The sequence below is a fragment of the Nannobrachium achirus genome, assembly GCF_963921795.1.
Source record: "Nannobrachium achirus genome assembly, chromosome: 7".
Classification (NCBI taxonomy): Eukaryota; Metazoa; Chordata; class Actinopteri; order Myctophiformes; family Myctophidae; genus Nannobrachium; species Nannobrachium achirus.
This window is the reverse complement of record NC_137816.1, coordinates 15,944,218-16,088,396: the sequence shown is the minus strand read 5'-3', so window position 1 is coordinate 16,088,396 and position 144,179 is coordinate 15,944,218. Positions and strand designations below refer to the sequence as shown.

Sequence of the window (144,179 nt, the reverse complement as noted above, 5' to 3'; positions counted from 1 at the left end):
CGAATGCTTTAAACCGGGCTGTTGTTCTAAAAAATATATAACCGTTTTGAAAGTGTCGGTAAATCATAAAAGTCGTCTCTTGTTCTCTCTCAGCCTGCAAAGTGCAAACCTTGTGCCAGAAGGGAGAGCTGACTCCCCGCAGTGCCTGAGCTGTGCTCCGTGTCTCCGCTGCCTCTCCCTGCGCTGCCGCCCGGCGCATTGACTCCGGGAGCAGAGGCTCCTTAGCCATAAATAAGCTCCAAATATAGAAGAGGGGGAAAATATGATGAGCCTGCCTGACATTTGTCTTTAAAATAAAGCTAGCTGCACGTCAAGTTTGAGCTTAATTTCTGGAAATAGGCGGAAGTCGCCTCGGATCATGCATGGGAGGCTAATTGAAAAGATCAGTTGGAGCACTTGTGGCAGGCATGTCACTTTATGACACCGCTCTGCTTTTGAAAATCGCATCGTCACGACAAATAGTAGCATGATAAAACGACCCTTTCTGTCTGCATTTGGATATCACTCAGACAAAATTGGACGCTACTCGTTTACCCTTCGAGGGAGACTTCGTTTTAAGGTGGCCAGGGGCTACGCGCGGTCACAGAAACGAGGGCGCGCCCGGATTCTTAACATATTAAACCTGACATGCCGTTTTTTCCCCCTCTCGTTTGTATTTGACAACAATGCTCACAGCCACTACAGTCCTGTTGTGTGCAATCGGTAGGCTGTCTGTGCTTGGGAATATGTTTTAGACGTATGCTTTACAGGGGGTTAGGCCTACTTAACTCTGTATAAATAAACAGTTAGGCCTGTGCTTGGAAACCGTATAGTTGTTTGGAGCGAAACATAAATCTGTTAAACAGAATTATGCATCTCTTTGGCCACTATGTGTAATAATCCTCCAGCGTGGACCTGATTAATAGCAAATCCATTATCATCCCTTTCGGTCTTTGGTAATTCCAGGATTAAGTGGAATTAATAGACTTCTTACGCTGAAAATTGGCCTGGCCCGCATTAAGCAGTCATGCTTTGTGGGTTTTCCATGGCTGCTCCGTCACCTCTGATTTATAACTATCATATAAATCCACTGGATCGATAAAGCCGTCAGATAAGGACATCGCATAAATATCAAACTCTCCGAAGGTTAAGTCTTAATCATGGGCGCAATTCCCCAAAGTGCCCAAGAGTCGATCTCGCCCGCTGGCGCTGATTATGCGCCTTGTATTCTATTGCGAGTCGACTAATAGGAAAACATATGGTGTCAATTTGGACGCTCCCCACCATATACACCCAGGAGTTATTAGCACAAAAGCCGCCGAGGCCGTCTCGACCTTTAGACAACCCAAAGGGCCGGGCCCAATGATATCTCCTCGACAATTCAGCATTGCAGACATCACACGCCAAGCCAGGAGAGCAACCCATTAACATCAATCCGCGGCGAGGCAGGAGCAGAGGCTGTTGTTCGCAGCTTTGATAAGGCCCTCATCATCATCTCAATAAAAGACAACTGGGCAAGCAAACATTCTCTGTGATTGCGTAATCAAAGGCAAGCATAATAGTGCTATGGCCTGCTGAAAGGATGGGCACAATTAATTCCGCCTGCTGTCCAAAATGTTGTTGCTTATAGGATTTGTCCGATGTATAAAATCTCCATATCGTTGTCGGTTGAAAACCTTGTATGTCCAAAACCGTTTGTTTAGCATTTATCATTTAAAAAAAATATTCAAACTATAGTGAAAACAGCCGATCTACAAGCACACAACGCCTCACCGCGAGGCGTTGTGTGCTTGTAGATCTGCTGTTTTCACTACTTTTGTGCGACTGCCTTGTATGATGAAGCAGTGTTTTACTTTGTGAAAAAAAATTACAAATTTGAAACTTGGAGATACGAGGTTTCTACCCGACAAGACGATATATAGACTTATATACACAAAAACAGTCATTCTTGTCATATGGTTTCAAACAGTTTATAAATACACTACAGGTTACAGCACAGACACGTCATCAAGGTGAGGAGAATTAGAGGAGGAAATCATTCCACACACCTTCATCACAGATGTCATACACCTCTTGTCCAGCAGCAAGAGAGAAAATGTTTCATGTTTAACTTTTTTGCTTACGCCAACAAGACATTATAAAACTTTAGGGGCTACACTTTAATTAAACATGTGAGGCCTATATGAAAAAGCAACCGCTTCAACGATATGTTTTTTTCCTCCCTTAAGGCACCCACGACAATGTGGTTCTTATTCAGTCGTATAGTATGTAAGGGCTACTGTTTACTATGAGCATTTTCCTTTTAGTTCCTGCAATGTCTGCCCACGAAAGAATATGGGCTAATCTACATAAGACATTATTGCTATTCCTCATGTTTCATGCAAGGCCCTTCTTCTCTATGCAGCTAATCTTGTATGCAGCCTGGCAGTCAGCTCTAACGCTAATGCATACGGCTGTGCAATTATTTAATACCAACTCAAGCAGAAACAAAAATCTCCCTTTCAACCCAGCCCCCCTCTATTCTCTCTCTCTCTCTCTCTCTCTCTCTCTCTCTCTCTCTCTCTCTCTCTCTCTCTCTCTCTCTCTCTCTCTCTCTCAAACAAGACACATGATTAACTTGTTCAATAATAACTATAGCCTACATATCATTACCAAGAATAAATTAACAGCAATGAAACGGCCATCAAACAACTGAGGAAATGTGATATCATCGCCTTCTCAGAGTGATGTAAATAGCCTATACACAAAGTTTTTTTTTCCAGGAGGAAAACAAATCTATCAATAGCCTCTATATTATTGTGCTACATAATGTCAGTGGGTGTTGGTTTCATAAATGCACTTATTAGAATTTGCGGTTATCAAACATTTACAAGAAAAAACGTGTAAAACAACTTACTGTTCTGCATCATTGAGGCAACGCCAGACTCCCACGCGGCTTGGTTGTGGTATTCTATAGCATCACAAGGAAATAACAAAGTGGTTAGCATCAAATAATAAACATAATAGCTATATAATAACGTTGTTGTTGCTGTTGTTGTTTTTGTTTTGTTCTGTTTTGTTATTATTATTTGCAACATTGACAAATACTTCTCATCTCCTTTAATTTAATTTCCAATATATTTTTTCGGATAGTTTGATGCTTATATTGCTTTTTTTTTTAAATCAATTTCACACAAGAGTTAAATCCTATAGTGTGTATGCATTTTAATATATTAAACTTGCCTGGAAACAGAGTTGACTGTCCACTTAAAACAATTTTGTCAATCATCTGCCGTTTTCACTACTTAATGTCTCCCTAGGACAAAGCAAAACAATATATTAGTACAGCCACAGCTATACTGACGTCTGCGCCCTACATTTAGAATGGTATTAAATGTTGCTGCCAAATTAATAAATCAAAATTGACACGGGAGACCTATTTTTATCTTCTTTTTTTTTTTTTTTTTTTTTTATCTTGGTTGGTTGGGCTGCTTCCGGAAACAAAAACAAAACCTAAGGCCTTTAATTGCTTTATCGCCATTTTCCCCTCTCCCTACGAGCTCATAAAAAGCATTCAACAGATTTTTTGTATCCTATAGTCTAAAGTACCCTAGCGGTTCCCAAACTTTTTAGCTCGAGACCCAAAAGAGAAATTAGACGTTTGCCCGGACCCAAACTAGTGAAAACAGCAGATCTACAATCTCAGCTTCACGCCGTGTTGTGAGCTTGTAGATTGGCTATTTTCACCACTTCTTAAACATATATTTTCTAATTTATGGAATTTCTTAGATTTTTTTCTTTTATTTATTCACGACATTCCTTTTTTTGAAAATGTTTTGAATAAAACAAAATAAAAAAAGGGGCCTATAAAAATGTGTCCGCGACCCACACATGGGTCCCGACCCAGTGTTTGGGAACCAGTGGTCTAAAGTGTACAGTGACACACGCTGTCTACCTCGCCTCACTGCTCTGCAAAAGTCCAAAGCGGGAGGGGGTAGAAGCTGGTGTACAAAAGCCTGCTGGACTCCAACAATACACCCCTTTCTGCCTCCCTACCCCAAACCCGGGGCGAATACTCGGCCTCCGCGACTAGCAACACAGCTTCCCACTAAACGAACCAACAAGTTCAGAATACAAAGAGCCGAAGGCATGCACCCACCCACCCCCTCCGGGAACATACACACACCTCAGTGTCACCACAGACGGCCGTGACCTCGGTGCACAGTGCGTGTGAATGTGGGTTTTTTGTGTGCAGTGTTTTGCCAGAAATGAAAAAGTAATGTCTCGTTATAAATATTTGGTAGTTATATTGTGTTGCTGGTGCGGGTTGTTAGGCGGTTTTAAAGACACAACAGCTCAGTAGGGCGCTCAATTGGAAAAGACAAACGCAATAAAGAAAGCTATTGAATGGGGACAGGCTAAAAAGGGGGCCAGGGGAAGGAACCGTCTGAAGTTTCATTTTCTCCCTCTACCAAAGTAGTGCTGTGTTGTGTGCCGGGTAGCGGTGCTGTGCTATGGGAGTCTGCGTGCAGACAGAGCCATTTTGCTATCATGCACATTGCATTTGGAGGCCTTTATAAAAGCGGTATACGGCGTTCAGTCATTAATCAAAATCAGATTCCTTCACACACTGTGACTGGCCACACCACCAATGGTAATTGCCCACGTTAGGTTATTTTGCATAAACTAGTCCTATATCACAACCAATGAGTATTTCTCTTTCATTAATTTACCAATGTATTTGTTTATTTATTAGCTATAAACACAACAGAATTCCACACCAACTGCCTGTCATCCGTTATGTTAGTACGTCTTGTTTGAGAAAGTGGAGTCGGAGGTTCACAGCTTATAGCCTGCTATAGGGCCCTGGAGTTAATCATTTATTTAAAGTCAAAAGCTCAAACGTTGCTGTTGTTAGATCTAATCTGCATTTCTTTTCCTTTAGTAATCCGACAAAACAATGCCTTGATTCAACATTCTGATCCCATATAGGTTCATAACATTCAGAATAGTTTTTCTTATACGACATAGTGAATTGCTTTATGCATTTTGGACTTTTTATTATTTTATAGACATCGATTAAGCATTTAAAATTTACAAAAAAACATCATTTCCATAATAGTTTGTATTATAACATTTTAATTGAATATGTTTTACATAATTCTCTTAACTGGGCTTACACTTCTAAAAGTTGCACAAAATAGCCTATTATATTTCTGACAAAATAATCGACTTGAAATGCAGAAATAAACTATATGGATATGTGTGTAATAACAATGGTATGAATAGAGTGAAATGTTGCCTTTCTCGCTATCTTTAAATTCTTCATTTTATCAGCCTGCATTATCGCTAAAAGTGCAAATTGTTGTTTCATTCGCTTATATAATGGCCGAGTGAAATACCCTAAGATTAAAAGCAGGGAACACAGAAGTTGCGTTTTCTTTGACACATATAACGGTATAGAGCTAGAAGGGCCTCCCCGAGTGGCTCTTGGAGGGTTTTTTGAGAAGGCGCTTGGGTGACTCCATGCCTGCATGAATCAAACTGACACCTTTCCTCAACGGGTCAGTGCGCCCCATTCTCCACGATGATCACTGTCCTGGCCTAACGTGACTTTTTACTCTTTGCTGTCATAAATAAGCGGTACGCTATCCGTAGGCCTATAAACACAACAACAAAATCGAGCACACGAAATAGACAGGGAAGTTAAGGGGCTGTTCGCACTTTGACGTCCCAGAATATAGCCTGCAAACTCCAACAATTATACATAAGCTATACACACAACCTCTACAACTGTGCTTGAACCGACCCGATAGTCAATGTCTCACTGTAAATAATAATAATAATAATAATTGCTGCCGAATTTACGAAATATTAAGTAGGCCTATAGCGTAAATAGGATTTTTTTTTAAATATAAATGTGTTACTATATCCTACATTTTGAACGTTGTTTTTAGCAGTCGCTATCCTATAACAAAAACGTTAGTTAAAGGATCTCACCTTTTTGGGGCATCTTGCGTCGCTGTCAAAGTCCTTGGCAAATATAGCCTATAGTTTTCCACCCCACGGAAAGACCAAGAAAACGTGTGTCGGTCTCTTGCAAAACTTTCGTAGAGGAAAAATAGTTTCCAGTGGCGTTCAGCGGAGAGACGGATCAGGGATATCCCTGCGAAGGAGACAGAGATTGACAGTCAACTCAGATGTCAGGAGCACGGAGTTAGCGAGAATGTGCGCTCGCGTGTGAGTGAGCGAGCGAGCGAATGAGAGAGGGAGAAAGAGAGAGAGAGAGGGAGGGAGGGAGGGAGAGAGAGAGTGGTAGGAGGAGGGTGGGGGTAAGAGCATGAACACACCTATGCTGATGGGTGATGGAACAAGTGTATTAATGTATGTGTTCCTGGTCTGTTCTGTGCCTTGCCTCGCCTCGCCTCCCTCCACCGCTCTTCACTGGCCCATTAGCGCGACCCGACCTCTGTCATCATCCCCCATAGAAACACACAGCCAGAGAGAGAGAGAGAGAGAGAGAGAGAGAGAGAGAGAGAGAGAGAGAGAGAGAGAGAGAGTCTTCCCAGCCCACTAATCAGCCCACGCATGCAAATACCCTTCGCTCAGTTGCTGAATATTGTCCTATGCAAAGCAACTGCCTCGGAAATGCCCATTGGATGGAAAAGCTCTTTTCTTCCAGGCTGAATTGGGTCCGCGCTGGGAATCTGAGGCATGCTCCAACCTCAGGGGAGACCACGAAGCTATAGGACAAGAACATGCACTAGAAACCGTCCTAAATTAGCCTATAGCCTATATTGTAGGCTGTATTATTATTATTATTATAGCTTTTTTTTAATCAAGGTGTTGGTGGATAATCTTGTAAATGATTTTTTTTATTTTTTATTTTTTTAAATTTGTATAGTGCTGCTTCTTACTTTATTGTGATTTTTTTTCTTTTTTTTTCTTCTTTTTTTTACTAGGAGAAAAAATAGATTACAACTTTCATTCTGAGCCTGTTTGACTGGCTCCTTCTTGGCTATAGACTATCTATTACCGCATTTACCCGAGTGTATCAAGTGCACTTGAAATTAGCATGGCTCAGACTCACTATAACAGCAATCCAAACTTTGACCACGTGCCTCTGTTGACTCTTTTGGGCATCACCTTCACTGAATAGGCTCACCCCTCCTGTCAACAAACAGCAAACACCGGCGTGCGTAAATAGCGCCGCGTTTATACAAGCTCCGGTGCATTTTATGGACACACATTTGCGACGCGGGCAACGTCACTCCTGTCCCATGACCTGACAGCAAATAGCACGTGTAAATAGTGCTAAAGTAAAGCAAATGACTGTGTAGCCATGACCACACGCTCCCAAACTTGAGCTGGTTGAATGGCTGGCCATTAACGCACACCTCAACGCACCCGAAAGCAACCCCTCTGTGTCCGTGTGTGGACCATACACACGGAGCATGGGCTAGCACCAGTCTCAGTGCTGCGAATCCCCGCCGCTTATTCCAAAGAAATAGCACCGGTGCAAAGGGATACTAGATGTATGGCTGTGGAGCCAAACCAAAGCAGAAAAGATGCGCGTGAAAAGGCCAAAGAAAGGGAGATACATGGGGAGGGGGAAGGGAGAAGAAGGGTCTTATTATTTATTTATTTTCGGGAGGGGGGCATGAAATGAAGTCATGGAGGCCTACACTTGACTTCCTTTGACATGTGAAAAAGTAGGAGAAAGTCAGGGCTCATCAATAAAGCACTTCGGAGGTGAAAGAGGGCTCCCTAACAACCATCGCATTCCTGACTATGGGTTCAATGAGTAGACAAACGACGCTGCCAGAGAGAGGGGGGACTGCGAGGCCTGAATGGGGCCCTCAGTGGGCGCGCCAGATAATGAGCCGAGAGGACCAGCTCAAACTGTCACCCAGGGTCCCGTGGTGAGGAACAACACTCTGGCCAATACTTTCCATCAAACAACCCGTAAACTAAACGAGCACATTAATCTGTTTCTCCTTCTGCGTTGGTTCTTCTACTCGTTTAGACTGGTGGCTTTCACTAGACCCCACATAATAATCGCTGCAGTTTATAAACTACACTGTTGTAGGCTATATATGCGACCCAGATGATCATTTAAAACATAATTAGTTTTGGTGCTCTAATTACCTCTCTAACGTGGAACATGTTAGCAACCCAACGATGTTTATAGACTATAGGACACATCCAAATGTCAGATTTTCAGCTTTTGTTTGCATGGAAAGCTACAGTTAGCAGTTTTTTATTTTAGCTACTTAGTTACAAATTCAGTTATTCACTGAGGTTCAAAACATACACGTAGTCTGCTGTATAGAGCAAGTTCTTACCAAGTAATATGTTAAAGAAAAACATGATTAGTAAACTCACCACGCATATAAAGTTCTAAATACACGCCCCCTCCCTCCCATGCATCAACTACACTAGCCAGCACTTTGTAGTGCAAATGTATGTGCCATTAGCCTTCTACAATGTGCAGCTGACAAAAATTCTCACCACACTGACCTGCTCCACTGAAAGACAGATTCCCCGATGAGTCAAGTAGTTTTTATACTTCCCATCAGATTATTGATTTCTTTAGTTAAGCTGCAAATCCGCTCGGACGAGAGCTAATTCCTCGTCTCCATTCTCAAGAGTATTTTCCCTTCAGTTTCTCTTGCATGCCACGTAGACCTGCTACATTCAGCCATCCTCTGTGTCAAGAATTAAGACACTTGATGAAAAACACTGACAGTTTATTTCTTTGCTTATAAATTAAAGCCCATGTACAGATAAGTGTCTGCAAACGGATAGGCTGGTGCAGAAAAGCAATTAGCCCAATTCGGATTAGCAGCAACTAATGTCCTAGGCTCTGAAAAGAAACCGTAATCTTGTCGCTATTTTCCCCTGAGGCAATGTGGTCTTACCCCTCTAAAAACTTTTAAACCAGAAAGAAAGGAAGAAAAAAATCATAAGGGGAGGGAGTTGTGGGGAGGGCGCGATGACGTCATTTTTAGACTGAGAAAGGGAGGTCTATTAGAAAACATAAACAAAGAGTTGGGGTCCATGGATCTATCATGAAAAGTCGACCCTGTCAACCAATGAGAGGAAATGGAACGAACTTCATAAAGCCAAAGTGTTCATTTTCCTATACAACTAACCAAATGGAAAGTTACCATTTAGTTATAAGTTATATCCCTTAAATTAGGAATTACAAATGGATAAAACATAATAGGCTATCTCATGTAGTTCAGGAGGATGCGAGCCTTCCATCGTCTTAACTTGTCACTATAGCTAAGTGGGAATTGTCAAGACACTATCATATTATGTTGAATAAATGCTGCATATGGCTTATGATTTCCTGGACATCACTTCACCTGCAGTTGATGTTGCGGATTCAAATGATGATGACCTATATAAAGGTTTCAATAGGCCTTGATAGATAGATAGATAGATGGATAGATAGATGATGGATAGATGGATAGATAGATAGATAGATAGATAGATAGATAGATAGATAGATAGATAGATAGATGGATAGATAGATAGATAGATAGATAGATGGATGGATTATAGATTTGTTTCAGGTGCACAGGTCGGTGATTGTGTTCATAGATTAATATGAAGTTGTATAATCATCCGAATAGTATGCTCTGATTAAGGTAACCCTAGTTTCTATTATTATGTTACCCATAATAATAATTTATTACACTTATATAAATATTATCAATATTATTAATGATTTAGTGTTGAATGTTATTCATATTTTGTGTTGCTGTTTGTCACAAATGCCTATATGATAAGTATAGGCTTATGTATTCTGTCATTCATGCTGTATAAGACGTTTGAGTACTGATGAGGGCCTTATGTCATTACCATCTATTATATCTATTGAAAGCATAACAACAAAAACATGCATCTTTGCATATAATATCTCACGCTTATGCTACAAGCAGAGACTAATGTTTCCTATGTGCACGTTATTACTGTATTATTCGATTTCCAACACAAATCCTTATGCTGTGAGGTCATGCAAGTGGCCATCATTAAGTGGTCTACGTCTAAAATACACACTTGCAGATTCATAAAAATACAGTTAAATACAATTTATGTGTAGTCTACATTACACGAAAATACTGTATTGTCACGTTGTGTTGGCTGACAGCATGACTTTTTGAAATGAGTAAAAATGTGAGCCACGTGCTGATGAAAGCAGCCTAAGTAACGGCATGTTCTTGTTAGCTGTTTGTTTAGATTGGTCGTTCATATTTGCCAGGGCATCGTCCTTGATTGATGAAAACATGAACATTGAGGATTGCTTTACCAGGCAATGCCAATGTGTAGCCTACATCCTGCCTATACGAAGCGTCTCCAAAGGTTGGGTTAATAGTTCCAGAGGAGAAACACTGAACCATACACCTGCATCTTGACCTTGCGCAACAAAATAAGTCCAACTACTCCCGTATAATCCTGAGGGTTTGATTCTGAAACATGCAGGTCCTATTTTAATACTTTTTTTACGGTTAAACTCGATATTTAATCTATTTTACAACCCACATTTGGGTTGTAAAATAATCTCGAGTTGTTTAACTGGTAAAAAAAAAAGAGCTTTATCGCCATAATGTGACAAATAGCTTTTAAGTGTTTTTGGTCTTTCAATGGGAACCACAGAGAGTTAGGCTGTTATTGATTATAACTTTTATCTGCACTGTTATCATGTTATAACAGGCTATGATATATATATAGGCCTACTGCTTTCGTGGTAAAATTATAGCATAAGTCGCAACCTTATTCCACCTGTCAACGTGGCTATTTACAAAATCCATATATTTATGTTTTTAAGGTATAATACGCCAATTTAAGCAGTTGTAGTCTGAAATAGTTTTACATTAGAATTGAATAGATCCTGCGTGTTCAATTTACTGTCCACACGTTTAGATCAGTGCGCCTAAAGCTCATAATAGCCACTCTTTAAGGAGCATCATGCGAGTAATAGGCAACCTCAGTGAGGATCGCTAATTACACGCTATGTGAGTCTTTGATAGATGACAGCATAAAGAAGTCACTTTCTTACCACCATGTTCGACATGGATATTTAGACACCTCTCTTAGCTATACGATAGCGTGGATCCACCTAATTGATACCTCATTTGAACCTATAATATTGCTAAAACATTTGGCCTGCCCATTTCCTCACATTAAACTAATGCATTTAGTGCCACAGCGCGCCATTAGTTAGTAGTAGGCTAGTTATATATCATTAGGCTTAGGCAAATTCGGAGCTATCTCCCCGTCAAATAAAATGAAGACATTCGTGAGATATTCGTGAAGGCAATGCATTTATAGGCCTGTTTTAAACATACAAAAAAAAAAGATAGAAACTCACCAGATTCAGAGCATGCACATCACCTGACCGCTATCCTCTGTGTAAATATTCAGTTTGTTCCTTCACCCGCGTGTAGATATAGGTATATCAAAACGTCAGAAAACTTATAGGTCCCGCTTATACCATCCGTTGAGGAGTTGAAATGTCAATGAGAGTGGAAAAAGCTGCATCGCTGACCAACTTTCCCTGAGCATCAGCCTCAGGTTGGCAGTGATTGGCCAGGCTGGAGCGACGGCTCCACGTCACCTTCGGCAGGACAGAGCGGTGCATGGCGGGGTCCATGTGCTGCAGCCTGCACACCGGCCCATAGGCTGCTGTCCAACATCTTCATCACATGCAATTACAACTTATTTGTATCTATGGTATTGGCGTCTTGAAATTTGACGTGCAATAATAATAGCCTAGTAATAATAATAGCCTATTAAACAATACATTAATAATATAATAATAATTGGTCCTATTATTAGCCTATATTATGGGCGTATTATTCATTTATTAAAAGTTGTGTTTGTATAGGAGTACTAAATAATAGCCTAAATAAATATTTCGTTTGTTAAAAAAAATAATATTATAAAATAATATATATATATATATATATATATATATATATATATATATATATATATATATATATATATATATATATATATATATATATATATATATAATTGTTGCTAACAGAGGACGTAACAATGGAATCTGAAGGCTGTAGATGTTTTCGTATAGATTCACAAGCAACTCCGTCTGTCTTTCAATGTTATATGAGATACATAAAGTGGTTCCTGTCCTGTGTAAATAAGCCGTAAAGCTTAATAGGATCTCCTTTTAGTTAGTTGACCTTGTACTAGTGAAAGTCATGAAACTGTACTTTCCTATGCAAACTTCTAATACATTCTTCAATCAATCAATCAAACCACAACACATTGGGCCTTTAACTTATCAATAGGCCAATATCAATTTACTACGGTGAATGCATTTTTAATTGAGCAGTAAAATATAATGTATCTGATATGATGTTAATAATTATAATATACGCCGATTATGCATTTAGTAAAGGCCAAATTAAGGGGCGTGGCTTGGCTTTTAAAACAGTTGCCAGAGGTTAATGACAGCATATTCCCAATAATATACCAATGATATGCCAATGAAATCACCTGAAAGAAGCTCAGAAGTCTCCTGAGGTCAACCTGAGAGGCAGGAAAATGGGGCATCAGACACAAGCTGTCAGTGTCATATGACCTTAATGCAAACAGCAGCAAAAGGAAAGCGCATATTGTATTAATGTATTGTACTGTATATATTCGTTTGTGCGCAGTCAGTGTGCAACAGGTGTATAAACAGTAGGAACCATCAATGAAAAGTATCGCTCTCACGAAAAACAATAGGATAGATTGGTGACCTTATTTAACCCTCTGAATATCCAATTCCGTTTGAAACATTTTAGATTGGATTATATGCCAAAATGTGTTATTTGTAGTCTAAAACAAAAATAATCTGTAGGCAAGAAGTCATACCTTACACTATAAATAATGCAGTTTTTATTTTTTGTAGCCCTATAAAGTTGTCATCTGTAACTCATAATGGGCCTTCGGTTTCCCTTTTACCAAGGCAGGCTAAAAGCCTCAAATCCCATTTCACAACCTTTTGATGTTTGTGTCAATTTGAACAAGACAGTGAGTAAATGGACAACCGCGCCACCGCTGGTCTCCCAGGAAGAGAGCGGGACGGCGCAGGTACGGGGCAGTCAGAACTGGCTGTGTTTGGGCCATTATTTGGAGTAACAACCATTAAGGGGCCTTGATACTGTGCAACGCAGCAGGGTTCTCGACATCCGCGCTGGAAACGGCACGGCTCGGGTCCCCGCTTATCAGGCTGTCAATAAAACGAGATGGGATACAGCGGCTAGACCAGGTGCTCCCTTTCCCCTTCCCACACAGACACGCTCTTCAGAACCCGATCAGGCGGAAAGGCAAATCTGTCCAGCCGGTTTTCCCTCTACCGTCACCACGCATCCAACAACACCACCTCTCCCTCTCCCTCTCCCTCCCTCTCCCTCTCTCTCTCTCTCTCATATATATATATATATATATATATATATATATATATATATATATATATATATATATATATATATATACATACATACATACATACATACATACATATATATATATATATATATATATATATATATATATATATATATATATATATATATACATATACATATACATATATATATATATATATATATATATATATATATATATATATATATAGGGTAGAGTGGGGGAATAGGCCCCCCTGGGGTAATAAGCCCCCCAGCTGTATTTGACTACAGAACTACAAGGTGGCAAAAATTTTGATTTCAGCACATTCCTGGCATCCTTAGCTCTTCATGGATACAACATTTCATTGTCTCACCTTAATCCAGGTCATAACTTTCTCAATCAAACACATTTAAGATAAACTGATCTAATTCTTTGTCACTGTGAAAATGTTCCAAACTCGGTGTAAATAAGTTGAACCTCTTCACTTATTTTTTGTATATCATTAGGAAGGCCTTATGATAAATTATCAACTTAAAAAAATAAAAAAATAAAAAAGGTTTAAGATTTAAGATGACACTCTTTGCAATGACAGCGTTGGGGTAATAGGCCCCCCCCTCTTGTGGGGTAAGAAGCCCCCGGAGGCTTTTTGCCCCATGGAGAGAATAACTGCTTATTTTTGGCAGAATCGTTCAGTTAATGATACAAACGTGAAAATTGGCATTAGCAGTTTCCATGGGTCACTTTGAAATGGACACTTTCAAGATGACAGACATTTTTCAAGATGGCTGACACCTAATTGGAGCAGTTATGTGATATAAAGGGTTATTTTACCCAGGGGGCAAACCAGCCTTTTTTTGGGAAACCTGCATTTGCCCCGACATAAAAAGTTGTCCACCAGAAATATTATCTATGACCCAGTAGGATCACAACCTATATGGACAACCCGGTCAATTTGTACAACAAAGTCCAATATGGCCGCCTCAATATTAGCCCCTATTAGTTTTAATGGGGGGTGAATAGGGCAAAATTTTAAACTGAGGGATATTTCCACGAAACTTCACAGGTTGATCAATGGTATACATATGAACATTGTTTGTATTGCAAGTTTCCATGAAATCCAATATGGCCGCCACAATATGGCCGCCATAATGTAAGGACCCAGAAAATAGGTTTTGCCTCTAACTTCTGAACCAGATGAGCTAGAAACGCAAACTTGGTGTCTATTTCATGGTGTCTGACCATGGGAGACTCAATGGAATAGCTAATTTTATTATTGGGTGTGTCTGGACCTTTATTGTGCATATTTGCAAGATGGTGGATTCCCAAATTGAGATTATCTCAATGAAATGAATGCAACTGACTTTTTGGGTCTTTCACACATAGACATGCACATGCTTTCCAACAACTTCAGCTTCAGGGAAATTATAATGAACACATGATTAAAACAGGCTGCATTATAATGCAAATAATTGCTAGTCACTATCACTGTCATGTGTACCTATCCTGCTGCATCTTGTCTCCAGTCCTTGGCAACGACACCCCAAGTAGCATGCAATTAATTCCCTTCTTCGCACATGAACAGTTTTTCTGGCAGCCTTTGATACAGCTACATGATCTTGCCTTGTCCATTGATATAGGCCAGGCTGGCTCTGTAGATGGACAGGGGACTGCCTTCCCATGGCGGCAGCATGATATAGGCATCTATATCATGCTGCCACCCACCTCCTAGACCTTCCAGAGCTGTGGGTGAGAACAGAGCAGGATGCATATCTTCCTATCCATCACATGGTCTCAGCCCTTGGACTCGCACAGTGTCGTGCCCTGCCCTTTATTCACAGCCTGAGTGGCACAGATACCACCAGCTATCCCTTTTTCACTGGAAAGAAGGCATGGTTCAAGACCAGCATGGGTCTAGATCTCCCTGCACTTCAGGAGTTTGGTGAAAATTCCTCTTATTCCCTCTCAGAGGATGTCAAGAATCAGGCTAGAGACCTCACAATAGCTGTATATGCATCAAAAGCTGACCATTCGGAGGACTTTGACCTGGCAAAGCTGAGAGTGTACAAGTTCCTAAATAACCGATCAACCCTGTTGAAGCTGCTGCCACCTACAGAAAATGCCTTTGGCCTGCACCTGAAAAGAGCTGCTCTTGCAGCCATAATAGATAAAACTGCACACATCGCGAAGCCAGACATCCCTTGCTTCACTGAATATGGATGGTCTCTCAGGCCGGCTTACACTGCCACTGAAATCTAGCCTGAATCAGATCTGAGTCACTTCAAAAGTGGAATCGGATTTTTTTTTTAAATAGTCTAAATCCAAACATGTCACATTCAGGTCACATGAAATCCGATTTTGAAAAACCACATCCAGAGGTAGTTTCAAATCCGATCCATATCGGATCTGAGGACATCTGACACAGTCTGAAAGCAGCAACCACATCCACCCCATTGAGTTATATGCAGGTCACATACAAGCCACTTCAAACTGGCCAAGCGTCACCGAGGGCGGCTGTAAATTACATCATTACAGAGCGCGAGTATTTACTATTTGATTACAGCGCACTGAGCACATGAGAAAAACAAAAGAGACACGTGAAACACGTGAGCTAAACAGTGAAAACGAGAGAGAAGAGCGAAACACAAGAGTAAAGAAAAGAAGAGAGAAAAACAATATTAACGTGTGTTTACTATGGTCTATTATGTCGCATTTCCTGAACGTAATCAGAACGTAATCAACCAGCGTCGCCGTAGTGACGTAACGCCATGACGCCTACGTCGTTACCACGGTAACCAAAGCATGCATGTCGCAGCAGAGCAGCTTTGGGCTAACGCTGTCTGAATGCACAGATCAGATCTGTGTCACTTGCAAATGCTGTGTGAAAACTCTGGCCAAAAGATCAGATTTGAAACCAAATCGGATTTGGGCTGGATTGGACTGCAGTGTAAAGCCGGCCTCAGTGATGGAAAGGCAGTCCCCTGTACATCTACAGAGCCAGCCTGGCCTATATCAATGGACAAGGCAATATCATGTAGCTGTATCAAAGGCTGCCAGAAAAACTGTTCATGTGCCATCCATCCATCCATCCATCTTCAACCGCTTATCCGGAATCGGGTCGCGGGGGTAACAGTTCCAACTGAGACTTCCAGATTTCCTTATCCTGCGCAACTTCCTCCACTCCCTCTGGGAGTATACCGAGGCGTTCCCTGGCCAGTCTGGATATATAATCCTTCCATCTGGTCTTAGGTCTGCCACGGGGTCTCCTCCCAGTGGGACGTGCATCGAGGACCTTCCTAGGAAGGCGCTCGGGGGGCATCCGTACTAGATGCCCGAACCACCTAAGCTGACTCCTCTCCAAGTGAAGGAGCAGCGGTTCTACTCCAAGTCTCTCTCGGGTGATTGAACTTCATGTGCGAAGAAGGGAATTGCATGCTACTTGGGGTGTCGTTCCAAGGACTGGAGACAAGATGCAGCAGGATAGGTACAGATGACAGTGATAGTGACTAGCAATTATTTGCATTATAATGCAGCCTGTTTTAATCATGTGTTCATTATAATTTCCCTGAAGCTGAAGTTGTTGGAAAGCATGTGCATGTCTATGTGTGAAAGACCCAAAAAGGCAGTTGCATTCATTTCATTGAGATAATCTCAATTTGGGAATCCACCATCTTGCAAATATGCACAATAAAGGTCCAGACACACCCAATAATAAAATTAGCTATTCCATTGAGTCTCCCATGGTCAGACACCATGAAATAGACACCAAGTTTGCGTTTCTAGCTCATCTGGTTCAGAAGTTAGAGGCAAAACCTATTTTCTGGGTCCTTACATTATGGCGGCCATATTTTGGCGGCCATATTGGATTTCATGGAAACTTGCAATACAAAAAATGTTCATATGTATACCATTGATCAACCTGTGAAGTTTCATGGAAATATCCCTCAGTTTAAAATGTTGCCCTATTCACCCCCCATTAAAACTAATAGGGGCTAATATTGAGGCGGCCATATTGGACTTTGTTGTACAAATTGACCGGGTTGTCCATATAGGTTGTGATCCTACTGGGTCATAGATAATATTTCTGGTGGACAACTTTTTATGTCGGGGCAAATGCAGCACACCTTCCTTTGCCCCCTGGGTATTTTGGTGATACAAGCCTGAAAATTGGCATGAGTAGTCTCTGTGGGTCACTTGGCAATTAGCCTCGGAAACCCAGACTTACTTGGCAATTAGCCACCCACAGTTACTTGAAATTTCAATATGGCAGCCATTTTTCAAGATGGCCACCACCTTAGTGGAGCACCAAATAAACCATTATATCACTTAACTGCTCCACAAGGTGTCTGCCATCTTGACATTTCAAGTAGCTGTGGGTGGCTAATTGTCAAGTGACCCACAGAGACTGCTCATGCCAATTTTCATACTTATATCACCAAATAAACTATTATATCACATAACTGCTCCACTAAGGTGTCAGCCATCTTGAAAAATGGCCACCATCTTGAAAATTCAAATTCCTCTGACAATTATCTTGTCAAGTGACCCATGGAAAATGCTCATGACAATTTTCATGATTGTAGCACTTATTCTGCTCCAGGACATAGAAGGGGGCCTATTACCCCATAGAGGGGGGCCTATTACCCCAGTAGTGGGGCAATAGGCCCTTTTTACATGTTTTTCTTTTTGTACTATAAAATCAAATGTATCTAATTTTTCAACATGGTGCCCATATAGGTGTATTGGGTAAAGCATTGTTAACATGTACATACTGAATTAATATCAAAATGTATTTTAATTGGTCATAAAATAGACATTATCCTTAAGGGGGGCCTTTTACCCCACCTTACTCTATATATATATACATACATATAAAATGTGCACTCTCTCTCTCTCTCTCTCTCTCTCTCTCTCTCTGTGGTGTGTGTGTGTGTGTGTGTGTGTGTGTGTGTGTGTGTGTGTGTGTGTGTGTGTGTGTGTGTGTGTGTGTGTGTGTGTGTGTGTGTGTGTGTGTGTGTTCTTGAAACAATCTTGTGTTAAATGTACAAGGCTAAAATTGATACATTATAGTAGGCACGCATAAGCAGGCTATAGGCCTATACATGCTACGCGACATTTGCTTGGTGTACATAGGGAACTTATTACAGAGCATGTTCCAAAACTGGACCCTATAAGCTTTCAAGGGGAATGTCAATCCCTTGCTCACTCAGACTGATCAAATTTAAAACAAATTCTGTAATGATCGACCTCCCCTCTCTAGCCATGCAGAACGTTATGCTGCTATAGCCTCTGCGTCATGATGAGCTGGTTGTTTACTGCTGCTGTAGCTCACTGGGACCCGACCACGGACCACGTTTTACTGGAAAGCAGAACGGCCACGCGGGGAGTGGATGATGGGGTGGTCAAACCGCCATTGGTTTGATCCATTTGGATTAATAGCAATAGGAGCAAGGAGGTAAGTGAGTCCGAATCTCAACAAGCTAACAGGCTATTGTTTCATGTAGGCTAGATATCACTATATAGGCCTACACCTGACCTTTGCCACATAAGATTGACCTGCAATGGAATATGCAACATAAGAAATGGATTCTATGTCACAGTTGGCAAGGCATGTTTATTCTCAGCGAAAACAGTTCGCCTATAATTATTTGAAGGCCTTGTTTAGGATTTGGCAAAGGGTGTGGGACGTGGCTGAAATGATTGGGCCAATACCATTGGCTGTATATGTCAAATGGGCATAATATGAGCTCAATATATACCTTTCGATTGATCAGGTATCTTCACTTCAGTTTGAGATGGACAGTGTCCAAAGAGTATAGCTATAGCCTGGCATAATTAACCCCACCCATTATCTCTCTCTCTCGCTCCCTCTCTCAGTCTCTCTCCCCCTGTGTGAAATGTTTTAATAAGCCCTACACGCTCTGTGTGCAGTTTGATGTGTTTTCTCCCCATGCTCCCCGGCCCTGGATCGAGACATTAGCCGAATTCCCCCGGGGTGATTGGATGCAATTTGTCCGGAGTAGACAGGCACGTCCTGGATGTTAGGAATTCACTTTGGCTCAACGTGACAAGGCTGACTTCGATCTACAATTGCATCTGAGAGTGCAGCAAGCGTAAAGATCCCATGCCATTAAGTGTCCTTCTTTTTTTGTTGTTGCAAGATAACAAGATCTTCAATTTGTTCAAAAATATTCATAACAATTCAATTTGTCACACCTCTAATAGATGTCTAATGATCTGATTGCGCATGGAGAGAAGCATCCTAACGAGGGGATAATACTCCAGATCTGTGACCCTTAAAATTAGATTAAAGATTGACAGTGGGTCGGATTTAATAAATAAATAAATACGCAAGATTGACACCTGCCAAGCGGACTTTCCTGTGATTGATTCAGATGCCCCGTGCTGGCAACAATAATGCTGCTGTTTGCGCAGGGCTGAGTAGGCGCATTTATCACTCACTTGCCAGGAGTGGCTGTAGTCAGTGTCCGTGTCGCGCTGTGAGCTGACAGGGGAAAATGGGAGCTAACGAGGTTGTCAGATGTACTGACAAGACAAATGAGAGCTCGTCACTCCCTGCGCTTTAATAACGTTTAATGGAAACGTATTGCACCGTTCAAAATAAAGTGTTAATACCGTGGACGCAGTTAATTACGCACGGCGAGGTAAATTACGCATCAGTTAAAGGGTGTTGGCCTGGATTCAGCACCACCGAAAGCAACTGACTATAGAGACCACCTCGACCTTGAACTTTCCCAGTCTTGTTTTTCCAACCAAAACTAACAAATGCGATTATATTAAACGGACTTAACTGTTTAGGCTTGCTTTTCCCGTGGCACATTCCCAGAACACATGCGGAGAAACTTCCCCTTTCGTACAAAATGTGTAAGAAGAAAACACTATATGAGTGCTTGAATTTATACTGTAAAAAGAAGACATTATTTGTTAAAAAACATTCTATACAGACAGAAGGGCCGAAGGGGTCAATTCTAGAAGTGGGTTAAATCAATATAATCCACATAGCTGATAGTGATAGATGTTATGTTTTCAAATGAGAGATGGTTCCCCATATAGCATTAATTCTGTTTCACAATCAAACTATTAAATACCGAGTGCTCATATTCTTCTGTTTTATTTATGTATGTGCATGCGTTGTGAATTATAGGCTGTTGTGCTTGCAGATACTTTCTAGAGTCAAGCAGCTGCCTTGAGTCAGCAAATCAGCAGTGATACAGTAATAGGAGAATCTGTAGATGTGTCACTCTGTGGCTCATTTCACATGCATCAGAAATCATCCGTGCACCTTACAATTCTCAGTGTTAATTTAACTCTGAGAATGTACAAATAGAACCAAATGGACCTTTAATGGACCAACTTCATTTGTATACCTGCAAGGCTAGGTTATATTTTCAATCTAAACCATAGTTTTGCGCATTTTCACGTAGCCTATAAAGGACTATAAACAGAACAAAATGTTGAAAATGCTCAATGACCAGTATGGGCTATTGGATTCTTGAAACCCTTGAACAGATCCGAGGATGTGCATTCTTCTGTGTAATTGGTGTTATGTGATGCTGCCTGCTTATGTGATGTTTGTTAAAGTAGCAGGTGGGTTGCTTCGTATTTATAAATATCATGCATGTTCCATATCTGATCATTGTTTCCTCCCTGTGGCCCATTTACAAAAAAGGACACCAACTTTGTGTTTGTCCTCAGAACTTTTTTGATTATCACACATTAAAGAAAACCTGTGCTAAATTGTACTAAAAGTGTTTCTAATCATATGGATAGGGAACCTCTTGTGGTGCAGGTCAGCACCTTTGTCAAATCAAATGACGCTAAACAGGTCCCTAAAGTAAGCTTAAGAGAACATACAGTATAGGCCCCTTTTCCACCTTTTCCATTGGTTCTATATTCTTGGAACCGCGGTGCTTTCGTGGATCTGGCCACGAACCGCTTGCGTTTATACCAGTTTTAAGAACCAGTTCGTGGGGCAGGACTCCCCAGGTCTTTTAATCATATAATGACGATTTTTCACTTGCTTTTTACATTGTTTATATGCATCAGTGGAAAAACTCTGAACTGGTTCAAAATGAGGCAGGAAAACACTTTGCCAACTCCGGTGGAAAAGGGGCCATAAAGAACCATATGGGGCCCTAAAGGTTTCTTTGCATGGCTGAGGTGTACGTAGTATCCATGTGGTCACCCACATTTTGACAGAAACGACTAAAGCGTTTTGAAAGGGTAATTCTTTTCAGTGAATTGAGGATGGATATGGACGCCAGAGGATTTGTTTGTCAAACTTTTCATGTCAAGGAAGGACCCAGATTAATCCCCATCTGATTACAAATATCTGGTGCCAGGGACCTCCATACAGAGGCGTCAATTGGGTATAGCAAGCTATGGCAGCTGCCATAACTTGGCTACAGGGGGAAATAATAAAATGTACTTTTCATCGCGCGCGTGCAAGACACCAGTCATGTTGCCATACCTTAGCTTTTTCTGAACTGACGCCACTGCCTCCATAAATAATTGATGTCGTTAAAATTATTATTATCTATTCTAATGTTGGTTGTGTTGGGGTGAAATAGTCTATATGTTTAATTTTATATTTATAATTGTATATACATATACATGTATAGCCTATATAGGCCTATAGTATTTTTACCCATGGTATTCTCACACTCCTGTTCATGTCTATCCTGGTGTGGAGGGGGCGGGATGTTCGGGTAAAAATAGCCATCATTTCACTAATGACATCACCTGCCCTGGCAGCACTGCTCTGTGTGTCTGCAGGGTGAGCAGGGAGGACCAAAGCACCTGCTCCACTACAGCAACATACAGGCTACAGGAAGGTAATTACAGCCTGCAGAGTCCACACTAAACTGTGATCTTTGTGGTTCTGAAACAGTTATAAACTTGCTCCTTTCTGGCCATTAATGTGGAGATATGTGAAGGCTTAGCTATCAAACCACTTATATATGATAGAAAGATATGAACTGGGCTACCTTTTAAAGAATGCAAAAAATAACTTATCGAAATATAACGTTTTTTCTTCTTTTTTTTTGTATGTGTCGCATCTTTTCGTTTCGGCAAAAGACACCGTCGTACCATGGGGTTTAAATGAGGCTCAAGCATGACGTAGTCCATTAAGATGTTCTACATAACAGCCTATAGCTGCGGGCACAGTGGAGACGGGACATGCAACACCGAATGTGACAAACTCAACACAGATCCCAGTGATATGTATAAATGGATGCAGCAGCAACGCTGTATAAGTGAATTCACACAGATAACCCGGGCTGTGTAAAAACAACACACTAAATCAGGCAATAACGACGGCAAACCGTCTGGAAAATGGACGCATAGTGCAGCAAGAATTCACTTTTTCCCTCCCTCCCGCCCTCCCTGTCTGTCTGTCTGGATGACAAATTCTATCCTGGAGTAAATATTTTTGAGGATAATTGAACTGATTGTTATTATTTGCAAGTTCGTCTTGAATATAAAGGGGACGGTGTTGTTGTGCGCCGTGCATGTGCGCACTAATGACTTTCAGACCATTGGCAATATAATATATATTCCATATTCATATGTGACGAATCTAAAATGTACTAATGCAGGTTCCTACAATTCTCCACAACAAAGCACCATTTATTTGGTTATATTCCACAAATCACACGTTCTTTGAGACATAAATATGAGTCGGATGGAGAACCAGGCCTGTCGAAGGTCATGGAGGACCTCCATTGTGTTTTACATGGCTCATCCACCTGCCAAAACCTGCAGGGAAAGGGAAATATGAAACAGACAGTGCTGTTTCTCATAATAAACTCAACAGACAAGAAAATAACCCACTTTATTTGGTCAGATAATTAGCATTATTATACAAGCAGCAGCTTGTGAGTTATATTGACATTGAATTGTCTGAAGAAGAGACGAATCTAAAACAAGCGGATAATGGAAAAGTTGCTAAATCATTGGATTCATTGGAGACCTATTTCAGATCATGTAATTCCTAATCCCTCAGTTATTAACCTATGCTATGTGTCAGTGTCACCCCTAGTCCACATTTCTGCCACCCAACAGTATCACATTTATTAAAATGCAAAATGTCAGTCATATGCTCTGTATGTATGTAAAACATGAAACGTTTCTAAATCTAATCACAAACGACTCGTTATCAGACATGTAATTAACAGACCCCTTCCGCGTGCTGTGCTGCTTTGATATGAGCGGGTAGCATGGTACAGACAGCAGCGGTGGAGGATAAAGTCTCTATTATTGCTTGAATCCCATCTGGTAAGAGTCTTGCCCAAACCCCCTCCCCTCCCCCTCAATCGAGGTTTTAATTAAAGACGGTTGAGGGCCATTGAGAACATGAAGGCCAGTAATTAAGACTAACATTGGACCCTAACAGATGCAACCCTCCTGCGTTGCTGAAAAAGGCACCTCAAATGAGGCCGCCAGTAAATCAAGACGCATATTAAAGCTACATGAGAGTTTGCGTAGCCGTAGCCTAATGTCTGCAGTAGGACCATGGGTTAATCTGCCGCCCTGAGAATAGAGACACATTCCCATTCAGCGAGGGAGTCGAGAATTCGGTTTCGTGTCATGCTTGTTTTCATATTTCTTTGACATCTATTGATTTGAGGACATCTGTACGATTTTGTCGCAAGAAAGAGCCCCGGTCAACCTGGATTAGCGTGATGCGTGCGCACTCGTCCGACATCTAAAGAGTCAGACAGGCAGTGAGACTTGACGAGGGACACAATACAATATCATTATTATAGCCTAGTGTACACGCGCTCGCTCGCGCACGCGCGCTAGTTACACTTACATTTAAATGAATGTTAACACGTTCGAATCATTATAGTCGATGGCCCATCTTGCTATAGCAAGGATTTTTGAGAACGTAAAAAGCCTATTTAGAAAGGCATAATTTATAGCCTTCTTTGAGATTATGATTGAAGCGTTTTAAAAGGGTAATGTTTGATGTATACTATTGCCATAGGCTACACACTGCCGTGAAGGAACTGATGTTTCATGTAAAATAAAAGAAAAAAAGAAAAAAAAAGTAGCCTATTCAAACAAATATTGAGTCTGTCACTGATTTGTGCGGCTTGTGACCAATCAATTTAACTTTGGCATAATAGTCAAGCACATGGCAAGAACTCAAAATAGCTTATTAACTAATAATTGCAATACATTCAAATTGTAATGTATAGGCCTTCATAAAAAAGTATGAACTATTTTGTGTCCAAAAACACATGTAGTTGCGTTTTGAAAGTTTACTGTGGGGTTTGTTTGGGCCCCATGCACTTCAGATGCGCAGACAGATGGGCAGGTATTTGCCAAAATCTCCCGCAAAGTTCCATGCCCGCCTGTACCCACAGGAGAGGGCGTACAATGCTGTGGAACTTATGGGTTTTCAACCTATCAGTGGTGTAACGTAACTAGCTACATTTACTTGAGTAATGTACTTAAGTAGGCCTATACAATTTTGAGTTCTTTGTAGCTACAGCTACTTGAGCATTTCCAATTTCCAGTAGACTACGCCACAAAACGTTAGTCTGCTAGTTACTTTGCAGATAAATTATAATAAAACATATAGGATAAACCACGTTAGCCTTATTTTATAGGCCTATATTTGAAAATAACCAATCTACAAGCTCACAACTCTTGCATCATGCCTTGTGAACTTGTAGATCAGCTATTTTCAAACAATTTGTGCGTTTATTTTTTGGTATAGGCTACTTTAATTAGGCCTAGCCTATACATTTTGATGCCAACACTTTCATACTTTTACTGAAGTAGGCCTAATTCCGGACTTTTACTAGTAACAGAGTAGGCTATGTCTATATTATAGGATATTGATACTTTTCTTATGTGAAATATGTGAGTATAGGCTACTTTTTCCACCACTGCAACCTATAGGCTCGCTTCTTGAACTTTATATTCACATAAAAACATGTAGTTATCAAACAGGGTGATGATTTGTCGTCTTGGTGCGTTTGGAGTTAGGATCCTGTTCCGCTGTTCTGCTATAGGCCTAATTGAGATGAAGGGGAGTTTGGGGACTCCCCACATGGGGACGCACCGTCACGCACGCACGCACGCACTCAGTCATGACACCAAGAGCGGGCCTACACCCTTGTTCACGCGTGAGGTGCATTCTTTCAATTGATAAGCAATAAAGGGTTATATACCGTTTACGTATTACGCATTACTTTATGAACCAGAGCGTAAACACCCCAAAATGTAAGCGATGTTCTCAAGCTTTTTCATGACTGATTGATTGATGACTTTATTAGAAGTTTGCATAGGAAAAGGTACAGTTTCATGACGATACAGTTCACTGGTACAAGGTCTGGTCTACTAAAAGGAGATCCATGAAAAGCTAAGCTTATTTCCACTGGAAACCATTGAAGTATCTCATATAACATTGAATGACAGACGAATAGAACACAGTATGCAGTAGATATGTAAATAAAAACAAAAAAGAAAACAGTAAGTCTAAACAAACAGTATATACAAAGAAGGGGCAGGGGAGGGTAGGGTTGGGCTAGGTTAGTTTTTTACCAGTTGCGGACGGCTGCTGCCTGTAAGTGATTTTTCAGGGCAATTTTAAAGGATGCTAGTGATCCACACTCCTTTATGACCTTCGGTAAGGCTTTCCACATTTTGGTGGTATAGCTGACAAGAATCCCTTTAACTTTAATTAGCCCGCGGACCCACATTTGAAAAGATACGCCATGCAGGGACCCCCATAAGAGAATATATTTACAGCTATAGCCTAATGATTCTCAACAATTTTAATTTCAAGGACCCCCAGTTTGACATGCATTTTAAGGCTACGTACCCCCATTTAATGGCATTTCTATCTCTGGGACCACAATTTATATTATAAAATCAATGTTAATTTAACTCTGAGCGTGTAGCCTACAAATGGAACCAAGTGGACTCTAACGGGTCCATTTGTACACTCTCTGAGTTATAGACCCATAAGAGTCCATTTGTTTCCTTTCCTAACAATCTATCATTTAGTTGGGGACCCCCTGTAACTCCCTCAAGGACCCCTGGGGATCCCCGGACCCCACTTTGAGAACCAATGATGTAGACCAACAAAGCTTAGAGCCACTGTTTGGTTGTAAAGGCATAGGCATCTAAAAGTGGACTGGATTATGATTACAAATTTCCCACAGCCGCTGTTTGGAACTATACACTGTAAAATCCGGAGTGATCATTGAACTCTGAAATCATGGTCCAAATGAACCCTGTGGATCTTTTACCGTGGATCCTGTCATCACCACTTGTAGATCTTTTGTGCCCCCTAGCGTCAGTTTAGAGATAAGCTTTTGAAAACCATAGTACCAGTATCTTAGCCCCTTTTCGACTGCAGCTTTAGCACCACACCACGTCCACACCACACCGCACCGCACCACATAAAAATATCTACATTTTCCATTACACAAAAGTACCCCTATCGGTAAGAAACAAATTGACCCTTTTAACTGTGATTATAATACAATATAAATATGTATTACAACTATCCTAAATTATAATACACTATAATGGATTATAACTGTGATTATAATACACTGTAAAGTATTAATGTATTACTATGATAATTATAATACACTATAATAGATTATAATAGTGGTTATAACACAATATAATCTATTATCATAACTATATCCTGGTGGTCTAAATGAAAAGTCAGTGAGTGATCAAGTCATTCTGAAGTGTTTGGCCCTGTTTGGCCTAGCTCAGACCTACTCTAGATTGGATACTTTTCAGTACCACGTTTAGTACCACTTTCACACCACTCTACCCAGGTCCTTGTAGTGGAAAACCTGGCACAAGTGGGCGGTGTGGTGTGGAGTGGTGTGGTGTTGGGCCTGTGGAAAAGGGGCTTAATTTATTAGGATATGAAGTAGCCTACTGTATGCTCATGTGCCAATTCCATATATTAAGATATGGCTTCTTACTGACTTGTATAGTAGCCTATATCAATGTGCTTTGTTAGATTGTCCCATGTTGTTAAATACCGTTCGCTACACAACCAGTAGCCTACAAAAGGCCATGTACATTTCTAGTTGTAGGCCGAATGCAGAACTAATTATATTGTATTTAGTCTTATGTAAACCAACAGTCTCTGTTCTACGTATTGGTGAAAAAGACACCCAAAAGATTGATTTAGGATAAGCCCACATAGGCCTACTGAAAAATAATATTAATAAATAAATAGAAAAATAATCTATTAGACTATCCCTCAACTCTTCCTGATCACAAATATATTCTTTGGTAATATTGGAAAATAGAGGTCTCATATGCTATCTCATTTAGACTAGACCATGCGAATATCATGTTTACAGTTTACAGAAGGCTAGATAGAGTCATCTTGATTAGCCCTAGACCATAATTGTTTTTGAAGCGGTGAAAACCGCTTCCATGAAGTGGCTTTGTCCGTCTCGTGCGTCCCGATGTGAGGACTGGTCAAGCTTCACATGACAATTTGGCCCTCCAGATAAAACCATTCATCCACTCAGAATTAATAAAAATATATTATATATACATGTTGGACCCTTCGCTACAGTCAGCATGGAGAGGAACATACTTCCATTATTCATGGACAGCTTGACCACCTCACCTGATGACTTGGTTTGGGTTAGGGATCAGAAGTGCCTATAAACATCATATTTGTGTGGTTTTTTTGAAGCTGTGAAAGATGCTTCCAAGGAGTGGCTTTGTGTGTCCCGTACATGTCCCGTGCATGCAGAATTGAGGATTGGTCAAGCTTCACATGACAATTTGGCCCTCCAGACAAAATCATTCATTCATTCATTCAGAATTCATAAAAATATAGAACTAAAGCACATAGAAAGTATAGATCTAGAACACAGAATGTATAGATCTAGAACACAGATTTCATAGCTCTAGAACACATAGAATAAAATTTCACCGCTTCACTTCGAACCGAGGTTTGATTTTTAAAGAAGAAAAAAAGGGCACCATCTTGAGTCACTCTGAGTTTATAAGGAAGTTTATAAAGAAAATTAAAATAAATATGTCCAGGCTATTCTATAATGTTAACTGTAATATTAGGCCTATCGGCTGATTAAAAGCGGGGTGTTATTCTTCTAAGCCTGCAGCCTGGATATCATCAGTGACATCCTATTACCTATTACCTAAACCTATTAGGGCCCAGTGATAAATCCTATTTGGAGCCAAGGCAGACATTTCCGTGAGTAGGAATAGTTCATTACCCAGACCATTCTAGCAGGTCGCTGATATTGATACACGCCTGGGCCCTGCGAAACACTGGGGCCTGCTTCAGGTGGAGAAATATAATATATAAATATATGTATTGTCATAAAGTGCCTCTAATTGATTTTCCATCTGGTTACATGGAGAGGAATGTGAAACATATTGCATATTGGAACTGTTATTTTCCTCACTGAGAATGCAAAGATTGACAAAGAGGCATCCATCATTGCCTTTGTGTCTAGTAAAGCAGGCCATTTCCTTGACAAACATGATTGACCATAAAATCAAATCATGAATACATGAAAATAAAAGATGTAGATACATGGGGTTGGGTTGGGGGTTAGGGGTTAGACAATTGAAGCATCAACAATAGCACACATGCATAAATTGCGTTTAGAGCAGTATTTCTGTCTTGCAGTGGTGCCTTTGGAAAATGTTTCTCAATTTCTCTCCACAACTCTCTCTTTCTCTCTGACCACATGGAGGGAATCTGGCATTTGTTTGACAATTTTCTGCCTTTGAGAGCAAGCTTTAAGTGCAGTTTCTTTTAATCTACACCTAAGATAGCGACGGACCAGGGCAATTTAACAGGCAATTTAACTGAGCGTGTGTTACTGAAGCTGTCTGAGAGTTACTCCCTGCCAGAATGGCATGGCATGATGGATGCAGGCAGTCTGGGCATGGTGAAAACACACACACACACACGCACTCACGCACACACGCACGCACGCACGCACGCGCACGCACACGCACACACACCACACAAGCACCCAATCCTATTCAATACACAGATCCACGCCGCAGACTATACCCTGCCATATTTTCCCCAATACGAACGCATATGGAGCCGCCGGTGGCCAACCCCCTTCCATTAAGTCAACATCTTGTGCTGGCGGTCGGAACAGTGTGGGGCTGGAGTCGGGTCGTCCAAAACCGTCAGTAAGAGGAGGCAGAGGCGTTTGTCATCCTCCTCTCTGGGCACCATCCTCCTGGAAGGGAGAGAGGGGGGACAGAGGGTGGCTGAGCTGCGGAGCATCTGGCTCCGGCTGCTCCAGCTGCAGGGATAGAAGGGGACAGGAGCTGCACTGCAGCCCAGGGGAGAGGCTCGTTCTGCAGCCAAAACCACCACTACACCACCTCTATGTGCTGCGTGGAAGTGGGCTGTCAGTTCACAGCTTTACATGGAGATGTTGTGTAAGATTTCGTGCCGCGGAGAGGTAGAACGCACAGAGATGGCATCCAGAGAGAAAATTAACTCTTTTAGAAATGAAATTGAGTGTATGCATTAAGTACGAATATTTCGTTGACTATTTCCCTTTTGACTCTTTTTGTCGGCCTGTCTGTCTGTCTGACCCCCTTCTCTCTTATCTCTTTCAGCCAATGGGGTTCATTCAAGGTAGGCTACTGCTATGCACTTTAATGCACACACGCACGAATGCACACACGTGCACTCGTGTACACACACACACCACACCACACCACACCACACCACACCACACCACACCACAGTGACCACACACACACACACACACACACACACACACACACACACACACACACACACACACACACACACACACACACACACACACACACACACACCATGTGATCACCATCACCAAAATTGGAGATCAATTGCAGCCAAGTATGTCCTCCTGATGAATTTGATCATTTCTGGGTCTTCTGATGGATAGAGGCCATCGAATATCGATGGAGGTGCGAGGTGCAATCTTCGTGGTAGATCTCTCCTTTCTTTGTTACCTTTTTGCTTCCATGGCATAGTTGTGGTCGTTCATATAGCTCATCCTTATTAAGCCATCTCTTCCAAGGTACTGAGATTGAAGTGACATTCCGCAGGTGGGAGCATGAGGTTATCCTTGTACTGCTTTTGTTTCTCCCCATGGTGCGTTTTTCCTCCATACGTTTGCCACAGAAGGCCTGTTTTGGGAGACAGGATTTTGGACTACAGATTATATAGCCTGACCATCACTGCTGGTGTTGAGAGATAGTTGTGGAGATACAGTAGTATACTTGGATACTTGGTAGGTTGGTTTCCTCCAGGTCCAGAATGAATCTTTGTTCATCTATATTCCCAATTTCCCACTTCCCAGATTATCTTCTGTAGGCTTTGCTGGGAAATATTGTTCCAGAGCTTTGATGTGCCTGCTGCTGCTTGATAGATAGTTTGATGTCCAGATCTTCAAAAACTCTATGCTTCCTCCTAGAGAAAACTCCACTGGCGCATTTTATTCTGTCTCTTATCAGTGTCTGCCCTGGCGCCAAGATATGGGAATTGATACACATTTTTAAGAATATTGCCATTAGAGTTGCTCCGATAGCCATAGCAGTATCGGAGATTCCTCCTACACAACCTAAAATGCTGGTATCAGTATCTATACCATCATCAGACCTTGAGGACGTGGCTTGGATTGCTCTTTGTCTATACAGTCCCCTTCAAATTTACCACCATGAGTGTCAGTACAGTTACAGACGGCATCGCTCTTAGGGTTTCTGGGTGAATGCAAGCCTCTCCACCACAGCACGTTGGTGATCCCTGGAAAACGCACGCACGCACTAACAGGAACACAGTGCAGAGGGAACAGTTGGGATCTGTGGACAAGCCCAGGGACGTGCTGGCCATTGGGAAAAGCGGGACAACTCCCGAACGGCCGGTTCATTCCCGGCTGGTCCAGGCCGGCCATTAGGAAAAAAATAAAAATAAAATGTCGGCCTTCGTTCCATTTTGGGGGCTGGGCGGCCAACAAAGTAAATCGTCACTGTCGGGCAGAAAACCTCGTATCTCCAAGTTTCAAATGTATACAGGCGTTGTGCGCTTGTAGATCGGCTGTTTTCACTAGTTTAAATCAATCATTTTTAAAATGATAAATACAAAACAAACGGTTTTGGACATACACGACGAAATATAACTCATGTACAGTAATTGGCCCACTGGCTTGTCACTTGTCATGATCTGAAATGGCAAATCTTTGAGTAGCAGCAGCGCTATAGAGAGATATCTCTCTCTATAGCGCGCAATGAGGGCCTCTCCAACTCTTTTTCCCGGGCTGAATCAGGGGCCCAGCATGTCCCTGGACAAGCCCCTTTCCAACATGTCCTTGTGTTTCTGATGTCATCCTCATGGCAAGGACAGAGTCAGCTCCCACAGAATTAGACACCCTGAAGCAGTGGCAAATAGGCTGGACAGTGGACACAGTGTGTGTATACAACATATGCATGCATTGGTGTGTGGTCTGCACAAACATTCCACTGTGCATGGAAGGTGTAAAGGATGCACTGTAACGCCAGCTGTCAAAGACGCTGCTGCGGAAAATGTCACCCAAATGATGACCCACAAATCAGAGGCCACGTGAAGTCACGCGCAGTCACAGCCTAGAGACAACATTTAACATCCTGCCTCAATCCACGAACGTTGATTAGCCAGTCAGTGGTGGATATTTAGCACCAGACCCAGTCGCCTTTGAGGAGCACTTTGTGACAGATGTATTGACGATTCATGGCCCGGGGATGGCATTTAGCATTATTACTTAATGGCTCAACTACGTTGGAGGGTTTATTCTTAGGCCAAGTAGTCATAGGCTGATTGAGGAGAAGATTAAATAAAATGTTTTGAGGGGGGAACAAGAGTGAAAATCCTCAGAGGGGGAACATATCGTCGTTGTCGGGTGAAAACCTTGTATGTCCAAAACCGTTTGTTTTGCATTTATAATTTTAAAAATGATTTAAACTAGTGATCTAAAAGCGTTGTGTGCTTGTAAATCTGCTGTTTTCACTACTTTTGTGCGACGGCCTGCAACGATGAAGCAGGGCTTTACTTTGCGAAAGAACGTACACATTTGAAACTTGGAGATACGAGGTTTCCACCCGATAACGACGAAATTATCCTACCCTAGTGTTAAAGCTTGACCTTTGCTGAGGAAAGATCTAGGGGTCTAAGAGGGAGCCCCTTCATCAATCTGAGACGTCCTCAGGGATTAATTAATCCCATTCTCCCATTATGTCTCTGTAATTTTGTCTCTGACTGGGAGAGGCAAATGCTCTTCTAATCTCTGACAGCCAGGTGTAAGTGCATTTCCTGTCAAGAATCTATTCCTCTTTTCAGTTTGTTTGTTTTCAAAGTCTCCTGTGGCATTGTTTCTCAGGATGCTCTATAGTCTATAACATGTATACATTCATACAAGATGGACTGTGTGAATATGGTTCATACTGTACCTGTTCCACAGCAACACTACATACTGTAAGAGTCTGTAAATACATGCAACATTTATATAATCCAACATTTTCACATACAGCATATCGTCACTGTCGGGCAGAAACCTTGTATCTCCAAGTTTCAAATTTGTAAGTTTTTTCGCAAAGTAAAGCCCTGCTTCATCAGGCAAGGCCGTCCCCCAAAAGTAGTGAAAACAGCAGATCTACAAGCACACAACGCCTCGCGGTGCGAGGCGTTGTGTTCTTGTAGATCGGCTGTTTTCACTAGTTTAGTTAATTTTTTTAAATGATATAAAAAACAAATGGTATGGGACATACAAGGTTTTCACCCGACAACGACGATAAGCATTAGAGTTCTCAACGGGCCTGATGGCCCGGCCCTAACTGGGCCCTAACTGGGGCAGGCCTGAATAATTTCATACATTTTAGGCCCTACCTGGTCCGAAAATGTCGGGTCGGGTTTGGGAAGAATTTGAGAACTCCATCACAGAGTAAAGGTAATAAAATAATAAAAAAAATATACACATTTTCTTTTTTCATTGAGCCTGAGGCCCGGCCAGCTCTAATATGCATACTTTTTCACTCTAGGCTATTACACAATACAGTCCTTTACAGCATCTTGAAGACACTGCAGTGGTTAGCCAAGGAAACCAATTAAATTAGCAGCACAGATCACAAGCATCTGTTTGATGTCACTGACGATGTGTCAGGGTGCTGCCATATGCAACTGTGTTGATCAGCGCTGGGTGTGCAGCGTCTCCATAATGTGATGAATGTCACACTCCCAAAACACAGAACACAAAATTAACGCTCTTTCTTAAAACTAGACCATTAATGTCAATCATTTTCTAGAGCTGAGAAAGGCTGGAGCGGGCCAGCGCGTACAACAGAGCCCACCACAGTCTGCACAGTCTCACCATGGCACTCCCCAGACAGGCCACCGCTAATAACCACAGCTAATCTTCTTTTCATGGTCTTCATTACGAGCTGTCAGAACATAAATTGAGAGTAAATTGCCATGTTTATTAACACAGTACTAAAACAGCAACCTTAACTGTTCTGCCCCTTCATGCAAATGTTAATGGTTAACAATGACCAGGAAAATAAATTAAAAATTGGTGTAAAATGATCCTGCACCACGCGCACACACAACCACACAGCCCGCACACGCACGCACGCACAGTCACACACACACACGCTTCCAACATAGTACATACAAACACATGCACAGATCTTCACCACCACAATTCCACCGTAATATGCCTCCTCAAACATTATGTCCTCTGTTGATGTCCCCCATTGAGAACCTATTCAGACAGACACTTGCTTGCCACATATTTGCAGCTTTGTGTAACGATGGGTTGGGCTATGCTCCACGGAGCACCACATTGACAGGGTTCTGAGTCCGAGACTTTGCTGCGGCCTTTGCCATATAACACAGTAATTACTAGATCAAATCTGCTCAAATTGAGGCAACGCTGTTCTGTGATCCCTCCTATACTAATCAGCACGTTGAGGTATGGCTGTGTGACTATAAATTGCTGACTTAATTAAAACCAGGACCTCTCTGTCATCTAATTACAGGGAGAAAAGGTTATTGCTTCAATGCAATTTTCCAAATATGATTCCTTCACAGTTATTAAAGGCCCAGGCGTCCTTTATTGTTTCAGATTTTTCAATATGGAAATGGCCCCGGTGACAGACGTAATGACTCGGGGAAAACGCTTCATCTCGATAGCGGCCTGGCACGGCCATTTGTCTAAGATAAGTGGAGCGGACAGGAACGAGGAAATGTCATGGGAGGCATCCCATGATTGCCTCCACTTTACAGTTGTCATTAAACAGAGCAAAGGTTTCTTTTCTCCTGCGCGGCAGCAATGAGAAGTGTATTAATCTATCTAGAATGGTATGGGCGGTGAGTTATTATAACTATGAAAATGCACAAGGGAGGGGAGGGGAAATGTGGAGGCTATCACAATGCGAGGGACTCCAGATTTTCTGTTGTTCAGTCGAACCCGGATGGAGCCTAAACATCAGTGAGACCAGTTATAGAAAAGAGGACAGCATACATATTGGTATCTATCTGTCAGTGACATGTAGTGAGGCAGTCAAGATAGAGCTGGGTTTCTTGACTAAAAGGTGAATATTCTGACCTTAGAATCCCTATTCTCGGGAGAACTGTTGGTGAAAATAACTGATCTAAAAGTTCACAAGGCATTGGAACGTGTTGTGTTGCGAGCTGGTAGATCGGCTATATCTTTGGTGATTTGTTGTAGAGGGAAAAAAGAAACAGACTATAGAGCCCGAGGGACTCCATGGTCCCTTTTTACTGTATGTTCAAAGTACACATAAAGTAGGGGTTAAGCAGTTAAACGTGTTTGGCATTGGGAAGACTGCAATTTCCGAAGAGCATAGTTTATTTTTGTTAGCATGGTCTGCAACTGCAGAATGCCATGCATTTTGACAGAATAATCATATTGACAGAGCTACTGAGTTTCACAATGTAAGCCTGTTATTTAATTTGCAGGTTAAATTGGTTATTGGTAGACCAAAGTGGTTAAGCTTTGTAAGATACATTATGGCCGAATAAACTAAATGTAAAAGGTGATTAAACATAATACTGTCATTGCAGTCACAAAGGGGCTATGAGACAAAAGTGTCATTAGTATTTGAAATGCAGTGCACCCTGATGGATGAGGTTACATTTTCAAAACAAGGAAAAATGCATAAAACCCCACAGAAAATGAATCACAATGGAATTCAGTCATGGCCAATAGGAATGAATGTGAAAAACGTGGTGCCTGGCCTATGTGGGAAGCGGAAGCTGCATCATGTTTTTGATTGCACAACTATACGGTTCAGTTGTCGTAGGTCGAAATGTGAATCAGTCTGGTATAGCGATTTGATTTGAAGCAGAGGTTCTTCGATGGCCTACTGGAGGAGTTCCGGAGATTAGCTGTTCACAGACGGACTGACTCGCACACATGGACGGCACATGGACGGCACACAAAGCGACGGACAGGAGCAAAAACATAGTCTCCGTCCGGCCTGGCAGAGACAATAAAATGATGCAACAAATAAAGAAATAGAATCACTTGTCTCTTGTGCAGGTGAGATATCATTTAGCAGAAGTCAATTTGGGAACCCATTGTCAAAAAAAGGGGGAAAAACAGCACCTAATCTGTTTTTCTTTAAGCAGAAGAAACCAATGTATACGTTGACAGTGCCTTATGGTTATTATGGGTGACTGGGTGCCATGGCATTGGTCCAACATCTCATTGTTCTGACGTCCCATTAGTCCGACACTGGTGAATGCTAACCTGGTGAATGCTAACCTGCCGACACAGGTGAATGTTAACCTGGTGAATGTTAACCTGGTTAATGCTACTACCGTATGCTTAAACTTAAGCCTAATCCTAACCTCAGTAAAACTATGCCTAAACCTAACCCTAACCAATGTAGGACTAATGAGATGTCAGACTTATGGGCAGTCTGCAGCAGCTCCGGCGCACACCTGCAGTCCTATACACCGAAGAATTCCATGTGGTGGCCTGTAGTCATAGAATGACATAAAGAGAGACTGGTTCCTAGTCCATAGAAGTCCCAGACCGTAAGAGAAATATGAATTTATTAATTGAGCCGCATTACAGGACTTTTTTTTTTATTTATCTCTCCTGTGAATACCAACACTTTCCAGTGTTAGTCAACTTCAGTGCAGGAGTTCAGCTATTTATCATTAATTAAGCACTGAAACTGTCATCTCTTCAACCTGCTTAACATGGTAACCAGTAAGACGCCTAATGGCGAAAAGCGACTTTGACCATCTGTCTTGACCATATATGGATTCTGTTAGTGTGGTTCTCCAGGGTATCATCTGGGTTACAATCCCTTTTATACCCATACATGGAGATCCCTAACTCCCTGCTCTGAGTATCTGACATCACTAATCCCTTTTATGCCCATATATGGAGATCCCTAACAGAATCCCTTTTATGCCCATATATGAAGATCCCTGCTCTGAGTATCTGACATCACTGTGATGTCACCTGTTTATGCCTAATGCCTATATATGGAGATCCCTGCTCTGAGTGTCTGACATCACTGCGATGTCACCTGTGATGTCACAGTGACACATCACCAAAGTATCAGGCGTTACACGTATACATACATACATACGGACAAGTTGTGCCGGTTCTGACAGTAAACTGTGACCTATGGTCACAATAAAATGTTCGTTTAAAGCTTTAATGTACGACATTATAACCAGAAATAAATAATTGTGTTCTTCCTCCAAAAACTAATGTCCTTTAAAACCCTATTTCTCAATGTCAGGTCCTGGGACCAAAAGGGGTCCAAGTGGACCATTACGGGTCTATAACCAGTGGTGGAAAAACTACTCAAATGTTTTACTTAAGTAAAAGTATCAATACTGCAATGTAGAAATACTCTGTTACGTAAAAGTCTGAAATTCTAAATTTACTTGAGTAACAAGTACAAAAGTATTGGCATCAAAATGTACTTATGTAGAAAGTACCAAAGTAGAAAGTACTAATTATGCAGAATTTCCCATTTCACAAGTTTTCTAATGTATGAAAGGTAAAGAAAATCTTTTGAGAATAGCAGATCTACAAGCTCACAATGCATCACATTGCGACGCATTGTGAGCTTGTACAGTAGATTGGCTATTTTCAAAAAAAGTCTACAAAGTAAGTAGTAACTAAAGTTTTCAAATAATTATAGTGTAATAAAAGTATAATATTTGCCTCTGAGAGATAGTGGAGTAGAAGTAAAAGTACTGACATTTGGAAATACTCCACTAAAGTACCTCAAAATTACCTCAGAAATTGAAGGGGATATTTCACTTAAAAAAAAAAACTTTGGTCATTTTATCATTTAATCAGGCTGTTGGGAACACCCAGGACAGTTTTTGAATTGCTTGATTCAGTATTTTCCCCCTTCCTATTCAAACCCATTGTAACTTCAAACTCCAATTTAACCATGATAGATTCAATGAAAACACCCATACTTTTCTGGTGACTCCTGACACCCTCAGAATACATGAGCAGGCCGTGTTTTTATACATTTTTCTTTCTTTCTTTTTTTTTCATTAATTTTTAATATATATTTTTTTAATAATAATTACAAAATGCAAAAACTGTCCTGGCTGTTCCCAAAAGCCTGATTAGATGATAAAATTACATTTTTTAAAGTGAAAGATCCCTTTAAGTACAGTACTTAAGTAACTGTAGTTAGTTACTTTCCACCACTGTCTATAGTATATATATAATATAAATGGACCTGATGCAAAACAAACTGGGGGCCCTTGAAATGGAAAAGGTTGAGAATCACTGCTTTAACACACATATCTGGGATATATCAGGACAGATAAACAACAGGACGTGGCAGGAAGAGGCTACAATAGGACTGTACAATCCTGGACACTAATGCTCTGTGTCTCTCAGCATAGGGTTTTCATAATCACATTAACCAAATGCCTTCTGCAGTGTGTGTAATCACATGGTTAACTGAACATCCCTGTAGCTGCGGCCCCCCTCCCCTTCCCTCTGCTCTGTGAAATATTCATGATGAAAGCCCCATCCACAATCCACTTATTCTCTAATGCCTAGAGTTGTTCATCCATGCTATTATTGTATGGGATTAATCCTAACTTCCGCGATTACCTTTCCCAAATATATACGTCTACACTTGGCAAAGTGGGACTATACTGACTCAAAAGGAACATCTTTTTTAACCCATTTAGGCCAGAACACATTATGACGCAATATTTTATGCTTTAACTATTGAAAAATAGCAGATATACAAGCTCACAGCGCGGCACCGAGTGCCGCGCTGCGAGCTTGTAGATCTGCTATTTTTGAAAAACCGTGAAAATTTGATTTTTGACCCGATTACATAAGTGTCTTTTGAATCCTTCTAAGATTTTTTGAAAAAACGATGTTTGTATGTCAACAATCTGGCCAGCCATCGTCAAAGAAAAGAAGAAAAGGTCCTACTACTATGTCAGTGGTTCTCAAACCTTTTCATGTGAAGGACCCCCAAAATGATATTTATTTGGCCACGGACCCCCATCTCAAAATATTTAGTCCCAGGGACCACCCAGAAGCAAAATTTGAGTTACAAACGTTCGCTTTGAAAATACATATATTCAAAGATTTGCACACATTTTCACGACTTTTTCAAAAATAGCAGATCTACAAGCTCGCAGCGCGGCACTCGGTGCCGCGCTGTGAGCTTGTATATCTGCTATTTTTCACTGGTTAAAGCATTCAATAATTTTAGGCCTAAAGCCTACTTTACTTCTGCTAAAGAAGAAAAAAAATACCTACGATAATTATATTGACTGATAAAATATTTGAGCTTGTGATTTTGAAATCCAAGCTGGTGTGATGCGTCTCAAAACCCAAATTCAACAAGCCTGCAATTTTAACATATATCAAACTTTACCGTCAAATACAAATTGTACATTAATACTAAAGAGATGTGTGTCCCACTGGGAAAACATATTTATATTTCCTCATCTCCGCGCAACACACTGATTCAAATTGACTGGGCAAGGCTAATTTAAATACATTAACTATTCATTAATTGAATAAAAAGGCCAGTTAGCCCCAGGGTCATTTTATAATCATAAACTGGGGTGTACAGTTTATGCAAAACAGCAAAGTGCCATGTGCTGGCTTATTATGCTAATGACAAAATGCATGTTTTTCCTGGCCATGCAGGGTGATTAGGCTTGACAGTGTCAGCAAGTTGTTTCCAGGGTACATAGCCTACTCTCCAATGTTACTGCATGTTGAGATGAAGTATCTGGATAATGGACTCTTATAGTTGAGATATTAGTGCTCTTCTCTCACACTGCCTCTGTCTCACACAGACTATCTTACTCTGTTGCAGTTTATGTTCTCTGTCTTTGGCCTAATCATGTTGCGGCCTTGTCTTGGTCTCGGACAAGGGTCTGACATTTCAAAATGTTTGAAACAATTCTTCTATTTAAGCCCATCGGAGCACAGGTCCTCTGCCAGGTCGCCTGAGGTCGGGTTCCTTATTGTGGGCCAGCAATGTTTGGAATTTGCCAATCAGGATGGAATATGAAAAACTGTGACTATTAAGATATTGTGTACTGATTTGCGTGATTTTTAAGATTTGTTTTTTGGCTTTTATGGTGTTATTGGATAGGACGGTAGACTGACAGGAAATGGAGGGAGAGACGGGGAGTGACATGTGGCAAAGGTCGTCCGGATCGGGAATCGAACCGGCGACGCCGTCAGGCAGGCATCAATGCCTATGTGGTATGCGCCTGGACCAGTAGGCCAGCGGGCGCCCCTGGACACATTTTAATATAAAAATGTATATATAAAAATAAAAATAAAGATCTGCCTCCTGGTGGCGCTATAATAGAGCAATTTTAAAAAGGGAAGCATTTGTTCCTTAACTAGTGTAAATGAAAACGGGCCACTCCTGCAAACTTTAGATTTAAATGTGGACAAAATCTGAAGTAAAATCCCAAAATGTGTTTTACATAATTCGGCCTCCTGGTGGCTCTATAAAAGGCAGATGTGAACTAGGAAAAGTGCTCCTCGGACAGAAGCCAATCCCACAAGCTTGCAATACCTTGCATGCGTTTTTATGGTATTTCAGTAGAATGTTCACCCAAGAATAGAGATGATACAGGCTTCAAGTCGTTAATTTCTTTTTTATATTATTCGTTTTGTGCTCCTGTAACTTGGTTCTTGGTCTTAAAAGGGGTGTAAGTAATATGTATTTGTTAAAGACGGGTGCCATGATTCTTCCCCCCCCCAAAAAAGCATGATGATCAGTTATTGTGATTATAAAAAAGTGTACAGAAAGTGTTAAATGTATGATTTTATTTGGCCACACCCACCAATTCATTAAGTATGCCTGGTTGTCAGGTGGGTGGTGACCCAGCTGAAGTTAGACTCTATAGACGCATACAAAAGAGAAAAAGTACAAAACTATGGCACCACCTCTTTAAAAAGAAGTTAAAGCTCGACACAGCTAGTAATCATTGCTGTAGTGTTTGTTGAGTACAGGATTATATCTGTATCTCCAGCTCTTTAGTAAACACTAAACAGAAAAAAGAAATTGAACTTTGAACTTTAAATAGATCATGTATTATCTTAAATGTAATAGTAATCCAGTCCCAATTTAGAACGTTTCTAAAGTTTTGGCCTTTATCTCTGGACCCGCAGGTCATCAAAATAGATTTTTGATGATAATCGGATGTTGCATTCATGATTTGAGGGATTTTGCTCCAAACATTTGTTTTACAAAAGTCAACCTGAAGGCGGTTCTATAACAGGCCAATGTGAAAAGGGTGGCATTTGTTCCTCGACCAAGTGGTAATGTGTGTGCAAAGTTTCACAGAAATCACATGCTGCGTTCATGATTTGAGGCATTTCGTTCAAAACAGACCAACCCTGCAAACTTTGAAAGCCAATGTTAGCCAATTAGGATAGAATATGAAATATGGAACAGGCAGTGATGTTACTAGGTTTTCAATGTAATGGGTCCCGGGACCCACAGGTGGTCATTCAAATGGGTCCCAGAAAAGTTTTATGAGTCCTCAATATAAAGTTTACGCGCGCAAAATGGCGTCAAACGTCGGTGGAATCAAAACATTGACGTTTCTATCGCCTGTTTAAGACTTTTATTTGCGTGATTTTTGGATAAAAGCTGAAGGACTAATATAAACATTTCTTTTTTACATAAGTCGGCCTACTGGTGGCGCAATAAAAGGCAGATGTGAAAAATGCAGGGCTAAGGTTTTTCCTTGCCTCTAGGGAGTGCGCATCCAAGTTTTACACTGATCAGTGGAGTTATAGTTAAAACACGAATCGGCCTGTTATAGCGCTGAGGCTGATTTGAACTAATTTAAGTGGCATTTCTTCCTCAGCCTAGTGGGAATGTGCATGCTGCGTTCATGATTTGATGCGTTTCGTTCAAAATGGACCAATCCCAAAAAACTTTGGAAGCCAATCTTGGATGGAATATGGAAAATCGTACAGATCCATGTTGATGACATTACTGTAGTAGAGATATTGTATGACGATTTGCGTGATTTTAGAACAAAATCCGTAGGAGTACTGTCAAAAAATCTGTTTTGCAAAGCTCGGCCTCATGGTAGCGCTAGAAAAGGCCAATGTGAAAAATGTGAGAAAGGGCCAATGGCGCCGGAGATTAGCTGGTAACAGACGGACGGACGCACGTACGTACGGACGGACACACACACACACACACACACACACACACACACACACACACACACACACAGACGGACGGACGGACAACGGTGCCGGAGATTAGCTGGTAAGACAGGACAGGGTGCAAAACATAGACTCCCTATGCCTTTGGCCTGGCGGAGACAATGAATGCCAAAAAAATCATCAGATTAACCCCAAATTGTAATCACATATTAATATGAATGTGCTTCTGCACAACACAGATGCAAAAGCAATTTCATATAGACCTACTAGTAAGAGGCCTCAGGGCGAGGTCGCGCGGCTCGCGCCATGTCTTGGCCTGTCTGGCCAGTGATGTATATCATCACTGTGATGTCACCTGTGATGTCACAGTGATGCGTCAGGGGAACCACAGTGTCAGGCGTTACCCGTTAGCGTCTGGCGTATGCCCAAGGCTGTCCCTGTTCCGGTCTGGTTCCGGTCTCCCCCAAGCCCCCTGTGATTGGCTGAACCGGACGTAGGGAGCGCTCAGTTGTAGTCACTTGGACCGCGCGAGGTGCACCAAAACCCAATTATCATTGCGTTTATCGTGCGCTTGCCCAGGCCTTACGGCCTGGGCATAAATATAACGATTGCATTCACCACGGCTTCGTAACTCGCGCGGCGCTCCGCCGGCCTTCGCGCCGCTTGCAATGTCGTGGACAATAACTTAATGTCGTGGACAATAACTGTGACATCTAACCATAAAACGAGCGCTCCCTTCATAGACACGCTTGGTAATCTGCTGGACGCTACCCGCTAAGGGGCACTTTTTTTTCTTCAATTTTGTCAATAACTCACTTCCTGTTTCAGATTCTTTTGGGCACCCCTTCTAGGATGGATGACCCAAAGGACATGTGTGCCAAATGTTAAGCTTTTTGGAGATTCTTTGGTGTCTTTTGAGTCAACTGTCAATAGTTTTGGTGACCATTTTGAATGTTGTCTGATGGAAATGTAAAATCATATTCCATATTGATGAACAGTTTTTCCCAACCATAATAACGTACTCCACACAAGAAAAGAGTCCACACCAGTGCAATTGGGTTTTGAGTTAGTTGTATTGAAATTATAGTCCGAGTTTAGATTGTACTGTACAAGTACAGTAGAGAACAACTTCACCCATAGTTTTTTCTGTATAAAGCATAATGATTCACAGATATATGGAGGTTACAGAATACATTAGTCACATTTTGATTGGACAATTAAGCCCAACAGTGTGCGTCAGATGTTTTCGTGTTGTTCGTCCCAGTAGCAAGGCCAGATATCCTGGCCTGGCAATATCATTTTGTTATCCTGGATCCTGGACATTGTGACCTGATTGGCATCTCTCAGCGTCATTGTCCTGACTCCGGTTTGACACCTCACTATAAATGTCCCCAACCTGCAGGGACAATTAAGACCACTCATTACCTAAAGGTAACCTCGGAGGTGTACGAATTATGACCGCCAAACGGCTGATTTTCGGATGCTGTCTAAATACATTTTGAATGCTTTTGTCTTTAACCTAAATTATGGTAAAGAGTCAAGTTCGTCTTGTTTTGACTAAAATCGGCCCCAAATTGTAATAACCACCCGGGAGCGTGATGCTGATGTGTTTTTATCTTGCTTGACATGGATAATTTCCAATCAATCTTGGACACATTGAACCTTTGTAAAATACATATATATAATAATTAATAATTAAGTTCAATTATGATATTCTGACTTAAATACCTTTGGAAAATATACAGTTCTTTTGACTCTCCTCTTAAAAAAAAAATCTATCGAAATGTTTTTGACTTTTGACAATTATTATGTTCTGTTTCAAATACCTTTAAAAAGTTTAACCCATGTTTTCTTCCCTTGTTGTTTTATTATCCTTTGACCCTTTAACACTTCAAATGCTATCTCACGGGGGAATTGATAGTAAAATATGTTATTGTGTTTAATATGGTATAGATATCATTTTCAGTGTTAAACGTCAATGTCATGATGTTTTGAACAAATAACTAACGCAGGACAATGACGCTGAGAGATGCCAATCAGGTCACAATGTCCAGGATCCAGGATAACAAAATGATATTGCCAGGCCAGGATATCTGGCCTTGCTACTGGGACGAACAACACGAAAACATCTGACGCACACTGTTGGGCTTAATTGTCCAATCAAAATGTGACTAATGTATTCTGTAAACTCCATATATCTGTGAATCATTATGCTTTATACAGAAAAAACTATGGGTGAAGTTGTTCTCTACTGTACTTGTACAGTACAATCTAAACTCGGACTATAATTTCAATACAACTAACTCAAAACCCAATTGCACTGGTGTGGACTCTTTTCTTGTGTGGAGTACGTTATTATGGTTGGGAAAAACTGTTCATCAATATGGAATATGATTTTACATTTCCATCATTGTCCATAATTAACTTCCTGGAAATATCTGTATTAGGATTGACGGAAGTGTCTGAAGGCGAAGTGCATTGATTTCAACTCTTGAATGAGCATAATTTCATTCAGATTTATTTTATGATGGATGGTACAAATTTTAGGGCGGTGGACTGGTGAGTGAGTCTCATTTACCTTCCCTCGAACTTTGCAGTTTAGTCCTCTCCAAAGCAGACTGCAGTCCAAAGACTCACTGTGAGCTTGTAGATCAGCTATTTTCAGAAATGTCAAAATGTATTATTTGGGGGGGGGGGGGGGGGGGAATCTAAGTGGTAAATACAGAAATATCAATAAAATGTTCCTCGTAATTTGTACTTTTCAATACTTACTTGGGTATTTACTTGAGTATACTTTATTCACAGTGCTAGAGCACGGTGAATGTGCACAGTGAACTGTAGTCTCTGGAGAATAACTATTTTCATTTTTGCAGGCATCTGGCTGCTCCAGCCTGCAGCAGTGCAGACTGCAGAGTGCATCCTGCAGCTTTCAAGTTGCAACTCTGTCCAGACCAGTGTCCAGCGCGTTTGCGTGTCATCTTGCAACGTGGCGCCGGAGATCCTCTCGTGTTACCGACAGCCGGTGGACCAATGGTAAAGGCACTCTAAACAGAAGAGGCGGGGATTTGTCTGAAAACGCCAATGTGATTGGCTCTGCGTGAAGCAACGTGAAAGGGGTTTGGTTGCGTTACTATTTTCAGAGAACCAGACAAGATTGCCGAAACCCCGCTGTAGTGTAGTTGTTCTTAGGAGTTGTTGTAGGCTAAATGCAACTAAATGCTCGCAGGCAGTGTCTTGCTGTTGGATGCTCTGCCGGTGTTACGCTCCTTTGGTAAAGGCAGAGACATTGTAGTTTGTGGAGGGGCCTACGGTCGAACTACCTGCATCTTTGCAGTAAACAGATTCCCTGTGCCATCGCAGGACAGCTCAGAAACAGCTGACTTGACCTCAGGAAAACCCAACCTTTGCCACACTTGATGATATGGATGTGTGTAGGTACGTGTGCGCTCTGCTGCTGTGTGCCCTCGCCGTGGAGGTGCACGGCAAGCCGACGTTGAGAAAGGAAAGGGTGCACCATATCCCCGATCCAGAAGTGAGCAGGCAGCAACCCCACGAAGACAATAGGAGCTACCAGTACGACCATGAGGCCTTTCTGGGCAAGGATGAGGCTAAGACATTTGATCAGCTCACCCCCGAGGAGAGCCAGGACAGGCTAGGGTAAGGCTTCCATTATTTCTATATCCAGTGAACCATAAAGCTCTCATCTTGATCAGGATAAAGTTATCAATTTGGACCAGACTCACCAGAGCATCTTCTGCATGCAAGGCTACTGTGACAGTATGGGATGGAAATGGTATAGAGTAGACATTCAAAGTCGTTCAAAGCCAATTATGGCTATATTGGGCCGAGGACACTAGTTCAAGTTGCAGGAAAAACTGTTGCGTGTAGTCATTTGGATTCGGGGCATTAACCTTTCAGAAGTGGTGCTTGAGAGACAGTGCGTGTCAGAAAATCTCAATGAAATAATGAAGCATTATTATGCCAAGGGTTAATTGCCTAGTTAAGCTCTTAATTATAGATAGCCCATTAAATAAACATTTTTTGAATGGTGGCAAAGTTGCAGTCGAGAAAGCTGCTGAAAAGCTGCTATGTTGCTATGCTATCACATAATGACCCACCCACTCACTGTACATGAAAACTTTAAAGTAGCCTCAACTACTATGTTTGCTATACTTGGCATCATGTAACACACGAGTTGGCTCAATGGGCGTAGTCTGTGTTGTTGGCGCTTTCCCACAGAATTCCCTTTCCAGTCATGATCCAGAGGGAGGATCTACCATAATGCAACATCACAACGTGGCAACTGAGATCTAAGCATACACTTGTTTTCTCTGCCAGGATATCATGTTTTCTTTTCACCCGTGTGTAGTGTATGTGTGTCCTTTTGTAGAATGGGACCTTCCTATAAGTGTGGTGTTTTCAGACAACTACTGTAACAGTAACCTCGCCTCACCAGGCTTTCCTGAGAGACTGTAACAGCCAAACTTGGCTGTCACTTGAGAGAGTTGAGTGCCCACTTTAATGCCCACTTAACAATTACAGGTGCTGGGGGTCTGAAGAGAATGCTTAGGCCATGACCACACACACACACACACACACACACACACACACACACACACACACACACACACACACACACACACACACACACACACACACACACACACACACACACACACACACACAAACAAACAAACATAATATAGGCTATAATGCACAAACTCTTTGCCGAAAATAGCTGATCTACAAGCTCACAACGCGTTGTGAGCTTGTAGATCTGATATTTTTGGCTAAAGTTCTCAGAATATGGATGCTAGGGTTCAAGTGGTTAGTATAAAAAAGGAGAAAAAAAGGTTTCTATCACTCAAAGATTTGGAGGACCCCCTGTAGTAACTCTGAGGGCCCCCTAGGGGTCTCGGACCCCCTGTTGAAGACCCCTGCTATAATGTATTTCAATCATAATTTAACGTTGCTGCATGTGTATTCTCTTTACCTCACACAGTAAGATAGTGGACCGGATAGACGGTGATGCCGATGGTCACATCACCACCAGTGAACTGAAGGCTTGGATAAAAAGGGTCCAGAAGCGTTATGTATATGAGAATGTAGCCAAGGTGTGGACCGATTATGACTTGAACAAAGACAACCAGATCTCGTGGGAGGAGTACAAGCAAGCCACATATGGCTACTACCTTGGTAAGACCATGCAGTTTTCTATACACATTTCACAACACATTTTCAGTTCAAACTACAATTAACACTGGATCCCAGAACACTAATAGTGACTTTTGTTGTGGGATCCTGGTATACACATTTTTACTTAAGTAAAAGTATCGGTACTGCAATGTAGAATAGTCTGTTTCAAGTAAAAGTCTGGAATTTTAAAATGTAAGTCTGGAATTTAAAATCGAAAGTACCAAAAGTAGAAACTACTCTTTATGCAGAATGTCCCATTTTACAAGTTTTCAAATATATAAATTGTATAAAAATCTTTTCAAAATGGCAGATTTATAAGCTCACAATGCGTCACAACAACGCATTGTGAGCTTGTAGATCGTCTATTTTTAAATAGCCGAAATGTACAGTATATAGGGTTGAAGTGCTTAACGTATGTTTTGTAATAATAATAATAAAAATCTGCAAAGTAACTATAATTTTCAAATCATTGTAGTAGAGTAAAAGTATAATATTTTCCCTTTGAGATGTAGTGGAGTAGAAGTAAAACTACTGGAAATGGAGGGTATGCGCGTGACATCATCATCATACCCGGAAGTTATGCGGGAACGCCTACTGAGTGGCAAAAAAAACAACCTTCTGGCCTTGACAGCCCATACATCCAAACAGAATAGTCCCATCTTATTGTATTAAACAACGTTAAAGCTATACTGTGTAAGTTGCTAAACTAGTGGTCAGTAGCGTTATTGCTTTTTTCGGCCGTTTTGCGCCCGGTGTCGCCACGGACCACCGGAGTGGGGCCGCAAACCACCGCGGGACCCACCGTGACCGATACAAATCCGTAGAGGGGTAGAACGTAATTTTCTGACCAGGATTTGGGGAGTAAGAGGCAAGAATCCTTCACCATCGTAAACAGTAACACTGTTGCTGAGGGAGGCTACTTCCTGAAGAGACGGCAAGACACGCTGTGATTGGCCGGTAGTGTATCATGTGTGTATGATCCGCGATGTGATTGGCCAACGTATACACAACGCATACAGATGATGCAGATGACGTAATTTTGCCGCGAAATCCGGACCCCGGCCAGGATCATAGAAAACATATTTACAGAAGGCTTTAGGGGCTGAAATTAACGGAGTGGGTGTTCTAAAACGTTAGCGATTTAATAGTTAGGACAAATTTAAGATTTGTTTTATAAAAAAAGTTACATAGTATAACTTTAAATGACTTTAAACTCACTTTGCCAGTTGCCACTCGATTTGCCTTCACTTTATGCATGCGCATACCCTCTATACTCCAATAAAGTAAAAATACCTAAACATTCTACTTAAGTACAGTACTTAAGTAAATGTACTTAGTTACTTTACACCACTGTTTTCCTTCATCCTGGCAGCCAACCCAGACGAGTTTGACGACGCGACCGACCAGTTCAGCTTCAGGAAGATGCTCCCTCGTGACGAGAGGCGCTTCAAGACGGCAGATCTGAACAGGGATCTGTTCGCTGATCGAGAGGAGTTCACTTCATTCCTCCACCCTGAGGAGTTTGACCACATGAAGGATATTGTGATCTTGGTACGTCCTCCACACTGCCACAGGAACGTCATGTGTGATTAGACATAGTCAAACCAGATCATGCTGCTAAGTTTATAGAAGGCATGCGTTACTAGAGAGCATTACTTAACGCTTAAGCCCTTTGCACACAGGCGCGTTTATCCGTACGGATAAAACGGACAATTTCACTTTTTAAAAAGAAAACAATGATTCTCTACGACCTCATGCACACCGGATCCGAATTGGCCATGCGACGAGTGGCTGCGGCCGTGCGTCTTTTTCTCGATCGAACTCAGTTCGATTCGTGCGTCTTGTCGCATGCGGTAAAAAACTCATCACTCCTTTTATGACTCCTTTTGGGATCCGCAGCGCCGATTCCGCACAGCATTGCACACCAAATCCAATGCGTTTTATTCATGCAGCAAACGAAAAAAACGCAACTGTCCTGTGTGCAAAGGGCTTTACACTTACACAGTTTGATTTAGAAATTATCCTGGCCAGCGCTCTACATGTCCTGGACTCTTGGAGGAACTGCAAGGGGGAACAAACTCCCTTCTTGTCAGTCCTTTTAGATGGATGCTAGTTATTATTTACTAATTGTTCATAGTGCATGTTTTATTCGTTATCTAGATTTGTTTTCCTTGACCACAAAATGAAGAATATTATTTAGCATGGCAAGTACTGTAGTTTAGCCCATTTAGGCCTAGAATTATTGACTGCTTTAACTATTGAAAAATAGCAGATATACAAGCTCACAGCGCGGCACCGAGTGCCGCGCTGCGAGCTTGTAGATCTGCTATTTTTGAAAAAGTCATGAAAATGTGTGCAAATCTTTGAATATATGCATTTTCAAAGCAAACGTTTGTAACTCAAATTTTGCTTCTGGAGGGGTCCCTGGAACTGAATATTTTGAGATGGGGGTCCGTGGACAAATAAATATCATTTTGGGGGTCCTTCAAATGAAAAGGTTTGAGAACCACTGACATGGTAGTCTCTCAAGAACAGACTAACTGAGCTCCAGTTAAGTGAAAAGAACATTTTCTTTGACGATGGCTAAGCCAGATTGCTGACATAGAAACATAGGTTCTTAGTCTTAGAAGGATTCAAAAGACACTTATAGAATTGGGTCAAAATTCGAATTTTCACGATTTTTCAAAAATAGCAGATCTACAAGCTCGCAGCGCGGCACAGCTTGTATATCTGCTATCCTTCAGGCACTACATTGTTCATTTTGCCCCTACTTATGTGACTATTTACCCTGTCATTTGTTTACTAGGGTTCATGCTTACTCTGCTTACTCTTATCTTGCTCTGGATAAGAGCATCTGCTAAATACCACTTGGTAACATGTGCCACAGTTGGATAACCTTATAATGAATCTTTAACTCTAATGATTTTTTATTTATTTATTAAAAAAAATCTTTATTTTTTGGAACACGTCTAGTGGGGTAGTCTGACTATTCCACTTAAGACGTCTTCTTTAAATATAAATTTGGCTACAAGAGTTGCGTAGCAAGTAATGCACTCGGTCTCGGTGTCCTTAAAAAATGTATGACCCATTTGTGAGAGTTAATTATAAATGTTACTGAGTGTTACAAAAGTCATGCTCAAATAGTGTCCTCTTCAGTGATTGTATCAATTGCACTGTCTGACTAAAACAAAGGTAGTCTTTAGGGCTGTCACGATATGACATTTTACATGACGATTAATTGTCACTCAAATAATTGGCGATTAACGATTTAATTGTGTTTTCGTCGTTGATAATTACATTTCTGTTTGGCTTTTAGGCTTTGAAGTTGTACATGGTAGATATGACACATAACCTAAATATACAAAGAAATTACTGACATTTGACAACTTACTACTTAAAAAATAACTTTGATAGTGGAAATAGCCGATCTACACTTGTAGATCTGCTTTTTCCACTATTTCGGACATTTTTCAACATTCGCGATTATGACAAAATAATTGCGATAAGGTCAAATAATCACGATTAGACGATTATGTAATAATTGTGACAGCCCTAGTCTTTACCTATATACTGTATAATAGACAAGGGGGTGAATGCCCAAAATGTTCCAAGACAGTTTGTTAGGTTGTTATTGTTTTTTAACACCGTTTGATGGTTAACACACACTCTAGTGTACCTTATTGGGGCAAATATTCTGCAAAAATTGCTTTACAGCAAATTTCTTTCTTGCAAGAAATAAAAATGTAGAGGGCGAAAGGAGCAGACCAAGTATAAGCTTCTGGGGGACCCCGGTCAATTAAGTATATAGGTGGTTAAATTATGTATCTGAATAAACAAAACAAAAATAATTAAGGGTGGTTTAAGAGGTGTCACCATGTCCCTGTATGCATGGCATTTGCAGGTGAGGTAATTGTATGTCTGCCTCGGCTCGAAGGGCAATCCTTTAAGCTAGAAATCAATCAAATTTCACTCAATCTGAGGGTTCAAAAGTCCAGTGGTAAGAAGAGCCGTAGCTTTGCTTGTACTGCCTGGAGCCCAGAGTTTCTTTCTATTGTATTACTGTCATTGACCGGGTTTCCCAAAGCTATAAATACCTGTATCCACGTGTTCTTTATCCGATCGCTTTCTGTTTATCTCAATGGGTTTGGTGCGCATGGGGAACGCCAGGAAATACATGGGAAGACAGAAAACGATCAGATAAAAGGCTTCTTACTAAAGCACACGGAGGATACGGATAATTATAGAATGCTGTACCGTATTTAGACAGGAGTGAAACTTTATTAAGCACTTTGTTTGTGAAATCTGAATGTTGGTGTAGTTGTAGGGGGCTAAATAAGTCGCTCTGCCCCAACCCATGTACACCCGCGAACATGGCGGTCGGGGCTCTGTCTTTACGGCCATGCGTGAGCTACGAAGGGCTAAGATCACTTTGGGAAACCCGGCCATTGAGAGTTACACTGCTGTTGACCCTTGCGTACCGTTTTATGATATCAATACTTCCTATTTGTGTGCAGGAAACCCTGGAGGATATTGATAAGAATGGTGATGGACATTTGGATGAGGATGAGTATATTGGTAAGTCGCTCATCTGCATTTAATAACTATACAGCAAGATTCAGAGTGTTCGTCTAACTTTGAGGCCTCTAGTTTGAGGGAGGTAAACCTGGCACACTTGCCTTAGCATAGTGTTGCATTCCATACAGGTGTTCACAAATCCCCCTTCGGTGAGACAAAATCTAAAATCCTCACTGTGGTTCCTGCTTCTTCAGCAATATTCTATTAACAGTAGTTAGTTTGACTGATAGTCATTTCTAACAGGCAAAGAAACATGCTTCATTATAATAGTAAATTGTATACTGTACTAGTAGCCCACATAATGTATGCTACAATGTTAAAACATCAAACTAGATGGTTGAGACTCTTGAGTGTAAAAATGGATAGCCTACATTTTTCATATTCCTTATATCATTTTTATCAACACATTTTCATCAGCAAGTCTATACACATCTTAGCCTTGGCAAGGCAACTTTATGTGTATAGCTGAGCACGTTTCAACAGCAAGGCAATTTAAAGTACTTTACACAAAACATTAAGCATTAAGACACTTGGATGCTTCAAAAGCAACACATTATTAAAGTACATTTTAATACAATTTAAAAGAATATGATAAAATTAAACAAAAACTGAATAAAATGAAATTATAAAAAAAAAAGAAATTGTTAAATGCAACAGCAAACAAAAACATTTCTGCTTTGATTTAAAAGAACACAAGCGGTTTCTGGGAATATGTTCCTGGTACTATACAGCATGTGCAGAAAAACTGCGCAGGCACACTGCTTCTCCACGTTTAGTTAACTTTCTCTGCCAGTTCACAGTTTTTACTGACAAAGTTCAAGTTTATAGTATTGTTTTTCATCCTGTAGTTTTTTGGGTTTTCTTTTTTCGCCCAGAAGAATAGATTCTGCCCCATGTTCTTTCGTGTCCTAATTACAGAATCAAAGCCGTGCTTGTTGGAAGCTCTGGGAAAGTTCTGTGAGCCTGCATGTGACATAAACCCACTCACTCCATTCCCCAGTCTAGAGAATGTCGCATGGTTGTATCATTTTAGACCCACAGAACTTTCTTTCATGTCTTTCCAAACTTTCAATTTCAGGTTAGTTAAATGAACTAGAAAACTGCTTTTTTAAAGAATTAATATTTAAAAAAAGCTGGTTTTCTAGTTCATTTAATGTTTTTTGAAAAGGCTTAGTGTTTGTTTCATTAATTAGTTTTATCCGATCTTTCTGCTATTTTTGAAGAATAATTGGAAGGAAAGATCAGTGTTTGCTTTAGCTATGTCCTCCCCCTCTGGACTTTCTGTGAATCACCGGCAGTGATGTCTTTTGAGGTGTCCATGGACTCATCTTTGCCCTTTTACTTAAAGACGAGGTGAAATCAAAAATATGTTTTTCACACATTTAGAGCATATCTGTAGTGATAATATGGCCATACCTAACACTGGATGCCAAAAAAAATTAAATATTTGAGTATTTGTGTATTATAATGAAAGAATTAGAGCCCTAAGCCCAGCCCCTAAACAGAAACGTCTTGCGTGATGACGAACATAAAGAAAATCTATAATTCACGAGGTCAGAATGACTATGAGGTGTCTGTGTCAATCAACATCATCCACTTCAACTTCAGCGACTCCCCGCGAGCTGCTGGTTCGCGTGTCTCCCCCCTTCCCCCGCCTCCCCGTTCGTCCTCTCGCACAGCAGAGCCAATCTGTTGCGCTGGCTTACCTCTGGTTCAGCCAATCACAAGCCGTGTTTCTAAACGAGCCAAGTATCGCGAGACTATCCACCGTTTCCTGCCTGGGAACCAAATCTCGCGATACTTCGGAGACAGAAACGATTATTATTTACTGTTATTATTATTATTTCATTATCTACTGTGCACATCGAAAAGCAAGTGATTGTAAAAATACCTTTGGTATGTCTTCTTTTATATTCCTGAACAGATTATATGACAAAGGTCTCAGTAGTTCATAAATAGTTTTGGTTCCAGGTTTGTTCATGAGCTGATCAAGCCGGCTCCATTCACTGACGCGACCGCGGTTTTCCCAACGACCCTGAGCGCAACGGTGGGGGCGCGGGAGTGTGGGAAGCCTATTGCCCATCGGCCCCCACCGTTGCGCTAAAGGTCGTTGGGAAAACCGCGGTCGCTTCACTGACATGTATTTTATCGCACTTCCGGCTGCGGGTTCTGGCACCCATGGTGAGCTTCATAGCCAGACATGGCACATGCCCGGTGGTCACATGTTTCCATTCCTTCCTTATATTCCTTGGTCACTATAAGGAAGTGGAGTGAGTGGAAAACATTGGTTTCATTTCATCTTTAATAACGGAAGTGCAGGAATTGGCTTATTTGTGCATGCCAGAAACAGTCTAATATCAATATCATGTTGAGTTAACAGGATGTAGATCAGATTACATCGGGGCTAATTAAATTAATCACCTGATTATTTTCTAAAGAAAGTGACTCCTCATTAGCTCTTGGCCCGCAGGTCCTTAAGGCCGCACCTGGATAAGATTTCATATCCATCCAAAAAACTAGGCATATGAAATATTGACAAAAACTAAAATGAAGAACAATTTCTCTATGATTAGTTTGTTCTGTAAACATTATAATACGGTTTCAGTTAGATATCGTTTTTCTGTAAAGTCTTATTATTTTTATTTCATTCTTTTTCTCATTTCTTTTCTCCGATACGTTTTTGTTATTTTGTTGGTTTTACTTACTTACTATAATAACCCTGCTCCCAATGTTCTATTTCAGCTGACATGTTCTCCCATGAGGACGGCGGTCCAGAGCCAGATTGGGTCAAGACTGAGAGGGACCAGTTCTCAGACTTCCGTGACTTGAACAAGGACGGGAAGATGGATCAAGAGGAGATCCGCCAGTGGATTCTACCTCAGGACTACGACCATGCCCAGGCCGAGGCCAGACATCTAGTGTACGAGTCAGACCAGGACAAGGTACAAAATATGTCCGTTTCATGGACTTGCTCCAGTGCAGAGGCTTGGCATCTTTCATTTATCCCATTCAGAACGGGTACACATTATTGTGTATCATTATTTTATGCTTTAACTACTGAAAAATAACAGATATACAAGCTCACAGCTTGTAGATCTGCTATTTTAGGAAAATCGTGAAAATTTGAATTTTGACCCGATTCTATAAGTGTCTTTTGAATCCTTCTAAGGCTTTTTGAAAAACCTATGTTTCTATGTCAGCAATCTGGCTAGCCATCGTCAAAATATTTAGTTCCAGGGACCCCCCAGAAGCAAAATTTGAGTTACAAACGTTCACTTTGAAAATACATATATTCAAAGATTTGCACACATTTTCACGACTTTTTCAAAAATAGCAGATCTACAAGCTATGTTTCTATGTCAGCAATCTGGCCAGCCATCGTCAAAGAAAAGGTCCTTTTCACTTAACTGGAGCTCAGTTAGTCTGTTCTTGAGAGACTACTATGTCAGTAGTTCTCAAACTTTTTCACCCCCATCACAAAATATTTAGTTCCAGGGACCACCCAGCAGAAGCAAAATTTGAGTTACAAATGTTCGCTTTAAAAATACATACAAGTCAAAGATTTGCACACATTTTCACGACTTTTTCAAAAATATGTGAGCTTGTATAGTTAAAGCTCTACATTGTGATAGTAATAATTGATAGTCAGTAACAGGGGTCTTCCCATCTCCCCAGATCTTTGGTAAACCGAAAATACATTCTCAGCTGGGACACCAATTTCAACTAATCCGGAGAGAATTCATTTATCAGCTTCAGTTGTTTAGTGTTCCTTCACATATCGTCTCTGCTCTGTTTGTGTTTCATCACTTCCAACTTCTCTTCATTGAATAAAATTGTTATCCCGACCTGAACATCTCTGTTTACTGAAGAGATGGGGAGATACCTGATACTGAACAAACACTCTAATGATTACTATGGGAAATATAGAGCTATTTAACTAATATCCGCTGCCTTCTCAAGTTTACTGATACATTGGCATGGGTGTGTGTTCCTCTTTTCAGGATCAGATGCTGACCAAGCAGGAGATCCTGGAGAATTGGAACATGTTTGTGGGAAGTCAGGCTACCAACTATGGAGAGGACCTTACCCGGAACCATGACGAGCTCTGAGCTCTCTGGGAGGGCGTGCAACGAGCGTGCGTGGTGTGTATGTGTGAGAGACGAGGGTTATTCAAAAAGGCTGCGTCTCCAAAGACAGAATCACAGACTCTTCTGGCCCCCTGCCACCACTGCAAACGTCTCTGTCCCTTCCGTCCTTTCCTCAATGTAGATGGACAGATAAGCTTGGAGACAAAGACACCGACCCAGTAACACACACCAGGAGAGAGGAGGGAGGAGGAGGACTGGTCTTACCACTGACACTAAGGTCCCATCTTAGGATATATACTGTATAATGGCCTGGTTCTGTTCCTGACATTCAGGAATAAAGCCAGACTCAGAGGAGTTGTTTTAAAGACGATCGTGCCTTCCAGCCACGTTGCTGGGCTTAGCTGCCTCATGGAGATGTGTAGATAGTTGAACCTTATATATATTATCATTACAAGCAAGAATGTAAGGTTGGCGGCCAGCAGGAACATGTCTTTTTATGGTGAAGCTCAATGTGAAAGCACAGCTCAGAACACTTTGTGATTTATTTATTTATCGTAAAGCTTGAGTGAGTCGTGGCATGGCTGGGAGTGATGCAGTGGTCAAATGAAGACTGGTAAAAATGCAAGAATTTGAAATGCTGCCTTTTTTTCATCTAATATATTGTTTTCATAAATGTTTTGTTCTGCAGACACACATTATGTTTTTTGTTTACACCTTCCTGCCAAATCATTTCATAGCTTTTTTTTGTTGAGATTTTCCTAGTTAAATGTTTTAAAAACTGTTACTCATGTGTCTTAAAGGAATGGCCTCTGCACGTTATTGTTCAGTATAGCCTGTGAAAGATTATTGCCTTGTTTTTTTTTGGTTTGTGTATTTATTGGTAGACCTTCATGTTAATTTCTTGTTGAGCCTTTTGGTGTTTTAGAATTGGGTTTTGCCCTCCTGTACCCATCTAAATTATCTAAGGGATGAATGAGCTTTGGAAGTGGCATATTGGCTTGAAATGCAACAACTTGTACTTGTCATTGTATATACAGTATTAGTTTACATTTTTTGAACATTGAAACACAATTTTGAAATTACCCTTTTGTGTGTTTTTTATTTTGCTCTCTGTGAATGCACATTACAAATCCCACAAAACTATTTACAGATATGTTCCACCCATACTCGAAGCAATACATTTATTATTATCATAAGAGATCTTTGACAATTGGCTGGTACACTAAGCATCTGCCCATTTTGCATGAATTAATGCACACATACAGTATTATGCAATATTTCCTTAGTTTTCCAACATTGCAAATCTCGCATAATATATTTCTCACTTCTCGGCATGTTTCAGAGAGAGATATGTTCCACATACAGTATGCTCTCCCCCTGTCTGTACAGGGCATGGGAACTAGACTAGTCTGTTCATTCACGGGGACAGAATCCCAGCGATTAAATTCCAAACTAAGAACACGTACCTTTTTGCACTTTTCCCCCCTGCACATTTAGCCAGTATCTCTGTTCCTTACGGTTCCAAATTCTCACACTGCTTGTTCTCACTCTCATGACCTCACTTGCCATTTGGTTCCATTTTGAATCATAAGCTTAACAGAAAAAGTCCTCCTTACGTGTGTGTGTGTGTGTGTGTGTGTGTGTGTGTGTGTGTGTGTGTGTGTGTGTGTGTGTGTGTGTGTGTGTGTGTGTGTGTGTGTGTGTGTGTGTGTGTGTGTGTGTGTGTGTGTGTGTGTGTGTGTGTGTGTGTGTGTGTGTGTGTGTGTGTGTGTGTGTGTGTGTGTGTGTGTGTGTGTGTGTGTGTGTGTTAGTTAGTATGCACAACTGTGTGCTCCCATGTGTGCATCATGCAGACAAGGGCAGAGAAAAGCCAACTGCCAGACAGTGTTGATGGGGATACCCCTGATGTTTGTAGATTTGTCTATTACGTTTTTGACTCGGTGAGCATTATGAACTACGGGATATGGGGACACTGTTAACGCTGTTAGTGACTAATTGCGGCACAGACACATACACACAATTGAGATGGCGTTTAGCTGACTTGCTGTTGCTCCTGGCTGTTGCGGTAAAAACTCATATGTAACTGAGAAAGCGTCCTAGCCAGTCATCTTGTCCCCTCTGCCTGCTCATGTGGAACATATGGATATATGTGTGCCAGTTAGCAAGACAAGTCAAGCGGGACCAACGCGATAAAGCTCATTAGGAACAAGGGACAGTGGATGTATGTGTGGGCTGTGATGCTGTTTGTAATGTAGGACCTTCTTCAAGCGCTCCAACATTGCCAGTAGATCACATCTACTCTCAGTCAAGGACTGTGGAAGACAGAAATGTCCATAGGGCTGTTTACTGAATATGTTTGGTGCCGGATAGGATTTTTTGCTATTTCTTTTCATAATGCGTAAGTCTGGCACGCAATCCGTACAGAATTACAGAAGCAGGTAAACAATTTGCTGGCCCCACTTGCATGGTGTCCACATGAATAGAGTTTCCCTTCTAGATTCATCCTTGCATGTCTGACAAAAAGCCACTAGACCTGAGGAAACCTCAATGTAGAGGTGTTGTCTGCAGAAATATTAGAAGTTCTGGTTCCTCTTGGGTCCTGACAAAAGCTATTACTCTTTCTAATGCTCCATTGCTTCATGTAACCATTGGGGTCAATCCAGACTTATACATTTGAATAATTTGGACTCCTAAAATACTAAGTAGCTCAATAGGCTTTCCCACACAACATGAATTTTGTCATGTGTCAGGGTGCATCTGTGTGTACATGTGTGGGCGTAGGTGGATGTGTGTTAGAAGTGTGCAAAAGATGTAAAAAAGAAATGTATCCATTTGCATTTTGCATGTACAGCACAGACACACGCACTCCTTCCGCAACTCGCCTTGCGGTCATGTTTAACAGTACTGCCCCTCCTGTTTATGATAAGTTCCTTATCATTCACAATAGAGGAGTGTGTGTACAGTAATGACTTTAGACGGCTTTCATATGAGTGTCTATGTACATCAACCAATCTCCACTGATAATAATGAGCCCGCCGGGTGAGAATTGGGAAGGGGGGGGGGGTCATAAAGTCTAGCATATTAATGTCCAAGACCATTACTCACTTAGTCTTGTCCACTTAAGTAGTGGTGGTGAGCATCTCGATTTCTTTTAATGAAATCAAATATTCAGAAGAAAATACAATGTGCTAGTAATTAGCAGACATGACTTGGCCTAGTAATAAATATATAATAAATATACGCTACAGGGGCTTATTTGTCTTTGTGATAAACAATGCAATATGTGCTGTTTTTCCTCATTTCTATTTTCTATCTCATCCATGAGTCCAAATAACTATTTTTAGCCCCGCTGGCAGCGGGGCTTCAAGGATGGATTAAGTGTCCGTCTAACATTTTGGGTCCAGAACACTATATTGCGAAAACTACTTCTTGGATTGTCGTGGAATTGGCTGTGCATCTTCACCCTCCCTGGAGGATGAGCCATACTTTGGTGACCCCATGACTGTTTCTCTAACCACCACCCATAGGCCAAAACGTCCACATGCACACAAACTATCTCAAAATATCATGGGCAGATTGCCATGAAACTGTAGGGCTGCTAGTGAAGAACCCTAACCCTTGGAAGAATATCTCTGCATGTGTGTTCAGTTTGACCCCTCAGTTCTGTGAATACGAAGTCAGGTACTGTGTATAATACTGTATGTACTGAATTCTCTTTATAGATAGATAGATAGTTAGATAGTTTTGTTTACTATAGTGTCCTGCACCACATGATGCCCTGCCCGCACAGGCTTACAAGACACTCACAAAATATACATAGAATGTACATACACCAAGATACACCACAAACAAAATACAAAAGAAAAACGTATTGTCTTGTCTGTCCAAGCTGTGAGTTACGGATACAATGTTCTCCAACACAACTGCCATGCCTTCTCTATGAATTTAGCCGTCCTTATTGAACAGCCAACTTAACATATAACAGTCAGACATCCAAAAAACTAATCTGGATTCTTGTCTTGCATAAATAAAGAATTTCTTAAATCATTGTACAATGGACAGTGAAAAACAAAATTAAACTCGTCCTCCACTCCCGAAACAAAACAACTATTATACTGTATAATACTGTATGTAGGCTACTGAATTCACTTTCAGCTTTTCTGAGAAAGTAAGCAATCAAGTAGATTTGTTTGCCTTTATGTCATTGCCCTTACACTGTAAAGTATGATCACCCTGTGTTCAGTGTAGGTTTGCATGTGCGTGTCATGTGGATGGAATCAGGGACTTGCATGTTTGTATTTTTTGACGACAAAGCTTGAAGTAAGCCATCAATCTTTCATATGTCATCTGGTTACTGTACACTGAGAAGTGCAGCTGATTCTCTCTCTCTCTCTCTCTCTCTCTCTCTCTCTCTCTCTCTCTCTCTCTCTCTCTCTCTCTCTACCTCCCTCACAGGACTCTACTCCCTCTAGTGGTGCACAGCCAGAACAATGGGCCACCTTTCAACAACTGCACTTCTGCTCATCCATCATCGTGAGTTTTTATGTGCCCATCAAGGCAGTGTAGATAGGATATCGGCCATTAATGGCTACACAATTAGAGAAGAGGCTTTAAAGAGCAATACATTTCAATTTAGAAGCCATAAACCTAGTGAGTTGATAATTAATTCTAACTGCCTCTGGGGAAATTGAGGTCCTTTTTGGACTGGGGGTCAGAAAGACTCAAATCAGTCTCAAACAGCTTTTACATGGCTGATTCGCCGCTTTAGTCTCCCACTCATTCTGTCAGACTTTGCCTTATCTTACGCGATATATGCACAAAGAAACTTCCAAGTTTTAATTAAAAGACCGGACGCCGAAGACAAAGTGACCCCCGACTAAGTTGTTTTGTAGTTGGTGCGAGTAAACGGCGGAGACAAGTGCTGTCCCGGGGAGACAGATGTCCCTGGACACAACGTTTGATCTCGCTCCATTTGTCCATGCTTTCCCTCACCCTCTCCTTTCTCCCGTCTTTTCTCCCCCATCCGAAAGCCGGAGCATCTGGATGCCTTTGGGGATGGAGGGAGAGGGGAGAGGAGGTCTTGTTCCATGATCCCCTCCTCATCTCCCTGTACACCCATCCCTCCCTCCATCCCCCGGAGAGGCCTTTGGTCCTGTGATACCAAATCCTCACATGATGGAGACACATATCTAATCCTGTTAGAACACAGCATCTTCCAGCTCAGAGTGGAGAGGAAACAGCAGGAGGCAGAGAGGAGATGGAGGTGACAGGACGGACGGACGGACGGACGGACGGACAGACAGACAGACAGACAGACAGACAGACAGACAGACAGATGAATGGATGGATAATAAGAAGAGAACATTTCAAAAGCAAAGAAAAGGCTTGTGTACTGTGTACCCGTGGGTGCATAATAGTGTATGTGTGAGTGCGTGTGCGAGTGAGTGAGTGAGTGAGTGTGTGTCTGTGCATGTTCTTGTGCATGTGCATGTTTTTCTCTGCCTGTGTACCCTCATGGGACCTTCCCGGCTGCTCCCTCTGACAGACTCCTCTCAAGGTGTTTTCCCTCTCGCTGTGTCTTTCCGTGTCTGTTCCCTGTGTGAGAAAGTTTACCCTCCGGGCCCCATCTGAGCTCCAGGCCCCTCAAGGGCTCTGCTCTCCCATAGCTCCTGTACACCGGGGCCCCCCCAGCTCCCTGCGATACCACGGGGAATACCCACAAGAACCCCGAGGCCCCTCAGACGGGGAGCAGCAGCTCTGCACAAAGAGAGCGAGCCTGGGGGTTATCTGTGAATACAACTAAGAATAGTTATGCTTCAGCAAACACTGTGACAATCCTTAATAGCGCCTCCTGTTGGTGTGTCATTGTTTTTGCACACACACACACAGGCCTCCTTATAAAGCCTTGGGGTTTCCTCTCTGGGGCCCTAACCTTGTTAACAATCCCTTGGGGCTCATAGAAGCCCCTGTGTGCTCCATGTTTATTGACCCCGCCAGCTCTTGAGAGGCTAAATTGGGGTAATATTTGTCGCAAAGAATCACAGCAGGAGCCGTACGCTGATGTTGAATGCACCTGGGACCATTTCAGGATGATTGGCATGTTGGAAAGCTTGGGTTCTTCCTTCAGAGACACAACGGTGACATCAAGTGCACCTCATTGTGAAGAAAAGCACAGTGAGGTCTGGGATGGAGTGTGCGTGGTTCCTCATGCGCTCTCATGAGAGGAAGTGGAGGTGGGTTGTAGAGGAGGAGGACATGGAGCTCGCAGGCCTGCTGTCTTACAGATGTCGTGGGCTGTGAGTTTCCAGGTGTATGTCACCTGAGATTACCCACGCCTACACCCCTCAGGGCCAACAGCCAACGTTACAGCTGAGGGGGCATCTGGTGGCGTGTGTGTGTGTGTGTGTGTGTGTGTGTGTGTGTGTGTGTGTGTGTGTGTGTGTGTGTGTGTGTGTGTGTGTGTGTGTGTGTGTGTGTGTGTGTGTGTGTGTGTGTGTGTGTCTGATCTGTATTTGGTGTAAGCATGCGTGCAAATGTATGTCTATATGTGCGTTTGTGTGCATGTGTGTTTGGGCTGCCTATGAAGAACAGGCAGAATCAGAGATTTGACTTGCCTTGGCTTGGACGTTCTCCTGAAGATGTCCAAGTCCTCTATAATATTTGAATCTTATGCTAAATAGTTGGCAGAGTGAAGCACTCAACAAGAGTTTGTGTTTGTGTGCATGTACAGTAAAATTATTTCTGTGAGTGTGTGGATTCAGGCCAGGGTGGTTGGTGAGGCCGTATTCTTATCCTTTTTACATTTACAGCATATTGGATCAGGGCCTAGCCTCAATCAAACTACCAAGCAAGGAATCTAGATTAGGTGGATCAATGCAAGGTTGAGGTCAACGTCTCTTTGAGTGCGTGTGATAATGATAACGATAATGAATGAGGACATTTAAGGCATGGGCTGCTCACGCTCTTGCGGTCTCTAGTTAAGAGTGTACTGAAGTGAGCAAAATGTTCAACTCCACTGTCCCTCTGATCTCTCTCCACTTCCCCGGTGCCCCTGCAGAGATAGACCAAAGAGAAGCACTCCTTAATCAAAGTGCATTGGATTAGCGGGGAGCGGGGAAAACAGAACATCACAGAGATCTCCCCTCGCACCCATCAGACGGATTGGAAAACAAGTGGAATCACAGGAACCACCACTTCAAATGATTGATCCGTGACCCCGAAATAAAAGGATGGCATTTTAATCTTTCTGTTCTTGTTTGGCATGTATCAAGGTCTGCTGTGTGGGTGTGAATCAAGCGGTGCAGGTGTGCATGCGTATGTCTGCAAATGCATGTATGTCAGCGTGGGTGTATGCGTATAGCAGAGGTGCACTCTGGTTTCCATGTAAGACCATATAGGCTATGCAGCATCTAAATATACTGTGCCTGTGCGTGCTTGTTTAGATTGCTTTTCTAGATATATGGCATCATTAGCCCACGGAGCCATGCAACATCCCCCAGAGAGCCAAAGCAAAGTCATATTTTATTAACATACCTGCTGTGGCTGTATCACTCTCTTATAGACCTGCATACAAGCTGACACACAACTCCGTCCACATCATGCATATTTAATAGCCTGGGTGTACTCAGCAGCAACTTTTACAGGTTTTTTTTGTTTCTTTTTTCAAACATTAGTAGACCTATGTTTATGATCGGGATATTTCGATAGTCCGACGTCCCATTAGTCCGGCGTGCGGTTAGAGTCAGGGTTAGGTTTAGGAATAGGGTTGGTCAATGAGGAGAGACGCATGAACTGTTTATGACGGGGCAGGATGAATGTCTCAGGAGGTAGAGCGGCTGCCTGGGAAATGAAAGGTTCCTGGCTCCATCACCGACTTTGTGTCAAAAGTGTCCCTGAGCAAGTCACTGGACCTCTAACTGCACCCAATTAGCAGGGTGCCGCTTATCTGTCAGTGTGTGAATGTAATGCACTGTAAAGTGGTTAAACGTGCAATAAAGGCATTATAAATGCACCCAATTTTTCTATGGCCACTCAGCAGGCTACCACTAAAAGAATGGATATGGTGAATAGGAGTTGTTTGAAATGACAATTATTCAAGATTCAAGAATGTATTCTAACAACAATCAGTGATGGCTAGGAATTTGTTGTGGTGCCTACAGCCTACTCAGAGCGAATAAGACATGAGCACCAACAAAATGGAAACATTAGTAGGCTACACACCGTTAGTATTTTGTCATTGTATGAAGTTAGAGAGATTGTGTCTTGTTATGAATTATGATATGCAGTTAACTTGATAAAATAGTAATAAATATCCTAAATGTAAAACATATATATGTGGTGGGTCGGAAATAGGCTCTATACTAGCTAATATTGAGGAGCATACTGTACACATCTTATTTAAGAGATTATTGTCTGAAATGTATGTTTTACAACCAATGTTCGTCTCCCTCAAAAAGGTTAATACTGCCATCATGTGGCTTGCGGAAGTAACATTCTATTCAGTATTTAATTCTAGTTGAATAGCCTAGCTATAATGTTAAGTGTTAAATCATCATGGGAGTGCATTTAACATTTGTGTTGTGCGTGTGTGTGTGCATGCATGCGAGCAAGCATGTGCACGTGCATGTCATGCGTGTGTATTGGGGGCCCAGGCTATGCACTAGGGGGGCTGATAGTGAAGTACTGCCTGCTGACACTAAAGTATGTGTCTTTTATAATGAGATGTATTGGCCTCCAGATGTTCCCAGTTATGGAGATGTGTGTCGGAGATTTAGGAGTGTGAGACCTGCTCCCTGTCAGAGTCACAGAGGGGTGCTGTTTTACTGTCTGACCCCAGCCCATAGGTGGCCTCTTAACCTGTATAACAACACCAATGGCTCTCTCTCTCTCTCTCTCTCTCTCTGTCTTCAGGGGTGTCGCACCAAATTCTGGGCCCTTTACAGCGCGGCACTCAAGCTATTTTTGAAAAATAGTGAAATTTGTGCAATATTTCAAATCCTTCTAAGGTTTTTTGAAAAATCAATTTTTCTATGTCAGTGGTGCTCATACTTTTTCATGTGAAGGACCCCCAAAATGATATGTATTTGGCCACAGACCCCCATCTAAATATATTTAGTTCCAGGGACCCCCCAGAAGCAAAATTTGAATTACAAATGTTCGCTTAAAAAATACACATATATTCAAAGATTTGCACACATTTTCACAACTTTTCAAAAATAGCAGATCTACAAGCTGTGAGCTTGTATATCTGCTATTTTTCAATAGCTACAGTATTAAATAATTAAGGCCTCTCCACCTTGGGCCCTAGTAACTCAGTCCCACTTTTCTGCCCCTTGTGACGCCCCTGTCTCTCTCTCTCTCTCTCTCTCTCTCTCTCTCTCTCTCTCTCTCTCTCTCTCTCTCTCTCTCTCACTCACACACACACACACACACACACACACACACACACACTCACACACACACCAATTCCACGTTACTCATAGTGTACGGTGTACCCCGTGACAATTTTGTGTATTAACATTTAATGCACATGTAAAAACATACAAAAATACAAATGGAATGTTTAAAAAGGCAGGCAAATATATCACATATATACAAAGCAATGATGTGAATACTATGCATCATCGTGCAGGAATACAAAGAAGTTTACGTTCCCAAAAGCAATAATTCTTTGTGTTCCTCTTATTGAAGAATAGGTGGCAGCACCCTCCATTTCCTAAATCCAGTTTATACGGTCCAGCACATTTTCATAGTGACACGGTTCCCACAATAATACAATACGCCAGTGCAAGTGTATTCAAATATCACAAATACTGTAACAACCACATGAACCCTATTGTAAGTAACATGCAAACATTCGGCAAAAATAGGTGAACATTTGGTGAAAATAGCAGATCTAACAAGCTTACAACACGTCGCAGTGCAAACTTGTGAATCAGCTATTTTCTTTACATACTCATACTGTAAAACAAAGTATATAGAGTTGACATGGTTAACAATTTGCTCATCTATCAGCAGATTGTTTAACTTGGCTCAGAACGACTGTAGTACTTTACATATTGAAAAGGGAAATGATCTCCATCTTTTATCTAAATCAAAACAATCACAACAGCAAGTGCTAATTGAGCTGTATCGTGAAGAGGTCACACAGGAACTAGTGCTGTAGTCCAGTGGTTCTCAACCTTCTCAGGCCGTGACCCCCCAAAATAGTCATATTTGAATTAGGGACCCCCCAAAAAAGACATATTTAAACTAGGGACCCTCCAAAATAATCATATGTGAACTGGGGACCCTCCAAAATAATCATATTTGAACTGGGGACCCCCCACAAGAATCATATTAGAGTTACATTTAGTTTGACTTGGTTGCACAGATAAATATAGTGAAAATAGCCGATCAGCTATTTTAACAATTTCTGCATTTCTTTTTTAATATTATTTGATAATTTGGCCAATGTTTGACCAGTTTTTATAGTATAGTTTGTTGATTACTCTTGATTATTTTCTTCTCTTTCTTGTTTAGTTCTTTTAATTTGGGATATGAAAAAGGTCTTACATTGTCACATTACTGTCATCTGGAGACACCCCTACACAAAATCATGCGGAGACCCCCCTGGGGGTCTCGAGCCACAGGTTGAGAACCAGTCTGGTAGCTGAAGAAGACCACATGCCAATGACCACCAGGCCCCATGCCTTCCTCCACTGACTGGTGCAATGTTCCTTCTTACGCCTCCTGCAGCTCAGATGGCAGACTGTATCTTGGTCATGTTCCTCTGGTGCATGCTGTGGTGGCGCACCAGCTCGTCAGAACGAGCAAACTTCTTCAGACAGTTGGACCAGCGGCAGGTGAAGGGCCTCTCACCTGACCAGGAGGTAGAAATATCAATTAAGTTCAGAGGTTTTCAACCCTCTTCATATCCAGGGTCCATTATTTATTCAGCTATTTGAACCACGGACCACCATTTATTTGAGAGCCTCTCAGACCAAAAAACGTTGAATATTTTGTTATCGTTGGATATGATTTTGTGATGACAGGCAAACGTTGATCAAAAGAACCATTCTTCTACTTCTGTAATTGTGTTGACTTATTGTAAATTAAGTAATACAGATGTTTAACAATAATTTTACTCTTTGAGAGCGTAAAATGAAACCAAATGGACCTGTAAGGGTCCATTATTTGGTTACCAACTCTCCATCATTTAGCCGGGGACCACCTGGAACCCCCTCAAGGACCACTTGTGGAAAACCACTGAATTAAGTCATTGCTTTTGAGTGTTCGTCATCTTGAACTCTCAACAACAGCAAACGGTAGTTAGAAAACCTAATGGTGGTGGGGGGATGCAGACAAAATGACTGTCTCAACCAAACTAAAGCTATTCAGTTCATGTTGATGATATGAAACTAAGAAGTAGAAAATAAAGGTAAACTCACTTGTTTTACCTGTATGAGTCCGAGTGTGAGTCTTAAGGTGGTCTGACCGTGAAAACTTTCTCTGACACGTCTCACACTGAAAAGGCTTCACTCCTATACACACAGGCAGAGGTGTTTGTGGAGGACATAGAGTTGAGAAACAAGACGTGGGTGGAGTAAGGGTCAGAAGTTTAAACAATGAGATTACATGATTACACTCAGCAATGTGTCATCTGAGTGACTAATATGAGACAGCAGCACAGAACTCATTTGCACACACGTACAGTAGGGCTAATTATTTTTTGGTTTCATCGATTAATCGAGAAGCATGTCTAAAACATTATAATTAATTGTTTATCATCAACTAAATCGATTACGGTAGTCTGATTCACTACTATTTACTACATTTCATCTTACAATGGTGTCTTACAAAAATAGTCCATCCGCCCGGACAGGTAACGCCTGACACTGTGGTTCCCCTGACACAAAACTGTGACATCACAAGTGACATCACGGTGATGTCAGATACTCAGAGCAGGGATCTACTTATATGGGCATAAACAGGTGACATCACAGTGGTGTGACTGGTTCAGACAGGGATCTCCATGTATGGGCATAAAAGGGATTGTATCTTGTGATGTCAGGGGAACCACTCTAACTGAATCCCTTTTATGCCCATATTTGAAGGTCCCTGATGTTATCAATATTAAGCCCATATCTAACAGGACTTCATATGGGAATGCCCATATATGGAGGAAGACAGCCCATATCTGTGTGGCTGGTTCAGACACGGATCTTCATGTATGGACATAAAAGAGATTGTATTTATGATGTCAGATGTGATAGACGCCATAGGACTTTCACATAACGAATAACTGAGTAAGCATGTTTGGGGTCTCACAGCATATCCCCATATACAGTACATGGATCTCCATATATGGGTACCAGGAGTCTCCATATATGAGTAACTGGTCCGATATACATCACTGGCCAGACGACCAAGACATGACGCAACCTCGCTCTTCGGTCGCTTGTCAGCCTGAGGCGTCTTACTAGTCTATACAACGCGTCCCAAGTAATGTTCTTATAGAATCTATTTTTTTCAAAATCGACTATTTTATTCAAATCAATTAATAATACATTAAAGGATCAACTTTTTCTTGAAAAACGGATGCTAAAATAAAAATAATGTTTCGAAAATATTTTATAAACAAATAAGCTTCATATATGTGTTTCTATTCAAAAATGACCACAAAAAGCGTAAAATAATGATAAAATAATCATTTTGGCCATTGTCAGACCGACACTTTGTTTACATTCTAGTCTATAGACTAGGATGTATTAACAAAGTGTTGGCCCTACAATGAAAAAGTTGACTATAGCTCATTTAAATCAATTATTTCAATGAAATGTTGCAACCGCACACAAAAGCTCAAAGTAAACCTAAAGGTGACATGGCGAGTGTAGGAGAGTTGATCCCAGCATACCTGTGTGTCTGCGCTGGTGTCTCTTTAACTGGTCTGATCTGGAGAACCTGCGGCCACAGTCCGTGAAGTCACACTGGTAGGGTTTCTCTCCTAAAACATCATCATCATCATCATCATCATCATCACTATCACCACAGATACATTGAATTGTGAACAGTGGTGGAAAAAAGTACTTAAGTAAAAGTATCAATACTGCAATGTAGAAATACTCTGTAGTTAAAGTCCGGAATTCAAAATGTACTTGAGTAAAAGTACAAAAGTATTGGCATCAAAATGTATTTAGAGTACCAAAAGAAAAAGTACAAAATGTTTGAAAATAGCAGATCTACAAGCTCACAACGCGTCACATCGTGACACGTTGTGAGCTTGTAGATCGGCCATTTTCAAATAGCCAAGGTATAAAATATGGTTAAAGTGGTTTATGTATGTTTTATAAAATTATAATTAATATCAGCAAAGTAACTAGTAACTAAAGTTTTCAAATAAATGTAGTGTAGTAAAAGTACAATATTTGGATCCGAGATGTAGTGGAGTAGAAGTAAAAGTATTGGAAATACTCAAGTAAAGTACAAATACCTCAAAATTGTACTTAAGTAAATGTACTTAGTTACTTTACACCACTGATTGTGAAGACATCAATGTGTCTTTGTCATGCCTCACATTTGAAGCAGATTACAAGCTCAAAATGTTTTTTTTCTTTTGTTCAACAAAATAGGGCATTCATTTACTGAGAAAATGAACTAAAAATTGTTAGTTGTAGAAGATGACATGAATTTCACCTGTGTGTTTGCGACCGTGCATCTGCAGATGGGACAGTTTGAAGTATCTCTTACTGCAGCCAGGATAGGCGCACACGAAAGGACGCTTCTCATTGGTGTCTGATGACCTCATCACTGGGGGAGCAATGCCAGGTACACAACGAACATCCTGGAAAGAAAGCAACACATTAGGGCTGGGAAATTCACCTAAAATATATATTTGTGTCAGCGTGTGTGTGTGTGTGTGTGTGTGTGTGTGTGTGTGTGTGTGTGTGTGTGTGTGCATGCGTGCGTTAGGGCATTAACCAAAAAGTCAACAAGTCGACTTTCCACCAGGGAAAGTTGAAAGTTGAAAAAAACTAAAAACAAACTAAAAACGTATTTTTTTCATCATTTTTGCTCCGTGTGTGTGTGTGTGTGGGGACTGCCCATAACAAGTCCTACATCTCATTAGTCCTACATCTCATTCGACCTAATTTGGTTAGGGTTAGGTTTAGGCATAGTTTTACTGAGGTTAGGGTTAGGGTTTGGGTTAGGTTTAGGCATAGTTTTACTGAGGTTAGGGTTAGGGTTTCGGTTAGGTTTAGGCATAGTATTTTCACCAGGTTAACATTCACCAGATTCGGACTAAGGGGACGTAGGTCACAAGTCGTTAATGCCCTAGTAGTGTGTGTGTGTGTGTGTGTGTGTGTGTGTGTGTGTGTGTGTGTGTGTGTGTGTGTGTGTGTGTGTGTGTGTGTGTGTGTGTGTGTGTGTGTGCGTGCGCGCGTGCGTGCGTGCGTGCGTGCATGCGTGCGTGTGTGTGCGCGCGTGTGTGTGTGCGCATGCTTGTGCTTGTGCATGTTTTGTACTGTATGTGTAACTCAAACCTGAAGTCCTCTGAAGACTCCATGTGTGTGTATGTGGTACTGGGCGCTGCAGCTGAGAACCACAGGGTCAGTGTCATAGCCTGCTCCATGACTGCTGGGGTGGGAAAAAAAGACACTTCATGCAAATTCAAAGTATTCTTGGTGAGACAGACAGATAGAAAGACACTCTACTTCAGGGGTCTTCAAAGTTTTCAGGCCAAGGACCCCTTAGTTGAGAGAGGGGGATGAAGCAGGGACCCCCACAACCTTTTCATAGATTCCGTAGTTTCATCGTTCGACAGCACAATCATCAGTGTATTGTAGAATCATGTCAATTTGTGTTTTCAGATATTTAACCACTTGAACCGTCAAAACGTAATAAACTTGACCTTTCACTCTGTACTTAGTGTGCTATTTTTCCCCTCTACAGTACACCAAAGCTCTTTGCTAAACATAGCCGAGCTTGTAGATCTGCTATTTTTGGCTAACGTTCTCAGAATATGGAATATGGAATATTCAAGTGGTTAATATAAAAAATGAGAAAAAAAGGTTTCTATCACACAAAGATTTGGAGGACCCCCTGTAGTTACTCTGAGGACCCCTAGGGGTTCCGGACCCCCTGTTGAAGAGCCCTGCTCAACTTCAACACTTAACCCCTCGTCTTGTGTAGCCACACAACTATTCCACAATCTCCGGATGCTGACGGAAGCATTTGAGAATTGTGGGAGGCAACAATATGGCCATGTGAGACTACTTAACCCCTAACTGCTCCCCAGCACTGTATTGATAGATCCTCCTGCTCCTATTAATTTGGATGGGACTCATTTTCAATTGCAAGGGACTCATTTCATGTATGAGTAAATGTACAGTGACAAATGTCCCAAGGCCTACAACAACTATAATCTGATGCCACTCCAAACATGTGGCCAACCAGAACATCACTTCACTTTAAATTGACACCACACATATTATAATGATGGATACCACGCCAAATCGTGTATAGTACACTGATTGGCGCGAGACAGAACTCACCTTTTCATTGAAGATGCAAGCGTGTTCACTGGGTTCCATGCTACACACTCCAGCTGAGATGCCATTTGGTACAGGCTGTCACTAAAACACACAAACATAATACAGTTAATGGTGCTGTGAGCTAGTTATATATTGTATATATGGATTAATACACCAGAAGTAACTTAGTATGGTGTTGTTGAACCATCATGAGCAGCCAGAACAGTTTCAATGAGCCTTGGCATACATACCGTATATTGCACAACTCTTTGAAACTACTGGAGGGATGGAACACATGCTAACAATATATTCATTCGTTCATTTGGTGTTTTGATGATGTTGGTGGAGAGCTGTTGCATTGGGTTGAGATCTGATGACTGCAAAGGCCATAACATATCGTCACTGTTGGGCCGAAATCTCGTAATCTCCAAGTTTCAAATTTGTACGTTTTTTTCGTAAAGTAAAGCCCTGCTTCATCATACAAGACTGTCGCACAAAACTAGTGAAAATAGCAGATCTACAAGCACACAACAAGATCTGCTATTTTCACTGTTTCAAATCATTTTGATAAAATGATAAATACAAAACGAACGGCTTTGGACATACATGGTTTCCACCTGACAACAACAATATGATTAATAGCCTTTTTTGTTACCACCGCGTTCTGACTTCTCTGGTGTAATATCTTCTTAGATCAACAACATTTATATAGACAATGGGTCGCACACAGTGGCAAGAGTTAGTTTTCTCTTTCTTTATTGTATCTTTACATGCTTGATTCAAGAACAAAGGTTTCCGCTATCCAGCCTTCGTCAGTGTCGGAACACTGACGAAGGCTGGAAAGAGAAAACAAACTCTAGCCACTGTGTGCGACCCATATGCCATAACATAATGATTAACAGCATGACATGTTCATACTATATTCAAATCATTCAGTGAATCCTCGTGCCCTGAGGACGGGGGGCATTGTCAGGATGGAAATGTCTCATGCTGTAGGATAAAGTTCAGAATAACTCTGGGGACAAGTTGACCCCCAAAACATGCCAGGAAGATACACCCCCACAGCATAACAACATAACATCAACAGCATAACAACTGTACCCCCTCACTGTCAGGGTTAAGCATTCAGGCCTGTACCATTCTCGTAGTGTACGTACGCCACACTTGCAAAATGTTTTACATCATATGACAAACTGGTAACACCTCAAAGGCCTGGGAATTGGATATAAAGAAGACAGTTGCGTGTTTGACTGATTGAGCTTGCATGGCCAATGAGGAGATCACACCGAGGGGAAATCCAAACGGTTGTCCTATTAACCCATTTAGGCCTAGAACTATTGACTGCTTTAACTATTGAAAAATAGCAGATATACAAGCTCACAGCGCGGCACCGAGTGCCGCGCTGTGAGCTTGTAGATCTGCTATTTTTGAAAAATCATGTTTTTTTTTTGCAAGTCTTTGAATATATCTACTTAACAAATCCTGTCTGCCCACCCCACTCCCCACCCCAAAAAGCAGGCTGTGAGCCATTCTTCAACGTGGTGGATCATTCTCTCACACACATGCATGCACGTGCGCGTGTGTGTGTGTGTGTGTGTGTATGTGTGTGTGTGTGTGTGTGTGTGTACGTGTGTGTGTGTGAGAATGTACAGCAGACAGGGCTGAGTGCATCCGTGCCTAGCACACCACGGTCCAGTGTATGACATCACTCTGTCCTCAGTATCATTAGGAGTAGGAGGGAACCCGCTTCAGGGGAATTTTGGAAAGTCCTTGACGGGAAGCATGGTGATGGCGCTCTAATCAGCTATGAAACTATGGTAAACTCACTGAGAGACTTACTGACATCTCACATGCTCTCTCTGTGTGTGTGTGTGTGTGCGTGTGTGTGTGTGTGTGTGTGTGTGTGTGTGTGTGTGTGTGTGTGTGTGTGTGTGTGTGTGTGTGTGTGTGTGTGGGTTTGAGGGTTTCCAGTTCATTCCGTGACTCCTAATAGCAGAACAGTCTTATCCCGTTGCGTTGCACCCCCTTCCCCCTCTTATCAACTGCTGTTCCGGTATTTTGGTTTCACAGGTTCTCCCTCTCCGGCAAAAGAAAAGTGCTGTGGCATTCAGGGAATGTAGTCTCGATTTTCATGATGTTTTGATGAAACTAAAAATACGTTCAAAGAGTTGTCCCCTTGTCTGGTTTCTGGTTGACCTATATAGGCTACTTTATTTCCGTTATACGTCATTTGTAACCATTTGTAACCATTACTTTTTCCAGAATTCTTCTCTTTGGATTTTTTTTCCGTCTCTCCTTCTTCTCCTTGGGGTGGATTCAGACAGATCAGCAGTAGATCACCCTTTGTTTGTTTTGGCCTGCTGTGCACCAGTGGGCAGCACTTAACCTCGGAACAAACCAGACTTCACGATCCAGACCGTGTGCCGAGCCAGACGCGAGGCTTAACTTAGGATCACCAGAGCGTGTTTGCACCTCTAGAATAACCTACAGAGGGACCCCGTGAATACGCTGCATGTGCTGTTTGTGGAAAGAATCTTAGAGTATTGATATGATTGACGAGACGGGGGAAAAAGTTAAAGCAGAATGGACCTGAGGGAGGAACGGAGTGGGATGAGTATGCTGGCTAATAGCGCTGGAATATGAAAAGAGTGACGTAGGCAACACATGTTGTTGGGCACACAGACTACCATGCAGACCACTTGGTCAAGGTTGGTTGGTGGGGAGGGGTTTGGCTAAATTGGCTCTGCCTGTGATTGGCAGAGGTGTTGCAAATGTATACCTTGTCATTGCAATGCATTGTTCACTGTGAGTAGCACTGTCATACGACAACGTATAACAATTAGGCCTAAGATTGGCAGCACTCGTGAGTCCAGTCTTCAAGAGAGACTTGTTCACCTCAATTCAGAATTGCTGCTCATGAACACTGGATTTCCAACCAAACAAGATTTAATACTTCCATAATAAAACATTTATCCAGCCTAATCAGAGCCAGGCCAGTACAATATACAGTATAGTATCGGCTATTATTTAACTTTTTTTGACAACATCCGTAATTATGCAGATCCGATATGTCACAATTCTTAACCACTTTCAACCTTGTAGAGCTTGTAGATCTGCTATTTTTCTGACACCTGTCCTCAGTTGCAAATTAGTCCCCCACAGCCACAGTCAGGCATCAGAGCCTATGTGGTATGCGCCTGGACAGCTAGGCCAGCTGGCGCCCCTCATTAAATTACTGCTATTTTTGGGAACATTTTCTGAAAATGTTTTGAATTAATAATAATAAATAAACATAAATAAACAACAAAATGTAAGAAACTAAAACATTTTTTAAAGTGACCCATAAAAATGTGTCTGCGACCCACAAATGGGTCCTGACCCAGTGTTTGAGAACCTGTGCCATAGATGGCACATGTTATATACAGTAGCTCAGGGGTTCCCAAACTTTTTTGTCTCAGGGCACCCCATAAATATTCTTTTAATCCGAGGCACCCAATTTTCACTCCCAGCATATATATTTATAGCATATCGTCGTTGTCGGGTGGAAACCTTGTATGTCCAAAATCGTTCGTTTTGTATTTATCATCTATAAAATGTACTAAACTAGTGAAAACAGTAGATCTACAAGCATTGCGAGGCGTTGTGTGCTTGTAGATGTTTACACTAGTTACTATGTTTTCACTAGTTTTGTGCGACAGTATTGTATGATGAAGCAGGGCTTTGCTTTACCAAAAGACTACACATTTGAAACTTGGAGATACAAGGTTTCTGCCCGACAGTGACGATATTTTAGTGATTATGTTGCGAGCACCCCAGGGTGCCCCGGCACCCACTTTGAAAACCCCTGCAGTAGCTAACTTGCAGCAGCGTACCTGTTGTAGTTTCTTAGAAGCAGAGCTTGGCTGCTTGGACAGGATTCTGAAGGGTTGTGGCAGCCAAACATGGGAGGGGGCGCTGGATACTGTTGGTCTGCCGAGGAAAGAAAGGCGCTGGTCACTTTTGTCACTCACTTGTTAGTGTTACAGTTCAATCAAAGACATGTTGTACAGTATGGCCTAATGCAGGGGTGGGCAACTTTGATGATGGCGAGGGCCACTATATTTCCATCTTCACTCCAGAGGGCCACATTGCATATTGCTACATCCTACTTTGTCATTCTAGTATCTCATACAAAAGAAGCAAAAATAGCAGATCTACAAGCTCAAAACGCATTTTGAGCTTGTAGATCGGCTATTTTTTGCTTCTTTTGAATTGGAATCCTGAATTATTTTTGGTTGTTTTTGAATTGGAATCCTGACATGTATTATCAGTTAGAGAGGAAATGGTAAGTAAGCAAATGTACCCAGTGAAATCCTGAATCTTAATTTAACTCTGAAAGTATGCAAATGTAACCAAATGGTACCCCAGTGTGTCCATTTGTTTTCATTTTGATTTTATTGTGTAATCTAATTAATAATCATCATATTGATCAATATACATAAAAAAGTTATCCAAACATCGCTCCCATTTTCAGGGATGAAAAGCAATTCATTTTAAAGATATAATAGGCACACTTAGACACACTCACACATACATATGAGGACACGCAGACCCAGCACTGTGCAAATGGATGCTTGCGGGCATGCAGACGTTTCAAAGAGTACATGGAGCAATCAGAAACAGTGCTCCTTTTCAGGTTCACGTACTATATTGGTCCCCAGACAATATGATGACATTTCAAACAGTCTCACATAAAGCTGCTTCCTCTAGTTATCATTCACAAAGCCGTTAGCCATATGTACAGAGAGAGAGAGAGAGAGAGAGAGAGAGAGAGAGAGAGAGAGAGAGAGAGAGAGAGAGAGAGAGAGAGAGAGAGAGAGAAAGAAAGAAAGAAAGAAAGAAAGAAAGAAGAAAAGGCCCTTATTGCCAGACAGATTCAGGGAGAAAGAACAATATGTAGCATGAATAGCAATATAGTTCTGAAATGAGAAATGATGAGTTGCATAATAACTTGGCTGACGCATCAGGGAGGTTTATCAGGCTCATGAGTCAATTTGGTGACCAGGCACTTACACAGAATACACTCTGATACATTCACATACAGTAAACACTTACACAGAATATGCTCGGATACAACCACATAAAGACTTACACAGAATATCGTCACTGTCGGGCAGAAAACTTGTATCTCCAAGTTTCAAATGTGTATGTTTTTTGGTAAGTTAAAGCCCTAGTTCATCATACAAAAGTGTCGCACAAAAGTTGTGAAGGTGTTGTGTGCTTGTAGATCTGCTATTTTCACTATTTTAAATCGTTTGAAAAATAATTTAAAAAAAGGAATGTTTTGGACATACAAGGTTTCCACCCGACAACGGGTGATACAACCACATCAACATGTAGAGTAGATAGTTACCCATGTTGCTCTGCGGTGACATGGTGTCCTCATGTTTGAAGGACAGGCTGGTCAGCTGCGAGGAGTGGTGAGACGGAGTGTGGCCATAACTGGGGGTGGTGTCCAAGCCCACTGCTCCGTAGCCTGGGAAATAAATAAATACATAATAAATTAATTAAAACCCATTGAGACCTGAGGACTTATGTCTTCTAAATCCTTCTAAGGTTTAAAAAAAAAAAAGTATGTTTCTATGTCAGTGTTTCTCAAACTTTTTCATGTCAAGGACCCTCAAAATTACATGTATTTGGCCACCCCCCTTTTCAAAATCATTTGTTCCAGGGACCCCCAGAAGCAAAGATTTGAGTTACAAATGTTAAAAATATAACATATATATTCCAAGATTTGCACAAATCTTCACGATTTTTCAAAAATAGCAAATCTACAAGCTCATGAATAGCGTGGCACTCGGTGCTGCGCTATAACTTTGTATATCTGCTATTTTTCAATAGACAAAGTATAAAATAGCGGTCAAAGTGGTTAAAGTCTAAAGTGACAGATGCGTTCCAGGTCTAAATAGGTTTATTAATTAATGAATAAGAGTACGGGCAATATATTATTTGGAAGAAAGCTGTGATTTAAGGTCCCATTCTGAGGCAGACTAAAGCTTCCTCTATACTTGACTAGTTCTATCTGAATGCCTGGTATAGAGGCTCCTCGTCCTTGGCAGGGCTGCAACACCGAGCACTTTATCAATCCTCTAAATCCCCTTTCACTGTAACAAATTGTTTCTTTCTTCTCTCTTTGGCCGTGGGGATTTCATATTTATGATAGGTGGAAAAGAAGATTTGGCTACGCTGCCACAGAAATAGTTTAAATTGGGCTGAAATGGGTGCTCAGCGTAACCAAATTGAGGACTAACAAATGCGATAAAATTAAAAATTCTTGAATTACAAATAAATTGTGGATAAGAAAGTTCAGTGGCCTTGTGGTTAGAGTGTCCGTCCTGAGACTGGGAGGCCAGGGTTCTATCCTCAGCTGAGCAGTGTTCATTTTGTCGACTATTTAAGACTAAGACTAAGACTACAAGAGTTTGATATTTTGTCGATAAGACTAGACTAGACTAAAACGATTTCAGAAGACTAAGACTACTAGTAAGACACCTCAGGGCGACAAGCTTGTGCCATGTCTTGGCCGTCTGGCCAGTGATCGGACCAGTTCCCCATATATGGATATGAAGTCCCGTTACATATGGGCTTAATATTGTGTTATTCAAAAGACTAAGACTAAATCTAAGTCTAATACTAAAAATTAACACTGGTATGTAACTGCAATGAAATTAAAGCCAAATACATCTTTTATTTATGGTTTATTTTGACCAAGTAACCAAGTAGTAGTAGAAGACAATGACCTGTTCAGAGTTATGTGATTACATTTACTCCAAAAAACATGCTGAAAAAATGTACTAACATATAATTTTCCGAATGTCTGTCTGTCTGTCTGTCTGTCTGTCTGTCTGACTGTATCTCCACAGTGGCTGGAGCAATTGATCTGAATCCGCATCACCATTAGCATATGAACACACCTGACTAATAACTGCGAAGCCCGTCCTCTCCAGCAAAAAAGACGTGATTGAAACCGAGAATCGCGTCTTGAGCCGCGGTTTCGCGTCTAGAAGACGCAATGACGTGATTGAAACCGAGAATCGCGTCTTGAGCCGCGGCAGCTCCGTCCTGAACGCAAAGCTGCGTCTTGACCGCTATTTAAGCACTGACGCAGCATCAGACGGGTCATAAGACCCGTCTTCAGACGTGGACGCAGAGAGTCAGCGGCTGTCTCTCAGCCCGTTTGTCACTTTCACAAATCGTATGCTGTATATTAGCATTTTTAATTTTTATGGTGTATCTATTCTGCATCTAGCATGAGGCATATCGAATTCTGCATCTAGCATGAGGCATATCTATTCTGCATCTAGCATGAGGCAACATTTTTAACCAAAATCTTTGCTTTGTGTGTGTGTGTGTGTGTGTGTGTGTGTGTGTGTGTGTGTGTGTGTGTGTGTGTGTGTGTGTGTGTGTGTGTGTGTGTGTGTGCGGGGGGTTGCACAGCTTTGTCAAAATGTGTGTGTGTGTGTGTGTGTGTGTGTGTGTGTGTGTGTGTGTGTGTGCGTGCGTGCGGGCGGCGGGGGGGGGGGGGGGGGGGGGGGGGGGGGCGGTTACACACCTTTGGTGTCTGTCTGAGTGTCTGGCCCTGTTACAGCGCCACCAGGAGGCGGGTTTGAGTAATACACATTTTTGGACAATACTCCTACAGATTTTGTCCAAAAATCACACAGAACGGTACACAGTATCTCTAAAGCCATTAAACGAAATGGCTATTTCTTACATTGATGCTCCTACATATTGTCATGCAAGAACCAGTGCACAGCCCATAACTCACACAATGCACATCATTTCGGAGCTCATATCTTCGAACGGGTAAGGGCTAGTACTATATTAAAATAAAACGGCACACTGCTGTCCTGCTTGGCACTCAGTATCAAGGGCTGGATCGAGGGTACGTCCCTCAATCCACTTAACTTGTACATCAAGCTGCTTCACGATATGGAAACACGGGCCACATGGCTCAGGAACCGTTCCCAAGGCAAGTTAATTGTAATAATGTATTTTAATTAATCTCAATATAAAAGTAACTTACCCCTAATGATAACACCCACACAGATCATAGAGGTTGAAATATGTGTACAACACTAACAGTTGCAGGGGGAATATTGGAAAGTTCCCGAGAAGAGTGAGATGTCTTCTCTTCCTTAAATCCCTGCAGGCTGCACAGTGCTCATGCTACCAGTTCATCAAAACCTACTTTCCACTGGGTAAACAAGACTCCTCTGAAACTCTTGCATGTCAGCAGTCACTTGGTTGCAGACCCAGCCCTCTGAGTAATACACGCTCTACTCCTCTGCGTTCATTTAACCCAGAGAGCGGACAGATGGACCCTCACTGGTCAGTTTAGTTTAGTAACATGTGTGAACTCTCAGAGGTCATGGATAAATTAACACAGGATTTGACCGTTTAAAGACAAACACACATTGAGCCACATCAGCAAATCTTTTGTTTTGTTTTTGCTCTATTATGTCACAGAAGATACCATCATATCAATGACACAGGAAACAGAGAAATTAAATTTGAATTAAGATTAATAACGGCTTATTTCCTCTGGGTCGTTGTGTGAGGTCAGGACTGGACTGGACCTCTTGGGTAAAGAGGAAAAGAAATCCCCAAATACTAATGGGAGTAATAAAGCAAACGCATGACTTCAACTTATCATTTTAACAACAAAAAATATGGGATTGTCCGAGACCTATGTTATAGTACATTCTCAATTTCTATCCTGGGGATTTAAAGGCCATCATCTGGGATTTTAATCATTTGTGTGCGTTTAGTGCGTGCGTGCATACGTGCGTGCGTTTGTGTCCAATATGTATTTACGGTTGAGGGTTGAAGGAAACTAGGAAAGGGACACTTTTCTTATGAGAAAATAATAACTTTTAAAAAGAGTTTTAGCTCTCTGTTCCTAAACATACTATATAGCACACACACAAATACATTTGCACTCACAAATTAGACACCACCAAGGACAGTTCTTCATAAGCAACCATTATTTCTTTATCGTATTCTATGACTCACTAATACAGATTATCAGCCAAGTCCTTGGCACGTTGAAATCAGTGGGCAAGTTTTCCCACGCCCTGTATACTGTAGCTGCATCCATGCCCAATCCATAACCTTGACTGTCATGTCAGTCTGTCCTACTGTCCTAGTCAACATGGTCCTCTACATCAGTGGTTCTCAACCTGTGGGTCGGGACCCCCCCTGGGGGTCCCACATTATTTTGAGGGGTCCCCAGATGATTAACTTAATGTGCAACATTGTTTTCTCACTCAACGGTAAAGAGACCAACATAAAGTTTAAGTGTATAGAGGGCATCTGCACATTTCTTAAGTGACAATTTGAGGACTTTTTAATACCTCTAAAATGACAAATTAAACATTGGCCAAATTGTCAAATATTACAGGCAGAAATTGTGAGAAAAGCCGATCTACATGCTCACAACGCCTCGCATTGCGAGGCGTTGTGAGAATGTAGACAAACACATAATATGCATCTTACTAGAAGTTCGAGCATGTACACAAACGCATAATATGCATCTTACTGGAAGTTCGATTCTGAATGTACAAAATCAAACTGTGATTCCGTTCAAGCTATACTGTGTCATTAATGTGAATATATGGAGGGAACATTAAAAACAAAATTGTTACAGCTTGTGTGGGTATATACATATATATATATACGCACGCACGCACGCACGCACGCACGCACGCACGCACGCACGCACGCACGCACGCACGACACACACACACACACACACACACACACACACACACACACACACACACACACACACACACACACACACACACACACACATATTGATTTTACTATTACTTTAAAATCTGTAACCTGAGGACTAAATCAGGAGGGTAATCACAATTGCAACACACATTGCTCTACCCTTATACAAAATAGAGGCCTATACATGTATTGGCATTTTACATTAAAATATTCTGGACTAATGCTAATCCCTTCAATAAACACATACAGTACAAAGGTGAAATATTAAAAGGCCAAATTAATTCTCCTTGACAGATTATCAGTTTGGAAAAATGTTATCCTCTAAATGATCACTAATAATATTTAATGATGCAATTAACATTTAACTACACTCTGTGCCTTTTCCTCCACAATCTTTCTCCATACTAACATAACACAGTTTATTTTAAGTTAGTTGAATAGAAGGCCAAAAGAAAAGAAGCAGCGAGATCAAGTAGTACCAGTGGATGCAACACTGATGATGTCTGACCCAATATACCGTAGCACATACATAACCTCTTGTTTAGAAACAACATGTATTAAACCCAAATGGGCATTTACAATGCATAATACATAATAGATACACACAACGCATTCTATTAATGATGCACGCTGCTTAAAGTCAGATAAGGGATATGGCCCTTGGTAATACATAGATTTAACGGTGATAACATGATTATACGATCATAAAATCCAGAGAGTGAGCAGTGAGCACGAGGAGATGAGCAGTATGCTTACCCTGGTTCCTGGCTGCTGGCGGACTGTCCACGCAGCCGGGGAGGTAGGTTCCATTGGGAAACACCCGGGGTCCCTGGGCGCAGGGGCCCGCGCCTGTGAACTGACCAGAGAAGTGCACCGTGAAAGCCCCCAGGCCACAGTGAGGGTCCTCCAGGGGGTCTGTGGCGCCCCAGCCCGGCTCCTGCTTGATGAGAGAGTGATGCGGCGGCAGGGAGCTGTAGGGAGAGCCGGGGTGGAGGTCCAGGAGTTGGGTCCACTGCGAGCCACCGCCGACGGGCATGCCGCAGCCGCCGCCGCTCCCAGGTAAGGAGGGCACTGGAGGCATGGGAGGTAGGAGGGTTAGGTCCCGAACGTCCGACCCCATGGAGCCCATGGCCCCGCACGGCTCAGTCAGCATCTGAGAGCACGGCCCAGTGACTGTCAAAGGAGAAGAGCTGATGTCCTAATACACTGAACCAAGATCTGACTTAACAAGGTGTCTCCACAAAAGTGCAGCAGCATATAAAATAGGATGAGAAAAGCCCTGTGTTCTCCTCAGCACAGTCTCTTAAGGAGCCATGGTTCTCTCCGTGTCCACTATTCTTTGTTGAGCAGTCGGTCTGTCTGACAAGCAGTGATGACAGTGGTTAATTCTGGAAGGCCAAAGTCTGGACAATTTAAAGCTCAAGTGCAATAGATGTTCTATGTGTTGCTGCACCAAGTGGGATAGTGTGGGGGTAACACAGTGCCTGGTCTCTCCTGATGGCTCAAATACTGCCTTACTCACGGGGAGGTGGGAGGAGCAAGGACGTCTAGAAAATGATGACTCCCTTTTCTTTTCTCTCCATAAGACTGCAGCTCTCAGTAAATTCTGACTAATGTCACGTCCACGAGTAGTTTGTCTTTATACGTGTTCCTATTGCCTCTATGTGTACATGCTTGTTTGTGTATTTGTGCGTGCACGTGTGTGTGTGTGTGCGTGTGTGTTTTAGGGCGACGTTTTTGTGTTGCATTTATAATGTAATTGAAATTACCAGTACAGTGGTTAATAACCCAAACGTAAACAATAGGGAGCCCTGCCAAAAATGACACGATGGTTGGATAAATCTTTCACATTTTCTTTTCCTTATCTGATGGACTGAGCTCTTGATGAAAAGCATTGAGGCTGCTGGGCTTGTTTCTGTAAGAGAATGAAATCATTCAACATGCAACATTCAGATGATCAAATACATCAGGCTCTGCATTGAGCGTTCAAGTATGTCAGTGCCAATCAGACAATCACTAAACAAAAAATAAATAAAATTGAACATATTTTGGCATGAATTAATTCAACGTTATATAGCCCACTGTAGTTAAGTGTTTGAACCTTGTGTGGCCACAATGTGAACTCATTTCATCACCATTTCTCTCACTTCCCTGAAATATAGACGATTTTCAAAGTAATTTAAAAAAGGAAGGAGTAGAAACCGTCATATTACGGTATATTTTAACCACAGAGACTGCAATCAAAATGAGTATTACTTTGTTAATATAAAATAATAGTTTTTATGTATCCCCAAATGTAAAGCTATACTGTTAATAAAGGCTAATACTATTATAGGCTGACACAAGCTGCATGATGTTTATAGTATTTTGACAGCCTTGGAGTAGTGCCATATCACACCAAATGATATTTGTTGCAGTGGGGAGGGGCAGCTGAAATTAAATCTGTGTGTGTGTGTGTGTGTGTGTGTGTGTGTGTGTGTGTGTGTGTGTGTGTGTGTGTGTGTGTGTGTGTGTGTGCGTGCGTGCGTCACGGTGCGTGCGTGCGTGCGTGCGTGCGTGCGCGCGCGTGCGTGTGTGTGAGCGTGTGTGTTTAAGAAATAGAGGCGCTGACCTTAACTCAAACCTAATTCAGTGTGGAACTTCAGAGGAATGCAGCATCACAGAGAAGGTTTCAGCACAGCTGCTATGGCTCTTTGTATACGTTGTCCTATTGGGAGTTGAGTTGTACCCTCTCTTCAGGGCTGTCACGATATGACATTTTACATGACGATTAATTGTCACTCAAATAATTGGCGATTAACGATTGAATTGTGTTTTTGTCGTTGATAATTACATTTCTGTTTGGCTTTTAGGCTTTGAAGTTGTACATGGTAGATATGACACATAATCTAAATTTACAAAGAAATTACTGACATATTTGACAACTTACTACTTAAAAAATAACTTTGATAGTGGAAATAGCCGATCTACAAGCTCACAACGCGTTGCGACGCGACGCGTTGTGAGCTTGCAGATCGGCTATTTCCACTATTTCGGACATTTTTCAACATTCACGATTATGACGATTATGACAAAATAATTGCGATAATGTCAAATAATCACGATTAGACGATTATGTAATAATTGTGACAGCCCTACCTCTCTTAAATGATCTGTGTCACAGTGGTCACTGGTACGTTCTCGTTGCTGTTGGGTGGACATATCTTGTATGTCCAACATGGTTACTTTAAAAAATAAATAATAATAGGAAAACATAACCTGTGTTCTATTGTAGTTATTACCGTTATTTAGTCACAAGCTCTTGCTAATACCGTACCTTTTATTGGTGCAATATTTATAAAACACACTTTAACTTTCACTTAAAAAAAAACGTCAAAAACAGCAGATCTATATAAGCTCACAGTGAGCTTTTGATTGGATATTCTTTTTTTTTCTTCTTCCTTTTATATATATGGAGATATGGAGAAGGTTTCTGCCGCATAGCAACGATACGCAATTTTTTTAAATTCCATTAATCTATAAAGAAAACATAATCATTGCCGTATACTGTACCTATATTGCAGTTACGGTATTTGAAAACCGATTGGTAATAATGGGACAAGGTCATTAAAGTGTGACATTATAGACATTACGGTTTTTTTGGTGTTATTTGTAATAATATAATGCAGGTAATTAGCCTATAAGCTATATAAGATATCCCACACTGCATTGGAGGTTCATGTGAAAGGACCTTTTTTTATATAACATAAGCACAACGTAAGTAATGACACACACGCACACACACATGCACGCACGCACGCACGCACGCACGCACGAACGCACAACAAATTCACAACACACCGCAACATGACACATTGTGAGCTTGTAGATCTGCTATTTTCACTGAATGCCCCCCCCCCCCCCCCACCCCCAGAATAGGGATGCCAGGATTCATGTGGTTCTTTTGTAATGATGCAAGAATTGAGCTTTAGGCTTGGCTAAAAAGTTGCCTCGTACTAGCAGCACATATGAATGTATGGTTTTTGTGGTCTTTAAAAGGTTTTTGTTTTTCAAATATACTGTCCATCCGATTTTTCTGTATGTCCTTTTGAATATTTTCTCTTTTTTGATAGGTTACATTAAAGTCCCTTCTTTTTACCTGCTCTTTATAAAAGACCAGCGATTACACGTCTTTCAGCAGGAGAGTCCAGCTGAAAACATCCTGTGGAGTGTTCATAACCTTGCAAACACATGCTCAAAATTAAAACCACAATCCCTAACTTCTGTTAGCATTTGAACCCGGATTTTCACACATGAGAGACCAACTGCTAGCCCAAGTCCCCACTTGGCTGGGCCTGGGGGACATATATCACATATGGTCAGTGTCGGGCAGAAACCTTGTATCTCCAAGTTTCAAATTTGTACATTTTTTCGCAAAGCAAAGCCCTGCTTCATCATACAAGGCCGTCGCACAAAAGTAGTGAAAACAGCAGATCTACAAGCACACAACGCCTCGCGGTGCGAGGCGTTGTGTGCTTGTAGAGCGGCTGTTTTCACTAGTTTAAATCATTTTTGAAATGATAAATACAAAACAAACGGTTTTGGACATACAAAGTTTCCACCCGACAACGACGAAATATAACTCATGTAATTGGCCCACTGGCTTGTCACTTGTCATGATCTGAAATGGCAAATCTTTGAGTAGCAGCAGCGCTATAGAGAGAGATCTCTCTCTATAGCGCGCAATGAGGGCCTCTCCAACTCTTTTTCCCGGGCTGAATCAGGGGCCCAGCACGTCCCTGCACATAAGTTCCGGATTGCAGCTTTAAGACCCAAATTCAGATGGGGAGTCAGTGGTCATGAAGGGGACACGGCGCTCTCTGACTCACTCTATTCTAGGACAAAAATGAGTGCAAAGGCAGATCCGATCCCCAAGGAACACCCAGGCATCCTGGAGATGTCCATGTAGCCCATTTGAAAATAGTAGCCGAGAGAATTAATCGTTCCCAAAACAATTAGAACGTCCTGAGTGGTCCGGCCACTGCAAACAATTCTAGAAAACTAAAATAACACACAAAAGTTTGTTCCTATATATAAAAATCGCAATAAGAGTGAAAAGGAAAAAAAAGAATGCAATACCTCTGACCCGAGGCGAACGCTAGCGGAGTCTTCATCAGCAGGGATTCATCAAAGGTGACGAGGCCAGGAGGAGAAAACAACCCCTTTCACTTCCTATGACGGATGGTAGACCCCAAATACACTCTCATTCTTCACATCAATCTAGCTGTGGGTTTAAAACAACACCGCTGTGGAGAGGAAGGGAAACGGTCAATACGGGCTCTGACCCGTAGCAACACAGTGAAATGTGTGGTGTTCGTTTAACTCAGAGAGAGTGTACAAATGGAACTACATCCATTTGGCTTTTAAGTGAACACTGAGGATTTTACTGTGAAGGAACACCATACACATCAACATATCAACAACAACCTGGTTGTAGAGTACAAAGACACACGTAAAGGGTGGATTTGAGAAGAGACCTGCCAAAAAGGGACACAGCATTGTGTATTACGTATTATCACACATGTGTTTTTTTATTATTAAACTAATAAGCCGCCTCAGGGCGACATGCCTTTAGGGCGAGGTCGCGCCAATTTTTTGCCATCTGGCCAGTGATGTATATCGGACCAGTTACCCATATATGGAGGCCGCAACGGCCACATACCACACTAACAGAATCCATATACTGTATGGCCAAGACAGCTGGCCAAGACAGCACATATCTGTGTGGCTGGTTCTACAGACAGGGATCTCCATGTATGGGCATAAAAGGGTATGATGTCAGATGTCATAGACGTCATAGGACTTTCACATAATGAATAACTGAGTAAGCATGTTTGGGCTCTCACAGCATATCTCCATATACAGTACATGGATCTCCATATATGGGTACCAGGGGTCATCCGTATGATGTCTATTAGACATGGGCTTAATATTGATGACATCAGGGAACTCCATGGGCATAAAAGGGATTCTGTTAGTGTGACATCACAGTGATGCCAGAGTGTGATGTCAGAGCAAAAAACCCATATAACCACAGTGTCAGGCATGACAGAGATACATACTGTACATACATACGGACAAGCTGTGACCGTTTACATACTAATCTCAATAAGCTATATTGGTGAGCTAAATGTTCTACAGACAGCATTCAGTCACTAGATGTGACATTTATTAAAGAAAATATTATTTACTTCTATGCTGCACCCCTTTAAAAGCTCTGTGTATGTACTGTTTTAAATGTATTATTTCATCCACCATTACAAATCTATATATCAATGTGATGATTTATTTATAATTTAGTGAAATTAGTAGCCTAATCAGTAAGCAATATCACTGTAAAATCATAAAGGACCTTGAAGAAGGTTTAGCAACAATAAAAACGCTGCAGATGTGATTTTGATATGCTGATGGCATCAGAAAGAACACTCAATCTTTTTCTTCTCTGTGTAAGCATTGATAACAAGCTGACAAACAAACAGACAAACCCACAAATCCGCAGGAATGTGAAGGAACATGTAGTCTGTTCCTCTTTATCTAAGTGGCTTTTATGAAATGCATACATATATTTAATCACAGCTCAGTCATTGTTAGTCCTCCATGTCCTCACCACCTTCTCAGTTACGTAAACAGATTGATGTTCGTCACACTGTCCGGGTAGCTCAGTCAGTAGAACATTCGCCTTTTGCACCGCCAACTCAGCATATGAGTAGCACAGCTTGGCTAAGTAAGTACTGGGAGCAGAAATCTCCCAGGGCCTCATTTTCTCCCAGGGCCTCATTTTCAGCCAAAAACAGACAATAAGGCACTCTAACCGCTATACTTACTTATTAACTGATGTTCTTAATGACTGCTTCGTATAAAACCCCAAACTTTATATGTCAAAAATCAGTATTGGCAACTTGCATGTCATCCCGCCTCTCTCCTGCTCTCCCTGTCTCTCTGTTCTAGCTGAAATAAAGCATGAACAATTGCAAAAACTTAAATAAATCAACATTGAGGATAGCCACCATAGCTAAATGTACTGTAGCAGGTCACCCAAACCAAACCATAAACAGCAAAAGCTTGTCTGGACAATTGTTTGTGTGCACACAGTCAGATGAGGACAGTTTGTTCTTGTCCAACTGAACTGCTCCATCACCCCCAAACGTAAGCCAACAACATCCACTTTTTAATTTAGTCTTATCAACTCTCTCAGCAAACTTCAAAGTGACCTGGATATCAGAATGCAGATAAGAGGGGTGGGGAAGGATCAGAGAGAGAACAGACATTTGATTGGATTCTGTGTAAGACACAACACTGCTCTAGTATCTGTCTGTGATGTTTCTATACAAGACCCAGAGTGTTCATTCATTCAGTTGTATGACCAAGCAAGCTGAAGACCCCTGTTTTCTCCCCCATGCATGCTCATGTCTATGTCCTTTAACTGAATAAAAAGCTTATTTCACACACTTATGGCTGTGCACTCCTACAGTAGGACAAATACATTGCACTTTGGCCCACGAAAAAGAATCACACTTCACACTTAGGCCTTAGAAAAAACGTAACATTGTGGCAGAAACAACATTTAGATATAATAAAACAATTATAATAACTTAATAAAACTAAACACTTGCTTAGTCTCTCCTTTCAAAGAAAATTCATCTCAAAGTGCTGTGGTCTAGTAAATCGAAAAAGATATCACATCGGTATTCACTAAACAGTATATCCTTTAAGATAATTTCTTAATTTTGCAGACAATATGATACCAACGAGTTAATGGGGCCTTCATCTTCATGAAGGAACATGAATGTATATAGGAACAAGAATAATGGAACACGTTGTCTGTTAAGCACACGTTATAGTATTGTCTCACTGACCCTCTAAAGAAACTCCCATAACCTCTGTCCATTCCCAGCAGGTGCTTCTGAGTCAGGGCCAAGGTCACCCCTATCAGTCCATTACAGTAAACCACAGACTCTTCCACCCTGTCACACCCTAGCAGCTGTGGTCTATACACAAACAGTCATCAGAAAACATTTCTTTAGCAGTTCCTGAAAGCTTTCATTCTGAATGCTTGAGCAACATTATTAGCAATTTCTTGGGGGAAACTGACAGCAAAAAAATGTATTGAATGAATGACCACTTAAACCCAATACTTCGTTTTAAGTCAAATAGTGGAAATAGTCGATCTACAAGCATACAAAGCATCCCAATGCTTGTAGATATGTTTGCCTATTTCTATTAAAGGACAACTTTGGTTTTTTACAACATGTGTTCCGATTTTAGATAGCCATTCGAGAAAAGAAAGGATGAGCGTTAAAATGTTTTCATTTACTTCTTTCTATAGTTTTAGTGATTTTAACGATTTTGATTTGCATGTCCCCAGGTTGGGGGCATGCATACATGTGGCTAAATATGTCTTTTTAGACACACAATAAGCCCATTCCCAAGATGCACCGCAATCTTTCATGGGCAGATGTGGCTTATGGGGGCTGGTGTAAACAGTAACAAAGAAATTGCCGGCTTATTGTGTCTAAAAAGACATATTTAGCCACTTGTACGCCCCCACTCACTGAAATCAAATACTAAAATCGCTAAAACAATAGAAAGCAGTACATGAAAACATTTTAACTTCTCTTATTACAATCTAAAATATAAACTCTTGTTGTAAAAAAACGAAGTTGTCCTTTAAATGTTCCAGCTCATGTGGCCTTGTGGTTAGAGTATTCGCTTGGGAGATTGGGAGGTCGGGTTCGATTCTGCGGCTGACTCATATCAAAGACTGTAAAAATGCGACCCAATGCCTCCCTACTTAACTCTCAGCATGGGTTGGATTGTCCCTACGCCCACGACATACTAGCATTATATCCAGGGGGTAGACTTGTACATCATTGCAGGGGGAAGTACTTGTACATCAAGCTGCCTCACACTTCAGGAACAGGAGATGAATCCAATGCCTTATTCGATTATTTACTACTTCAAATGTTCGCTTAATATGAACAGAATAGGGACACTGGGGTTCATGTGGTTATTAAAAATCAGAGCATGGACGCACATTCAAACCAAATAAGGGTCCACTTATTTTTCATTGTAGCTGCAATAAATAACATTACAGTTACAATGTCATCATGAAATTGGAACCCTCCGGTGTGCAAGCTGTTTTTTGTTTATTTCATGGATCTGATGCTTTCCATAATGATGGGGTGGAATCCAAATCAAACTAATATACATTCTGAAAGTAACCTACCGTATGATGATTGATTGAGTTTAAGGATCGTTATGAAAAAGAAATTCACTTTGCAATAAATGCTTTGTTACGCTTTATCCACAAGTTTCCAACGTCCCATCGTGCATTGCGCAGAAGGCGTGTGGCATTTCCGCTGTCGCAGCCGAGTGTGATCTACAAGCTCACAGCGGTTGCATCTGCAACTTGTATGTCTGCTGTTATCCGGACGCGTCCCACATAATTCTACAGTAGAATCTGGTGGAAACAGGTGGATAACTAACTCAATTCCAGCCCAAAGGCATTTTACCTATCTGTGTTAATACATTTGTGGAACATTGAAAATAAATGTCCTATAGCCGGTTCAAACGGTTGTTCATTCCTGAATGACCTTTTGAACTTTCAAAATTTCTTTCATCATACTTTCGTTCGCCACTTTGTGCACAAAGGTATTTGGTTAGTTAGTTAGTTCCGAGTCTGGTGACTCGAAACATTACTCACAAATTAATATCTACAATCTGGAATTATGTTTGGTGTGCAGATAAACCGCAAATAATTTCAATTCCTCATTGCTTTCTGAGAAATCAGGTGTAGCCTCAAGTCAGGAAGTTATAAACAGGGAACTTTTTCTGACTTTCTCTATGACCGTCAGTTCAGTGAGGTCACCATCTTATTCACCAGTTGTGACTGAATCTCTAGAGAGGTTCTCAAGAGCAGTCAAGAGCAGAGTACATTGGTTTGACATGTATGCTACATTTAACAGGTATTTCTGAAAGCTACAGATGTGCCATCTACCATTGAGACCAAAAAATATATACTGTATCCCCAAATGAAGACAAATTTGATTCTTTGTTTTAGCCGCCTTTTGAACCTCTGCTCGCTCCTCCCAGGCAGTAAGTGTGTGTAATATAAACACATTCTGATGACAAGAGACCAATCCATCATTTACAAAGCCCCATTCCTGCTCCGCTGACTGGACCAATCCAGACGGGAACGTCAGAATTCCAGGAAGATTGGGGCTTTTTTCTTTTTTGTCTTTTTCTTTTTTGCTTTGGCCATTGGGTTGAGACAGAGCACACATTCCACATAGGGGGAATTAATGACCTGAGATAGCTCAACACCACTACCGTGAATCCACTTTGATTGATCGCTGCAGTCTTTGGAGTGGTATGAAGTTGGCATGTGCTCATTAGGCGATGTGGCAAGATAACAGTGGTATTTGGCTATACCATACCATCTTCATTTATATCAACTATATCAACTCTTTTAACATCTAGGCACCGAATAGAAGGAATTTTAACAAACAAAGGAAAGTGTGTCACCTCATTTTACTCAGTCATGGTTGATTATCTAGGGACGGAACAGATAATTGATCACTAGGACAGCTAACAAAGTAGGCCACAGGCCTTCAGTACCTTGTGACATGAATGTGCACTCACTCAGGAACACACACACACGCACACACACACACACACACACACGCACACACAGTCACACACATACATTTGAACAAAATGCCCTCCATTATGAATCATAATATTGTCACTGTTGGGCAGAAACCTCGTATCTCCAAGTTTCAAATTTGTACATTTTTTCACAAAGTAAAGCCCTGCTTCATCACACAAGGTCGTCGCACAAAAGTAGTGAAAACAGCTGATGTGAGGCGTTGTATGCTGTCAGCTGTTTTCACTAGTTTAAATCATTTTAAAAATGCTAAATACAAAACAAACAGTTTCGGACATACAAGGTTTCCACCCAACAACAACAATATGTGTTTGCATGTGAATAGTGCACATATACGTACCTATGACCCCATCCATCCATATTTAATTACCAGCTAGAAAAGTGTGCTACTTGGAGCGCAGACCTCCGCCAGGCCGGGTTGCCTACCCAGGGTTGCAGCTGCCAGAACACAAGGAAGCTGCAGGGAGAAACAGAGGGTGTGTGACAGACGGTTCAACTTTGCATGTTTGCCCCTATGGGGAGAAGTGAAAGGGCTTTTGGAGGTGCGCTCTATAGAGGCCCCTCAACATGCGATTCCAATTTAGGGAAGATAGGATGTTGCGCTCATGATATGACATTTTTGTGTGAAATAAAGAACATAATTTTTTAAGGCAATTACAGGAAAACAGTAGGGCTATCAAACCCCTGTTTGACAGTCACTGATTCTCGAGACCATTTGCACCTAACTAGAAGTTTGCGCACACTGTGCACCCGCTCATTTCTAGTTCACAGCTGATTTAAGCCATCACAGGCACACACACGCACGCAATGTTGTGTGAGAGACACACACAGACATTAGGCAAACACATAGACAACACACGGGGTGTGCAGCTCTGAATGTGGGCGTGGAATTGAGCGTGGAATGGCCGTGGAATTAGGCCCTTTGTAAGAGAAGATTAGGTGAAAAAGATGTTTTTTAAACTGACATTTGTAGCATTTGTGGTGCCCTCTATGGGTGTGTATGTGAAATTTGTGTTGTAGAGGCCCCTCAAGGTGTGATAAAATGTGTTGTAGATTGGATGTTATCATTCATGATTTTTGAACATCATTGTCAATCGGAATGGAATATGACCTGAATCATGCCTATTGCATGACTCCAAAGATAACGTGTAACAATTTATGTTAGTTTTGGTCAAAATGTGTAGAAGTAGTAGCAAAAAGTGTGTTTTTTTAACAAGGTCTTTTTTTTTTTTTTTTTTTTCATTTTTACACAAAACATGGAACACACAGAGCCCCCCAACCCCACCCATCAGACCCGTAAGAAATAAAGGACAGGACAATAACGGAACATAGGTCTACATAAATATATACAAAGTATATAGGATTCACGGATGGAAATAATACAAAAATAAAAAACATACATACACATACGGTACTTTACAAAAGTAATTAAGTGTTTTGAAGGTGGAAAAAAGGCTTAGGTCGTTGCACACTGCTACGTCTTTTCGTCCGAATAGGAGCGAATTTTGGAGCACATAAATAAAGAAATCAAGAAATGTTATATCAATCACGTTTGCAAACCGCCACCCGTTTCGTATTTATTTTCGGATCACTGGGTCTCTTGCTCTCTCTCTATCTCTCTCTCTCTCCTTGGCCTGAAAAACGCATTTCGCAACGAAAAAACGCAGCAGTGTGCAACCAGCTTCAGGCCTATGTGGGGAATTGCATCATGATCCAAGGAATCCAGGGGGAAAAACATATAGGCCTATTGTACGTCATATTGTCCAGGTGCCAGTGAAATAGTGCCACCATCAATGTATTTGGGGTAGGCCTACCTGGGAGTGGTGCTGATCAGCAGTGTGCGAGATTAGCTTTTCACAGACCAGTGTTGTTTTTGATTTAGTTTTAGTCATAGTCTTTTGAATAAAATGTCTTTTAGTTTTAGTCATAATTTAGTCACCAGAAAAGTTTTAGTTTTAGTCAAAGTTCAGTCGACTAAATATCATAGGATTTTAGGCGACTAAATCTACAGTTGATTTAGTCAACTAAAATGTATTTTGGCAGGCCTTGATGGTATCATAATGACTGATTTTACACTTGGTTGTGTGCTGAAAATAGCCGATCTACGAGCTTGTAGATCTGCTATTTTCAGCATGCAACACCTGAGAGCAACCAAACATAAAATGACTCTCTTCAGCACTAGTTCCTCCTTAACGTTTTAGTCTAGTTTTTATTTTGTTGACGTCAATATATTTAGTCATAGTTTTAGTCATCACAGCTTAGTTTTTATTTAGTTTTCGTCAGTGAAAAAAACGCAGTCGACAAACATTTTTCGTCACAGTTTTAGCCGACGAAATCAACACTGTCACAGACAGACACACAGATGGACGGACGGACACATACACATGATGGACAGGGCAAAAGCATTATCTCCGCATCCCGGCAGATAATCCTAACAGTTTCTTAAACTGCTGGCTAATTGCCTGCTTAGCCTGCAAAGATAAATGGCTCTATGTTGAGCTAGCTGAACCCAGGTGTATATTCCTCCCTGCCAGGCAGCCAAGTGATTAGTATCCATGTAAATCAATCTCATAGTCATCATCCAACATGGCTGCCTACCTTCCACCCACTAATTGTCTGGTTCCCACCGTTCAGCTCACCTCCACAGCCTCTGAAAAATCCCCTTGCATGGACTCATCTATCAGCCAGTGACCTTGTCAGGATTCATCGCATGAGTAACTTCCCAGTGATTTGCTGGTTAACTACTTGTATGCTGATCCAGTTCAAACTGTCTACTTTCTTTCTTCTTCTACAGGGGCTATAAATGTAGTTTGGGTGATTCGGGATGTTACCAAATTTCACTCTGTACCAGGGCCGGATCTAGCCTTCAGCACTAGGTGGGGCAGGGAATAAATTGGGGGAACAAACCTCCTAAAACACCCGAAATGCATTGAAAACTAAGCATTTTGGCACACTTATACCTATAACACACAATACAAACAACAGGTCTTACACCTGCATCAGGCTACAGCATCAACCCCCATCCTTGTTCTTCTATTTTTTGGGGGGCCCAATGGCCCACTAGTGTAGTTGATATGCCAGATACATATCTATATCTATCTATCTCTCTCTCTCTAATATCTTATCATTTTATCTATCCATCAACCTAGTCGTAGCATAACATTTCAAATAGTTTAATATTTTAGGTTGTTGCATGCCATCATGTTTGGTGGGGCAAACAGGGCATTTAGGGGGGCATTGCCCCCCCTTGCCTATGCCTAGATCCGGCCCTGCTCTGTACACAGTATGTGTGTAAAGGCCCTCTCTCTGCCTTTCTGTTCTTTCTCTTGCTCTCTCATCAGTCATCACACTTACATGCTCTCTCTCACTCTCTCTCTATCTCTCTCTCTCTTACTCTCTCTCTCTCCCATCACACATTCTTTGTCTCTCTCTCTCTCTCTCTCTCTCACACACACACACGCACGCACGCACGCACGCACGCACGCACGCACGCACGCACGCACGCACGCACACACGCACACACACACACACGCACACGCACACACACACACACACACACACACACACACACACACACACACACACACACACACACCCGATGGTCATGTCATTTGCTTTTAGATAAAGACAAAGAGAGTTAGACTGGTTTCTTGTGTCTCTCTATGCCTGTCAGTCTCTCTCTTCCCTATATTTCCACTTTATCTGTTTTTGTGTGTACATGCATGCGCATGTGTGTGCGCACGCTGTAGTGTAGATTATGAGGAAACCTGACCTTGAACTAAATTTGAATGGACATGAAAAGTTTTGCCCAAAACAAAGTTGTATTATTGTCAAAATGTAATTATGTTCCCTCAGCCCTATGGTATAGTAGAATTACTTAGCCTTGCCGAGCCATGAGGCCCATAGGGCAGGAGCCTAATTATCTCCTGTTTCTGTAACTCTATGTTCCCTCAAAACTAACGCCAACCCTTGGGGTTTTATTTTCGAGGAACATAGGACTGAGGGAACATAGGCATGACCCCATCTTCACACAGCGATAATGTACAACATTGAATGATGTAGCCGGCCTGAAAAAGGAGAAGGGCCAATGCACTATTGCACTTTCACAGAAATCGAGCCAGAAATACTACACAGTTACACCATATCAGACATCAGTGCAACATACTGTAAACATGGGTGATGTCTCCTGCCAACACAAATGACTAACTAGAAGAATACAGTGTCAAGCAAAGGGCAGTCTTTGAATGATTAAAAACAGACAGACACCCTTATAAACTAATACAGTACTTGTACCAGGTACAATGTCTTTAGCTTCGGTCCAAGATTCTCTCAACAGCTCGTACAATGACCGCATTATTTTCAGGATGTGCTATACTGCCAGGTACATTATATGGACTCCTAAAGCATCATATCACACACAGCCTACCATTTTTTGGACCTTTTTAAAAGACCAAAACAATGTCTCATGTGCACCTGGAGCTTCAAAGCCTCCAAATCTCTTATTCGGGACTTGAAATACACCAGGCACTTGACAACAGCTGTTAATCAGCTAATGAAAGCCTCAGAGTTACACAAGCACGCTTGTGGAGAAGCAGCCATAAATTCCTGGCTGTGACAGCGCACAAGGGCAAGGAGAGAGTGAGGGTGGGATTTGGTACCAGGCACTCGCCTTCCTAACAGAATGACGCATCCTATGAACTACTATGGTGAAACACTCCACCGGCCATTTCCCCTCAGCACACTATTTTAAGATCTTTATCCTGCTGAAGTGCAATAAAACAGAATCCAGTTCCTTGACTGTAACCGCCATGTGAAATATCGGACAGGCAGGTTTTGGGGGAATTATAAAATGGCTGCATTCCCCACCCATCCACCCACCACTTCCCTCTCCCTTCTCTCTCTCTCCCACCCCTCAATATATGAACCCCAACACACATACAGTAGTACTAAACTTTGACATACTTTGAAATATAAGTTCAATGACAGAAGAAAATATGACTTCTTTTCAGTTCAAGAATTATGTTCAGTGTTCACTATACTTTAGAAGTCAGGAGCAGACACATTCATTGGTTTATTTCCATTCAATACAAGCCAATAGTTTTAATATTGATGATGGTAAACTTACTTCACCTCAGAGGACAACCTACCTGACACCTGATGCTGGTGGTAACTCACTTCAGTTCATGGTCTTATAGTGAACTGGAGACCCACTTACTCTTTTAACCTCAATCACCTCAATCACAAAGTGGCCTGTCATGGCAACTATACACAGAATCCCTCTTGACATAGAGGCCTAGGGAGCACGTCCATGGGTCAGTGTGTGTGTGTGTGTGTGTGTGTGTGTGTGTGTGTGTGTGTGTGTGCCCCCCTGATCCTTGCATTGTTTTTTGGTTGAAAGCACCGGGGCCTGTCATGGTGGTCCTCGCAGGGGGATGTAATTCAATCAGATAACCTCTCCCACGAATCACCTTTAACTCTGTAACTCTCATCCAAGACATCCCAGACCTAATCCCCTAGTACAGAGGTGATAAATAATACATGGAAAAGAATGACTGAAATTGGGACGCAGAGGTGGTGGAGGTCTTGTCATAAGGCCGGCTGTCTATAAATTCTATAAAGTTGAAGCTATCCAGCACTGGGGCAAACTAGTTGAGGAAAAAAGGTATCATAGAGCATTACCTTTATCAGCATCATTCTGAGACATTCAAATAATCCCCTGTCACTGTAGCTCCAGCTGGTCACATATGACATGGGGATTAATCGGTCATTAGGTCAGTTAAATAACTCTGGGCATGAATGAAGTTATGAAGGTGTGTGTACCACTGATGTAAGTTACGTTAGTGGTCCTTAAAGTGGGGTGCAGTCTCCAGGATTTCTTGAGCTGAGGGGGTTCCAAATGAAACCTTAGCCTACAAGGGGAGCGTGTCGCTATTACTACATCTCATCTTTTCGACACCCGACTCTAACCCTCACCCTAACCTTAACCTCCGTGGAGTGAGTCGCTAACCCTCCGGTCGAAATGATGGGCGTTCGCAAAAGCGAGATTTCCCCGCCTAGAAGTCTGTGGCCGTACTCAGAGACACTATTTTATTGCAATTAAATAAGTTTGAGAAGAACCACTTACTGTTAATGGTAGTCCAGCTGTGTCACCAATGTCTTGGTAGAAACTCCTTCCATGAACTGCAAGTAAAGTAAAGTGGTGTAAAGTAACTAAGTACATTTACTTAAGTACTGTACTTAAGTACAATTTTGAGAAATTTGTACTTTACTGGAGCATTTCCAATTTCCAATACTTTTACTTCTACTCCAATACATCTCGGATCCAAATATCATACTTTTACTACACTACATTTATTTGAAAACTTTAGTTACCATTAATTTGTATATTTTGATTATTATTACAAAACATACATTAAACTTCCACTTTATATTCATATCTCACAATGCGTAGCAAGGCGACACATTGTGAGCTTGTAGATCTGTTTGAAAACTTGAAATGGGACATTCTGCATAATGAATACTTTTACTTTTGGTACTTTAAGTACATTTTGTTGCAAATACCTTTGTACTTTTACTCAAGTAAACTTTGAATTCCCGACATTTACGTACAACAGAGTATTATACTCTGTTGTAAGTAAATGTCGGAAATTCATTTGCAGTTTTGCGTTTGAAATTAAATCAAAATGTTACATTTCAGGATTCCAATTAAGAAATAACAAAAAATAATTCAGGATTCCAATTCAAAAGAAGCAATAATAGCCGATCTACAAGCTCTACAAGCTTGTAGATCTGCTATTTTTGCTTCTATTGTATGCGATACTTACTAGAATGACAAAGTAGGATGTAGCAATATGCAATGTGGTGGCCCTCTGGAGTGAAGGTGGAAATATATAATAGTGGCCCTCGCCATCATCAAAGTTGCCCACCTCTGCTGTAGAGTGAAAGCTGGTATCAGGTGCAACAAAAAGGGCTTCTGTCGCTTTAACAACATGAACCGGAAGAAGAATCTTCTCACCGGTGGTGCTGTTGTTAATTCTTTTCCGCTGGTCTTCTAGCAGTGAGAGAGCGTGCATCTGACAACAGATCTGTAAAACACACCAAAATGAGCGTCCCGGCTTTTATCGACATTACAGAAGAAGACCAGGTACCACTTAAACCTCTTTACAAGTGGTTATACGTGATAAACCATGCGGCCGATGGCACACATGGTGCGGTTGTCCAATTACATAGCTTAGCATCCTAGCTATCATGCGAATGCTAACCTGAAAACAGGCGAATGGCACCGTGTTGCTCCACTGTTCCATCTGCCAACAGCTGCTTTACGTTGTGATGTAGTGTGTACAGCAGTGGTTCTCAAAGTGGGGTCCGTGGAGTGGACCCCCAGGGGTCATTGAGGGAGTTCCAGGGGGTCCCCAACGTAAGATTCAGGATCCAAATGGATCCTTATGTCTAATGGGTCTGTACTCTGTAACTCAGTGTACAAATGTTATGTGTTCCACTTGTGCACTATCAGTTAAATTAACATTGATGTTACAATATAAATTGGAGTCTCATACAGAGATAGAAATGCCATATCAAATGGGGGTCCGTTACTGTATATTTGCACATTATGTGAAATAAAATAGCTGAGTTATCCTTCTAACAGGAGCAGTGGAAGCTGCAAATTGCAACACTAGATTTTTGTTTTTAATATGTTGAATCTAGGTTTGCAATACCACCATTGGCAGCCAATGTATCCAAACATATTTTTTCCCTATCTGATTCTATTAAACCACATCAAACTCACATTGTGGCTGTATGGAAAGCCTTAAATTATCCTTCTATCTGCAATGTGTTTGTTTCATAAAAATCCACCGTAGACATGTTGTCATGACTCATGAGCTACTTTCTGTCAAGAAATTCTGTTCAGGTGATTATTCTTTTAAGTGTTGTTGGAGTTTGGAAGCGCTCGTGGAAATTACTCTATGGTCCTGTGTCACATAATGCAGGAGGCAGCGGGATGTTGCGTTATTGAAGACAAGCGCTTCTAAAGTTCAACACTTTCACAGAATTTCTTGACAGAAAGTAGCTCATAACATGTCTACGGAGGATTTTGATCAAACACTTTGCAGATAGAAAGAGGATTCAAGCATTCAAGCAGAATTCAAGCTTTCCATACAACCGCAATGTTGGTGAGTTTGACGTCGTTTAATACAATAAGATAGCAAAACTGTTGATTGTGTCCATGTTGCCTAGCCTGAAATATCTTGGTGATCAGGTAACATTAAAGTATCCTGTAGCTTGGTGCAATTATTTTTTTTTCTTTTTTTAATTTAAGTTAACTTTGTGTGTTTTCTATTTAACCAGGCTTCTGAGCTTAGAGCCTACTTAAAGTCTAAAGGTGCAGAGATCTCAGAAGAGAACTCTGAAAGTGGACTTCATGTGGATCTGGCTCAGATCATTGAGGCATGTGATGTCTGTCTCAAGGATGATGACAAAGGTAATAATATTGATTATTTATGAAGAATTTCTGGATCTTATTGCAGCTGCTGCAGCAATACCTGTTTTCTTTTATTTATTTATAACTTTTCTTTAATCTTTTCAAAAATATTGTAGGTTTTGTGAAATTGGTTGACCATTGACTCAACCATCAGAATCACCATCAGACTGTTGAACCGTGGACTCTTTATTTTTTATGAAAGTAACACACATTTCACCCACTTCTCTTCACACCTGTAGACTGATGGGACAATAAAGTTGTTTCTCATTGCCCCAGTAGAACAAGCTTGGTGTACGACTAATCATTGAAAATGTCATTGACAGCGTGACCCACCTTAACTCGACTACTTCCCAGTGTTCCCACATCCTGCATACATTAGGTGGCCGCCTGTATGTATTTATACTGTGTATTAAACATTCTTCTTTCTCTGCCGACAGATGTGGAGAGTGTGATGAACAGTATCGTGTCTCTGCTGTTGATCCTGGAGACAGAGAAGCAGGAGGCACTTATTGAGAGTCTATGTGAGAAACTGGTGAAGCCTCGTGAAGGAGAACGACCCTCCCTCAGGATGCAGCTGTGAGTCCTCATCACCTGGTTCCCTAAAATGCCTTGCAGCACCTCTCTCCTGACCTGTACTTTATTCAAACTACGAATACCGGTATTCACGTACTGGGTGTGAAACGGATGAGGAAAATACTCGTAAAATGTAGAGGAGAGACTTTTCCACGAGGCTTTTGAGCACGGCGCGGCATGGTAAACAACGGGTTCTGCTGGTGTTTCCACCTCAGTCCGGTCCGCTAGTAACTGAATCGCGCTGATCGTCCTGGAAGTTTATACCAGGCTCAGGCGGCCTGGCCTGGTAATGAAATCTGTAACCGGGCTGATGGGAGGGTTTAAATGACGTAGGTAATAATTAATTGGTTAAATAACACGGAAGCGTTGTGTTGGCATGGAACAGAATAGGCAAATAGCATCGAAGCCAAAGATGCAATTCTAAACAGTGCAGAGAGAAAATGAAAAAAAGTTAAAACTCCTGTACAGAAAGCAGAAGGAGAACAACACGAATACGGAGCTAAAGCAGCGTGTGAATCCAGCATGATATTAAATAGCGCACTTCGCAAAATTATAATGGCGATACCACCTGGTCTGAAAAAACTTTGTTTAAACTGTACCTGGAATTCACTACGTGTTCTATAAACATTATTACTTGGTGGTTGTATTTTGGTATTATGTCAAGTTAATTGATCATATCTTGTAAAGGTGTCTTTACCAGGCGATAAACATTAGCCTGATTTCAGACTCAGATCACGGCCTCACGCTTTAGTCTGAAACTGTGCCCTACTCTGAGCGATTTACGGGGGAGGGACTTTTTTGCGAGCGTGCGCGCAACCGCGACGCACGGTGATCGCGACGCACAGTGATCGCGACGCACGGTCGCGGCGTGTGTGTGTGTCTCTGTCTGTGCCAGTGACTGCTTACACACAGAACTGCGACCAGAAACATGTAATCAACATTAACAGCTTGGTGAAATCAGCGCGCGTGTGTGTACCTGCCTCAGCCTGCATGTGTGTGTGAACTTTGTTTGAATCGTTTCAACTGCTGCGCGGATTGGATATTCGTTAAACCCACCCCCACCCCCTGCGCTCATTGGATCAGCCGCAGTTTTTGGCTGCTAAACTGCCGATTCATGTACTCAGCTCCAGACCAGAGAAAGAGAGTGGGCGGGGTCTATGGTCTGGAACCAGGCAAGATAAACACTGTGCCCTGAATATGTAGCCCTGAAACATTAGCCCTATGCATTATCAGTGGTGCATGTGCAACTGCAACTTGACGCATGCAATAAAAATATATGGTTAATCTGACGCTGATTACCAGTAAGACTCCCTAATCGGGAGATAAGTGACCGTCACGTCGCATACACAAACTTTAGAAGACAATCGTAGCCCATCATGAGGGAATATGGGAAATGGGACAGATCCATGTTGATGACATGACTTTAGAGAAACTGTGTACCGCTTTGCGTGATTTTTATTGGAGGAGTTATTGTTCTGCAACATTTATGTTGATAGCAGAAAAAAAAGGATTTATGCACACTTGATGTGTGTGTGTGTGTGTGTGTGTGTGTGTGTGTGTGTGTGTGTGTGTGTGTGTGTGTGTGTGTGTGTGGTGGGGGGGGGGGGGGGGGGGTTAATTATCCAAAATGCAGGCCTCTTAACCCATTTTGTTAAGCAGACTCACCATAAACAGAGAATACAACCAATCTTATTTTCCACTCCTTTACAGGCTAAGTAACCTGTTCCATGGAATGGATGAAAATACCCCTGTGAGGTACACAGTCTTCTGCGGCCTCATCAAGGTGGCAGCTACCTGTAATGCCATCGCCTTCATCCCAACTGACCTGGACCAGGTACACCCTCTTTCCATAGCTGTCAAAAGACTTGTTAACATTTTATATTGATTAATTGTAAAATCCAGAGACAAACCCCTTTAAACCTCCTGTCCTTATTTTGGGCATGTCATTATAGGCCAATTAGTTAAATGGCAGATCTACAAGTTCTAAATGCGTCATATTGGGTCAAGTTGTGAGCTTGTCTATTTTTGCGCATATGTCAAAGGATAAAATAGGGCAATAAGTTATTAAATATGTACTGTAGATACAACGTTTCGTTAAATATTGGAACTTTAGATTTAGGAAGAAGTCACTTTGCAACAGAAAATAGGCAATCTACAAACTCACAATCTGTCGCATCGGGCTTAACTCACTTACTGCCAATTAAAAATGCCCTCGAGTGGCATTAGTGCCAGCCCTCTCCATAGACTTCCATGTAATTTGTAGTGCACAGATCATGCACACCCATGCACAGATCATGCACCATGTTTGTGCAGGCTGTTCACAGCTTTCAAACAAAAAAAAAAGATTGGAAATCCGTTCAGGCATTCTTGAGATAATAGCCATTATGTTTTACATGTTATGTAAACAAAGATGGCTGCCCTGTATAAAGATGGGGTTGTATGGGGGTGGAACATGCAAAATCGCGATTGAAATCATGTTTACTAGATTTAATGGGGTCCAAAAAGATTTAAATTTTTTTTTTTTTTTTTTCTAAGTAAAAGTCGCCCAAAGTCGCTTGGCAGGGAAGCCCATAGTGAGAAAGTTGCTCTAAAAGTCGCCTGGCACTGTATGAGTTAAAGAGGCCGTGCCATAGTTTTGTACTTTTTCTGGTTTTCATGTGTTTAGGAGGTTGACATTACTTCATTAGACCCCCTGGTGTGGTTGTTATGAGCAATTATGTATTCCCTTTGTATTTGGGGTTTCTTCCTGGAAGCTGACACATTGTGGGTTAAAACACAGATAAAATGACATCATATAATCATCCCCTCCCCTTTTACCATTCACCCAACACTGTGGGTGTGGCTAACTTCAGCTGGGTCAACACCCACCTGACAACCAGGCACTGGTGGGTGTGGCCACATAAAAACCTAATTTTAACTCTTTTCTGTACCCTGGAAAAAAAAATCCTCCTCCTAGTATAATCATAATACCTGATAATCATGTTTTAGGGGGGGAAATAAATCATGGCACTGCATCTTTAAGACCAAACCAAGGATAATTATATTATTGTGCAATATGTCTGCTCTTGATCAGGTGCGTAAGTGGATTATTGATTGGAACCTGACTACCGAAAAAAAGCACACACTGTTGAGGCTGGTCTATGAGGCCTTGGTCGACTGCAAAAAAAGGTAACCCTTACCATTACATACCAGTTAATTTGTCTATTAAGACGGAGTCTCTCTCTCTGATTTTAGATCAGTTATATTACACAAAAATGATAGACTTGTCTATGAACAGTTGTGTGATTGTGTGTTACTCAACAGTGAGCCTGCAGCTAAAGTGATGGTGGAACTGCTGGGGAGCTACACAGAAGACAATGCTTCACAGGCACGAACTGATGCCCACAGGTAAAAATGATACACCTTTTATTTTCAATTGTGGCTCAATCTTTTGAACTATTAACCCGTACTGAAACCCTATATACTGTACTTCATTGACCAGGGTCCCACATGGGTCTATCCTGTCCTTTTTCCTCTTAACACTCCACCTCTTTGCTGAAAACAGCCAAACTATAAACTCACAACACATTGCAGCACAACACGTTGTGAACTTTTAGAATATTTTCAGTCAATGTTCGCTGTTATAACATGCCCAGAATATGGATGCTAGGGTTCATGTTGAAAAATTACAGGTTGTCACATGTGCTTGTCCTCTCTTTATCAGATGTATTGTCCGCGCTCTGAAAGACCCCAACACCTTCTTGTTTGACCACCTTCTGGCCCTGAAACCCGTTCGCTTCCTTGAGGGAGAACTCATTCATGATGTGAGTACTGGTGGATCTGCTCTGTATCATACCTACAGATCTACACATGGGAGCGAGGGAATATAGTGTAGGGGTGGAACAAATCCATATTGATTTGTCTCTCTTAAAGAATTAAGGCATTAAACAATACTAAAATGTCTCTCTTTAGTGGACTTGATTTTCATGGAAAGAAAATCTTTGGTTTTATTAAGAATTGCAATTTCAACACCTCACTTTCGTTTCCATGAGTTCTTGTTTGTGGATTTTTCCACATGTAGGCGTAGACTTAACTTGTGAATGTTGGGTACACTCAATATAGTTGGAGCCCTTAGGGAGATCACATGGTAATCTCGCGCTAATTAGTCTAAAAGCGCGAAATTTTGCACAGATGTAGCTCAGGGCATGCTCTAATGATTGAAACAAATGCTTGCAATGGATTCAGCATCATGACAAACCCCTAGTTAGACCCCTCACATCCTACTTAAATACCCAGAAAAAAAGTGTTTTTCTGGGTATTTTCCTCCTGTATTGAAAGTCGATGGGAGCCCAACTTGATTTGGCCGCTGTGGCGACCCCGAAGGTCGCCGACTCGGGCGCCCTAGCTAAATCATTAGAGCATGCCCTGAGCTACATCTGTGCAAAATTTCGCGCTTTTAGACTGATTAGCGCGAGATATCCCTAAGGGCTCCGACTAATAATGTCAACTGTACTGGAGGGGTCAGACCACTGCCAGCGGGGCATGGCCTTGGCAGGACTAGACAATGGCTAAATGAACAGGGTGTAGTGGAGGGTAACCTTCATTTAAAGAATAGTGTTTAAGCACCTTGGCCAGAGAACTTTATGTACAGTACAGCATTGGGGCCCGGCGGGGGGTCGCTACGCTACTGATGATGGCTACCAAACAATCAAGCCTGAATCAATCACACATGTGTCTGAGACGGGGGGGAGGGGTGTGTGTAGCAGGCAGCTGCCACTCTGCTGTGCTCCTCCACTCTACACAGTAGGCCTAATCACTATACTTTACAGTTGGTGCTGGTGTGAATAATACATCAATGGCCATTTACTATTATCATTAATACTATTATTAGTCTATATTTTGGTTGAAACTAACTAAGCCATAAAATAGCATTAAAAAAAACTGGGAAAAAATTGATAATCGATCGATTAATCGAAAATCGATTAATAGCTGACATCCCTAGTTTATATCTGCATATATCCTGTGTAAACAAAAGGGAAATGTGAAGGGGAACACACACTGTGGACGCGGAGGTGGCGCGGAAGCGGCACGTCAAAAAATATGGCCCCATTATTTTCAATGAAATAACCCACACCGGGGTCTGCCGCCTCGCCTGCCGCGCCGATACGCCGCTGTTCTGTTTTTCCAGCGTTGCCGCGCGGTGAACATGTTCTCCCATGGTTCTCCCCACCGGGGGAAATGGATGTGCTGTGTGGCAGCGCGCTGCATCCAGTTGGGGTTACCGCGCGGCACTTCATGTGCGTCGACACCGCAACGCTGCGCAGCTGCCCGCGTCCAGTTAGTCAGGGAATTTTAATAAAACCCTGGGAATAAATTCCTTACCAAACAATCTCTTCACCAATGTGTTTGTAAAAGTGTCTAGTAACATATCTAACAAAGATAGAAATTCAACATCCCTAGCAAAATCTTTGACAGCTAGGGTAATTCTGGGTCTCATTCACTTACTATACACTATACTATAAGGGAAAAATTACTCCCAAAAATATGCTTTAAGTGGGATGTGAGGGGTCTAACTCTGTGTTTTTAATTATTCTGAATCCATTGCAAGCATTTGTTTTGCACGAAAAACATTCATTGGGCTAAAAACAGCCCATAAAAATTATGGTTTAGTGATGAGTCATCACTTTTCACAGTGTTATGGGGGTCCATTTTAGCCCAAGGAATGTTTTTCGTGCAAAACAAATGCTTGCAATGATTGAGTGGAGTGATTTTTTGGAGCTGTGTGCAGCTCCCTATACGTGGCTGTGTGGGTCTGTCTGTGTGTCTGTGTGTATGTAGCCTGACTTCGGCGCGTAACTAGTGCCGCACCATTTACGCCACTCGCGCAATATATACATCAAAATGTGCGGCTAGGCCGGGAATGGTGTTCTATTACCTTTCGTTCCGATCCGCCTTACCATGCCGACGTAATCGGCAAAAAACGACGCTTAATTGTCCCCATTGACTTATAATGGGACAATGCAAGAAATCACTTTCAAGTATTTTTCTCTCGTAAACCATAGGAGCTACAGTTTCAAACCTCGGTGAGGAGATTCATAATGATTTTAAGAATGAATCGAAAAATAATTACATCACTCGGCCTCATGGTGGCGCTATAACGGCCCACTTTACGTTTTGCCCCGTAACTCTTGAACCGTAGATCTTCTAGATTCTTTTTTCCCTGGATTCCTTGGGTCAAGACGCATCTCCCCATATAGGCCACGCCCATTTGCGCCAGGATAGATTTTCCGCCATCTTGAATTTTCTCCAAAACACACTTTTTGCTCCTTTTCCTACATATTTTCTTCAAATGTCACAAAAATCGGTACACATGATCTACACACACACACACACACACACACACACACACACACACACACACACACACACACACACACACACACACACAGCTCCACTTCACACGGGTGTGATTTTTTCCCTTATAGTACAGTGTATAGTAAGTGAATGAGACCCAGAATTACTCTAGCTGTCAAACATTTTGCTAGGGATGTTGAATTTCAATCTTTGTTAGATATGTTACTTACCAATGTGTTTACAAACACATTGGTGAAGAAATTGTTTGGTAAGGGATTTATTCCCAGATTTGACAGGTATTCTGCTAATTTTGCCTGACTAAAGCCCTTTGCACACAGGACAGTTGCGTTTTTTTCGTTTGTGGCATGAATAAAACGCATTGGATTTGGTGTGCAAGGCTGTGCGGAATCGGCGCTGCGGATCCAAAAAGGAGTCATAAAAGGAGTGATGAGTTTTTTACCGCATGCGACAAGACGCACGAATCGAACTGGTTTAGATCGAGAAAAAAACGCACGGCGGCAGCCACTCGTCGCACGGCTAATTCGGAGCCGGTGTGCATGAGGTCATAGAGAATCATTGTTTTCTTTTAAGAAAATGATATTGTCCGTTTTATCCGTGCGGTTAAACGCGCCTGTGTGCAAAGGGCTTAAGTGTGTGCTCCCCTATAGTCTTTTTATGTACTGTCTGTAGTTAATATTCACTGATTGTTGTAATGTACAGACATAAAACAGTTCTTCCTCATCACTTACCTTAGACAGCTATTGGCAGCTTTCACATGAATACATCCTAGTTCTCAAAGTTATCTTTGCATTGAGTGCACCCCTCTTTCCTTGTCACTTTCACAGCTATTAACCATCTTTGTGAGCGCAAAACTGGCATCATACGTAAAATTCTACGAGAACGGCAAAGACTTCATTGATTCTCTTGGTGAGTAGCCCCAGCTACATATATTAAAGTCGATAGATTCTGCACACCTGCTGCAGAGCACAATATTGATTACAGAGACTTAACACATAGTATAGCCTCTTACTGGATACAGTGGGTATAATATGAATCAAATACACAGACACACAAAGCTACTTCACTGCTCTGTTGACACAGCCCAGGAATGTGCACGTCAGCAGCAGTGTGTCTCTTGTCACACACCACTTAAGCTGAGGTGTAATTAAAAAAGTGCGTAGGATGGACTCTCAAAAAAGACATTGTGGAATAGTGTTTGTGTTAATGTGTACATTTCCCTGACCACAAGCTCCTGCCTAGAGATGCAATTAAGACATGGGAAACTCCCAGAGTTCTGTGTAATTGACTGTGTCTGTTGTATGTGTGTTTAATGATCCCTCTACATTGCTCTCCAGGCCTATCCCATGAGCAAAACATGGCCAAGATGCGTCTGTTGACATTCATGGGTATGGCGGTGGAATTCAAGGAGATCTCCTTTGACACCATGCAACAGGAGCTACAGATTGGTGCTGATAACGTTGAAGCCTTCGTAATTGACGGTATGCCCACTAGACCTGAAACAGATCTTTGTGCTCGGTCTGAAAGTGTATTGAAGCATTTTCTAATGGCGTAGGCCAGGGTTTCCGCTAGACAATACTGGGGCCGGCCACCTTGGCCAGCAGGATTATATTTTACCGGCCATAATATTAACTAAGAACATAGGGAAAATTGGAGTTATCCATGTGCAGAAGTTGGAGTCTGTAGAACCAGCCGTGTGCTGTGAGACCTCAGACATGCGTCCGTGCATGTCAGTATCTGTCTCTCAGTCCTTGTCCCCCTTTTATGGGCATATTGGTTGGATGTTGTTTTGTACAACTGTACATCAGGGATCTCCATATATGGGCATACAAGGGACAAGGACTGAATGTGATGTCACAATTTGATGTCACGGATATCCAGGGTTTGATCTTTTGATGAGGTGATGTCACAATGATGCGATCACAATGTCAACAATGTGACGACAGCTATAGACTATAGACGTTGAGGTGTTACAGAAGGACGGAAGGGTGTACGGACAAGATGTGACGGTTCTCATAGTTTCTATCTTTCCTCGCTGAAAACACAAGGCGCTCTTTTAAAACGCTCATCCAAACGCTCAAAGTTGAACATTTTTAAACTCTCTCTGACCTGATAAAAACGCCAACGTGCACAACTAGATGCTCAAGGATTCGTCCCGCTGCTGCCGTTTGTAGCACAGTGTAAATATGTGGCACTCCCCTTGAAAACAAAAATCAAACCTCGTTCGAAGTGGAGCGGTGAATTTAAGCAGTTCCAGGTCTATGTTTTAGATTCTATGTGTTCTAGATATCTGAATTCTGTGTCTTAGATCTATATAACGCAGTATGTTGCAGTATCCCATCAGCCTCCATGCATCCGGGCGGAGGGGAACTCAATTCGATAGGTACCGAAATAAATGGTAAATGGTGCATTTATATAGCGCTTTTAATCCAAAGCGCTTTACATAGATTGTGCATTACATTCACCCATTCACACACACATTCATACACCGGTGGCGGAGGAAGCCATGCAAGGTACCAACCTGCTCACCGGAGGCAATTAGGGGTTCAGAGTCTTGCCCAAGGACCCTTCGACATTAACTCAGGGGGAGCCCGGATTCGAACTGGGAACCCTTCGGGATTTATACCCTTCGTGCTCTAATACCAGTTTCTCTACCCCTGAGCTATGCCGCCCCATGTGTTGTGTAACTGCTGTGCGCACGTGTGTGTGTGTGTGTGTGTGTGTGTGTGTGTGTGTGTGTGTGTGTGTGTGTGTGTGTGTGTGTGTGTGTGTGTGTGTGTGTGTGTGTGTGTGTGTGTGTGTGTGTGTGTGTGTGTGTGTGTGTGTGTGTGTGTGTGTGTGTGTGTGTGTGTGTGTGTGTGTGGGCGGTAAAATCGCGCATGTGCAGATCCTCTTCAAACTTGACTGGACAGACTCGTACTAGTGAGGACAGACACACTCGTACTAGTGAGGACAGACACACTCGTACTAGTGAGGACAGACACACTCGTACTAGTGAGGACAGACACACTCGTACTAGTGAGGACAGACACACTCGTACTAGTGAGGACAGACACACTCGTACTAGTGAGGACAGACACACATTACTGCCTATAGCGGAGCTGCTGTGTTACACACACCGCTCCAAAAAAAGCCTTGGTGGACACCACCGCTCTGTGTTTTCTGCTGAACACGTCTCATTTTCCATCTGTATGCTTTTTTTCTTTCTTTTTCTCTCTCTCTGTAGCCGTTCGGACCAAGATGGTGTATTGCAAAATTGACCAAACACAGCGAAAGGTTGTTGTGAGGTAAGCAGTTGAGAAAATATCTGCTTGAATCAGCAAAGCCTTCATTTTTATTTCTTGGCTTGTTTCGTTTTTATTTATATACACATTATTTACACGTCATAAAAAGGATATCTAGAACAATTGAATGTGTAATTTTGTTAAATGTAACTTTTTATCAACTTTCCATAACGATGTAAGATTTTTGTCATTGGCCTGCTCTTATGTCAGATTAACACTTAAACCCTTTCTGTTGCCACCCTCAGCCACAGCACACACCGCACCTTCGGCAAGCAGCAGTGGCAGCAGCTGTTTGACAGCCTCAGCTCCTGGAAGGGCAACCTGGCAACCGTGAAGACCAGCCTGCAAACCCTGTCGCCCTCTGCCTAATACATTTACCAATACTGCTTTTCCCCTCATGTCAAGATTAACAACTCCTCTTCTCCTCTCAGCTCTACTCATTTCCAGGCTCAATTGACCACCATTTTTATACGAGCTAAATAAAAAAACAGTGGAGATATTCTGTGATTGCCTCGCACTTGTTTAATAATTGAGCTATGTGGTGATGAAGATATTTGTATGTGAGCCATGTAAGGTACAGTTTTAAGCGTGTGTTGCAGCATCTTATTAACGGCTTTCAGAGAATATGAATTGGGTAGATAAATTCAAATAACTTCTTTTTTTTATTATAGCCACTAATATACTGTAGTTGGTTGTTGATGATGGACATTAAGCTCACATGACCACCTCATAAATAGATGGATCATAGCACAGAGTAGACTTGACCATGTATAAGAAGTAAGCGTGTGTGTGTAGTCCAGCGGTCTGCTACATCTGGCTCTTGTTAAGGACAGATTGGCAGTATTAGATGAGCTGTGACTGAGGTGAGAAATGGCCTCTTGCTAAATGTGACAAAAGGGCTGGTTTTCTGGGAACAAAACTGCAAGGGTGACAATGATAACATGACCCCAAGATGACCCCATCAACTGAGGTCGGAGCAGACCATAGCATCAACAGTTACAGCTTGTGGTAAGGCTGACCCAGGACCTTAAAGCTACATCTCTGGCTTGTTAGTCATCATTTTGTAAAATTCAGAATGGCTCTCTTGATCGTGTTGTAAAGTCAGCAAGTTGCATCCAGATCGTAATCCTAATTTATACTTAATTGCACAATGGTGTCACTCACAGAAATGTACTTTAATGCTATGCATCGATATGTGTTGTTACCTTGAAAATATGTTATTGTGAATAGTAAGGGAATATTGAGAAAATCTCATTCTTTACCAAGATCTGTCTTCACCTGTGTGTTTGCTAAACGGCTACTAACACATTTCCTAAAAGATGAAATTCAACTCACCTATGGGAATCCGTGACAGCTGCTGAAAGTTGTGGTACCAACACTAGGGTAAATGTTTAATGGTTTTCTGAATCTGACAGATTATTTTACTTTTTGTTTTTTAGTTTTTGTATAATATCTTTCTGCGGCAGAGCATAAATTACGTTTGCCTTCTTGCAATTTGCCCAGTGAGCAAAACTAAATTCAGCACTCCACAAAGTTTTGCAATTTGTGCTCGAATCGGTTTTCAGGCAATGGTCCAGAGCATTAGGATGTGAGCTCTGGTGATATATAGCCCAGGCATTAGGTGTAAAAGGGGTCTGTTGGAGTTCTCTGTCCCTGGGGACTGTGATGAAATCTGTACAAACGGACAAAGAGCAGACCACTGACACTACACTTCCACTGCTTCCCTTCCACACACCCAACCCACAGTGCTGCTGTAAATGTAACCTGTTGTCCTTTGTTTAGCCATGATAGAATTCTAATTGTACTGTGGCAAAGAATTATCTCCTTTTCTCCAACACTGAGAATTACTTTACTTTGACACAGGGTCCTGCAATATTGTTTATAAATCGTTATATCGAGGAAAAAAAAGTGCATTAGGTGTTCTTATGGCTGCAAGATTCTCTGTCCTTTACTGCTGCTACAAAGGACTTTTATCACGTGTACTGTTAGACACAGGAGAGACAAATTAGGAGACTGCTTTGTCCCAAAACTGTTCTACTGACCACTAACCATCAAACTTATGTGTTTTTTTTGGTGATGTCACTATTCTTAGCCCAAGTCTGCAGAAGCTCACCCCTCACTTCTAACCTCATGTCCACAGGGAGCAGCATCTCTACATCTTATCAGGGGGAGTAAATCATACAACACATTCTCAGGAGCACCACCTCATCACAGTCACCCGCAAGGTGGAGCATAGAGGGAACAGATAGGAACAATTGGAGAGACCAGGAATTTGGCTTTAGTAGAAAGGTAGTAAAGCCTTGTGTCCTGATCTCGTTTTCAATGTACAGTATTCTGATTTTCTACTTCTGGTTCCTTTTAATTAACTTTCTATTCACAGCATGAGATGTTTAATCCCAATTCCCAAACAATCTCTGAGATCCCTCCATCCTACTATCATCTTGGTCTATGTGGTGCATAACTAGTGACCCTCTTATCATACTAGTTCTACGAATGTTTAGAAAGAGTGAAAATGTGCTGATATCTTAATAATGAGCTAAACTAACTTGGCTGTGCCCCTTTGGCAAATGTAGCCCAAATTATCAATCACCCTCACATAACTTGAATGCAAACCTTGCTGTGTGAGCTGAGCTGATGTCCCAAAGAGAGCTAAATGAATTCCCCAGCTGCAGTGAACTCTATTCATCATTATAACGGTGCCATTATGTGTGGTGCAAGTGGGCAATATCATCTCACATCACACACTAGATAAAGTCTGGAATTTCATGTTCACATCACCCCATTTCTCTATCAACATTCCTTGGGGTAAATCTAAAAGTCTGACATTATCCAGAGACACAGCCAAGTCCCAGCGAGGAGAGGGGTTCTCACTACACTTCAATTAGCACCATTCAGTAGTCAGCCAGGAAAATGGCTGATTGCATCCTATCTCCACTTTACATAAACACTGGGCTAGAGAGACCGATATATCTATTTACATGGAGTGTGAGACATAAACACTACTATTCACATCATGTTTTGCCAGGCAGAAACGGGTACACTGTCTGCAGTGATACAATTACAGTCTCTAATTGTGTTTTGTTTACAGGGTGAATCTTACTTGGTTACTTCTGCATGGCATTATGCAGAAACCCATGAAGTGCCTTATTCCCATACAAGGACTGCATGGTATAGGGGTCACTACTTTGAATTTAGCTATAAGAGGTTTTCTGTGTCTTTAAAAGGATCTTAAAGCCTATAGGCCTACTCCCAAAATACAGCATTGTGTTACAAGAGTAATTTACACTCTCCCATTAAAAAGCAAAGAGACAACATTGTGAACATAAAACGAGCATGGGGAATGAAACACAGGTTGGTGAAATATGACATAGGGGCTCTTTTTGCTCCATTAAGGGGTCATTAAAGTAAGCTGTCCCCTAAATCCAGGTAAATTGTATCAGACAAGGGGTCACTTTGCATAGCCAGTGTCTGCAAGACAAAACATTAAGAATTAATTCCATGAAGTGAAAGGGAGGAATTAAATGTCACCCAAAGTGGCTCGGGTTGAAGGTCATCACTTTTACAGATTATCTATTAGTCATTGTGGACTCTTAATAGTTTTTGTAGTTCTATCTACTGCTACAGTAAACCCCCCAGTGTTCATTTAGCTTATCCATTTTTTTTCACTGAGTGTGAGTGAGTGTACAAATGGAGCACTTACACTGACATATTCCAATATTAAATCCTAGTCAGTAGGTAATGGGAATACTGTACATTATCATGTAAAAAAAATGTTTATCCAACTGGATTGGTTCAAAAATATTATTGTAGGCCTATGTATTTTTTCTGACTAGGTGTAATAGCCTAGGCTACTGCTGCTTTATGCCTGCTGTAAAGTGACCTTGCTCCCCTGACCCCTCTTTGTATTTACCTACTGTATGTTTTTATTTTTAAATTGTTTTCCCCTTTTTTTCCTGACTATATCTACTGCATAGTACTGTGTTCTATCCGTCTGTCATTCAATGTTATATGAGATACTTCAATGGTTTCCTATGGAAATAAGCTTAGTCTTTTCTATGATCTCCTTTTAGTAGACCTTGTACCAGTGAACTGTACCGTCATGAAACTGTACTCTTTCCTATGCAAACGTCTTCTAATAAAGTCTTTAATCAATCAATCAATCAATCAATCAACAGTAATTAGAAGGTTGTTTTCAATCTGTTATTTTGATGGTGGCTGCGTGCGTGCGTGGGAGCACTCACGGCAGGGATTTTGCTGCAGTAATCCTTTTGAATTTATTTGCCAAAGGGCAAGTGAGATCATACGAGCTATCGTGTCAGTATGGTCAGATCAGATGTTTGTTGGTTTCGGGTGCCACCCAGTGTCCGATAATCGTTTTTCATCTACACTGAAATAGATTTCATGTTGCCGATTTGAGATCCGGTCTAGAACGGATACGGAAACGACCCACGTGAGCGCGTCTGTGTGCTTGTGCAACTGCCAGATACAGTAGGCGGGCTCTAGACCAGATCTGTGCACGAATCAGTAGATAGAAACCAGGCTTTCTACTGGCACTGCGGAGTGACGCAAGATTAGTGTGTTTCCAGGTGAAAACTTTCGATTGGCTGGACGCTGGAGTCTACTCTGAGTCTACAGAGCACAGGTAGTATCTGGAACGGAAGAGGCTAGCTAGACAACGGTGGATTTGGAATAAATAAAACATGTACATGCTCGCTGGAACGCCACACGTGCCTCTCATTGACTAGTGTAATCACCCTAGAACACGGAGTTTACAAATGATGACTTTCTGCGGTACACTTTTCCAAGGGAACTTCCACCACCACAACACCTCAGTTGTTCGCTCAAGGTAGACAGACACGTTTTACACCTGATCAGCGTTGTGGTTAAAGAAAGACCCAACCCCATTCCTAAATATGTTGTCTATTTAATATGAAGAACCTTTCGGGCTTTATAGTGTTCTGAACGTGTAAATCCATAGGCCATTGTTCTGTGTACCTGATATATGCACCTGTTATGATTATGAAACCAGCTAACACTCGCCTTGCCTACTACTGATAAGCTGGGTGTGTTGTGTTTGGTAACTATTGTCTGTGCTATATTGTAATACGAATCAATGCCCCACCTGTACAGGTGAATGCATGGCCATGTTTTTCTATCTGTTTCTGCTCTTTCAACTGCTGTCCTATGGAGACCTCGCCTGCACCAAAAGGTCACTGCTGAATGCAGGATCATCAGAGAACCAAGAAGGTGAGCTGACGTCATCACATTTCTAGTTTATTTATGTTGATAGTATTTGACGTATGTCATTCTCTGTTTGTTTAACCTAACTGAGTACACTTTTTAGTTTTTGTGGGAGAAGAGGAGGCAAATAAGTTCTTGGTACGCCGCCTGCTCTTCAATCGCTTTGACTTTGAGATCTTCACTCCTGGGAATTTGGAGAGGGAGTGTTATGAAGAAATCTGCAACTATGAGGAAGCAAGAGAGGTTTTTGAAAATGACAAGGATACAGTTAAGTGATGCTATAACCTATATTATACTTAATGGGGAAAGTTGAATTCAGAATCAGAAGAGGCTTTTGACTGATGATTTGCAGAAACCAAACCTTGACAACTGTTGCTGATCTTTTTTATTTTGCAGGAAGCTTTTTGGAAGAAGTACACAGAGGGTAAGAGATCAAAGAATGAAAGGCAATTTGGGGTTAAATTAAGTAGCTCACATACAGGACTGTCACTTGCAACATCTTTATTTCTGAATGTTTATAGATAGAATATGCTCAGTTGGGTTGTGCTGTAGGTCACCAGCAGCCAGCACTTTTGCCTGGCATTTTCGCCATGGAGGAGAGTCTTTTCACCTACCCGTCTGAGCCATTTCGCCTACCCTCAATTCTGCTGTCAGACTGTCCATGTTTGCATATTATCCCTTTGTCATTTAACATTATAGTGACTGTGACAGTGGTGTTACCTGTCAAACAGTGACCATAACACACGGCTATCCTATGCACTCCAATACAGATGCCTATCTGTCTGTCATCACACAGACGGTCGGTCACGGATCCTAGAACATTTAAAAAGCGCCCGTTGACAGGCAAGGTTGATTCTATTGGCTATTACATACGTATATTACATATAGGCTAATACTAGGGGTGGGCAGTATAATCGATATGGCAATACATCGCAATAGTTTATTTGCCAATACTGTATCGATACTTCAGGCCATAATATCGCGATACTTTGAGGAAAATAAAATATGTTCCCATGAATAGGAACCAATGGTAGAAGTCCGGTCCTGACACTCGCTGCCTTAAGATGTCGCTGCACTATAGTAGCTACTTCCCCTTCCCACAGTTCAGTGAGTGAGGTCTCTCGAGAAAATGGCTGCGAACGACGAAAACAACAACATTAGAGCAGCGCCTTCAGCTTTTAAAGCTGATATAGCAATAGTATCGCAATAGTATCGTATCACAAAGATTCACAATATATCGTGATACTATTGCATCGTGACGCAAGTATCGTGGGCTAGTCCCAGTTGGGCGATGTCCCAGTTGGGCGGTGCAGCGATAATAAGGCGGTGGGGAGCCTTTCCAACAGACTGTAAAGCAAGCGATCTTCATCCCATTCATGCGTTTATCGTGCGCTTGCCCAGGCCTTAGAAATCAATGGGGTCTCATAGCTGTATGCTTGCCGCCTAACGCTACACCGCCGCCCAACTGGGACAGTATCGTGATATGTATTGCATCGTGAGATTCTTGCCAATATCCACCCCTAGCGTATGTATCTTTTGTATTGCCAAAATGTTAAAACAATATACAGTACAATACAGTTCATTGTACAATACTGTTCAATACTGCACCTAAGAAGTACCATGTCCATGGTGTTTATAGTATCGGGACATTAATTAATTAATTATTTTGACCCACCTGATTCCAATAGCTCTAATATGTATTGATGTGATTACTATGGAGTGCATAGAATAGCCGTGTGTAATGGTCACCGTTGACTGGTAACACCACTGTCACAGTCGCTATACTATTTAAATGACAAAGGGATAATATGCAAACATGGACAGTCTGACAGCAGAATTGAGGGTAGGCGAAATGGCTCAGACAGACAGGTAGGTGAAAAGACTCCTCCACGGCGAAAATGCCAGGCGAAAGGACCAAATGCGTTTAGGCGAATTTGCCTGACACCGTGCTGTACTGTACAGCCTATTGCAAGGTGCATATTGCAGGTGCAAACCTCAAACCTGTTCCACTACCTGTTTAACTAATTACACAGAAGATTATTACGTCAACCTCTCTGACAACTATTTAGGTGGTGTTTTGGTTAACCAATTTTGGTTGTTTTCCAGAAAACTAAACTCAGCCATTATTCATTTACTTTAAGTTGACTGTTTTGCACATCACTTCAGCTAATTAGGCCTACTACTGTATGTTGTGTATATGGTATACTAGCCATAAATTAACATTGCTTGATCTGTGTTGGTGCTCAGACAAGGAAAAGCGTCCATCACGTTTGGATGTTACCTCCCTTCTTGTGGGCTTGATTGCTGCTGGCGTGTCAGTTGTTGTTATAGGCCTTCTGGTCTGGTACTTCTGTCATGGCAAATGTAAGGATGACTTCTCCCGTGCCAGGTGAGTGAAAAGTAATTCATTATAACATGATTGCCACATTTGCCAGCAGCAGTCTCTATAAATGTTGACTTGAGTATTATACCCAAGGTTATGCACCTGTGAGTTAATGCGCGTGCCTCCATTCAACTCTTCCAGTTCCTTTAGGTCACGACGGTCAAGGCGCAGTAATGCGTCTCTAATTATGCGGAGACTGGAGGAGGTGTCGCTACAGCCTGTCGTCCCACCCCCACCCCCACTAGAGGACGTTGATGCCCCAGGGCTGCCCTCCTATGAGCAGGCCATAGCCAAGAATGGACCACATGATGCCCCACCTCCACCCTATCCTGGGTAATTGTACAGTTATTCATACATACATCAGCTGACTTATTAAATCCTTACTTGTGTGAGGACTGAGGACACACTAAAGCCCCTTTTCGACTGCAGCTTTAGCACCACACTACACGACACTACACCGCACCACATCAAAATATCTACATTTTCCATTACACAAAAGTACCCCTATCGGTAAGAAACAAATTAACCCTTTTAACTGTGATTATAAATGTGATTTAATACACTATAAAGTATTAATATATTACTATGATAATTATAATACACTATAATAGATTATAATAGTGGTTGTTATTATAACACAATAGAATCTATTATCATGTATTACAACTATATACTGGTGGTCTAAATGAAAAGTCAGTGATTGATCAGTCATTATGAATGTTTTGCCCCTGTTTGGCCTAGCTCAGACCTACTCTGGATTGGATACTTTTTAGTACCAAGTTTAGCACCACTTTCACACCACTCTACCCAGGTCCTTGTTGTGGAAAACCTGGCACAAGTGGGCGGTGTGGAGTGGTTTGGTGTTGGGCCATGTCAGTGGAAAAGGGGCTTAAGGCATACTCAGGGACTGAGTATGCCGTAGTCGTAGTGCCTTATGGGACTGAATTGACATCAATGAACATGAAGAAACAATTTTAACATGTTGTTTTTGTTTTCCTGCAAGCTCACGACCTGGAAGCATTCGGCGATAGTATGTTGGGGACAAGACATCTACATATTTTGTCAACATCAAACGGACGTTTCTAAAAATCCCCTCTACTTCAGGGTCTACTTCAAATTTTATATATACTGCGTTATTTGATATGGTAACGCCAGGAGCCTACGATTTTCAAGATGTACAGCGTTGGTATGGTATGGTCACGTCCGGAGCATATGATTTTGCATGGAATTTTCCAAATCTTTTTTATATACTTAATATTACTAGTCACGGAACATTATTACAGCAATGTGCATTTGTTAACTCCTTATTAGTTACATAGTAACTATTCACCAAAGAATGATCATGTTTGACATGCTTCATATTGTATTTGTAGGCCCATGCCAGGTAACCCTTTTTATAGTTGATTTCAATGTTGGTTGTTGTTTACTGTTGGTTGTTATATATTATATAATTTAGTGAATGGAAAATGAAGAAACCAATGTGTTGTAAATTAATGCTGCAACTGGGAATTACATATCGCTAACTTTAAAGGATACCAAAGCTTTTTAATTTATTTCTATTCAATTTTTTTCATACTTTGTTCCAAAGACAATCCATCATTGTCAAAACACATACATTAAAAAAATATTTAGTACAGGTTAAAAGACAAATATTGCGTGGCATGACAGCAGACTGGTAACGTGGCATATACTGTATGTCCATGTATCTTCACACTATGGCAAGTTTCACCATAGTGAATTGACACTAATCTAATAACATAGATGTTTGTTTTCTTGGTGCATTATTCGTCATCTTGGTGTTTTATCACTGATGGAGTTTGTCTATGGAGCCAAATAATAAGAACGAAAAAAACTAAGTGTGTAGAAACGTTGAAGCTAAAATGAGTACCGTTCTACCATGTAAGACTATTTAAAACTGTTTTTATTTGCATTTTCAACAAGAAACATTCATATTATCTACAATGTAAGATGAATATTGCTTTTAATTAAAGAGGTGCTCACATTCTGAATGAAGACTATCTCAGTAAAATGAACGATAACAAAAGTGATTTTAATGATGCGTCCATAAAAGGAAATGCCATAACTAAAGTCCAATGCCTTCCATGTTCCAAAATTATACTTCAACCTGCTCTGTTTTGTTTGGAATCTTTTTCCCATCTGGCATCTCTGACATGTACTTTTAAACTTTCAGAAACCTGTGTTCATCACCATATCTACAGTATAGATGCTGTGCTAACCTGTAAAATCAGCCTAATATATTATGGCACAAAAGAAAATGGTGACGATCAAATATGGCAATATTCCAGAATTTTTTTAATGTTTAAACCAGCGATGAGTCAGATGGCTACATACCATAATGGGATGGGAACATGCATAACATTGTCCAGCAAATCCCAAAAGTGACAGGATAATGGGCTGTAAGACCAAATCCTTTTCTTTTAAAGTTCCTATCCTTAAAACATACAGTACATTGGATCATGTACAGTTCTCATTTCTGGATAAAGCATTATGAGCAGATCAATGGACACTGATGTCTGATAATTATAATGCAGAAATCAGGTTAGAAGCTGTGCCCTGGACAGCAGCTCTATTGCTTTCCTTCCTGTTTCATCGGATATTATCTCTAACTTATGATGCTAAAGTTCACAATGACCTTATGGGTCAATGTACTGAAGGCTATGTTTTTCCCCCTGCTGCTCAGTGATTGTAAGCAAAACTACTTGAAAACAGACAAATGTTTTAAATAAAGATTTTTTTAACAGACTTGGCGTGTTTTCTTTTCAGTCACATGATACAAATGTTAGTTACAGTATATACCCTTTAATATTTGGTATGCTATATCTTATTTTATAGTCCCGCAACTTCACAAGTTGTGTGTGTGTGTGTGTGTGTGTGTGTGTGTGGGGAAAGAGCAAAATACATAATATAATCTGACAGTTGGAATACTTTCCCAGTCTTTTGCTGGTTGAAACATACATCGCGGACACACACACACACACACACACACACACACACACCGTGCAATTGATACATTATAATTTATTATTAACAACCACAATAGCCTGCTAGACTGAAACAACCATGCAGGTGGTATGTATGGGGGAATCAAATAAAACTTCCAAGTTCCTTCCAACCCAAGTGTTTGCGGTGCATCCTGGGAAATGACCCAACATGGGGGCACATCATGAAACCATGCAGCGCTGCTCAGCACAGTTGTTGTGGACATCGGGAGATGTGAACAATTACTAACACATTTTTTCTCCCGGAGGAAGAAGACGAAGAAGAGAAAGGTATTACGCTTTCTCCAGCCGGGTGTAACAATAGCAGGAGCAGAGCGATCGGGCGGCTTCTCTTCTCTCTGATCGGTTCCCTCAGTGTACACATATCGCTTGGGTAATGTGATTGTTTTGATCGGCGGCTGGTTGCTGGTTTGGTGCTACGATGATGCGTGCTGCTGGCCGCCGCTCCACAGAGCTCTGTCGTCGGGGAACAAGGGCAGCTTTCGCCGGATGATGGACAGGAATTATCCGCCGTCCAGCTTCGCCGACGCGCTGGTCCCAGCACCGCCACCGGCGGCAGCAGCAGCAGCACAGACCGCAGCCTCTGCTGCTTCTCCTCCGCCATCGTCTCTGAGTCCCTGGGCCTCCTACGAGCGCAGCGCCGCAGCGAGCATCAAGCAAAGGTAGAAATGCCAGATGAAGACTAGTGGCGGCTCAGGGCGGGTCACCTTCCACAGGGAAAACACGGTGATGGATGGAAGGCCTGCTTTTTTTTTTAACCAGTGGTGGAAGAAAGTACTCAAATGTTTTACTTGAGTAAAAGTACCAATACTGCAATATAATACTCAGTTACAAGGAATGGTCTTGTGTAAAAGTACAAACGTATTGGCATCATAATGTACTTAAAGTACCAAGAGTGGAAAGTACTCATTATGCAGAATGTCCCATTTCACAAGTTCTCAAATGTTTGAAATATTTTAAAAAATTCCTTTGAAAATGGACGATCTACAAGTTTAATTGTAGATTTCAAACGGACGAAATGTAGACTATATAGGGCTGAACTGGCTGAATGTTTTGTAATATTAATCAAAGTAACTAGTAACTAAAGTTTTCAAATAATTGTAGTGGAGTAAAAGTACAATATTTGCCTTTGAGATCTAGTGGAGTGGAAATTGGAAATACTCAAGTGAAGTACAAATACCTAAATTGTACAGTAGCCTACTTGTACTGTACTTAAGTACAGTACTTGTAAGTATAGTAGGCTACTTGAGTAAATGTACTTAGTTACTTTACACACCACTGGTCTTCTCTTTATATCGTACCTAGCCACTGTCGCGTGCCGGGTGGGGAAAAATAGCCGATCTACAAGCTCACAACATGTCGCGTTGACGACGTGTTGCGAGCTTGTAGATCGGCTATTTATCGGCACGTGACAGCGCTCGTATGATTAAGTAGTAATGTACGTCCTGTCGCTCGACATAAAACACAGACTATTCTTTCAGTGATAGTAGAAAGTGTCGACGCGGCTTCTCTCAGTTGAAAGCACGTCATTTTTTTGTTGCAAACACGTATTTCCAACGAAAAATGATGTACTTTCAAAATCTTTGATCGTACGACAGTTGTGGAAAAGGGCTGCTATAGGTGCAAATTGCAATTGAAGCCTACAGTCGCCTTGTTACCGGGGAGACATCCCGCATACATGTATGCACACACACACAAACCGAGCTAGCTAGCAAGTTAGCTCTTGTTTTATTATGTCCGTGTGTTTTAGCGTGACATAATGAAGAAATGTGTGTGTCTGTCGCCTGTGGTTGTGGTTGCTAGGTTGGAGCTGCTGTGCCGTTGTCACCATGTAGTAGCAGCGTCTCAGCATGAAGGAATCCCTGTGGATCAATGTTAACTAGCCTCCCTATCCACTCATAATAAAGTTGGCCGTCATGCTAGCTATAGCTACCTACTAGCATATCACAAAGTGACCTATTTTCTTGGACTATTGGTGCTTGTTGATAAAGACACAAACCACCTTTCAGCAAAGTAGGCTGTTTAATGTATTGATTGTATTAATCTCAGCGGCAACACTGCTAGCCTAGGTAACCATTGCCGTTTTATAGCCAACGTGTCACATTGTATTTGTCACATTCATTCCACCTATTAATGTGAATAGTACATGATGCAACGCACACATTAGTGTCTTCAGATTAACAATGCTTTGGTCTTTGTGACCCGTGTTGTATTTACTTTGACTGAAAACAATGGGTTTGACAAAAGTTGCCCTTATTGCCCTTCCAGGTAAAAAGATAGAGATATAGATTATTGCTTCGTTATTGGCTTCTGTTACAACAAGCTAGACTTTGCCAATAGGTATTCTGGGGCCAAGAATGATATAATACATTGGGCTAAGCCTGCCCCCTCCTTAGATTTTACGCTTTGAAATTAAGGGGAAAATTAGGGGAAAATGGAGTGTGTGTTGGGGATGGGGGCAGATGACTCCATCTCAGTTCGATGTTCTTCTTCAACAGCTGTTTTCCTCCTGGGGAGATCAGCCTGGCTGTGACTGATTCTGTCTTGAAAGAGACAGACAGATCATCACTTTTTTCAAATGGGACTTTCCCTAATCTTCAGTATTTGCTTTTTTATTAATTTCACTTTTTCATATTGTACATTTTTGTTGATCTGCCAAAAAAAGATCTAAGAAAAAACATGTCAAGGAGAGACAAATCGAAAAGTTTATTTAGTTGAAATGCTTTCCTTAAGCTGATATTTGATTTCGGTATTTGGAGAACAGAGCTTTATACTGTATGTGCTTTCTTGCAGTTCCAGTTATGGTGCAAGTCATCTTGACACAGAACTCCTCCAGCGGCAAAGCTACGTCTCCACCCATCAGATTCCTACCTACACCACGTCACATCATCCTGCCGGTCAGTTGGAAATGCTAAACACATTTATCTTTTCATTCTAGTCCAGGATTTGTCTGAGCTACTACAAACATATAGGACAAATATGTTTGCACTGACCTCAGCAATGGCAGTAACAAATCCTCTGCCTGTGTCTCAGGGTCGATCCATACCGTTATAAGGAGCCTAACTAAGTTCGGTTCGGCCCTAGGCGAACCCAAATATGGTTCGCATCCCCCGGTTCGGGGGGGCGTCAACCTACTAAATTCGGCTCTATGGTGCTGACGAAATGTTGTGACCTCCCGACTTCATTTCGGTACTCAGCGGTGTCTTCTCATTCATTCAGCCCGGCTTCACGTTCATATTCTCGGCTGTGAATCCAAGGAAACAGCGGTCGTTGGGAGGGAGACACGCCAACTTCCAAATGCTTGTGTGGCCGTCTTTTGGGCATCGCAGAGCGGACACAAGTCAGCCTGGCTCTGGCTGGAGACGAAGAGTGGTGGACTGGGAGGCGCGCGCGCGACAGACACACACACACACACACACACACACACACGCCTTTGCTGCGTGTATCGCTGCTAACGCGTCGCCGACCGTTTTAAAGAGAAAAGAAGAGCTTAAACACAACTTTGCTATTAAATTGCTAGTGTTCCGTGTTGATATGTTTTCCTTTTCCACGACGAGTTGTGACTGCGTGATGACATGCATGCAGCAAGGGAGGCGGCACGTCTATAATGTGAGCTTGTAGATTAAATGTTTTTGACAGAGCTCACTGGACCTCCAGTCATTCAGTGTGCAGCGCGAGGGAAGGCAATATATATATCCGCCATGCAATGCTCATTCATCGGCCACAAACGTCGTCATGCCACGGACCTCCAATATTTACATGCGACTTCGGCACTAGCCGTTAAGAAAGTATGGATGAAATCACCCCCGAACCTAAATAATTTCGGGTCGGGGCGTCCTCCCGAACCGAAATTAGTCGGCTCCTTATAACGGTATGAAACGACCCTTATTCTGTGATTATTTTCATCTCCCTTGTAGGTCTGTCAGGAGTGTTTGACTCGGATGGTAATACTTCTGAGACTTCAATCATGAGCTTCCTGTCAGCCATGGAGTCTAGAAGCCTTCAGGCTGGTCCTGTTGGTGCCTCCCTGCTCCCTCCTTTCAGGACTCCAGCATGGCCCGCTGGTGAGAACAGCTCTCCTAGGGCTACTACATTACCTTGGCTGAAATTTGGAAAATTGAACTGACTTGTTTTTACAACACATAAAAAGGACTTGCCTTTTTATGTGACCAGCCTAGAGCATTTGTCCCACTGAGAAAAAATGTGCAGCCTCCTGCGATGAATCCTGCAAGAGTAGTATTATGATTCAGTGAGTCTTCCACAGACAGATACAGACATTCGTAGACAACAACTGGTCTGATAGAATTCCTGCTCGGCACAACACGTCTGTGTCTCGGGTCATTGCCGATGCCCTGGACCGATACAGACAGCTTCGTGGATAGATATATTCATATAATCTAGGATATGGACAAATGTACCTATTGTTGCCAGACCCATGAAATGGGTAGGCCTACATAAGCAAATGTCGGTCTGTCCGGGTTTTCTATATAAAGGGTATATATGATGATGACATGATGATGACATGCCTACAAAAGGCATGATGTCATAAATGATGATGACAGACAGGGGGTCTGGCACAACCAGGTTGACCTGGTCTAGTTTTTTGTGCAGGTACTTTGTCTGTGATAATAGTTGAAATACTGTTAATCCGTTAATACTGTTTAAATACTGGACATCAATATTCATGTCAGAAATTGGGATTAAGGGATACATAACCTAAAACATCACTTCCAGTCTGAATTGAGCAGTGCTTTTTATGAGTTCATTTCATTAAGCGTCCCGCAAAGCTTGGCCAATGAGCTAAGTGTGGGACATACATACCTACAAACTGACAAAGCCAGACTTAGGAACAGTTAGCACCACTCAAACACAGAAATGATAGACATGAACTTGAAATATGTAATACTTGGTTGATTGTTTGTTTCATTCATATGCATTCAGCACTTGCTTAATGTTTTCTATGATCCCCTTTACTTATACATATTCTCATGGTTTCTCTTAATGCAGGTGCCAACTCTTCGACCACAGAGCTGTATTTGACTGGTGCTCTGTCGTCTACTGCCACTTTTCCCTCTCCTGCCACTCTGTCATCTTATCAGCACGCTGGTGCCTTCCCTTCCCGGAGCTATGCCACCGCCCCCTCCTTAACCCTCCAGGACCCTGCCTTCAGCACGTCCGCCAATGGCCTCTTCTCTCACCACGATCCCCTCCTGCACCTCAAATCCGGCCAGACTGTCCTCCCCACTGCCCTGGCCTTCAACCACCTCTCTGCCTCTGCACTGCCCATCCAGTCCTCCACGTACCGCTCTGCCCAGGAGTCGGCCCCCCACCTCCTTCAGCCTCAGTTCAGTCTGCTGCCCTCTACTCTGCCTGTCCCCCAGCCTTACGGTGCCCCAGTCTTCTCAGGCTCCATTGAGAGAGCACTTCAGCGGGAATGTAGTGTGATCAAACACCATCAGAGGCCTTCCAGTACCCATGCGGGCTCAGAGCAGCTACCCAGCTCTCAGCACTCCTTACAGGGGTACTTGGGCTCGGGTAGTGAAGCGGAGGTGTCCTACCAGCGGGACCCCTCTCATCAGACCCCTGTGTCGTGTAGCCCTGCCACGGGGGCGGATAGTTCTCAGGGGGTCAATGGTGCCTCACAACCAAAAACGGAGTCAACAACTCGGAGTTATTCATCCACTTTGGGGACCAAGGCTAAAGACTGCTCTTCCAAGTTAGCCCCACACCCCTCAGAGGGTGGGAAATGTCATCGGCACTCACAGAGTTTGACAGGAGGCTCTCCTGAAAGCTATTCCTCCCCTGGACAAAAGCAGAACTCTGTGATTGCCAACCAGCAGTCAGTCCAGCTTCCTAGTCTGCTGTCTAACAGTCTTTCTCAAACATATATCACCTCCCACACACAGTCCCAGCCCTCCCACTCCTCCACAGATAAACTGCCTTCCCTTTACAAGACTATGCCTTCTTTCTCTGGCAACGGCGCATCTGTTAGTCAGACCATGGTCTACTCTTCCAGTCCTGTGTTACAACAGGACCCAGAGGCCCAGTATGGAACCCAAGTCCAGGTCCTATGTCAGGGGAACCTCTCAGAGAGCTACCCTGCTTCTCATTCTCAGGTCGCCCCTAACGTGAGTTACCCATCTCAGTCACAGGGTCAAGCTTCGACTTCTCAATCTCTGAGCTACGCCACAGGACAATCCCTCAACTCTTCTTACTCATCCACATGTGCCCAGAGTCTATCTACATCAAATTCTACACAGGGCTACACTCTGATGCAATCTTCACTGGGAGGTAAAGCAGATACTGTTCTTACCCAGCAGCACACACAGTCCCAGAAATACCTGTTGTCTGCACCCTCACCCAGCTACTCTTCAGCTCCTCATGCACAAGCCTTGCAGAACAATGTTAGAGCCTCGGTGCAGGACCTAAAGCCGGCCTATGGCAAACAAAAACTTGAAGAGCTTCCTATTCAGGACTTGCAGGCGCTCCAGCAAGTCTCCATGGAGACCCCAGCTGAGAGCAATATGGCTGCTCACAATAACGTGGTTTACGTTGTCTCAAAAATGGACGACCGGTACAAAACGCAGAGCGTAATCCGGAGCAATTCGCGCTCTGAGGACCAGTTTATGGGACTAGGCCAGACAAACGTGGCCCAGGTAAAGAATGCAAGGATGGCCTCTAACCCCAAAACTACTAACGCCAGTATTATATCTTCCCATGTGCCCCTTAATTCGGAGCAGCTCAAACATCACTCTCTGCTGCTCAAATCCTCCGAGCCACACCAACAAAACCACCAGAGTCATAGCCAGGCTCCAGCACCTCTAACCCAGTTCATCAGGGTCCCTAGCACGCAGGCTCTGCATGAGCGCAACGAGATGATTCTGCTGCAGCACCCCCTTGTCCACTCTGGTCAGAACTCGTCATCAAAGGTAATATCTGCACTTATGCAGCCCACTCAAAGCCCGGCCCCAGGGCAGGTTCAGTACCTGATGAGCACTAGCGTTGATGAGACCCGGAGCCAGCAGAGCGTGGTATCTTCAGCTCAGAGCTCAGGCACAGTGGACTCAAAACACCTAGCATCAAAGGACCACTATGGCCAGTCTGCCAATCAGCAGTCACATGATGCCAAGAACCACTTTACTCTCAACTCCATCTGCTTCCCTGACTCCATGCTGCTGGCAGATGATAGGAACATTCTCTCCAATGTTGACGACATCCTGGCTGCCACGGTGGCTGCATGCGGTGTCACACCACAGGATTTTGTCAAGGCTGCATCCGCCGGCGAAGGGGAGATGGCAGTCGACTCCAAGGGTCACTTCCAAACTGTTGACATGAGACACATGTCTCCTAGTTTCTCCTCCGCACAACAGCCAATCGCCAACTCCCACACTATGACAATGACACTAAATGGAGGTCAGATAACTACAGACTGTCACGGACAACCTGTCCACCCCAACACCAGCTCAGACCTCAATCCAAATGGAGACGGAAGGAGTGCTGAGAATGACTACCGTCTAACCAGCCAGGCATATGACCCCGCAGGACTCCAGAACGTTGTCAAGGGGAATACAAAGTCTGTGAAAGTGGAGGATGGTCTCGTAGACTCCTCAGGCTCCGAGGGCTTACCAAAAAAGAAGGCTCGTAGCAAGGGCTCATCCAAGCCATCTGGACTGGAGGAGGAGAGTGCACAGGGCAGGCCAGCCAAGCGCAGCGGGCAGGCCAAGCGGCAGAACTCTCGGGGTAGTGACACCGGTTCTCCCTCCTCCTCACAGACCGTGTATGATGGCTATCAGCAGCAGGAGAGGATCAGACAGAAGATCCGGGAAGTGGAAGAGAAGCAGCCAGAGGTGAAGACAGGCTTCATGGGCTCATTTTTAGACTTCCTCAAATCTGGCCCCAAGCAACAATACTCTCCTAGTCCTACGCGCACTGTCAGTCGCCCCAGGAAGCCCTCCGTCTCATCTAAACAGTCCCCTTGCCCCATGCCTGCTCTGCCCCCCAAACTGAGTCCACAGAGGGGCCATGGAGAAAGCGGTCAGCAGAAACGGCTGGACGAGGAACTGCAGAAGAACCTGGAGACTCTGCCATCATTTAGCTCTGATGAGGAGGAGAACACTGGGAAGAACCAGGCCTTGCGCAACAGCATCACCTCAGCCCTCTCTGCGCTGGACGAGTCTTCAGATAGGAGAGTCAGGACAGGTAATAATACCTCATTTTTTATTTTTTTCACTTATTATCCTGCACCTGGCCTAAACAGGTTTGCATGCACACGGCTACCTTGCTGTAATTAACAGGTAATAGGCATATAGGCATATATAAGAATAGTTATTTTACTTTACACTGACTGTGTGTAAATTCTATTTCGTTTTACTGAACCTTTTCCTCTTATTTTCTCCCCTATTTTCTTTTTTCTTTTAAACCTACTACAGACAACAGAATCACCACTTCTGTGATGAAGTCGGAGCAGACCCTAGGTATCATGCCCCAGCCTATTATTGAAACCCAGCTGCAGCCAGTGGCCACTCCCAGGGACACTGTGACGAAAGCCTCTGCAGTAATGACTGCGTCACCTGTCCTGGCGTCACCACCAGTACAGGAGAGATCACCGGTACAGGAGAGATCAAAGGAGGCCGCACCAGGCCAGTTGGCTGTCCAGTTGCCCAGTGTGGCCATTGAGGGACTGACTGACGAAGAGCTGTCCGACAGCGGGGGCGAGGGAATGTACCGCGAGAGGGATGAGTTTGTCGTCAGAAATGAGGATATCGAGAGCCTTAAGGTATGGCTAGGGAAGGACAACATAGAACATGCCTATAGGAAGTGATGCATGTTGCCTTTAAAAGGCTTACAGTATCTGGCACTAACTAACATTATCACCTTGCAATTGAATATGCTAAATGCTCAAATGTAGGTGTCTTGAATCCACACCCAGCAACCATGTGAAAGGAAAGAAACATTAGCCACATGCTGAGGCATGTTCTGCCCTACTTAACCCATTTATGCCTAAAATCATTGAATGCTTTAACCAGTGAAAAATAGCAGATATACAAGCTCACAGCGCGGCACCGAGTGCCGCGCTGCGAGCTTGTAGATCTGCTATTTTTGATAAAGTCGTGCAAATCTTTGAATATATGTATTTTCAAAGCGAACGTTTGTAACTCAAATGTTGCTTCTGGGTGGTCCCTGGAACTAGATATTTTGAGGTGGGGGGGTCCGTGGCCAAATAAATATCATTTTGGGGGTCCTTCACATGAAAAGGTTTGAGAACCACTGACATAGTAGTCTCTCAAGAACAGACTAACTGAGCTCCAGTTAAATGAAAAGGACCTTTTCTTTGACGATGGCTGGCCAGATTGTTGACATACAAACATCGTTTTTTTCAAAAAATCTTAGAAGGATTCAAAAGACACTCATATAATCGGGTCAAAAATCTAATTTTCACGATTTTTCAAAAATAGCAGATCTACAAGCTCGCAGCGCGGCACTCGGTGCCGCGCTGTGAGCTTGTATATCTGCTATTTTTTAATATTTAAAGCATAATATATTGCGTCATAATGTGTTCAGGCCTAATGGTGTGTTCACATTCACGTGTGTGTGTGTAGGTGACAATGAGAGCAGGACTAGAGCCTCCAGCCATATGGAAGGTCCAGAAGGCCCTGCTGCAGAAGTTTGTCCCAGAGCTGAGGGATGGGAAGAGGGTGTTCTCAGCCACTAACAGCGTAAGTACACACGCACACACTCACACCATAATAAACGTACATAAAGATATTTCCCTGTGTCAAATATTAGCATGTTTTTTAGTAAGCAGGGGATGTAAACATAGAGGTAGTGTTATTCTTAATTCATTTCTGTTGCTTCCGCCATCTTGTTTTATGTACGTTTTACTTATATTAGCTTATATTTTTGTCTGCACAGTATCTCGGCTATTTCGGAGATGCCAAGACCATGTACCAGAGGGTGCATGTGAAGTTTCTAGACACTGTCAACAAGAGGGAGTATGTACGACTCTGCAGCCGCAAGCCACGCTGCAAGCCCATGAACAATCTCAGGTACGTTCTGATCCCTAGCCTAGTTTGAATTTCCATTTCCTTTATTATTCAGTCTTAAAGGGTTCCATTGCAGGTGTTTTCGAGAGGGCCGTCGTGGCCTTTCATCCCCTAATAAATCACAAGCCAGTCACAGAAGTTGAGTTTGGTGTAATGCTGAACTCCAATAATTTCCTATTAGAGTAGACTGGCCTTTTGAATAGCCAGTTGTTGCACACTGGTCTGTATTTTTTTGTCCGTAATTCGTTGCATGTTAAAAATAATAAATACTACCTTATTGTGTCAATTATGTTTACATACTGCTTTCTAAACTTTCGTCCATCGGATCAGGTTTGATCTTCTGCGTTTTTAGCATAATTTTGTTAGTATGTTGCAGTGTTATGAGTCTTTAACATACCTTTAACAATGAAGACTATGGATTCAAGAAAGGCCCATTGCGTAATACACACTCTTCCAATGCAATGACATTTTTGGAATGCCAATTGAACTGTGTGTGTGTGTGTGTGTGTGTGTGTGTGTGTGTGTGTGTGTGTGTGTGTGTGTGTGTGTGTGTGTGTGTGTGTGTGTGTGTGTGTGTGTGTGTGTGTGTGTGTGTGTGTGTGTGTGTGTGTGTGTGTGTGTGTGTGTGTGTGTGTGTGTGTGTGTGTGTGTGTGTGTGTGTGTGTGTGTGTGTGTGTGTGTGTGTGCGTGCGTGCGTGCTCCTACTGCCGGCTGCTGTTCAGGATCTAATTGGTGGTCTTTTTTTCTAATCTGGCTCAAGTATTATAGCAAAGCATCAAACTGGGCCAATGAAATTGGATACACATTGAAACCATCTGGATAATCCTTTTTAGTGAGAGGACTACAAAATCATCCGCACTGCTGTAGCTTGATGACTGCTTTGTTTTGTTCTTCAAAATCTTCGCAACTAATAGAATGATACGCATCGTTCTCAGGTGGCTGTGCCTAATGGATTTTATCATTGGGAGTCTTTTCAAAACTGCTTCGATAGCAACATAAAATCCATGCTAACATTACCGCTGCGAAGGAATGACCTGACCGATGGAATGAAATGTTAAATGTTTCTTGTCTTTTTGGAGGGGCACAAGGTTTGAATTGCTATTGTGTTGTTGTTATTATGTAACCCAGGGGTTCTCAGGTGAAGACTTTGCTGGGCCTGACAGCATCCCCTTCCCTGGTCACCCTGAACCAGAAGCCCAGGCCAAAACTCCCCAAGACCAAGGCAGAACCACCACCCAAGAAGAGGAGGAAGTGGAAAGAGGACCTCTCAAGCACTCCGTCAGGCTCCTCCGCTGACGAGGGCGGTGACGATGGTGAAGAAACCTTTTGACTACTCTCTCTCTCGGTGCCATGGCATTGGTCCGACATTTCATTGTTCCTACATCCCATTAGTCCGAATCTGGTGAATGTTAACCTGGCGAAAATACTATGCCTAAACCTAACCCTAACCTCAGTAAAACTGGGGACTGCCCATAATTCCGAAGGTTCATTGTTCCGAAGGTTCATTGTTCCGAAGGTTCATTAGTCCGAATTTAGTTAACGTTACTGAGGTTAGGGTTTGGGTTAGAGTTGGGCATAGTTTTATTAACACATTCTGATTAATGAACCTTCGGAACAATGAACCTTCGGAGCAATGCCATGGCATCGTAAAACTATGCCTAACCCTAACCTCGGTAAAACTATGCCTAAACCTAACCCTAACCAAATTAGGACTAATGAGATGTAGGACTTATGGGCAGTCCCCTCTCTCACCCCCCAACCCCACAGAGGACCATGAACTAAATCTCCTCTCTTTTCTGCTTCTCGATCTCCTCTGCTATCACTACATCATTCTCTCCCAAGAGTTCAGTGCTTCAGTGCCTTTGGGATCGCGGTTCCTGAACACCCGGACCATGAAGGAGACGTTCAGGAGCTTTGTGGAGCTGCTCGTCAGTGTCGCCCTGGACGAGGACATGTTGACAGCGCTGGAAAAGGAGAATGGTCAGACATTTTACATTTGAGGTCACTGTTCAGACTGATGTTCCTATTCAGAGTGACACGACAGAGGGAAATTGAACAAAAGATCACTATGGATGGGACGATATAAAAATGTCATGTCACGATTATTGTGACCAAAGAAATTGAGATTTACGATATTATCGCGATAATGAAAATATACCCACCATCCAATATCTTGGGGTGGAACATTTGCCAAAAAATATTAATCTTACAAGCTCACAATGCGTCGCAGCGCAACGCTTTTGTTAGCTGGTAGATCGGCTATTTTTTGGCGAAGAGATTTGGTAGAGTGAAAAAAGAACGTTATTTCTGTTATTTTACCGTTTTAGCAATTATAGAGGGTTTAAATGGTACCAGATATGCATGGAGGATAATTTCACGATAGATGTAAATCTCCACGATACGATTATTGTGCGTGTTTTTAATCACGATAAACGCTGATAATGATTATGGTCCCATCCCTACAGAGGACGAGGGCCAATCTAAAATGGATTGCTTCTGCACGTCTCGTTTCAGATGAGCTGCTGCTGCCTCACATGAAGAGGGTGGATGGGATGATCACTGAGAACAGGAAACGCCTCCTTCCCAAACTGCACATGGGACAGCTCCTAAAGGTCCATTAGCCTTATCGCTGTTTGTTGCTGATGATTTGTTATGTTGTCCAAAAATCATGCAGATCGGTACACAGTATCTCTGTAGCCATTAAACGAAACGGGTATTTCTTACATTGATGCTCCTACATATTATCATGCAAGCACCAGTTAAAGTTACTTTCCATCCCTCATATACTGTGTGCACAGTGCACATCCCATAACCCACACACTGCACATCATTTCGGAGCTCATATCTTTGAACGGGTAAGGACTAGTTAACTATAATGGACCATCCCACATCTGCAGTGCAATTGCTCAAGCTAATATTGATTATTACACCAGTGATTTAGCTGACATTCTGTGTGTGTGTGTGTGTGTGTGTGTGTGTGTGTGTGTGTGTGTGTGTGTGTGTGTGTGTGTGTGTGTGTGTGTGTGTGTGTGTGTGTGTGTGTGTGTGTGTGTGTGTGTGTGGTTGTGTGTGTGTGTGGGGTATGCATGCATGCACGTGCTAGTTTCAAGACCCAAATAAATGTTTCACAGAAGAGGGGCTTTGGAATAAAAGAATGCGTGTAAGCTTGTACGCACTGGCTAGCCTATAGGGTTAGGGTTAGGGTGGGCTAAATAATATTTTCTCAAGTGTCCAAATAAATTCCAAATATTATCAAATGATCTCGTCGCACCCCTGGACTGCTGTCACGGCACCCCAGGGTGCCCTGTCACCCACTTTGAAAACCCCTGGTTTAGAACATTAAAAGGTTATCCTATTCTCCTTAGGCCCGTATTGTGTAGGCTTCCCATATAGTGCAAATGATGCAGGACTTGCATGTCTTTCTGTGACGAGAACACATTCTGAGCTTCCAGCCGAGATGACTTCAAATGTGATGACTTGAATGAGCTGAGAACTGTCTGAGATGGACCAGTCCTGCATCGTTAACATTTATCCCGTGTTTTGCAATTGCCAATTATATGATAATAAGCGGAATAGTTTGCCCTAACCCTATACCTGTAAGGTGAATTACTAATGTTTAGAGTTAAAAGCTACGTCTGTGTGTGTGTGTGTGTGTGTGTGGGCGGGGGGGGGGGGGGTGTTGTCCAAAAGCCATTAAACGAAACGGGTATTTCTTACATTGATGCTCCTACATATTATCATGCAAGCACCAGTTAAAGTTACTTTCCATCCCTCATATAACCCACACACTGCACATCATTTCGGAGCTCATATCTTTGAACGGGTAAGGACTAGTTAACTATAATGGACCATCCCACATCTGCAGTGCAATTGCTCAAGCTAATATTGATTATTACACCAGTGATTTAGCTGACTGTGTGTGTGTGTGTGTGTGTGTGTGTGTGTGTGTGTGTGTGTGTGTGTGTGTGTGTGTGTGTGTGTGTGTGTGTGTGTGTGTGTGTGTGTGTGTGTGTGTGTGTGTGTGTGTGTGTGTGTGTGTGGGTATGCATGCATGCACGCATGCACGTGCTAGTTTCAAGACCCAAATAAATGTTTCACAGAAGAGGGGCTTTGGAATAAAAGAATGCGTGTAAGCTTGTACGCACTGGCTAGCCTTTAGGGTTAGGGTGGGCTAAATAATATTATCAAATGATCTCGTCGCATCCCTGGACTGCTGTCACGGCACCCCAGGGTGCCCTGTCACCCACTTTGAAAACCCCTGGTTTAGAACATTAAAAGGTTATCCTATTCTCCTTAGGCCCGTATTGTGTAGGCTTCCCATATAGTGCAAATGATGCAGGACTTGCATGTCTTTCTATGACGAGAACACATTCTGAGCTTCCAGCCGAGATGACTTCAAATGTGAAGACTTGAATGAACTGAGAACTGGCTGAGATGGACCAGTCCTGCATCGTTAACATTTATCCCGTGTTTTGCAATTGCCAATTATATGATAATAAGCGGAATAGTTTGCCCTAACCCTATACCTGTAAGGTGAATTACTAATGTTTAGAGTTAAAAGCTACGTCTCGAAATTAGGGCTGGGGCGTTATGGATTTTTTGTCGTTGCGGTAATAAGTCACTGTTTACCACGGTATGGTGGTATGGCGGTATCTCCACAAAAAAGTTGTTTAATTTGAATTAAAACAGAAATCGCACCTAATACACACAAAGTGAAACGTACGATCCACAAAATAATTAACTCAAGGAGGAAGTCAACTTGGAATAACCTTTTGCATAGTAATAGGCTGCCATTAACCAAAGATCAATTTGCGGCTAGATGACACATTTTCAACTGACTGAAACATTGGTTGAATTGTAGTACGTTATGCTTACTTAATGGCTTCATGCCTAATAACTACTCCATATGAAGAATCACCAGTGAACAGTATTGATTGATTGATTGATTGTTTTCTTAGACAAAAATGGAGAACAGTACAAGTATAGTCAATACAGTTGAAATGTACAGTACAAGTACAAAATAATAATATTTTTTATTGTTTTTTAATCCATTTTATAATGGGTTTAATTCTGTTTTTTTAAAATATAAATAGGCCAAATTGCAGAATCGTCATGCAATGTAGCATCAAATAGCCTAACTTAACTAAGGACTGGACAAATACCCCCAAATAAGCATAGATGTAGGCTATGCCAAGGCGATATGAAACATATTATAGTAGGCTATATAATTTGTAAATATACATATAGCACTAAATCCTCCGCCTCCCCCCAAAAACATCTATACTATAATTTTCCGAATGTCTGAGTGAGTGTCTGTCTGTCTGAGTGTCTGTCACAGCGTTTCTCCTCAGTGGCTGGAGCAATTGATCTGAAATCGCATCACCATTAGCATATGAACACACCTGACATAACTGTGAAGCCCGTTTGTCACTTTCACAAATCATATGCTGTATATTAGCATTTTTATGGTGTATCTACTATCTATTCTGCATCTAGCATGAGGCATATCTATTCTGCATCTAGCATGGGGCAACATGTTTAACCGTGTGTGTGTGTGTGTGTGTGTGTGTGTGTGTGTGTGTGTGTGTGTGTGTGTGTGTGTGTGTGTGTGTGTGTGTGTGTGTGTGTGTGTGTGTGTGTGTGTGTGTGTGTGTGTGTGTGTGTGTGTGTGTGTGTGTGTGTGTGTGTGTGTGTGTGTGTGTGTGTGTGTGTGTGTGTGTGTGTGGGGGGGGGGGGGGGGGGGGGGTGTTGTCTGGCCCTGTTACAGATGTTGTCCAAAAATCATGCAGATCAGTACACAGTATCTCTGTAGCCATTAAACGAAACGGGTATTTCTTACATTGATGCTCCTACATATTATCATGCAAGCAGTTACAAGTTACTTTCCATCCCTCATATACTGTGCACAGTGCACACCCCATAACACACACACTGCACATAATTTCGGAGCTCATATCTTTGAACGGGTAAGGACTAGTTATTATTTAGTCCTGGAAACCGGGTTAAAAATACAGGAAAAGTTTTGGAAATTAATTGGTAAAGGTGTGTGGGAACCCTGGAGTTGGGACAAGGATAAAAGTAGTTTATGTGATGACTTAATGACACGATGTGTGGCTTTTTTTGTGTCACCGCTACACCTTTATTTTATTTTGTCCTCTTTGAAATTGTCTCTTTGAAATCAAATGAATACTCAGAAGTTATTTCCTTTGTACGCAATAAAGTCAAAGACAAGCACAACCTCTGTTTTTTAATAATAAATTACAAGTTCAAGTTTGGCATCACAAGATGTGTCTCCTCCATGTCTTTAGACGGCCCTAGACAGCTTCCCAGAGATCTCTGTGGTAACGGAACTGACCAAGGATGGAGAAACGCCAGCCTTCAAAGTGCGTCTCAGCGGGAAGTCCTACAACAAGAAGACCATGAAGCCCTACAAGTTGGCCAACAAAGTGCCGCTGGTAAGACCTAAACATGCTACAAATGGATATCTGAGAAATGATGTGCTATTCACAGGGTTCCCACGGTCATGACATTTCTGGAAATATTTTGAAATTAGACAAATATCTTTCCAGTACTGGAAAAGTTTTGGAATTGATCAAGGGTCCTGGAAGGTCCTGGAAAGAATAGCTATGCATTGTCTTTGGTTATTGATTTTGTTAATACCTCTGAAATAACAAATTAAACATTGTCCAAATTGTCAAATATCAGAGGCAGAAATTGTGAAAATAGCAGATCTTGCGAGGCGTTGTGAGCATGTAGATCGGCTATTTTCACAATAGAACTGTGTTATACAAAATTCCTCAACTTAGTGCTCGTCAGGGTGCCGGGGTCCCCAGTTAAAATATGATTATTTCTGAGGTCACGGCCTGAAAAGGTTGAGAACCACTGGCATACACTACCTGTCTTTAGACACTGCGTATAGGAGTAAGCGACTTGTTATTGAGTGGAATTATTGTTATAATATAGTCTTGGAAATTGGGTTAAATATTCTGGAAAGGTTTTGGAAATTCATTGGTAAAAATGTGTGGGAACCCTGTATTCAGAATTTATTTTGGACCAGTCATGAGTTGACAACTGCTACATCAAAGACGTTTCAAAATGTCACAATGTTTGGATAATTTATACTAAAACATTCACTCATGTACTGTTTATTTACTTTGAAGAGAGAAACACATACTTACAGCCTTCACCACCTACTACACAGATTTGACCACAAAGGTTTATCAAATTGCGGAGGGGGCCCAAAAAGGTTGGGCATCCCTGATCTACCAAATAAATATCACACAGAGAATTAAAAAAACAAGACGAGGTATAGAAACTGTGTCTACAGGTGGATGCTGGGTTGGTGGTAGGGGTGCAAAAACCTTGTAGAGAAAAGCACTGCGTAGCCGCAGTATAGCATAGCAGAAGCAAATGGAATGAGCAGGGAGGATTAGATTGTCTGCCCCAATCAGATGAAGCGTGCGTGTGAAAGATCAGCTGATGCTGATGTTGAGTTGGTTCTGCTTTTGTCTTGTCTTCCTGAACTAGTACTGTAGCTCTACTGGTTTCACATCATTTAACCATTCAAAACGGGTACACAGTATTGCGTATTATTATTTTATGCTTTAACTACTGAAAAATAGCAGATATACAAGCTCACAGCGCGGCACCTAGTGCCACGCTGCGAGCTTGTAGATCTGCCATTTTTGAAAAATCGTGACAATTAGAATTTTGACCCGATTCTATAAGTGTCTTTTGAATCCTTCTAAGGTTTTTTGAAAAACCTATGTTTCTATGTCAGCAATCTGGCCAGCCATCGTCAAAGAAAAGGTCCTTTTCACTTAAATGGAGCTCAGTTAGTCTGTTCTTGAAAGACTACTATGTCAGTGGTTCTCAAACCTTTTCATGTGAAGGACCCCCAATGACATTTATTTGGCCACGGACCCCCATCTGAAAATATCTTGTTCCTGGGACCACCCAGAAGCAAAATTTGAGTTACAAAACTTCGCTTTGAAAATACAAAGATTTGCACACATTTTCACAACTTTTTCAAAGATTGCAGATCTACAAGCTCGCACTGTGAGCTTGTATATCTGCTATTCTTCACTGGTTAAAACATTCAATAATTCTAGGCCTAAATGGGTTAATGAGTGCATTGGTTTTCTTCATGCCACTTTGAGCATGGACCTTCGTTGACAGCAAGTTGGCTAGTTCTATCGAAAGTGGCAGCACCATCTCGCTGCAGGTGCCAAATAAGCACTTGAGTTTCCTTTCTTGGTATAAAGGCTGTTAGGTCACAAGCTCCAAGTCTGAAGAGTCATGTTTATATAGGCAGGGCAAGAAGGTGAAACAGGGTGAAACTTGGAACCTGTAGATGGCGGCTTTGATATACAGCATTAAGGCCCATTCCCACTGGGCCAGATAACAGATAAAAAAATCTCTTTCTCCAGATACTTTTTCCATTCAAAGTGGATGGTAGATACAGATAAAAAAAATATCTGCCACAGATAAAAGAAATGTCAGATATTTTTTATTTATCCACCATACCATTATACCATCCACTTTGAATCGAAAGATATCTGGAGAAAGAGATTTTTTTCTGTTATCTGGCCCAGTGGGAATGGGCCTTTATCCTGCATTTATTTTATCGTGACTAGGATTGACATGTTTTACCTTTTATCAGGCAAATATTTACAGGAAAAATAAATTATAGTGTTTTGTTACTTTAATTCTACTTAACTGTATATTTGTCTTTTGTGTGCAATTGGATAAATAAGGCCCCCACTGTACGATTTCGATAATTGTCCAGTAGAGGGCAGAATACATCAATTCAGATTCTCATGCACAGTTTCCTTTTACAAGCAACATTTTCTTATGTGATCTGTCATGGACTAATATGTCAAATTTCTGTTTTTCCAAACATCTTGTAAATGTATGTGTTGTGTTCCTTCCTGTTTCAAGGAATACACAGTGGACCAGCAGAACACCCAGTGGTTCTCCCTGTACCACTCGTTGCAGCATTACAAGTACCACACATACCTCATGTGTAAGGACGAGGTGAGCCATCGCTATACACACATTTCAGGGACGTGTGTGTGTGTGTGTGTGTGTGTGTGCGCGTGTGCGTGCTACTCACAGCAAGCTGTGCATTGGGCTCATGCTGTTCTCTTCTAGTGTGGGGCCTTAAGGGGAGCAAATTTCGTGCAAAGTTGTCTTAAAGCGCAACATTTTGCACAGATGTAGCCCAGGGCATGCTCTAATGATTTAGCTAGGGCGCCGAGCCGACGACCTTCTGGGTCGCCACAGCGGCCAAGTAAGTTTGGCTCCCATACTATTCCTATTATCACACTGCGAGCATCTTGTGTTGCGCAAGGGTAAAATCCTAGTCGGTATCGTACGTATTTTATCCGTAGTAAAATATGTACAATACTGACAAAACACAGAAATTACGATAAGACCAAATCATTATTATCGTCTAGTTTCCCAAACAGTGGGTTGGGACCCATTTGTGGGTCCCTTAATTTTGTTTCATACATTTTGCTATTTCAGAAATAGAAAAGAAATCAGAAATCTGAGAAATTCCGTAAATTTGAAAACTTAGAAGAAGTGAAAATAGCCGATCTACACGCTCTTTTGGGTCTCGAGTTAAGAAGTTTGGGAACCACTGATGAACCTGTTCTACGTACGTCCTACGTAACCCTCTCTCCCTTAACCCATTTAGGCCTGAACACAATATGACGCAATATTTTATGCTTTGAATATAAAAAAATAGCAGATCTACAAGCTCACAGCGCGGCACCGAGTGCCGCGCTGCGAGCTTGTAGATCTGCTATTTTTGAAAAATCTTGAAAATTAGAATTTTGACCCGATTATATAAGTCTCTTTTGAATCCTTCTAAGGTTTAAAAAAAAAAACCTATGTTTCTATGTCAGCAATCTGGCCAGCCATCGTCAAAGAAAAGGTCCTTTTCACTTAACTGGAGCTCAGTTAGTCTGTTCTTGAGAGACTACTATGTCAGTGGTTCTCAAACCTTTTCATGTGAAGGACCCCCAAAATGATATGTATTTGGCCACGGATCCCCATCTCAAAATATCTAGTTCCAGGGTTCACCCAGAAGCAAAATTTGAGTTACAACCGTTCGCTTTGAAAATACATATTATTCAAAGATTTGCACACATTTTCACGACTTTTTCAAAAATAGCAGATATAAGCTGTGAGCTTGTATATCTGCTATTTTTCACTGGTTAAAGCATTCAATAATTCTAGGCCTAAATGGGTTAACACTTGCTTTCGTTGTTGCCTTCCAGATAGCGTCTCTGCGAGTGCACACAGGGGAGATGGGACAGATGGAGACCATACAGAGGTGCCTGCAGAACGGAGCCTGGGTGGAGGGGCTCTTCGACCGCTTTGGAGAACTCCTCAGTCAAGTGCAGCAGGCCTGCCGATAGCTCAGCCAACTGAGGGGGGAGACGCACGGATACAGAAAGGAAAAGCCCTGCCAACTTAAGACTTAAAAATGAGTGGGTGGTCTGGTCCTGGCCAAAAAAAACAACAACGACACGATGATGGATTGAGAGTGGGACTCTCTGCTTCCTCCTATAGAGAGGTTTTATCTAGGGGACCTGTCTGTTGACATGCCTAAGAGATTTTGGGGGCAGAAGATGTGTAGCTGTGGTGGACGGAGTCCATGGATCACCACACATCCTTTACAACCAGATGGCACTAACTGGATCAATCAACGCAATGGACTTTGCTGGTGGCCAGCATTTTGGAGGACCGTGTAACCCTTCCCCCTGGTCCTCATGATTTTTTTTTTTTTTTTTTTTTTTTTGTAGTTACACACCACCTTTTCATAGATCTATATTATTATATGTTTTTAGTGTTTTTGTTTTGTTTTTGGTCTGGTAAAACATAATGACAGATGGTAACCAATGCGCATGCACTAGATAGCCAGAGCAATTAGGATAGGGAGAATAGAGGACACGCTAATCAGAATGCAGAGTCCTTATTACCTACAGTAACGCCATTCTATAAGTAGGCCTGAATACAGAGTTGATTTTACTGTAAAATATACGAGTATATGTATACTGTACGTAAAACATCCATTTTTGTAATGGCGCGCCAAACATATATATATATACATACATATATATATATAATGTATATTTTGTACAAAAAAAATAAAAAATAAAAGTAAGGGGAGTTTGTTGTAGCAATTCTTTTTAAGGAAGAATTTGATAAACGATAAGATACATGTGCTTCAATAACTCCTTGGCTTACAACATGACTTTTTATGCTGATAGAATTGGTGCAATTCAAATACTGCTTTCTATGATAATTTTTTGGTAATGAAATGTTATTACCTTGTACCTAAGGGTAAAAGAAAAATGTTGTCTTTGTACTCTATCTTTACAGACATAACCTACATTTTATCACAAATAGATGTATTTTTCACAGAAGGAAATATTGTTATATTGGTTGCTTGGTCATTACATTTTGTAATATGCTTTTTTTTTTCCTCCGCAGAGATATTTCCTGAAAGGACCCTTTATATATAAATTACCTTTTTTGTTTTTTTCTGGGAAAGATACAGTTTGTAAAGTTTATGGAAAGCACTGCATATGAGAAGTGTGGTCACGTATCTGGCATATTTACTTAACATACTAATGCTGATGTTAGCTATGTATTTATGCTGAGATGTATGCTTTTGGCATACACATCTGGGACAACGGATATTGGAAAGCCAAACAGTGTACCTACCCAAGAGCTAATCCATGTGGGTTTCATAAGGCCTCAACTCTTCCAAACTGCATCTTTCTACAGGGTCAGTCCACAAAGTTACATTTGGATAGTTCATACTCTTCAAGTGTTCACACTGCAATTATTTTCTGATGTGAAAATAAATTTCCTACTTAATTAACACGGACACTGTGATTGTTAAACAAGTAGAATGAATGTACATCAAATAAAAACTACTACATAACTCTTTTGTAATTACCAATTTCACAAATGCATTTATTTACATTTAATATTTGATCCAAGTGGATTCTTTTTCATTTAACCATGCCATGCACAAATAAATCATAAGATGAACACATTTTATAGCTGTTCTATACCCTTCTGATTATTTCAAACTCAAGTAGTAGGAATGACTTACCATTTTTAGCATGGAAGGAATCAGTCTTAACAATCATCTTTGACAGATAAATCTATAACAAGACAAAGCGTAAGCCCAAGTGGACCCAAATTGCAATCATAGGGGGAGTGGTGTTAGAGTGAAGGGTCAGGTGGTCACCAATATCAGTGGGTTCACCCTGCAATCTGCTTATTAGAATTATGTATATCCAAACTATAACAATTTAACTGATAATTTGTAAGAGTTTTAATTTTAGCACAGTAGTGACAAATTAATAGCTTTCTCAGTATGTTTTTCTCTTTAGCAATGTTACAAAGTTTTACCTTTTTTAAGCACAGTACAAAGTACTACGTTTTTTAGCACAGTTTATTTTGAGCACTGTAGTGACAAATTAATAGCTGTGCATTGTGCTAATGCAGGCTTTTCTCAATAGCCTACAAGTTTTATATTGTCGTCATGCCTTTACTAGGTCTGACTTTATCCACCCTCCAGGTGTCCAAGGATTTCAGCCACTCCTGGAAGTCCTCGCGTTTCCGCGAGGCGGGTTTTAACTCAATCCTGGTGGGTTTAGGAAACACGCTTAGATTATGACAGGGCATGACATGTTGTCTGGGACAAATAAATTTACATCTTCATGGACAAGTTAATTAAAAATGTACTTAGCTCTTGGTTTCACTATTTCTGTGATGCTCCTAGCGGCTTTGTG

The 144,179-nt window shown here is 41.8% G+C and overlaps 6 protein-coding genes across 8 annotated transcripts in view; 4 read left to right on the top strand and 2 right to left on the bottom strand.

The window, feature by feature from the left end:
• The window catches only part of pax6b (paired box 6b), a gene marked incomplete at both ends in the record, with an annotated part of 15,416 nt that extends 9,445 nt beyond the window's left edge, over window positions 1-5,971 (bottom strand). For both annotated transcript variants that reach the window (XM_080729887.1, XM_080729888.1), the window contains 2 exons: window positions 2,876-2,929; window positions 5,959-5,971. In XM_080729887.1, the coding sequence (XP_080586013.1) occupies window positions 2,876-2,929; window positions 5,959-5,971 (67 nt within the window). The remainder of the gene's footprint in view (window positions 1-2,875; window positions 2,930-5,958) is intronic.
• A 39,326-nt stretch (window positions 5,972-45,297) lies between these two features.
• On the top strand, window positions 45,298-57,069 carry rcn1 (reticulocalbin 1, EF-hand calcium binding domain). Its single transcript, XM_080730739.1, has 6 exons — window positions 45,298-45,785; window positions 47,131-47,324; window positions 48,697-48,875; window positions 51,839-51,899; window positions 54,642-54,841; window positions 55,901-57,069. Exons 1-6 carry the CDS (start codon window positions 45,550-45,552, stop codon window positions 56,006-56,008), a joined length of 978 nt encoding a protein of 325 aa, XP_080586865.1. The 5' UTR covers window positions 45,298-45,549; the 3' UTR covers window positions 56,009-57,069.
• A 9,656-nt stretch (window positions 57,070-66,725) lies between these two features.
• On the bottom strand, window positions 66,726-82,432 carry wt1b (WT1 transcription factor b; the record flags this gene model as incomplete). 2 transcript variants are annotated; one of them, XM_080729237.1, is made up of 9 exons in its annotated part: window positions 66,726-66,847; window positions 67,417-67,509; window positions 68,883-68,972; window positions 69,662-69,809; window positions 70,510-70,603; window positions 71,521-71,601; window positions 75,372-75,468; window positions 76,892-77,014; window positions 82,036-82,432. In XM_080729237.1, 9 exons carry the CDS (start codon window positions 82,430-82,432, stop codon window positions 66,726-66,728), a joined length of 1,245 nt encoding a protein of 414 aa, XP_080585363.1. The 2 variants fall into 2 exon arrangements, with proteins under 2 accessions (XP_080585363.1, XP_080585364.1); XM_080729238.1 differs by having other exon boundaries at window positions 70,510-70,600.
• Window positions 82,433-99,005: 16,573 nt separating this feature from the next.
• Window positions 99,006-111,175, top strand: eif3m (eukaryotic translation initiation factor 3, subunit M). Its single transcript, XM_080729629.1, has 11 exons — window positions 99,006-99,128; window positions 100,331-100,463; window positions 100,901-101,039; window positions 102,747-102,870; window positions 104,110-104,204; window positions 104,340-104,423; window positions 104,740-104,839; window positions 108,215-108,296; window positions 108,725-108,868; window positions 110,614-110,674; window positions 110,917-111,175. The coding sequence occupies exons 1-11, from the start codon at window positions 99,087-99,089 to the stop codon at window positions 111,038-111,040; spliced, it is 1,128 nt and encodes a 375-aa protein (XP_080585755.1). The 5' UTR covers window positions 99,006-99,086; the 3' UTR covers window positions 111,041-111,175.
• Window positions 111,176-115,281: 4,106 nt separating this feature from the next.
• On the top strand, window positions 115,282-120,989 carry prrg4 (proline rich Gla (G-carboxyglutamic acid) 4 (transmembrane)). Its single transcript, XM_080730615.1, has 7 exons — window positions 115,282-115,517; window positions 115,802-115,918; window positions 116,016-116,179; window positions 116,309-116,336; window positions 118,160-118,301; window positions 118,437-118,628; window positions 119,299-120,989. The coding sequence occupies exons 2-7, from the start codon at window positions 115,810-115,812 to the stop codon at window positions 119,324-119,326; spliced, it is 663 nt and encodes a 220-aa protein (XP_080586741.1). The 5' UTR covers window positions 115,282-115,517; window positions 115,802-115,809; the 3' UTR covers window positions 119,327-120,989.
• A 456-nt stretch (window positions 120,990-121,445) lies between these two features.
• Window positions 121,446-143,297, top strand: qser1 (glutamine and serine rich 1). Its single transcript, XM_080729658.1, has 13 exons — window positions 121,446-121,977; window positions 124,109-124,212; window positions 125,233-125,379; window positions 126,323-129,514; window positions 129,745-130,091; window positions 130,915-131,031; window positions 131,228-131,361; window positions 132,487-132,671; window positions 133,201-133,338; window positions 133,873-133,970; window positions 137,667-137,813; window positions 140,299-140,394; window positions 141,645-143,297. Exons 1-13 carry the CDS (start codon window positions 121,805-121,807, stop codon window positions 141,783-141,785), a joined length of 5,019 nt encoding a protein of 1,672 aa, XP_080585784.1. The 5' UTR covers window positions 121,446-121,804; the 3' UTR covers window positions 141,786-143,297.
• The last annotated feature ends 882 nt before the right edge of the window (window positions 143,298-144,179 follow it).

Excerpts from the sequence above, each read along its gene's own strand:
- qser1 (XM_080729658.1), top strand. The coding sequence starts at position 121,805 with ATGATGGACAGGAATTATCCGCCGTCCAGCTTCGCCGACGCGCTGGTC. Across the intron at positions 121,978-124,108 it reads GCAGCGAGCATCAAGCAAAG|TTCCAGTTATGGTGCAAGTC; the intron begins GTAGAAATGCCA and ends GCTTTCTTGCAG. Across the intron at positions 132,672-133,200 it reads TGACGAGGGCGGTGACGATG|AGTTCAGTGCTTCAGTGCCT; the intron begins GTGAAGAAACCT and ends TTCTCTCCCAAG.
- prrg4 (XM_080730615.1), top strand. The coding sequence starts at position 115,810 with ATGGCCATGTTTTTCTATCTGTTTCTGCTCTTTCAACTGCTGTCCTAT. Across the intron at positions 116,180-116,308 it reads TTGAAAATGACAAGGATACA|GAAGCTTTTTGGAAGAAGTA; the intron begins GTTAAGTGATGC and ends TTTATTTTGCAG. Across the intron at positions 116,337-118,159 it reads TTGGAAGAAGTACACAGAGG|ACAAGGAAAAGCGTCCATCA; the intron begins GTAAGAGATCAA and ends GTTGGTGCTCAG.
- eif3m (XM_080729629.1), top strand. The coding sequence starts at position 99,087 with ATGAGCGTCCCGGCTTTTATCGACATTACAGAAGAAGACCAG. Across the intron at positions 102,871-104,109 it reads TCCCAACTGACCTGGACCAG|GTGCGTAAGTGGATTATTGA; the intron begins GTACACCCTCTT and ends GCTCTTGATCAG. Across the intron at positions 104,424-104,739 it reads GCACGAACTGATGCCCACAG|ATGTATTGTCCGCGCTCTGA; the intron begins GTAAAAATGATA and ends TCTCTTTATCAG.
- rcn1 (XM_080730739.1), top strand. The coding sequence starts at position 45,550 with ATGGATGTGTGTAGGTACGTGTGCGCTCTGCTGCTGTGTGCCCTCGCC. Across the intron at positions 47,325-48,696 it reads CACATATGGCTACTACCTTG|CCAACCCAGACGAGTTTGAC; the intron begins GTAAGACCATGC and ends TCATCCTGGCAG. Across the intron at positions 54,842-55,900 it reads ACGAGTCAGACCAGGACAAG|GATCAGATGCTGACCAAGCA; the intron begins GTACAAAATATG and ends TCCTCTTTTCAG.